General features: G+C 42.3%; 3 protein-coding genes and 1 long non-coding RNA gene across 4 annotated transcripts; 3 read left to right on the top strand and 1 right to left on the bottom strand.

Moving 5' to 3' along the window:
• Nucleotides 1–31,767: 31,767 nt before the first annotated feature.
• LOC143272131 (uncharacterized) lies at nucleotides 31,768–53,514 on the bottom strand. The gene is made up of 2 exons (XR_013049567.1): nucleotides 42,924–53,514; nucleotides 31,768–32,021 (listed from the first exon to the last, which is right to left on the bottom strand). It is a non-coding gene; the product is annotated as an uncharacterized LOC143272131 (long non-coding RNA).
• LOC143272126 (C-type lectin domain family 2 member E-like) lies at nucleotides 38,240–55,712 on the top strand. Its single transcript, XM_076566024.1, has 6 exons — nucleotides 38,240–38,455; nucleotides 45,951–46,076; nucleotides 53,500–53,681; nucleotides 54,104–54,210; nucleotides 55,186–55,371; nucleotides 55,570–55,712. The coding sequence occupies exons 1-5, from the start codon at nucleotides 38,254–38,256 to the stop codon at nucleotides 55,337–55,339; spliced, it is 771 nt and encodes a 256-aa protein (XP_076422139.1). The 5' UTR covers nucleotides 38,240–38,253; the 3' UTR covers nucleotides 55,340–55,371; nucleotides 55,570–55,712.
• A 20,756-nt stretch (nucleotides 55,713–76,468) lies between these two features.
• LOC102922152 (C-type lectin domain family 2 member H-like) lies at nucleotides 76,469–100,732 on the top strand. Its single transcript, XM_015990696.3, has 5 exons — nucleotides 76,469–76,651; nucleotides 96,513–96,647; nucleotides 98,749–98,915; nucleotides 99,456–99,562; nucleotides 100,512–100,732. Exons 1-5 carry the CDS (start codon nucleotides 76,582–76,584, stop codon nucleotides 100,651–100,653), a joined length of 621 nt encoding a protein of 206 aa, XP_015846182.2. The 5' UTR covers nucleotides 76,469–76,581; the 3' UTR covers nucleotides 100,654–100,732.
• A 14,385-nt stretch (nucleotides 100,733–115,117) lies between these two features.
• On the top strand, nucleotides 115,118–116,369 carry LOC102920927 (calcyclin-binding protein). Its single transcript, XM_015990695.3, has one exon. The coding sequence runs from the start codon at nucleotides 115,493–115,495 to the stop codon at nucleotides 116,180–116,182; it is 690 nt and encodes a 229-aa protein (XP_015846181.1). The 5' UTR covers nucleotides 115,118–115,492; the 3' UTR covers nucleotides 116,183–116,369.
• The last annotated feature ends 925 nt before the right edge of the window (nucleotides 116,370–117,294 follow it).

Here is a 117,294-nt window from a genome sequence, read left to right on the forward strand (position 1 = left end):
TGTGCCTCCATTTTCTGGCCTCTTTGTCTATCCAGTGGCTGTTCTGTTCTCTGACCCCAGATGTTTATTAGGGTGCACAATATATTGGGGGACACAATATTACCATAGTTAGCTGTAAAGTTCTCAATAAACAGGTTACATTCCATATAACTACACAGACTAGGTATAGAGTAAGGGACTATAGGAGAGGAAAATGTTTTTCCTAGGAAAAGAAATAAGAATAAATGCTTTATAGATGGACAGTGGAATGTGGACTGTATTGGGAAGATCAAACTGGGAGAGGGAATGGAAGAGGGGAGTAAAGAATGGATTATGGGGAGGAACTGACAAAACAAAGGGCCATTTGAAGGGTTGTATGGAAGGCTGTTATAGTAGAAGCTTCTTAAAATACATTAATTTATGAAAGAAATCTAAATGAAATAAATAAATCACAGGAGAGGCTCAGGCCAGACTAACTGTGAGCTGCTTGCTTAAAGCCTTCTTGCTTAAAGCCGGAGCTACAAACAACTCAGACCTGCCCTGCCGAACAGGGCCCTGCCTGTAAAGCCAAGTGGTTTTTAATGGATTCTTGTCACGTTGGGCGCCAGATGTAGATGTAACCAACTGTCTTATTAAATAAGAAACACAGAACCATTGTAAAAGAGAAAGCCAAGAGGTCAGAGCTCAGAGCTAAAATCTCACCCTTCCTCCTGTGGTGTCCCAGCTTCCTGAAAGAGAGCTATTTCCCTGTGTGTAAGTCATTTCATAGTCATTCTGCCTTCTCATTGGTTGTAAACCCAAACACGTGACTGCCTCGTCACTGTCTGTATGTACAGCCCCCCCAGGTCTTAAAGGCATATGTCTCCAGTGCTGGCTGTATCCCTGAACACACAGAGATCTATGGGATTAAAGGCGTGCGCCACCACCGCCACACTCTTGCTATGGCTCTAATAGCTCTGACCCCCGGCAAATTTATTTATTAACATACAATCAAAATCACATTTCAGTACAATTAGAATACCACCACACTAAGCCCCAACTAGACATCTGTCACCAAATGAACCTCCAGTGGGTTACATCTAATCAAGTTGTTGGCCAAAGGGGCCCCTGGAAAACTCCCAAATAACTCAGGCTATAGCTAAGGTTATTAGTTGCTCTCTACAAACTGATGGTAAGTCCCAGTTGTTGAAGACAACATCTATATAACTCACTGAACATGGAGAGGTGCAGCTGTTGCCTACCTACAGCCTTCACCTATACTGACTAGCATTCATGGTACTGGATAGTACTATCTGTGGAGACCGACAAAAGTTTCCTAGTGAGATTGGAGCTTGCTTTACCCAGCAGGGCTGCATAGGGGAATGATTTGACCATGGCTGTGGTTACCAGGTGTTTGGAAGGGGCTGCACTTGACTGTGCAGTGTGCTTTGATTTAGCAAGGGGGAGGTCTTTTGCCCCACACCTTGGCATTGTTATAAAAAGCCCTTTTGAAGAGGCAGAAGGGGCCATTAGGTATTGACCCAGGTCCTCCCTAAGCTATCTTATGTTTCTGTCTTTCTTCTCATTGTCAATGTCCGTCTTTCTATTTGATATTTTCTTATCCCTCTCTCCTCCTCATAAAAACCCTTTAAAAGGTGGGAGCTGGCCTCCTACAACTATCCATGCTACCAGAGAAGACAGATGAACCAACTGAGATACAAACCCTTGGATCAACAATGGTGACCAGCCTGTAAGATAAACTGGTATAATAATGCCACAAAGTTGTAGGAGTAACCAACCAATATCTGATTGAATTTAAGGCCAACTCCATGAGATGGAACCCAAGTTCAGGTGGCCAAGGCTTTGAGATTAGTTAGGCCATGGACCTAGGGGAAAGACAAATACTACTGTCTTGTTAAAGGAACACAGCAATAAAATGTCTCCTAGTGATATCTGCTATACTCATAGATCAGTGTCTTGCTCAGCCATCATCATAGAAGACTAACCCTGTGTGGTAAATAGAACAAATACAGAGACTCACAAGTGAACAGCATTTAGAGACAGAGGGATTGTGGAACACTCAACCCTAAGTGGAATGTCTCCATCAAATCCCTCCCCTTTGGGCTCAGTCAACACTGCTGAAGAGGAGGCTATGGTGATATTTTATTTGTACTGAAATGTAATTTTATTTGTATGTTAATAAATAAAGTTGCCTGGGGGTCAGGGCTAATATCAAGCCATAGCAGAAGCTGGGTGGTGGTGGTGCACGCCTTTAATCCCAGCACTTAGGAGGCAGAGCTAGACAGATCTCTGTGAGTTCAAGGATACAGCCAAACATGGTGACTCACACCTTTAATCCCAAAAAGCAAGCCTTTAATCCCAGGGAGTGGTGGTAAAAAACAGAAAGGTATATAAGGTGTAAGGACCAAAAACTAAAAACATTTTGGCTGGTCAAGCTTTTAGGTTTTGAGCAGCACAGTTTCAGGTGAGAGCCATTCAGATATGAGGACGCAGAGGCTTCCAGTCTGAGAAAACAAGATCAGCTGAGAAATTGGCAAGGTGAGGTAGCTGTGGCTTGTTCTGCATCTGATCTACCAGCATTCATCCTAATAACTGGCCTCAGGTTTGATTTTATTAATAAGAACTTTGAAGATTCATGCTACAGGAGGCGGAAAGAGTGTAAGAGCCAGTGGGAATGGAAGACACCAAGGAAACAAGACCTTCTGGAATCCACAGTACTGATGCACACATGAGCTTAGAGACTGTAGCATCATGCAAAGGCATGCATAAGTCTAAGCCAGGATGGGGAGCCAGTGCAGAGGGGAAGTGGACACAAGGTCCCATCTCCAATGTAGAAGTTATTTCTAATTTTATATCCACTCATTCAAGTAAAATTATTTTTCTCCATTGGAGTCTTACAGGGCACACAGACCACACTTAAGGCTAGGACCCATGCCTGGCAGTAGATGACCCTCACAAAAGAACCTCCAAGTATTTTAGGAGGTCTTTTTGTCTCATAGTGGTTTGCCTGGATATCGTTTCTTTTTTAACTTACAGGTCTTTTAGTTATTTGTTATGGTTTCTGATTTTGTGTTTCTATGGGATTTCTATTTGTGCAAATGTGTGTTTCTGCATCTGTACTTGTTTCTTTTGTTTTTGGTTCCATTTTCTGTTTGTTTATTTGGTCCTATTGTTTTTTTCTGTTTTACTTTATTAAATTAATTTTTATATATTCTTGTTTTCTAATGAGAGAGAGAAAGAAAGGGTGTGGATTTGGGTGGATAGGAGATAGAGGATCTTTTAAGAATTGGGGAGGGAAAATGTAATTAGAATATACTGAATGAAAAAAATCTATTTTCAATAAAGAAAAGTAAAATAAATAAGTAAAAATGAAAATAAAATGATTAAATAATTACTGTTCAAATAAACTAGTTAGGTTTTTGAGAGTATTTATAATTACATTTCTCCCTTACTAATCCTCCCTTTAAGCCCCCCCTTTTTGTGCTCTTTCAAATTTATGACCTATTTCACATTAATTTGTATTGCATGCAAGCATACATATATTTCTTAATAGAACCTGCTCAGTCTGCATAATGTTAACTTCTATGTGGTTCTCAGAGCTGACCGTTTGGCACTGGATAAACAAGTAATGTGCTCCTTCCCTTAGGCATTACTTAATTACCTGTAGTTCTTTGTGTGGTTTGAGCCTCAATTAACTATTCTATTCTGTGTATTTAAAGTAGTTAGTCCTTACATACAAATTTAAGGTTAATGCTTATGCACTGAATGGTTTCTATTATATTTCTATTTCTTCCTATTCATAAAGCTGAGACATACTTACAACCTCCCAGAAGAAAACAATCTTTCCATAAGTTTCACCTTAAACAGTGAAAACTTAACTTAACTTCCCCAGAAGTCTATTTCTATTCTTCCCAGATAGAGTGGGTAGCTGTGAACTAAAGAAACAAGCACACCTCAGTTCAGGTTACTGGACCAGAGAGTTTACTGTGTTTTTTAAAGAGACAAGGTTGACACTTAGGTACATGCATTATAGAAAAGTCCTGGACACATATTTGAGTGATGACTCACAAAACTGTGTTGAAAATTTAAAAAAATAACAAAACATCATGAAAATTATTGTCCACAGTTTACTCTGCCTCATTGCCCTTGGACCCTCTGTTTTTCACAGCCTGACATGATAGAGAGACTGGGAGAATGAGCAGCATAAAGGACTGTGTATTATAAGGCAAAAGGCCACTTTCAATATGAACCTTTGTCAAAGTCCAGCTCAGACCTGTTGAAGGATTCTTCGTGGGAGTAGAGAGGAATATGAAAGTATTAGATAGAAATATAAGTGGAGATGACAAAAAAGAGAGAGATGCAGGATAGCTTCAGGAGGGCCCTGGGTCAATATCCAGTTGCCTCAAGGTATATTCTAATGGGCTTTTTATACACTGTCAAGGAGAGAGGCAAAAGACCTCCCCCTTTGAAGATCAATGCATAATGTACCATCAAGTGTAGACCCTTCAAACACCTGGTACCCATGTCCCTGGCCAAAGATTCCCTTTATGCAGCACTGCTGAGTAAAGCAAGCTCAGTTTTTCTGGCCTTGAGTAAAGCCTTACTGGCGCCCAACGTATTGGCAAGAGTTTCCACCTAAAACCTAACAAAAAAGATTCTAAAATGGAGCTAAAAACAGTTCATAGTAGCTCAAACATGCAGCCTGCATGTTTGAGCTACTATGGAGGGTTCCTGGCATGTGTGCTCGTCCTGCAGTATGGTGGGAATGAGGTCTCTGCAAGTGGCACATTAAGCTATGTGGTGGATTTAGCCTTTGCTAGTACAAAACAAAAAGAGGTTTCCTGGCTACATGCTGCTTTGATAGAAGCATAGACCCACTATTTCTGAGAGTTGATGGTTCCCAGAGCTGTGGAAAATGTACCACCGACATGTTGGGAAGCTGAAGTGGGTGGAGCCAGCAGCCACAGCACCGTTTCAGTCTTAGAATGATGTAGTTTAAAACAATAGGCTCAGGGTAATATAAAAAAATAAGCCACATAAAGATGGCTATCACACAGAGAATCTGGATTATGCTCTCTTTGATATTTGTAACTGAAGAAAAACATTTGATTGTAAAAGCTAAAGATACCTTGACTTCAAAATTTGGATCTACTGATATGTTGCTTTGGAAAGGAGGCTCTGCTTTTGTTTTCACAGAATGCCAGAGGCTATAGATATGTTCCAGATTAAGATACATCAGGTTTGACCAGCCAAGACCCTCTGAAAGGTCTCCAATGACACTAAGCCCAGATGATCCAACATCCAGAACCATTTCAAGCCAACTGGCTCAGACGATACACCCTCACGGACTACTCCATAATCCTAAAATTTTCTTTGTGTCCCCATAAGATATAGCACCCCCCCCCCTCCAGCAGGAAGTAGTAAGAGAAGCTATACCCAAATTCCCAAATATACCAATCTGGCTTTGGATATGTGTAAAAGTTAAAACCTTACTCTAAAAAAAAGAAAGAAAGAAAGAAAGAAAGAAAGAAAGAAAGAAAGAAAGAAAGAAAGAAAGAAAGAGAGAAAGAAAAGAAAAGGGGAAGTGATGTGGGATGGTCTATATGTCAAATTGCTCTGATTGGTCAATAAATAAAACACTGATTGACTAGTGGCCAGGCAGGAAGTATAGGTGAGACTAACAGAGAGGAGAATTGAGAGAATTCTGGGAAGTGGAAGGTGGAGGAGGGAGACACTGTCAGCCGTCGCATGACAAGCAGCATGTGAAGATGCCGGTAAGCCATGAGCCATGTGGCAAGGTACAGATTTATAGAAATGGATTAATTTAAGATGTAAGAACTAGATAGCTAGAAGCCCGAGCCATTAGGCCAAACAGTTTAAATAGTATAGGTGTCTGTGTGTTTATTTTATAAGTGGGCTGTTGGACTGCTGGGACTTGGTGGGAGCTAGAGAGAAATTCTTCAGCCACATCTTACTAGGGAGCCTCTTTTGCACCACCCAGATCCCCCTGTCTTAATAATATAAAGATTTCAAATGAGGTACAGAGCTTAACTCCATGCAGCTGTGAATCAGCTTTCCACTAAGAGCTTGTGTTGCTGGATCCTAAGTATTCCCTCTGGGGATGGGGTAAGAAGGTGAAGTGACAAGGACACAAACACCAGGAGTCAGTTGAAAGCAAACAGCAAATTCATTTATTCAATAACAGGGAAAGCCTTATATACCTTCCTCCCAGCACCCAAGTTGTGTCCCAATCTGTTGGCATTGTGTGGTCATCCCTCATTGGCTGGCCATGATCAGGAACTCTGACATGCCTGTTGCTAGGACCTCAGGCAGTCTCCACATGATTAGGAACTGTGACAGTGACCAGGAACTGTGACAGTGCCTGTTGCTAGGCCTTCAGGTATTCCTCAGGTTGGCTCATATGGAAGTATGTTATGTGCATGCCTTGGCAACTGGTTTGAGCCAATTTCCTTGACCCTAAGGCTCTCTCCCACTACATATCTACCCTTTTATTTTATTACTTGGGTGCTCAGTACGAGTTGTAGTTCCTTGCTCCAGCCTTGTTGACCCCACCTCAGTGGGGCTCAACAACTAGACTGTGTCTGTATTAGGTTGGATAGCAAACAAGCTCTTACCTGTCATTGACTATCAACCCTCATAGAGCATCCATCCCTGAGGAGTCGTCCTGGGTGGGGATGGTCAGGCAGTAGCCTTTTGAATTTCAGGAAGCTAGGCATTCATAACCTCCTGTGGAGGGCTATAAGTTGGATGTCTAAGAGCCAATAGCACGTGTACACTCACCTTAGTGGCTGCCCATTGTTGCCAGATGTGTTGTAGGAGATAATTACAAAGGAGAAAGATTAAAAGCAACACCCTGCCAATCAAAACAAAAGTGAAAATCCAGGAAGGATCCAACAGTCTTTTTATTTCATGCCAAACCTCAAAAAATAAAGAGTCAAAGGCCATATTCTTTGTCCTTGCTTGATTTAATTGGAAAGTTCCATGTGTTAGCTGTAATGAATAATATAGAAACTTAGCAGACCATGGGCCCTTAATATATTTAGTTAGCTCCCATCCTGGTAAACTAACATTCTTCATCTCAAAAGGTGTCATTCAAAATGAGGTAAGCCAGTGCCCACAAGTCCTCAGCCTTTAAAGGGGCAATGAGAGCAAGAAAGGGGGAGTATATACATTATCCATCCTGGGTTATTACCTCCTTGGTGGAAGCAGGCTGATCTGTGGCCAAGTGAACATTTCTTGCTGAGATCCGTATTGGCAAAGTGACACTCTGAGGAAAAACACAAGCATACCCTCTTCCGCTGGTTATCATGGGGGCTGATGGCTGCCATTGGAGGGAGAGAGGATCTCTCCACCTCACCAGGGGCCGGGGCATATTCTTTGGTAGAGATGCCCAGTGCTTGTAGGCTCAGCTGAACCCTTTGTAGATTCTTGGGGCCCAGTCCAAGACCTGTTGAAAACAGACATTCAAGCCAATCTGTGCCTGGTGCACAGGATGGACATATTCCCCATGTCCTGTGAGCATATCACAAGTCATTGTGATGTTAAATTACTGAATTCCCCCAAGTGCCTGCTCTCAGGAGATTTCTACCAGGATCCAGAACAGATGCTACAAGTGGCTAAGGATACTAATCTGAGAGATATTCAATGAATCTAAGCACACTGAGTTCATCAGTCCATTCACTTTATTCTTCTCTCTCAATTCTATCTACATAGTTTCTTTTTTGTTTTCATACTTAGCTCCTTTCAGTCCCTCCTTCTCTCAGTCCCTTCTGCTGTTCTCTTATACCTAGTTCTTTACATCTCTGTCCTCATCTTTTTTTTCTAAATCCATTCCCCCAATGCTTTCAGAAAACCAGTATATATACACATGCAGTAATTCTTTGGCAAACTAATGTGAGGCTTGAAGTTTTCAGGGTCACAAAGAGAGGTGATAAGGATCCATAAATAAAGCAGCAATTTTCACCTTCCAATTACAACCCAAGTGGTGAGTGACTAAAGGGAGTTCTCTGGTAGGGTCAACTAAAGACCAAGATCAATTAGGGAATCTAGGAATAGCACCTGGATGAGGAGGAATTCAAACTTAATTTGCACAGCAAAGAAGCTTGGCACCTATCACCTGCATGGCCTTGTAGTCAATCTCCTTGGGTCAGTGGGAATTAACTCCCTCAACTCAGTAACTAGCAAGTGGCTAATTACTGAGACATCCCAGGAATGTGAGTAATAAGTCTCTTAAGTCAGGGTCTTGTGTAAATAACCTGGGGTAAAGGTAAGGAGTTGAGGGTTTAATTGTTAGTGGTTCTTTTCTCTATCTGTGGGTGAGATGAACTAGTGTTTATTTCTCTGCATTTGTTCTTGGAAAAGGGTATCTTTGCTGAAATACTTTTGTCTGGAGAATGGCCTGGCCAGAAATATGTTAATGAAAAATAAACACAGCTGGGGAAAGTTATCCAATTACCCTAAATGTATAAGAAGAGTTGTGCCCATAAGATTGAGATGCAATCATGAGATTACATGTACACATAACATGGAAATGCATGGTAAATGGGGAGAATCATAGCTGTTATTGCACAAGAAGTTTACAAAAGATAGCCAATTCATTCAAAAGGCAGTAATTCCATAACACCTTGCATGATGGTTTCCTCTAACAGCACCCTTAGTTCTGATAGGTTGACCTTCTGAACTCTAGTTGTCACTGCTGTATACTCCCATTGTCTTTTGCTACTATCAGCTATCAGTATTAAGCAGGGTGTTCTTCTGGGCCTTGAAGTCTGCTTGATCATCATAGGCCAATCTCCAACTAAGAAAGACTACAGGCTTCAACACAGCTTTAAGGTAATGGTACCAATCAAAACAAGTTTGTAATTGCATGGACCATTGAGCAAGGACCTGATGAAAGTAGGGGGAATCTGGGCCTGACTCATTGGCTGCCTTCTGAATAATGGAGAGTTCAGCTGTGGGGGTGGGAATCCAGGGCTGGGCATTGGCAGTTGGTCTCACATTGACTGGGAAGGCTTCTATGGGCCTACGGACTGACAGTGGTGCAGACTGTGAGGGTTGTAAGACTCCTGGCACCATGGGAGAGTAGCCACCTCCTGAGGTAGGCACGTACTTGGGTAGATTGCCACAAGAATATCACAGTGGAGGCATAGTCGTCTACGGTGGTGGTGAAGCAGAGGAGGGAGCAGCACATGACTTAATGTCAGGTGCATTCTCCTTTACAGATTCCAGGGGGCCCAAACTGACAGCTACATTCTCCTTGACAGATTTTATGGGACCCAAATTGTCTGCTTTCTCACCATTGGATATTGTAGCAATATCCAATATGGAAGTGTTTGGGGTGATGAAAAGATTAGCCATGTTTTAGAGGAAACAGCAAGCAAACAAGAGTCTAAGAGAAGATGACAGTCAACAGCGGTGAAAGCTTGTATTGTACACTTACGTCTTGTAGTTAGTGGGGGAATTCCATGGTTTTTATGCCTCAGCCATATGTCTACATGGTGTCTCTGTATAAGGGATGGCTTTCAGGAGGCTAGCCTTGCTTGGTTCTACCTCCTGTGGGGGTCAATCCTTTTTTTTTTTTTTTTTTTTGGTTTTCAAGACAGGGTTTCTCTGTGTAGCTTTGCGCCTTTCCTGGAACTCACTTGGTAGCCCAGGCTGGCCTCGAACTCACAAAGATCCGCCTGCCTCTGCCTCCCAAGTGCTGGGATTAAAGGCGTGGGCCACTACCGCCCGGCCTGTGGGGGTCAATCCTTAAATGGAGGCACCAGGTAAATCAAAACAGAAAAAAACATGGGATGGACAGAGAAACATGACATCACACACACACACACACACACACACACACACACACACACACACACAGAAATGGAGGTCCCAATGCTTACCTGCCAAAGGGACTGAAAAACATAACACTGAGGGGCCTTCTCACAGAAACTAATTGTTGGGGGGGGGGCTGTCAAGCCCCTCCAGTGAAGAGAGGGAGATAATCAGAATCTGTACCAGGAAAGAGAATCTAACAGAAGCTTCCAGATGTTGCTGGATTCTAACAGCTCCCTTGGGGGAGAGGGTGAGAAGGTAGGCCTAAATAACACAGACATCGAGAGTCAGTTGAAGGCAAATAGCAAACTCATTTATTCAATAACTGGGAAGGTCTTATATAACTTTCTCCCAGCACCCAAGCTGTGTCCCAATCTGTTAGCATTGTGTAGTCATCCCCCATTGGCTGGCCATGATCAGGAACTCTGACAGTGGCTGTTCACACCATTAGAAACTCTGACAGTGACTAGGAACTCTGACAGTGCCCATTGCTAGACCCTCAGGCTGACTTCAGTTTGGCTCATAAGGAAGTATGTTATATGGATGCCTTGGCAGCTGGTTTGAGCCAGTTTCCACGACCTTATGTGCCTGTCCTACTATAATCTTGCAAGTATCTGGAATAATCATATCAATACACCTGATTTTTATGGCTCCTATACCTCCTAGTAAAGCAGTAGAGGATGATCAAGATAGAATGGCCTTTTTAAATGGTTCTAAGATGACTTTAGCAGTTTTAGCTGCAACAAGCTCTCTTTTTATTCAATAAACTCATGATACAACCACATCAAACCCAAGGACTCCTTAGCATCACCATACTGTGGTTCATTAACATCATAATTCTAGTATGAATATTACTAACCCAATTATAATTCTTACAAATTTACACCCAAAGCAAACTCTTAGTAGAAGTATTTACACTCCATAAACTTTAGGAACATCCAAAAGCAATTTCTTAATAGAACTTTATGCATTTCTTTCTAACAAATCACAGGGTACATTAATACAAGCTAACATTATCCACACAAAGAACAAGAAAATGTTTTTGATTCTGAGCTGCTCCAGTCCAGCAGCAAAAAGTTTATCCCAATTCTTATTCATCAGTACATTTTTTAAAAATTAAATAGACTGAGGAATATAACAACTCCCCCTTTATCAATTTTTGAAGCTGCATCTTGAATCTAGGTAGAAAAATCAAACTTCTCTATTTCTACACAAAACAATTCTATTTCTATACAAACAGTTTATAAGTCATTATAGTTGATAATGTGTATATATATATATATATATATATATATATATATATATATATATATACATATATATAAGAGTAGGTGAAATCAAAAGTGTCCCATTGCAATTGAACCACTCCTGCCAATCCCACTTCTTAAGACTGAAAAGTTCAAAAACTAGGGTTCTGTTACCAGTCTTAAAGTTCCACTGAAAGCTCAAAATCAGTGATCTCTCTTATCTGCTGCCCTGAAGTCTTTGTATAGTGCTGTGGATGTTTTTCTGTATGCTGTGAAAATGTGTTGCTATGATTGATTGATAAATAAAATGCCGATTGGCCAGTAGCCAGGCAGGAAGTATAGTATAGGTGGGATAATCAGAGAAGAGAATTCTGGGAAGTATTAGGAGGAGTCAGAAGAGGCTGCCAGCTGCCACCACCATGAGAAGCAAGATGTAAAGTACTGGTAAGCCACAATCCACATGGCAAATTATAGATTAATAGAAATGGGTTAATTTAAGATATAAGAACTAGATAGCAAGAAGCCTGAGCCATTAGGCCAAACAGTTTAAATAATATAAGTGTCTGAGTGTTTATTTGGGTGTGAGTGGCTGCAGGCCCGGGTGGGAGTGGAGATAACTCCAGCTACAGTATAGCTTTCCAAGTCATAATGAATCTGAAGCAAAAACATCCAAATTTGAAGAAACCCACAACCAAAAACTTGTTGCAGTTCCCTTGAATGGAACAACCCAGTTCAAATAAGAGTGTCTGAAACTTCCCTCTCAGCCACAATTTGCCTTTGTGGGCTGGTAACTTCCCTCTAGGCAATCTGCTCTAGGGTGAAGGTTGCAACACTGTTACCATCGCTGAGTCATCACTGTGTCCATAGCTGAGATGCTGTAGACCTCTGGAAAGAGCTCTCTGTGCAGCCAGCATGAACCATGAAGCTGTCTCATAAGGACCCATGCATTGTTCCCCACCACCAAACAGAAGCTGTGTGGCTTTGGCTGCCAGCTCCTTCCCATTTTGGCTTTTTTACAGACCTGGTCTATCTGTGGTGTAGCTGGAGTTTTCCTGTGTCCCAGCCTGCCAGTGGTCAGGACAAATCTCTCTCACCTGCTAGTCTTGCAGCTACTCAGACCCAAATAAACACACAGAGGCTTATATTATTTATGAACTGTATGGCCATTTGTTCAAGCTTATTACTGACTAGCTCTTACACTTAAATTAACTCATATTTCTTATTCATGTTTAGCCACATGGCTTGGTACCTTTTCCCAGTTCTGCCTTTACATCTTGCTTCTCATGGCGGTGTCTGGCAGCATCTCCTCACTCAGCCCAATCAGAGCAACACATTCACAGCATACAGATATCCACAGCACTGTGCCTCCCGTCTCTGGGCCCACCAGCCTACAGACCCTGGTGTCTTAGGCTCTCAATTGCCGTCTGGCATCACAAGGGCTCAAGGTACTGCCTTGCAGCTTGTCAAGGTTGTGGAGCACAGCCTCCAGCCATGTCCTCAAAAATGCCCTGGCTGACTGCTTTCACAGCTCTTTCATGGCATAAAACACACAGACCCTCTCTGCTTGCCCTGGCTCTCTTGGTGTCTGTTGCCTGTGATGCAATGATTCTCTGTGGGTTTCAGTGATGCCAGTGCTAGGTCAGTCATTGCTCCTCCTGTTTGCAACTACTGTTTGCAGTTGGGACTTCTGAAGTTGCTGCTCATTCTGGGACTGCTAGGTTCATAGTGGCTGCTCAGTCCTGGACACTGCTTTTTTTTCATCCCAGGTCCCATGCTGGGGAAAAATCTACTCTACTCTAAGTTAAACCTTCTATTAATTCGAAGTCTTTACCATATTCCTATACATAAAGCTTATACTTCTCAAATCTCACCAAAACTTTAATGACTTACTTATATACAACATTAGACCTAACTTAGGAGAGAGAGAGAGAGAGAGAGAGAGAGAGAGAGACTTGCTGCAGCCTAACCTCAGTGTCCCTAGATTTCAAGCTATCTACAAGCAAATGTATAAACAACTGTCTACCATTACCCTGTTCTATATTTACAATTTTATTCCTGAAGAAAAGAAAATCACCACACTCCAATTAATTATTTGAGCACGCACACTTAACCTGCGGTGTTACTTCTCTTTATCTAATGTATCCAAGTTCCACGTCCGTTACTTCTCTTTATCATATGTATGCAAGTTCCACGTCTGTGCTCTACATGTGGGAGTTCAGCTCTGACCTGTTGAAGTTTTTTTGGGAGAATCAAGAGGAATGAGGAAGTATTAAATGGAACTATAGGTGTAGAAAAAGACAGAGACACAGAATAGCTTTGAGAGTTTCCTCAGTCAATAATGGAATAATGGGCTTTCTTTCTTTCTTTTTTTTTTTTTGAGACAGGTTTTCTCTGCATAGTTTTGGTGCCTTTTCTGGATCTTGCCATGTAGACCAGGCTAGCCTTAAACTCATAGAGATCCACTTAGCTCTGCCTCCCGAGTGCTGGGATTAAAGTCTTTTGCCACCACTGCCTGACTCTCTAATGGGCTTTCAATACACCTCCAAGGGGAGAGGCAAAAGACCTCCCCCTTTCAAGATCAAAGCACAATGTACAGCCAAGGGTAGACTCTTGAAAACACCTGGTAACCATGTCCATGGCCAAATTATCCCATTATGCAGCCCTGCTGGGTAAGGCAAGCTCACTCTCTGACCTTGAGTGAGGCCTCACTAGGGAGCCTCTGTGAGCCCCCACAACCCTTGAAGCCTGATGGTTGTTTACATTTATACATGTGTAGTTACAAGCCAATGTCCACAGACAAATTTGTGCTAACACCCCCATGATGTGTACTGAGAACATTACATAGAAAAATGGGATTGAAGTAAAGACTTTGAGATGGAGAGATGTTTCTAAATTATGTAGGTGGGCTAATCTAATTATGGGGTTCCTCAATAGAGAAGATAGGGCATCAGAGAAAATGTTAAGATCCTATACTATTGGCATTGAAGATGGAGGACAGGGCCCTTGCCTTGGAAAGCAGGTAGTCTCCAGAGACTCTTAACCCTACAAAAGAAACAAGGCCCCAGTATAAATTTTAGTTCAGTAGAATCTCTTCTGAACTTCTAGCCATCAGAACTGTAATAGAGATTCATGTTGTTGTTGTTCTAAGCTTATTTATGCATTTTTAAGATTTATTTATTTCATTTTATTGTGTATGAGTGTTTGTCTGCATAAATGTACCGTGTGCACACCTGGTGCCTGCATAGGTCATAAGATGGTACCAGATGCCCTGGATCTTGAGTTAGGGATGGTGATGGGTCTCCATAGAGTGTTGGAAACCAAGCCTGAGTCCTCTGCAAGTGCAGCCTTAACCTCTTAACCACTGAGCCATCTCTCCTGCCTGCCCCTCATTGGGATTTTACTTTTAAGTTAGAGCACTGATATAAAACTGGTTTTGTTTTGTTACTGTGATTTTTCTTTTGGAGACAGGATGTTAGTATATAACCTTGGCTGGCCAATAACTCAATATGTAGACCAGGTTAGCTTCAAACTCACAGAGATCTGTAGCATGAATCTTAAAGAGTCTTATTAATAAAATCAAACCTGAGCCAGGTATTGGGGTGAACTGGAAGATCAGAGAACCAGAACAAGCCACAGCTACCTCACCTTGCTGGATCCTCAGCTGGTCTTGTTTCTCAACTGGAGGCCTGTGAGTCCTCATCCAGAATGGGTCTCAGCTGAACTGCTGCTCAAAAGCCTCAATGCTTAACCAGGCCAAATGCCTCTAGTTTCTTGTCCTCACGCCTTATAAACCTTTCTGCTTTCTAACACCACTCCCTGGGATTAAAGGTAAGATTTCTGTGACTAAAGGCGTGATGAGTCACCATGCCTGGCTGTATCCTTGAACAGATGGATTTCTGCCTCTGAAATGCTAGGATTAAAGGCGTGTGCTACCACTGCCTATTCTTTATGTTTAATATTGTGGCTGTTCTGTCTCTGACCCCAGATAAGTTTATTAGCATGCACAATATTTGGGGGTTCAAAAATTTTCTAAGTACTGGATTATAAAAAGGGTAATCCATGCTTTCTTTGGTGTGTGACTTACAAGTCAGTTTGTACATTAATAATATACCAACCAGGGTCATGATGTCAATCAAATTTCTTTATTGAGTTAATATGGTGGTGACACAATTACATCAGGGGGAACATTCTATCCTGAGGGGAAACTAGGAAGACAGGAAGTTAAACAACTCAAAACATCTCCAGAGAAACCAGGCATGTTAAACATACAGGATTGTCTTTCCAACGGGAAAGATGAAAAACCTGTTCTTCCATCCAGAAAGCTGAGAATTGGGAGTGATTAACAGCCTGTGATCTGTGTTATCTGTTGGGCCAGGCCATATCAAGCTCTTACAGCCAAGACCAGAGGTGGCTAATAATCTAAAGGACCCTGATAGAAAGATTCTCCCCCATGCTCCCACAACCAGAGCTGGAATTGGCTCTCAGCCAAAATGACCTCTATGCTATCTGTATGACTCAGACCAGGCCAGAGCCTTAGGCTCTTAAGCTAGTACAGATAGTCTATTTCTAGAAACCATCTTCTTGGAGGAGATGACTTGTATCCTCAGTTGAATTTCAGTGTAATTACACTTCCTTGTGCAATGGGGATTCTATTACACAAGGAAACTTGTTTTCATATTATGTGAATATACTGCCTGTTATTAGACTCCCCCAAATCTGATCAGGATTAATGAAGTCAATCTGCACTGGATTTTCTTTCTTACCTCTTTGTGGGGTGCCTTTCCCTGTATGGCACCTGCAGGGTCCCCCCTCATCTGTCACGGCAATGTGGGGCTCATGACCTCAGAGAAGGTAAGAAAAGATTTTTTTTTTTTAAATAGAAAACAGGGTTAAAGAAACCTGGTCCTCTTACTGAAAAGGGATCTCCATCTTAAAAAGAGAGAGAGGAACTAAATATGGGCTCTTCAAAGTCCTCTGAGACCAAACATTTAGTACAATTATTAAAATATCTGTTAAGATCCAAAGGACCAAAACATTCAGAGTTACAGCTCTGCCACTTCATAGAAATACGAACTAAAGTAAAGTGAGCACATGCAAATGGGCATAATAAATTTCCTGTCGATTATTTTTTTAAAAAATTGAGAGGGAAAATTGTATGCCATTCACATCTTGGCAGGGTGGGCAGAATGGACTCCAGAGCCTCTGGACTTCCAGACCATCCAGGCAGGTAAGGACTTGCTCTCCTGCATGAGCTCAGAGCTCTCTGGCTGCATGCTTCCTGTCAGCCCCTTCTGCCCAGGGCAGGCCCGCCTGCTCAAAGTACAAACCTGAGTTTTATGAAAAGCCAGGTAGGTCTCTGTTGCTGTTGCATCAGCTAGCTCAGCCTGCCCAGAACTTAGATTTTCTTGTTGTTTGTTTGTTTGCTTGACTTCTGTTTAAATGTCTTTTTCCCCTCATAGTGGAATAACACAACATTAAAGACATTAAATTCATGGAAATCCCACCTGCCCCCAATAGCAGAATATCCCAGCATCAATGGTCTCTTCTTCGGAGAAAAAAATTAAAAGAAGCCCACCTTCTAGTACAGAAACAATCACAACCAGGCATAAATCATTAAGCCAAGGCTGTTTGAATTTCCTGAGGTATTAGTCATTTGTTATATGGAGGATGTTGTCTTCTCTTGATTGTCTAGTTAATCCTTAATGAATGCTTAATTTTTAAAGTAAATAAACTAAAGGCACAAAATTCATAATTTTGAACCATATCATTGGGTGTGCTCTTGTCTGATTATCATTACTGAGGATCTGTCTCTTCTCTTTAGGTTGCTTTCTTGAAACACTTGATTAAATTCTATAAAATTGTAACACCTGAAACAGAGCAGGTTATTAGCTTATTAAATAATGTGGCTACTAAAGCAGCAGGTAACAAAAATAATCTCTTACTTACAAAGAGTCTACAAAAATTATTTTCTACTAAATAAAATGCAGGTAAATTATTTGTTCTATGCTATTAATAATTGGCAGGACATATTAAAATGTTATTCAGGATCTATAAAAAACATCCCCCTTTTAAGATTTTATAAAAATACTCCATGGGTATTTCCACAAATTACAAATACAATAGAGATTGCTTTTAATGCTTTTATAGAGGCTCTTGAAAAGGACAAAGAGCCTGTTCATGCATAAATTCTACATGCTCCACAATAAAGACAGGACCCATTCACTCTGGGTTGTTATACAGCTCAAATATCTAAACTCACTGTTATCAGTTTTATTAGCTATTTATAGGCCACTGAATATTTTAACTGACTGCTGTTTATTTAATATGGATGATAGTTTATTGGCTGGACTAGGAAGAATCAGAGTCTTACAGTCATAATGGGTAGCTTTGGAACCCCAATTTGCACATCCTCATCCAAAATGGGTATCCTTAAGGAAGACTGAGGCTCAACATTAACTGACCTCATATCAAATATACACATGAAGGACAGAGCCCCACTGAGAATGGAGAGTGACTGAACTTGAGGGAAAAGGAAATTTGCATAAGGAATGTGAATGTAGAGAGGATGTAGTGGAGGGATATAATTGAAATGTGATACTTGAGAATGGAGAGTAGTCAACAGAGAATTGGAATGGACGTGACACAAGTTGTCTGGAAATAGAAATGGAGAGGAGACAAAAGTGGAGAAAAGCCTCAGTGCAATCCAGTCTTACTGAAACATGACAGTAATACTGAACAGCTGGCCCCTCCATTTCTAGAAAACACTAGCAGGAAAATGCTGCCTAGGAGGTTAGCAAGGAGCAGCATGGCTGCTATTGGTAAAAGGCAGGACCTAGAAAATGTCCTAGTCCTAATGGACCCTCTGTTGCTGGAGAGCTTCTCTCCAGATTCCATCAAGCCCCACAGTTCCACAATCCACGTATAAAATAATCACTCAGACACTTATATTACTTATAAACTGTATGGCCATGGCAGGCTTCTTGCTAACTGTTCTTATATCTTAAATTAACCCATTTTTATAAATCTATACTTTGCCACATGGCTGGAGGCTTACCGACGTCTTTACATGCTGCTTGTTCTGGCGGTGGCTGCAGTGTCTCTCCCTCCTTCTTCCTGTTCCCCCAATTCTCCTTTCTTTGTCCCGCCTATACTTCCTGTCTGGTCACTGGCCATCAGTGTTTTATTTATATAGAAAGATAGCCACAGCACTTCCCCTTTTCTTCTTTTTTTAAAAAGGAAGGTTTTAACTTTAACATGGTAAAATTACATATAAGAAAACAATTATCAAGCAAGAATTGTAGTTACAATATTAAAGAAGATGTCCTATCTATCTTATATTTGTGAATTTAAGGTTTTATATCTAACTTATCTTTTATCATAACTGAGGAAATTACAACAATCTAGTCTTCAACCACATCAAAGACCTGAGAAGGAACATAATGGTACCTGAGAAATGGTAGATGGATGTAAGCAACTTTTGGGAATCTTGCAAGAGTTGACCAAGACAGTTGGCATCCTGGACAGTCACCTAATGTTTCTCAGCATTGTTGGTGCATTCAAAGTGGCTACAGGCCTAGAGTATATGACAGACCATTTTTAGAAGCAGGAATTCTGAAAGACCATCTTACCCTGTCTTGGCAGAGTACAGTGGTCACTTTCTTTGTGTTCCGCTTGTCCAGAAAGGACAGCATTGCATTTGTACTGTCAGCCATCAAGGCAAGGGCAGTTCTTTGCCCAGTAGGCCATTTTGTGCCCAAAAGACAAACTTCTAAATGGAAATGTCTTAGAAGCCCAACATTCTCTTAGGATCAATTGGTGCAGCCAGGAGCAATTGTGTCTCACGTCAACAGAATTTTAAGTTATTTAAATGGCATATTCTCTAGGTCTATGAAGCGTTTGAAGATTACCTATCTATCTGAAATATATCTATGTATACCTGGAAGACTTAACTAACATGGCTACAAATATGATTATCATAGATGACTAATTATTAATCTATTTTTAATTATCCATTATAATTTTAAATGAGTTACATAAACATAATACCTCAAACAAGAATAGAAATATATGTATATACAGTATAGCAAAATTAACTTCAAGTTTGTATCAATAAACTAAAATTTATACCAATGTAAAACATTTTAAACATTAACTAAAATCTATACCAATGTAAAACATTTTAAACAAGTTGTTCTTTAACAGTAGTTTCATTAATCTACCCTTTTATCTTATCATCTCTATATCCTCCTATACATCTATATCATATCCCCTTTTCTTTTTTAGAAAGAGATCACATTTATAATCAACTGTTTTAAATAAAAATATTGGTTTTTCTCTGTCCCACACCAGAGGGCTTTTCTGATTTGGGACACAAGAATCTCTTAAGCATTTTTTTTAAAGTAATATGTCTGGGTTTAGAGGGGGAGTGAGCCAATTCCACCTCTTAAGCCAGCTTGGTATATTTGGGAATTTGGGCGTAGCATCTCTTACTACTTCCTGCTGGAGGGGGGCGCTGTATCTTATGGGGACACAAAGAAAATTTTAGGCCTATGGGGTAGTCTGTGAGGCTGTATTGTGTGAACCAGTTGCCTTGAAACCGCTCTGGATGTTAGATCATCTGGGCCATGGTGTCATCAGAGACCTTTCAGGGGGTCTTGGCTGGTGAAACCTGATGTATCTTAATCTGGAACAAATCCACAGCCTCTGGCTTTCTGTGGAAACAAAAGCAGAACCTCTTTTCCAAAGCAACATATCCTTAAATTCAAATTTTGAAGTCAAGGTACCTTTAAAATATACATATTGGTTTAATTCAACATCTTTTTCAATCAAATGTTTTTTTGCAGTTAAAAATCCCAGACAACACAATCCAGAGTGTGTGTATAATATTCATCTTTATGTGGCTTTTTTATATTAATTTATCTTTTTTTGTCTCTTTGAAGTCTACGTATTGTGAATCTATTGCTTTAAGCTGTAGTATTCTAAGACTGAAACAGCGCTGTGGCTGTTGGCTCCACCCATTTCAGCTTACCAACATGGCATTTTTTGCCAGGTCTGTGAGTCATCAAGTCTCAGAAATAGTGGGTCTAAGCTTTTATCAAAGCAGTGTGTAGCCCAGAAACCTTTTTTTTTTTTTTTTTAATACTAGTAAAGACTAAATCTACCACACAGCGTAATGTGCCACTGGCAGACACCTCATTATCGCCATACTGCCGGTCAAATGCACACGCCAGGAACCCGCCAGTAGTTCAAACCAGTGTTTTGTGGTGTCTAGCTGCCCTTATGAGACATGAAGCAGGAACATGGTTTTGGCTCTGTTTAGAATTGGTTATTAAATATTCTCAGGTTTAAGGTGGAAACTCGAGCCGTTGAGTGCCAGTTGTTGCTGGAGAGCTTCTCTCCAGATTCCATCAAGCCCCACAGTTCCACAATCCACGTATAAAACAATCACTCAGACACTTATATTACTTATAAACTGTATGGCCGTGGCAGGCTTCTTGCTAACTGTTCTTATATCTTAAATTAACCCATTTTTATAAATCTATACCTTACCACATGGCTGGTGGCTTACCGGTGTCTTTACATGCTGCTTGTCCTGGCGGTGGCTGCAGTGTCTCTTCCCCTTCTTCCTGTTTCCCCAATTCTCCTCTCTCCTTGTCCCGTCTATACTTCCTGTCTGGTCACTGGCCCTCAGTGTTTTATTTATATAGAATGATATCCACAGCAACCCTCTGCTTATTATTATTGGATTAGAACAAATTTTTATATGATGTTATATTTCTAAGAGTTATAAAGGTATAGTAAGGTTAACAAAAATTAACTTAGAGATGTATGTCTAAAAGTAAAATCCTAATGTTGTGAAAGTTACTAACTTTTTATATAGTGTTATAAGACAATTAAGATGTGCAAGGTAATGGCCAATCACCTATAAACAATCATATTCTTTAGTGTGCTCTGAACCAAGTTTGCAGTTATGCTAAGTACAATTTTAATTCATTTACAAAGACAAACTTTGGCCTTCTATATATGTTTTCAGGGTTAAACCTAAGACAAGTAACTAAAACAAGTAAAGTTTGTTTAAAGTCAGATGTACTTATCATGGTTGCCTGGTCAAATCACACATCTATCCCATGAGGTACTCAGCGTATTAGGAAAATTAAATTTTTTTATCTGTTCTTTACATCAAGAACATGGAGGTTCCCCCTCCATTTCAGGCCTTTTAGGCACTGAAAACCCCATCTGCCTAGACTGCTTATGGTCTAGAGCTTCAAGGTTTAGACTTACAGTTTTGTACAATATAACAATTTAAAAAAAACCTCAAAGAGGCTTGGGATGGATTTAAAAAGGAAAATAGGGATAAATATGAATCAATAAAGATTTTTTGAATATTTTTTTTTCCTGGATAATATGGTGGTAAAAAAAATGCAAACCTAATTATATGTTTTTTAAATTCCCTTGGAGTCCCAAAAGAGATTAACCAAAAAAGACAGTCAGTAAGAATTAGATAGTTTTGAAAATTTTCACACAATATTATTTTTCTTACAGCTTGAGAATCTGTTACATCAAACTGCTTATAGGTAGTAAAAGGTAGTAAAAACTAAATCCTCGACCAAGTTCTTCCTCTATGAAACTGTTATGGTTTGATATTGTTCATGATTTTTTTTCATTTATACTATCAGCTGTATAGGTATGTTCATGCCTCCATGGGAACCCAGTTGTTTTCCCCTGCAGGAGTCTATGATTAGTTCTGAGGTACTTCTAAATATCCTGTTACCTAGAGAAGGTCTTCTTAAACTCATAACTAAAATTTTCCTAAACTTTAACAATCCTAAATCTTAACCTAAGGCCTTATTTAATTTTTTAAAAAAATTATCGATAATTGTTAATTAAATGTATTTGGTTTGTGTTTTAGTTTTATGTTTTCCCTTGGTGTGAGAAAAGATCAGACTCTGGCAAGGAAAACAGTTAAAAGAGGCTCACAAGTGCCTGTCCGTTATCAAAGGCATTGTTTATATACAGCATAAAGACAACGTTTATACAATATCTCAAACTTCCAATGCATAATTGGTAATAAATGGACATCAGTTTCATATCTGAAAATACAGCTGTCTGCGTCTTGGACATTCTCTGCTGTCAAGTACGTAAAGATCTGTATTCAGAGTGTACCTCAGACATGTACAATACCTCTCCCTAACTATTCAGTTACAGAGCATGGGGCCCTGGTGACTCCAGGAAGATATCATTATGTTTATCTGGAACTTAACTTTGCCTAGAAGCTTTTTATGTATGTACTTTGTAGATACCTATTACAACGAAAAATGATAATGGTCCTTCTTGCTTATGCTAACAAATGATTTGAGAAATTTTAATATTAATCATGTTCCTAAAATCTCTTCATATCCACAGGTTCAAGCTATTGTAGGTCAACACCATCAAGTACCTAATTGGCAAATTATACATAAATGAATAAATAAATTAATTAATTAATGAGGGTAGTTGCACCCATCTAAATCTTCACATACTATTATACTGTTTAGCTATATTAACTTTAATTTATTTTTGGGAATTTCACTTTAAAATATAATGCTATTTCTTCTGCCCAAAAGCATTTGCCCCAGAGGAGACACAGATGCAAGTAAATGTTAAGTAAAAAGAAAGAGCCTGACATTCTAACATCATGGCGAGGGGATGCTTGAGTCTTTTCAGAATATGAACAAAGTCCCTGAAGGCTCCTGATCTGATGCATCCGACCAGGACATCCAGAGACTACTGGAGAAAGGAAACATTTAAAACATTCAACCAGGACATGTAGAGACCACCAGAAGATTGACATCTCTGAAGATGAATGACAGATCTATTAAGAGGAGATGTCTCAAGGGGAAGAGTAAGCAAATAATGTGGGGAGACATCAGGACAGGACATTAACTCATTAAGCTGAGGCTTTGGGCTAACAACAAGGACTAATCCAAATAATAGTTATGTTTAATGACTGTATTGCACGTTAATTCTTATCAATGAAGAAACCTTTTATCAGGGAGTAGGAAAGACACGCCTCTGATAGTATACATATGATATTGACTGGCCATGCTTGTGGGGCGTTTACCCACCACCCCCACAGCTTCCCAGAGTTTTCTTGAGTGCGAGCAGCAGGAAATATTAGATAGAAGGATTTATAGCGGAGAATGTTGCGGAGATAAACAGATAGAAAATAAAGGATAGCCTCGAGAGGGCCTGGAACCTATTCCAACGGGCCCGGACTGTCTCTGGTCCAGGGTTTTTATAGAGACGCCAAGGGGTGGAGCAAAAGACCTCCTCCCCCAGCACAGCCAAGTGCAGGCCATCTCAGACACCTGCACTCAAGCCCGTGGTCCTGATCGTCCTCTATTCGGACCTGCTGGGTAAAGCCACGAGGAACCCCAGAATGGGCTCCCACAGGTCCCCCCTTCTTAATATATAAAAAAATAACTATTAATGGCTTACAGCAATCTCCATAGCTGTTACACCTCCCAGTATGGGAGTAGAGGATGATATAAATGACATTTCTCTTTTGAATTAGGTCCAAGGTGACCACAGCAGTCTTAGCTGCCTCAAGCCCTTTCTAAACCAAAACTCTTAAGGCGACTACAAACTTAAAGAATCCCTTAGCTTCATCATTACCATTAACAGGTTAACATAAATATTGCTATACATAGTCACAATTCTCTCAATCTTACAACTCAAAGCAAACTCTTAACAGAACCATTAGAATTAGCATATATGATGCTATATATAGTTAACAATTTTCTCCATCTTACAACTTTAACTCAGTCATTTGAATTTTCTTGTTAACAGAACATAGGAAAAACTTCGATGTATTCACATCAAACTTAAACATTTCCTCAACTCCACAAAACCAGGGTGCATTAATATCAGTAGGTTTCTGCGAACATAATTCAATCTCATAACTCCTCCTTTTCTTTATAATTTTTTTAAACAAAGTCTCAAACCTAGTTAGAGGAACCCAAACTTATCTGTTTAAACAGTTCCATTTGTAACACAAAACCAGTTCCATAAGTAATTCCATTTTTACATAAGCAGTTCCACAAAACAATTCATAAATCACCAGTTAATAAAGCATATATGCATACACAAAATTGCATCTTGATTCTAAGTAGAAATACATTTCTTCATTTAAACAGTTCCATTTTTAACCCAATTCCAGAAAAACTGTTCCTAGGTCATTACTATAAGTAAGCTCAAAATTGTCCCATTGCAATGAAATCTCTATTGTTCATCTCATTTAAGTACCAAAATTCAAATGATAAATATTGGTACTAGCCTTCCAAATTTGAAGAAATCCATAACCAAAATGTTTTTGTAATTTTATCTCATTTTAAGTTCAAAAAGTTCAAACAAGAAATAAATTCTGGTATCAGGCTTTCACTTCCAAATATGAAGAGACGTTTTTCAACCAAAACTTTTTGCAGTTAATTTTTGTTCAAACAAGCATCTTTGCAACTTTTGTTCTCACAGACAGACCTTTTTAGTTATAGTAATATTTTAAACTGCACCGTTTTTGCTGTTAGCTCAGGTTTTTCTGTACTGCGTTGATATTCCACGGATCTCAGCTGCGGATGCCTTGTGCTGGTTCTGGTGACCGCCATTCTTAGCTTCTTAGCGGCTTCTGGAGCTTTTGAAACCATTCAGACCGCCTACTTTGCAGTCTACTAGGACACTATCTCCTGTGTCTCAGGTGTTTTCACCATATACATTAAGAATAGACTCACACTTAACATTTACCCTTTACAAACCCACATAACATGTGCTTAAGCATAAACTCACTCAACATTACACATTTTTACAAACTCACATATTAACATCTACTTATTTATACTTTAAGGAAACTATAGAACTACTTTAGCAAATATATTTCTTATTAATTCTTACATACTTATATTCATTCCATCTTATTTCTTATTTAAACTTACATTTACAACTAGCATCTTACAAGCTTATTACTACATGTCTTAAGACTACCCTAGATACTTCTTACAAGCTTATATTCTTAAAGGAACTCTATAGATCTATTTTACAAACTTATATAGGCTACCATTAACATATATCTAACTTAGCAAACACCTAAAGATTTCTTAACACAGATCTAACAAGACAGAATTTTTACAAACTCACATCTTATTTTCATCTTTCTACTTCTTACTCTTAATTATTATCACCATCTCTATTAGAAAGATTCTCTTAACTAGACAGGAAGTACGTACATCATTTCTAAAGTTTAGAGTTTATAGTCAGCTTTGTTATAAAGCACTGGGATTTAGTGAGTGTTGTCATTATAGAGTTGTGATACTTGTTGCTAGGGGATTGTAACATTCTCAGGACGAAGCCACACCCCAAAGTTGCGAGTGGGCCTTTTAGAACCGGCAGAGATGCACTGTCAACGGTAAACAGTTTTTAACTAGAGGCTGTCCCTTCACCAAAATTCATAATAGCTCCCCTAAGAATTTCAATTCAAACAAACGTTTCTATCACAGCAGTACTTTTGGTTTGTTCTACTGAAAAATTTTACGCTGAGGGTGAAATTATCATATTTAGCTGCTGTAAAGCTCTTCGCCATATACTGCACAGCTATTAGGCGATATAAAGTATTTTTCTAAAGCAACTAGTAAAGCCAAAAGCGGCAAAGCTCCGAACTCTTATTCCTCACTGTTTGCATTAAACCAGTGACAAAACCTCAGAAACACTAATCAAGCCACTTTCATTCTGGTTCCTTTATAGGAAATGTCATTGGAGCTGACTTTTCTTAGTTCCACGCTCCTTACCAGACGCTCCGGTAACCACCGAGCTTCATTCTCCTCTTGTGAAAAAACACAAACATGTCCTCGACCCCATATTAACACAGGATCGGGACCCTTCCATAATCCCAGGCAGGGATCTTTCCATTTCACTTGAGTTTCGGGATTTAGTATTTTCACTTCATTAGCTTTAACTCCTGATGTTATTAGCAGCAGTGATATTTAGCATTAATTTCTTATAAGGAACTTTCAGGTAAAGCAACTCTTTTGTAAGACAGCTAGATTTTCTGAAGTTTGTTTCCCATCTATAAAGCAGTCATTTCTTTTCTGAATGCCTGTTTCCTTGTCTCCTTATTAGATTTGCAAAGGAATTACTCATGGCAGGCAGTTTGTCCAAAAGACAAAGAACTTTTTTAATTTCAACATAAGTTTCTTCATATCTAAGACAACGTTCAGTGTATAAACTGCTTTCCCTTGCTTTAAGGATTTTAAAGTGACTAGTTTGCTCTTAAAGGTAGCTTTTTGTCATCCAACTACCATAAAAACTTTGCACAGCTATTAGGGTAAATAAGGCATTTTACCAACGGCGCCCCAAACCACGAAGCACCTAGTTCCGCATCCTTTCAATCTTTCATTGGAACTGATACTTAAACTTAGACGACTTTCCTACTCATTCTTTTAAAAGCTGTATTTTAAGTTTACCATGAACGTATTTTCGAGCTGACAAAAGTGTTTCAGGGCAATTGTCGCCATCTTTAGCAGAAAAACTACCTTTCCCAGAATGCATTTCCCTTATATCAGTCCATAATATCAGTCCCATATCAGTCCCTTATATATCAGTCCCTTATATCATTTCCCATATTTCTTATCGGGTTTGAGAGTCAACTGGTTCTCTTTTACCAGACTTGCTTACAAAATTCTTCCCCGGGAGGTCTGAACAAAGTTTTTTGGCTTTTGCAACGGGAGATTTGAACAAGCATTTTACATTTTTAGCTATGGCCCATTGGGAGGTTTCTATTCTCCTCAGCTGGCTTCAACAGGTGCCTCTCCTTCATCAGACACTGGCCCCCGAATCAGAACCGCACTTGCCTCGTTAGCACACATTGAGGCTGGCATTTCTGATAGCAACTTTCCACGGGGATTGTGTTTGTTTTAGCCAGCCAGTGAAAAACAAGATCATTTACAACAGCTTTTCCATAGCTCCTTCAGAGATTTTCTCCCACTGATTTATCTCATTTTGCTTGTTCCTTCCCCCCCAGGTGCAGAGCTTCAGGTATCTGAGGCTCTGTTCCTCTGCTAGCTGCTTTTGGAGGTAGGGGCTTTTTCTCTCCCAAATCTGCCTCCAATTCTAGCAGCTTTTTCAGGTCATACATTTTCTGGGGAGGATTATGTCCCTTCTCTGTTTCTTCAGAGTCTTTCTCCCAGACAGTTCCCAGTTTGGTCTCAATTTATCCCCTCTACCCCAGAAACAGTTTCCGACACTACGGTGGCGGCTTTCCCTGCTACTGAAGATAGGGGCTTTTTGTTTTCTGTTTTCAGGGTCTGTGTGGTTTGCGTACAGACTAAAAAATTTAACAAGGGAGGTTTTTGCCATTTCTAAACTCCCATTAGGACAGGTGTTTTGCCTCTTCAGGCCTTCACCTGGCCCAGTCCCCCAGTGGGTTGTGTTTGCTTGTCTGGGTGCTCAGGACAGAGCTTATGCCAAAGGCAATCACCCCTTAGGGCTACACTCCCTCATCTCATGGGAGTCAGTTGAAACAAAGCTTTTCTCAAAGAGATGCTTTCTCTGACAGAAAAGAAAGCTTTACTCCTGGTTAGTTCTGTTCTGCCCTGGCTGGGCTCTTTCCCCAGACAGCGTTCTAACTCGGCAGCACGACTGCTTCAGACCCAGTTCAGCTTTACTGTTTTCCCAGAAAGGTCCTTTCTCTGATAGGAAAGCTTTTTCTCAGATTTCTTTTTGTAGTTGTGGACCTTTCAACCCAGGACTTGTAGGAAAGTGGACAACTGTGCCGTTCCCACCGGCTTTAGCTTTGTTTGTTCATTAGCAATCTTCCCCTGGGTGCTGCACCTTCCTGCCTCAGCTCTGTGCTCCAGGAAGTTTACAACTGCAGGAACCCTAGTATCCCCGAAATGCACTCCAACTCAGATGCTGGCCAGTCACCTCTGGGTTTTTGGTCAGAAGCAAGGATTCAATGCTAACAGTTTGCATTGCTTCAGGGGATCTTTGCATTAGGACAATTAGGAGCACCTTTTCATTCTGAAATGCTCACTCAAAACCTTTGCTGCCTCAGCTCAGCTGTAACTGTGAAGCTTGACTATTTTGCTTTTCTCAGGTAAAGTTTCCTGCCCTTTTTGGGCTCTCTGTAGCTCTTCACCCACACTCTCCCCAAGCGTTTCCCTCAGGGTACTCTGACCCACTGTCTTTTACTAGCTTTAAGAGACAGAGCTTAGAAGGGGTTTTTAGAAACTTGTCCTTGCCTCCTGCATTGCAGGGATGATTTTTAAAGCTTGAAAGAGAACTTAGAGGTTTTGCTGTCTTAAGAGGTTTGTTTTCCCTTAGAGCTAATCAGAGGTGGTCCTCATACTAATATCTTCAGGTGATTCTAATTTTTGTCATCTCCCAGAAGGACAAATTTAGTTTTTAAGTTTAAGAGAGCTTTTGAGAAAGATTAAGGCTTTTTAGAGAGTTTTTTTTCCCCCAAATTTTCCAAGAAAAGCTTTATAGTTTAAGAGAAAGATTTCCCCCCCCCCCCAGGAGAAAGACCAACTTTTCTCAAAACTTCCCAACTTTAAACTTTGACTTCTTACATTCCCATTTTTGCCTCAGGGAGAAATTACTTTCTCCTGCCGCTTGGATTTGGCATTTCAGCTGTCCCCAGGTCAAAAGCTTCCATAGGAAACTTTTTCTTCCCCATAAGCTCAAAGAAGAGCTTTTTTACTACCCGTAAAGCCCAAAGAAAGATATTTTTTTCCCCAGTTTGCTTTCAAAGCCCCCAAAGTTAGAAAATTGAAGAGTTTTTCTGTCTAGTTGCCTTACTTAATTTTTCCTACACAATCTTACACTTCTAAGTTTTTCCTAAACTATATTACTACCCTATACCTTATATTTCACAGATAGAATTTGAGAAAGGGATAGAAGATAGAAAATTTTGACAGAAGAGAATTTCGCTGCAGCATCGGACATCCTTCCAGTCCGCTTTCCTTTTCTCTCGAGGATAAAACCCCTGCCTCACCAAAAATATATATATATATAAAAATATATATATTCCATAACACCGGCATGCCTTTCCACTGGCAGGGCTGACTCAGCACTTTCACCAAAAACTCTGTATTAAAACTATTATTTTCCTGTATCTTTAGTCCCTATTACTTTGTCTTAAGTCCCTGTTCATTTGTCTTTAGGCCCCCTTTTTTTGTCCCTTTTTTCTTTAGTCCCTTTTTTTTTCTTTTTTCTTTAGTCCCTTTTTTTCTTTAGTCCCCCTTTTTTTTTTCTTTAGTCCCTGTTCGGGTGCCATTCTGTGGGGCGTTTACCCATCACCCCCACAGCTTCCCAGAGTTTTCTTGAGTGCGAGCAGCAGGAAATATTAGATAGAAGGATTTATAGCAGAGAATATCGTGGAGATAAACAGATAGAAAATAAAGGATAGCCTCGAGAGGGCCTGGAACCTATTCCAACGGGCCCGGACTGTCTCTGGTCCAGGGTTTTTATAGAGACGCCAAGGGGTGGAGCAAAAGACCTCCTCCCCCAGCACAGCCAAGTGCAGGCCATCTCAGACACCTGCACTCAAGCCCGTGGTCCTGATCGTCCTCTATTCGGACCTGCTGGGTAAAGCCACGAGGAACCCCAGAACGGGCTCCCACACATGCTAAAGATTATATATTGCTTGTACTATTAAGGCAACTCCCTGTAGTTAAAAGGGAGGTTTATTTTGTGGGGTAAATTAAAAGCAAAGGGATAGGTTACAGGGTCCAGGAAAGGTGTAGCATAGTCCAGCAGTGTTTTCTGGTGCAGCGAGCTCCTCGGCCAGCAAGGAAGAACGACCACCACTTGAGGATTCTTCTCAGATCACACTTTATTGGAGCACCTCTTGGTTAAGGGAGAGCGGGAGGTGAGGGGCCCCGAGAACTAAATTGCAGCTGCTTATATGGGAATCAGGCAAACGTGCCGTACTGTGATTGGGTCCCACCAGAATGCAAGCACAGGGAGCCACGGGATAGGCTGAAGACATAAGGTCGATTACCATTCCCACGCATGAGCAGGTCACAGGACACGTAGTCCCGAGAGCATAGCCAAATATGGAGTTGTTTACAGCTAGGCTACCAGGAAGCCAGCGCCATCTTTGAATGGTGGCTCCCTACACTCTGGAAAACTCTGCTCAGTCTACCTCCAGCTTCCAGGATCCAGGAACCAAGAGAACCGGCACATCTGGATCTCAGGTCTTTAGGGCTCCTGTCTTGGTTCTGCCTACAAGGCATGACAGTTACTGACGCCTCAATGGGGGTAGTACTTCCAGGTCATAGCTGGAACAGCTACCCACTACAACTCCTCCTTTTTCTAATTAAGAAGGTTCTAACCTAATACAAGACTTTTTACAATAGGAATGATTATCAAATATTGTCCAGGAGGAATAAGGGATAATGACCGAGATAAGATGGAACTACAACCAACACGAACAATATCAAACAAGAGACACATACTAAAATCCAGAGAAGTCTGGAGCATAGGTAAATGGCATGTTACAAAGATCATTCCAAATATATATAAAGTTGTAAATATAACTGCTAGTCTTAAATCCTATCAAAGACTTGAGAAGGAATAAAATGATACCTGAGAAATGGAAGATGGATGCAAGCAACTTTGGGGAGTCTTGCAAGAGTAGACTGAGACAGCTGGCAGCCTGGACAGTCACCTAATGTTTCTCAGCATTGTTGGTGCATTCAAATTGGCTATAGGCCTAGAGTATCTGACAAACCATTTTCAGAAGCAGGAATTCTGAAAGACCATCTTACCCTGTCTTGGCAGAGTTCAGTAGTCACTTTTCCTTGTGTCCTGCTTGTCCAGAAAGGACAGCATTGATACTGTCAGCAGTCAAGGCAAGGGCAGTTCTTTGCCCAGTAGGCCATTTTGTGCCAAAAAGACAAATTTCCAAATGGAAATGTCTTAGAAGCCCAACCTTCTCTCGGGATCAAATTGGTGCTGCCAGGAGCAATTGTGCCTTGTGTCAACAAAATTCTAAGTTATTTATATGACATAATCTCTAGGTCAATGAAGTGTTTGAAGATTACCTGTCCATCTGACCTATGTATCTGTAAATCTGGATAACCTAACTAACATAACTATAGAGATGACAAGCATAGGTGACTATAAATCTATAAGTCTTATTTACCTAAATAACCTAAGGACTAAGGCTTCATGTCAATAAGGTAAACAGTCTGTAAGCAAATGTACGGTAAAAGGACGATGACTTCGAAATTGTGACAATACACAAAATATCTTTAACAGAGGTAGGAATGTATAGTGCAGTTCTGTAATATGACAATAATCCTAAATATATATCAATATACAAAATGTCCTAAACAGAGGTAGAACATACATACAGTGTGACAGATGTTGTAAATTTACAAAATATTTCAAATAAGAGTAGAAATATATGTATATTACAACAACTATTGTTCTGTATTTGTATCAATATCCAAATTATCTTAAACAGGAATATAAAAATAGTTTAAATTTGTATCAATATACAAGAATCCATAAAAGTGCAAATTATCTAAGGCTGCTATTTTACTAAATTTGTTTACTAGTATATACAATAATCTACCATAATCTAATACTTATCCATTTCAATCTCAGGGTCATGGGTTCGCGCCCCATGTTGGGTGCCACATATTAGTTGTAGTATTCAGGCAATTCCACATAGTTAAGAGGGAGGTTTATTTTGTGGTGTAACTTACGAGTAAAGGGATAGGTTACAGGATCTGGGAAAGGTGTAGTGCAGTCCAGCTGTGTTCTCTGGAAAACTCTGCTCAGTCTACCTCCACTGTCCAGGATCCAGGAACCAAAAGAGCTGGCATATCCGGATCTCAGGTCTTAAGGGCTCCTGTCTCAGGCCCACCTTGTGGACGTGACAGTTACTGAAGCCTCAATGGGGGTAGTTCTTCCAGGTGAAAGCTAGAACATATAACAACTACAATTATATAGAGAGTTTTATGTGAAATAGGCCATGTTACACCCTGGGAGGCCACTACCCATCTGCTTAGGGAGCGTTCCCTCAGCCCCATGCAGGCTGTGTGGTGGTCTGTATTCATTCCCTCCCAAACCAGCAACTTTACAAACTTATCTTGGAGGTCTTCTGCCAGTAGCTTGTGATGAAAGCTCTGCTGGACCCGGTCTATAAAGTCTGGCAAAGGCTCACCAGGTTTTTGCCTCATCCATGCTATAGGGGACTAGGTAGGCCCTTCATCCAATTTGTACAAGGCATTAAGGCCTGCTTGTCTCACTTGATCCCGATATGGGCAAGGTATCATGGCTTGCTGTACTCCAGTGGAGTACTCCTCTCCTGTCCCTGCCAACAGAGCATAGGTTATTAGAATTGCCAACAGAGCCTAGGTAATTAGAATCTTGGGATGGGCTTGTTGGTTGGCCCCCGCCCCCACCCTGCATTCCTCTTTTAAAAAGGCACACCATTTGATGAACTGAGAGCTAGTGAAGATGGCCAGTTCTTAGGAACACACAGGTGGCAGGCAATGTCCTGCAACAGAGTCTGGGCCAAGGAGAATTTGGGCCGACCTTAGCCACTGCCTTAGGGAACCCTTTAAGATCTTTGGCTTCTCATGGGTACCATTCTAGGGACCTATTAGCCCCTGGAGCCAGGTTGACCCAAAAGGCTTGGGGGACCTAGCCCAGCGGCCTGGGGGCAGAGTCCCTTGTGGCCCTTCCTTGACAGATAAGCCTCAGTAAAGGTTGCTTCCCCCAATCCTCATTCCTAGGCACAAGGCTGGTCTTTATCCAGGTCACACAGGTCCCTCTGCAGGGCCACATAGGGTGATGCCCCTGGCTGGTCCCTAGCCTCCCTTTTGTCCCAGAGACAGTCAGACACAGCGGGCGGTCAAGTCAAGCAGGAACCTATTTGTTATTCAGCAGTGAGCATCTTTTAAAGCAGAAAACTGCAGAACACTAGGAGGGGGTGGAAGGAACCAACCATTCCTTTTAAAAGTCACCCTATGGCACATTCAGGCACCCTATACTCATTATTTTGTCCATGAGCTGTTTATGTGCTGACATCATCTGGCCTGATTTCTGTATCCAATTTAATCTCCTCATGTCCAACTTCCTCTAGCACCATCATTGCGGCCCATGAGCACAGCATTTCTCCAGCACCCCAAGACTTTTTTTTTTTTTGAGACTCACAGAGAACTATCTGCCTCTGCTTCTGGAGTGCTGGGATTAAAGGCATGTGCCACCACAAACTGGTTCCATGACCCTTCTTACCTGGCTTCTTATGGCTATATGATTTCCAGACACAAGGCCCCGATCCTCCAGCCATCAGTCACCTATCTGGGCCTGTCAGTCTCACAAGAGGGAGAAGTTTACCCAGAGCCAGGTTAGAGGAACTCCTTGCCTTCCCCACCCCACAAACCAAATGTGAGCTGCTTCTATTACCAAACTCTTTAATTTCTCTGCACAAGGGTTATCAGCTTCTTTAATATGGCATGAAGGGGCCCCTAGAGGAGTCTCTTTCTCCCCTTCAATCCTTCCTTTCCCACATAAACATACTTCAGTCTATTCTCTGGATTCTACACTAGCCTTTCTGGACCCACACAAGCCCTTCTATCTCTTTTCACATGCTAACCAAGGATGAGCCCTCAAAATACTTTGTCAAATGTTGAGAGGGGTCACGTATCCAATGGACTATGTCTCTAAACAACTAGACATGGTCAGCGTAGGCTGGCCACTTTGCCCCTAGACCATGGCCACAATGGCACTGCTTTTCCCGAAGGGCGAACAAAATCTCACTTCACAGTCCCCTGCACATCCTCACTACACTCACTCAAGGTCCTCATCAACCACTGAGATTTCCCGACTCTCCCTCCATCCAGAGTACAGCTTCTCCAGACTTACTGATACCACATCGCAGCCTCATATTGGAGCCATGCCCGCTATCAACTCCACACCACCTCTCCATAACCCCCCACATCCTCTGATCTCCTTCACTCTTGCTTTGAGACACTTGACCTCCTTCTAACCCTTTTGCCCATGAATTTGATCACCCCCTGAAGAAGCCCCAGGTTGTTGACAGATGGGCACAGCCTAAAACAGATCCTTCCACAGCAGGATGTGCTGCACTTCAAGGGAACCCTGCTGTGGAGGGGTCCAGCTGCAGCAGGCTCCCAGGAGGTCAGAGAAACTCCAGAGAGGACATGGATGGGTAAACCATTGCACTGACACACCCACACGGGGACTTTATCTGAGGGCCAAAGCTCAGTTCCTCCTGCTGTTTCCCTCTGTTGGTCTTTCTTCCTACTCTGTGTTCTTTTCTTCCTGTTCTTTTCCCTGCTGTTTCCCTTTTCTTATTCTTCACAGTTGTTCCCTTTCTACTTCTTTCAGATGTTTTTCCTGTTACCTCTTCCCGGATGGTCCCTTTACATCTTTCCTCATTCTTCCTCCTTCTATTTTTATTTTTCTCTTATTCCTGTTACACCTTCTAAGACAAACTTTTTTCCCTGCATGTATGCCAGAAGAGGGCATCAGATCCATTATAGATGGTTGTGAGGCACCATGGACTTGCTAGGAATTGAACTCAGGACTTCTGGAAGAGGAGCCAGTGCTCTCAACCTCTGAGCCATTCCCCCAGCCCCTAAGACAAAAATTTCTATGAAAGAAAAGGCTACTTCATAAGTATAAGTTACATATTTTTCCAAAAACAAATTAAAATTTTACATAGGAAGAAATTACATTATGATCACAAGTTACCTGTTTTTCTTAAAGCCCACAAGTAGTTACACATTTTGTTTGTATTAATTTTCCCACCCTAACATCTTCACCCCAAAGAGGTGATTCTTTTATTACTGGTTGACAAAGGTTTAAGCAAGCTAAGTGTTTTTCAGTCAGTTCCTTTTGTACTGGCAGGCAGCTGTTTGTGCTGTTAGTGTACAGGTTCCTTTCCTGTTTTTACTCCAGAGACACTGTAAAGGAGTGGTCAGCTAACCATTTATCTTTCTTTACACAATAGGGTCATTTAATTTCCTTTCACAACTTGGCTTTTTCAAGGTGAATACTGGGGCCTGTGATTAATTCTGTAAATTACATGACTAAGAAACTCAGGTCTAACCTTGGGTATAGAGACATAGTTTTTTTCTTTGATCATCAGCCTGTTTTTCCACAGGCAGAATTCATGGGTCTAGAATACACAAAACTTCCTTGTTCTCATTTTAAATCCTCTTCAGCTCTCACATATAATGAAGAGAAAGGTAACTTTTAGTATAAAATAAAGTTTTTTTTAAAAAAATCTTTTATTGAAGCAATTGGCCAAATAACCTAAACCACTTCCCTAATCATCTTTCCTATCTTAACCATCGATAGGTTTTAGGCTAACCCAGAAAGCACAATTAAATCATTGACCTAATCATCATTGCTTTTATGAAATTCATCCTCATGTGATCTGCAGGTAAATGTCCAGTGAGCAGTGGGGTTTCATCACACCATGCCAAATGCAGCAGGCACATGGCTGCAGCAGGCAGAAGCAGGGGGCATTCTGGGGACAATCTCTCTCTCCCTTCCCAGCCTCCTCCTCAGAGCCCAGGGCTTTGCCTCTCCAGGGTTTAGCTTTGCTATTAGATGAACAGAACTCCAAAAGCTCCCTTGCTGACTGTAGCTCCTCTGACATGGGTGCTGGCAGAACCCAAGTGCTCCCCCAAGCCCACACTTAGCAGAAGACAAAACCCTACTCCTCACACAGCTTCCCAAGGGCAGCAATAACTGTCCTCACCTGGGCTCTCACACTTGCTTTCTTCCATTTTTATAGCCAATACACACACTAGTTTCCAATACGTCTACAACATAGTCCATGCAACACCTTGCTATGCAGAGAAAGGGGTTTCCTAACCAAAAGGAAACATCAATTATGAACTCCCTTTGGATACCGAAATGAAGCAGTTCCCCTTCCCAAGCAGCCATTCTTGAGTTCATTGTCAAAGACAAATGATTCCATTCTCTTCTCAAAAATCCAGGCTGAACAAATGGCCCAACAAACTGCTCTGTCTTATCCTAACTCTGCTCTAAGAACAAAAACACCATCTCCAGGGCCAACATTGTCACTCAAGACACTCCTTCCCCACAGCTGTCCACACACAAGACACTTGGATAGTTTCCTACTGAAAGTCTCAGCTTCTGGACTATGGAAGTCATTTCTGCCCCCATAAAGGTTGAAGACAGTTTCTTCAAGTAGGAATTTTCTCTCCTCCACACTCATGGTGTGGACATTTGCTCATATACCCACAAGGCATGGGATATATCATGTGAGTGAGATCTGAGATGACCCCCTCACTATGTTTCCACCAATATAAACATGGTCTTATGTAAAGGTCTGGTTTGCCTCTCTTTTCACCTTTTCTGGCTCCTTTAATCGATTCTTAATAAGCCAACACACTCCTTCCCCACAAGTCCTGTCCCTCTGATGGCTGATACCATGATTTACCTATATTCCCTATTCTAATCAGACTCTGATCTTCTATCTCTGATGTTGCTCACCTGCCTCCTCCACTGACAGGATATTATTATTTTTTTAATTTTAAAAATATTACTATTATTTTTTTTAAAGGCTAGCCTTTGTAGGCAAAGATTTGCTACTTGATGCAAATCAACACTGCCTAGTAAGGGGAAATTCTAGTCAATTATTAGAAAGAGTCAAACACAGAGAAAGACAGACAACATTTTCTGGATAGACCCCTTTTCATCCTCAACATGCCAATTCCACCTTTGGGACCCACCAGCAGCCTTTCCAAAGGACAACTCCTCTCCACCATTTTTTTTCCCACCATACCAGAGTTGGGATATTTAGAGTAAGAGACTCAGGTCACAAGGAATTGAGTCAGGATGCATTAGGCTGTAGCCCCATCCATGAAGAATTGCTTAGCCCCAGAGTGACTGTTCAGCTCCACCTGCAGAAACAACGTGCCTGGGTAGTGAAGACAATCACCTGCTCCCAATCAGACCACAAACACAGCTGCAATTTTCTGGTGCACACAGACACACACACACACACACACACACACAGACACACACACACCCACCCACCCCCCGTTCTATAAATGTGCTCATTCTTCATGCCATGGAAAGAGTGGGCCCCTCACTATTCCAATAAAGCAATCTCAGCTTGCTGGTATCTAGTCTACCTCTTCTCTACCTAACTTTTCCTACAGAGACAATGTGCTCTCCTATCCTGTTCCCAGAGAGTCACTGTCCATTGTCTGCAGTATCACAACTCTCACCTCAAGGGGTTAAGAGTTTACTATAGAAACAAAATGAGTGACCATGGCCCAGGAACAAGATTTACATTACCCCAAATTCCAAGGTGGTAGTGGAGTCTTTATAGTCACAGAACAAAGGAAGCCATACATAAAGACACTTCAAGCACATTGGTGGAAACATCAGAGAGGGGTTACAGCAAAGTGGGAGGACCTTTGTTCCCAGGGGTCAGATGGTACCTGATGGTGCTCTTAGCCCTTGGGTTTGTGGGAGCTTTCTGTCTGTTAATATATTCCAAGGAAAGCTAGTCTTCTGAGTTATCTAATGGTCATAAAGGTCAGGGACAGTGAATAGCAATAAACAGGTATTGAGAGGGCTAAAGATGGAGGGCTGGAGAGGTGGCTCAGTTAGGTCGAGGAGATCTGATGCCCTCTTTGATCTCCATGAGTACCAGGCGTGTACAAGGTGCACACACATATATGCCCAGAAAACACTAATATGCATAAAGGTAAAATAATTTTTTAAAGAGGGTTAAAGATGGCTCTGAACTTACAGGTTTTCAAACCCTCTATGGTCACTGATTACTAGGCAGTCAACGATGTAGAAGGTTCTGTGGAAGTTTCTGTTACTTTCCAGAAACTTCCGTTCTCACAAGGCCTGAAAAGGACTGGCAATTACATTTCCCACTTTTGCAGTTCTTTTGCTTTTAGGTTGATTTCTGCAGGACAGTGAAACACCCCCTGTCATCCCACCTTGGAGAAGGAGAAAAGTGTGTGAAGTTGCTGTAATTCAAAAGGATTTTGCACTATCAAAATCTAAAACAATTCTCAGTTCTGTTTATTTACTTTCCGGTACACCTCATTCCCTGTCACATATTAACTCTCTTTCTCCCAGAAGCAGATTTTATTTGCTGAAAGGGTGGATATATTCAGGATTGATGGATCAGGCAACAACAAATCACTGGCAAGTTGGGCGGAGCCTCCAAGTCAGGTGGTTTGAAAACCGCTTGCTACAAACCTTGTGTTTGCAAACTTCTTCATTCATTGGAGGTTTGCATCAGCAGGAAGACAATTGCGGCAAAGCCTTCATGAGAATGTTAACTACAGACTCCACCTTTCCAGTTGGCGAGGGAGAAAACCGTATGTATTTAATGAAAGGTTAACTAAGTTTAAGGGAGAGAGAGCTTCACTAGGGGAACAGAATCTTCCTCTGTTAGGCTGCCACAGGGGTCTCTAGAGATCAGTAGAGGCTGGGGAGCGGGAATGGAGAGGTGGGGGGTGGAGGGGTGGAGAGCTATAGGGTGGGCAGGAAGCACCATTGCAATTCTGTATTATTCTATCATGGTGTATATTACTTAAATACATTTGGGGAAAGAGGAACCAACAGTAAACATGTTAGTGCACTCTTCTCCGGCATCCAGAATGTTCACTCTGCTGTTTCCTGCCAGAGTGAGGCTGGGCTTTACACTTATCTCACCCACAGTAATTAAAAGAACTGTAGCAAAATGTTTTAGGAGTTAGGATTGAAATAGCCTCCCATCAGATTACATTTCCCCTTAGTCTTAGAGACACTTGCCGCTGCCCGGCCCACATTCATACTTGATTCTGAGAACCCAGCTACCTCAGGGAGAGAGATAAACAGCCCTTCTGAGTTTCTAAATCAAAGAAGGCATCCGGATTCCTAGAGGATTGGTGGGAGGACCTTGGACATGCTCAGGCACATGGCTCTATCCAGTGCACACCTAAAGTGCCCCCTCTTCCAACCTCCCCTCCACCTCCATTCCTGACTCCCACAGCCCATGTCCTCTGTCCCTCCTGCTCTCCTTCCCATCCCCTCCTCCCTTGTACCTTTTCTCCAGATTTCAGGACTGTCAGAAATTCTCCCCCTTCCTTAGGGCACCCATATATTCCTGGCCTTAAATGATTCTGTGGTATCAAGGAACAATCTCAGTCCTACTGTTCCTATTGTTATATGCCAAGTTTTTCAGTAGGGTGGGGATGGGAGATCAATCCCATCCTCAAATCCCATCTGCAGTTTTACTTTTTGGTAAATGGTGGGAAAATGACATTGGAGACTTCTACTTTAAAACTGTATCCTCTCATTTTGAAAAACGTTTATAACTCATTCTTTAAATCCATTTCCTGTTAATTTTTTAAAGTTTTATTTTATTTTATGTGTGTTTTGCCTGCCTGTTAGTGCACCACATGCATGCCTGATGCTCACAGAGGTCAGAAGAAGGTGTTGAATCCCCTGGAACTGGACTTAGACAATTGTGAGCCACCCTGTGGGTGCTGGAAATGAATTGATCCTCTTTCTCCAAGGGCAGCAAGTGCTCTCCACCTCTGAGCCATGGCTCCACCCCAACTTTCATATTTTTGTTTAGGAATAGAATAGTTCTTGAAAACCAGAGTTCACAATTATTGTTAGCTCAGGGGTCTAGTGTCAGCCTCAGGAGATCAGGCCAAGTTCCTCTAGGTGGACAGCCCCCTGCTGTGGTGGTGGGAAACACAGTCTGGGAGCTGGGGGACAAAGTGAAGAGGAAGGCAATCTAACCAGGCCTCCCTGGAATCCCTGGGCCCTATCTGGGCCATCCAGTGCACACCTAAAGTGCCCCTCCTCCACAGCTACCCAGGACCCTTAAACAGACTGAAGAACCCGCCCTGCTTAGGGGAGAGCCAGAGGTGTCCGAGTCTGCTGCTGCCCCTGACTTTGAGTTGTGGCTCGGCCCTCCAGGTGCCTGCAAGTCACATACTCCTCCTGTAAGTCAGAGCACTTACTGTGCTTGGAAAAGTTACCAAAGTAAAGATTTCCTTCCTTCTCCAGACTTTTCTGTGGGTTGAAAACAGCGTGCAAGTCCTCACAGCAGTGGGCAAAGTCTAAACAAACTGAATTAGGAGAAAGTTGCCGTAGCTGCTGTCTGTGGACTCAGCTGTCTGGGACCCACTGCAGCCTCTCTCAACAGTTTCACTTTCTCTGTCTAATACCAGAAGAGAGAGCTCATGAGTAGTACTCCTGTTTCTCTGGTAAGCAAGTACTTCTGAGGGAGCAGAGGTTAGAGATAAATGCCGTGAAGGCCCTAAGAGAGCCGTGACTCAGGAATACAGATGGTGAACCCCCAAGATGGCGGCCTTCTTCATCACCTTCCGGCCCGAGACAAAGCCCAGGGTGGCTTAAACCAAACCCAACAAGGTTTTTCTCCTGCCAGTGGGGGCCCTGCCAATGAACCAGTCCCAACAGCTCAGGGCCAGAGTGTTTGTTTTAAGGAGGTGCTTTTACGATGCTAGGATGCGGCGCGCTCCTCGGCCAGCGAGGAAGAACGACCACCACGCGAGGATCCTGCTCATATCACACTTTATTGGAGCGCCTCTTGGTTAAGGGAGAGCGGGAGGTGAGGGGCCCCGAGGACTAAACTGCAGCTGCTTATATAGAGAATCAGGCAAACGTGCCGTACTGTGATTGGGTCCCGCCAGAATGCAAGCATGGGGAGCTACGGGACAGGCTGAGGACAGAAGGTCAATTACCATACCCGCTCATGCGCAGGTCACAGGACACCTAGTCCCGAGAGCATAGCCAAATATGGAGTTGTTTACAGCTAGGCTACCAGGAAGCCAGCGCCATCTTTGAATGGCAGCTCCCTACACTAGGAAAAGACAGGAGTCCCGACAAATCCTTTATCAGAGCTGAGTTTTATTAGAAGGGAGAGGGGAGGGACAGAAGATAGCGTGACCAGGAAGAGACACGGGGGGAGAGACAGAGAGACAGAGAGACAGAGAGACAGAGAGAGAGAGAGAGAGAGAGAGAGAGAGAGAGAGAGAGAGAGAGAGAGAGAGAGAGAAGGAAGAAGAGGAGGAGGGGTCTGTGTCCCGCTTCTTATTGGATTCCCCTGCACATGCTAATATGGGCTTACAGAGCTCACCACACATGCGCAGATGGTGTGATCACACAGTTTGGCTACTGAACTGCGCATGTGCGGTCATCTAGCTCAAGGCGTGGCTGGGAATTCCAACACAGAGTAACATGTGTATTTTGATTGGCACATTAAAATTAACACACGTTCCTTGTTTCATTATGGCGAATATATTGAAACCCTCTCAGCTATTTTTAGAAACATTGTATGTTATGTTGAACTATACTCATCCTACTGTGCCTTTAAACACCAGACAGACACCATTTTATAGTAAATACTGTCTACTTCCTCTCCACCTCCCTCAAGAGATATTTGTACTCGATTGTGTATTGTAACATGTGCACAATAGCTAGACCATGGAACACATCTGCTTATATCAGTGAATAAATGGGGAAAATTGTGATCCATATTCCTATTGGGGAATCTCCAGCTTGGGGGCAGTGGAGCATTCTATGCTTTGGTCCTACTCCTCCCTTTCCAGACCCTGACCACTCAGAAAGCCCGCCAAGTAGGGGCCACCTCTCCTCAGCAAGCCCGCCAAAGTCAGTCCCTCCTGGAGATGACCAAAGACCACACCTACAGGCTACCCTACAGCCACTAGGGAGATGCTTTGCTCTGTTCAGAATAAACCTGGATTTATTAATTCGGCTTGATTGGCTTATTGCCTCAGTGGTGGAGGATATCCAATAACTGAGAATCCCAAACTTATTAACTCCCATATATAATGGAATACTACACACCAATAAGAGAGGATGTCCTCTTTAGTGACAACATGGGTGAATCTGGGTGACATGTTGAGAGAAATTAGTCAGGCATTGAAGCTTAACACTGCTTGTTAGTTTGAAAGAACTAGTTAAAATCAGACAGGAATTTATATTATTTTCTTGGATTTGGGAACATTTTTTTTTAAGTACAATGCAAAACTAGAAATCATAAGGAAGTTTATGTATTCAAAATAAGGAGGAGTTTAGAAATGTCCCAAGATTTACTTTCTGTAGGGAGTTTGAGGAGCTATGAGGGGTAGAACCCAGGGAAACCAGAATGCTCACATGCTGAGAAGAGCTGGGGCTGGAAATGAGCACATGAAAATTATCATGCTACATTCCATACCTTTGTATAACTGGAAAGAATGAAGGTCAAGTGTTTTGTGTGGACCCAAACTCCAAAGGCCACAGTTTAGTGCTTAAAGCCTTCCAATCCTACATATCCTCTCCTCCATTGTTAATGGGTGAGGCTTCCTGGTATTTTAGAAGTGTGAAACTGAGCAAAAGGCAATGGTTAAAGTCAGGGGACTTTGTAAAACGTATAATTTTTGTTCAGTAAAATTAATTCACTTGATGTACATCTTCATCACGTTGGAAAACATAATCATGCATTCTTCATCAAGATATATAGGGGCTGGAGGGTTAGCTCAACCAGTATTATTGCTCTTACAGAGGACTGGGTTTGATTCCCAGCATCCATATGGTGGCTCACCCCTAACTCCAATTCCAGGGATCTAACACACTTCTCAGAACCCCCCAACACTAGGCATGCATGTAGTACACATATACACATACACACAGACAAAACACTCATACACATAAAATAGATCTAAGACAATAGTTTACAAAGGATATAGACTCCCTGCCCCCACTCCAACTTCTCCATTCCCTGTTGCAGACACTCTGTACCTCTGTCCCCAGCCCTTACACACTTACTTTTCCAGAATGCCACAAAACGGATCCCTGAGGCAGAGACTTCACATTTGACTTCTTTCACGTCCATGCAGCATTGCTCTTCAGACAGTGCAGTGTCTATCAATAGTGTGTCAGACACACCACTGGCTAGATCTAAGAGACTGTCCACAGCACCACTGGCACAGGAGCAGTGCTCTGAATTCACAAGTGTGCAAGCACCACATAGTCAAATGTTACACAAAGAAGTTAAGAAAATCTGGCAGGAAGCTTGTAGAGAAGTGAGTAGAGGAAGTGTGTCGTGGCAGTTTGGGTTTTTTTTCAAATAAGCAAGAAGGAGACAGCTTCCTGTGGCTCACTGCCTTTAAACTTGCTTAGGTTTGCTGATAAGTTTAATTTAGAGACTTTTGAATCAGCAGCCTTGGGACAATGCCTGGTAAAGTTGTATCGAAACAGGCAAGTGCAGGCTTGTGTTCTAACTTATTTCCTCTGTTTGAGAGTGTGTTTAACTTGTCATCAGCTTAAGGACATTTGGATGATTGCAAATGTTGCGTGTTTTTTTTTTTTTTATTTTTATAGTGATCCTTAAAGCTGCAAATATACATTTAAAAGTTTCTTTTTCTTGAAAATTAAATTGGGCTTTCCTTTCAGTATGGGGATATGTGGGCAGGTTGGGGGCACACCACCATATTGTGCAGTTTCTGCACAAATAGCTTCATAGTAGTTGCACAATTTTGCCTTTTTAAAAGAAGGGTGTTAGAGTCACATCAACATTGAATTCATCAACCTCCGGTTATATAGACAGTCAATTTTCTCTTGAATCTAAGATGATTTTTGCCCAAGACAAGTTCAGAGACATTTCTCTCACTTTATAAGGAATCAAATGACTTCACAATATCAAGGTTTGTGCTGGGTCTACAGTCTATCTCATGTCTTGTTTTTAGCAGACAGACACCAGGTTGTTTCAGTAGCACATATTGAGCGATGCCATCCTTCCCCAGTCTACAAACCATACATCTCTGTTAAATATGTGTTGACCATGTGTGTTCGATATAACTTCTGGAGTCTTTTTTTCTGCTGTATTGTTCTAGTGTCTATTCTTTTCCTAGCACCAGGCTGTAGTGTTATTTATTTATTCCTGATCCCATAAGTCAAGAGATTAGGCAGAATGATCTCTGAATTCGACGCTTCTTTTTCAGAATCATTTTGGACTATTAGTTTCTTTTTAGTTTTCATAATACCTTTCATATACTTTGGTGCTATGAATTTCATTTTTTCTGAAGGTAATCATTCCCCAGGAAGTGAAACTGTTGCATATATAAACTTGCTAAGAAATTGTTGACATATGAGCAATATTGAGTGTTCCAGTTTATTATGTGAAGCATTTACTTATATTGTTCTTTTATTGAATAAAATAAGGGAGTCAAGTAATGGGGTAAAAACCTGATTGATCAGAGAAGCAGTGGAGAAGAGACCAATGACCTCCTGTCTCTTGCCTTCCCCAATCCAATATATGTATGTATGTATGTATGTATGTATGTATGTATGTATGTATCTTGGGTCCTACAAAAGGTCCATGGCTAATTCTGGTCAGCTAGTCACTAGCTCTCTCCATGATTCAATGTTACAATTTATTGGCAGTCTTGGAGTGTCTGTGTGAAGAAATATCCTTCAACAATTATGTGTTTAGATCTGCCTTGATTTCTTTTTTTTTAATTTAAAAAATTTTATGTATATGAACATTTTGCATCACTTGCATTCCTAGATCTGACTATAATCAGGAAAGGGTGTCAGATTTCTGAAACTGGAATTATGGATGGTTGTAAGCTACTATGTGGGTGCTGGAATCACACCAGGTCCTCTACAAGAGCAACAAGTGCTCTTAACCACTGAGCCAACTCTCCAGCTCTGTGCTGATTTCTTCATAATTTTACATGTAGTATTTGTTATGCTGATTATGAACTTTTTTTAAAAGATATATAAATTTATGGTTTTTGGCATTACTGTAAATGGTGCTGTCTTAGACCTTAACTTCCTTCTGACAGTAATATGCAGCTGACTCTGCCATGCTGTCATTGTGTCCTACAGCTTTGTAAATTCAATTTTTACTTTTAGTAGTCTTTTGTAGAGTTGTTAGAATTTTTATGCAGCTAGAACCATGTCATCTGTGAAGAGAAACACTTTCAAGTGTTTTCAAGAAGTGCAAACTTTCTTTCTTAAGACACTTATTTTATGTATATGGCTGTTTTATCCACACACTTGCTCATCATATGTGTCCTGGTGACTATAGAAGCCAGAAGAGGGTGATGGGTCTCCTGGAACTCAAGTTGTGCACAGTTGAAAGCTACCTTGTAGGTGCTAGGAATTGAACCTGTGTCCTCTGGAAGACAAATGGTCTTAACTGCTGAGCCATTCTCCAGCCACATGACCCTATTTCTTTGCCCTGGTGAGGCCCTCCTGTGAAAAGTCATCCTGGTATAGTGAGCAGACATCCTACTTCTGCTCCTAATTGCTGGGAAGGAGTTCTCAACTGTGCTCTTGGGAATCAAGCAGACTGCAGTTGGATTTATTGTTTTGTTTGTAATGGATAACTTTTGTAGGGTTGAGGAAGTTCCTCTGATTCCTAAATTTTCACACACTTTTGGTGTGTTTATTGAGATATTTCTATTTTTCCTCTTTTCTTAGTTTGTTCATAGGTCTAATTACACTGATTTTCCTCTAATGTGTCTGTTCCTCCTTCTAACCAGAACACTTTATGGAGAGAAATCCAGCTGACTGTTGTTATTGCTTCCCACTGCTCCTCACTCCTGTTGTTTCTTGCTCTTTGATGATTCACCCTTAGTTCAGGAACTGGAAGACCCTGGTCAAGGTTCTGTTTCCACCCACTCTAGTCTTCTTTCCACCATGGCATCCTTTATGGACCAGGACCTTCTCTGAAAGGGGTTTGCAGTTTCCTTTCAGGTACTGGTGGGCAGTTGTAAAGTGGGTTTTTGTGGTCAGTTTCTTTCATTTTCCTTAAGAAGTTGGCATTCCTATATTTATATTTTACAGGTAAAAAGCTCCAAGGAAAATGTCTCAGGATCCTCTCCCCCGAGTCCCCTGCTAAGCTCTACTGCTGTTATGCAGTGATCACTGTCCTCGCTGCAGCTGTAATTGCACTGTCTGTTGCTTTGTCAGGTGAGTGACTCATCTCCAGATTCTGCAGCTTTCTGTCCACATCCACGTTGTCACTTAGACTTACTGACCACTGTGAGCCAGGCACTGTGGGGAGGGCTGGAGAGAAAACTCACTGGAAATTCCTGTTCTCTGGGAACTTGGGGTCTAGCAGGAAGATGCAGTGAAGGATCAGCACAGGCTGTGGTGTGCACAGGAGGCCAGGCTCAGCATCCCTGGGAAGATGGCATTCAGCAACCTCCAGACAGAGATGCAGGAGACATATGTCCTCCTGGGAGCTCTATTCAAGGCAGAGAACAAGGAAAGGAAAACCCAAAGGAGCAGCCTCAAGGAGGCTGCTGCAGCTAAGGGAAGTGAGGGGAGTGAAGAGCAATGTGGTTGGGGAAGGTACAGTACCCCACCCCAACCATGATCTTCAACCATGGTCTGAAAATATTAAATAGAATGTTCCAGAAATAGGTGATTCCCAAACTTTCATTGTTAGACTATTCTGAATAATGTGATAAATTTTTTTTTTTTGTTTTGTTTTTCGAGACAGGATTTGTCTGTGTAGCTTTGCGCCTTTCCTGGAGCTCACTTGGTAGCCCAGGCTGGCCTCGAACTCACAGAGATCCGCCTGGCTCTGCCTCCTGAGTGCTGGGATTAAAGGCGTGCGCCACCACCGCCCGGCATGATAAAATCTTGTATAGCTTTCCTGCCATAGCTAGAGTAAATGATTCATGATACTGTTTTATAAAATCAACTTTAACCATGTCAATGAATAATACACAAGTCTAAACTTGGACAAACATTTGCCAAGAACACTTAGTCAGTGTAACCTAAACTGTTATGTAGCTGTGGAAACAGTCAGAAAAAGAGAAGATACAGTCACCTTCCTTTCCTGTTGTATTTGTCCCTTTCATTAAAGCCTCATGGTACTGCACACGAGAACAGGGGACAGATGTAACAAATTGCCCTACACTAAAAATAAGTGTGTGTGTGTGTCATTTCTAGTATTTAATATTTCTTATCAAACCACTTGTTTCTAGGCTCAATAGCCCTTCAAAAGAGCCATGCATTCATTCTCATCTGTTAAAGGAAGAAAAAGATAAAATTATGAAAGAAAAATGTCTGTTATTTTTCAAAGCAGCCCTCTGAAAGCTTGCTGCATTCAGGCCTTCTTACACACACACACACACACACACACACACACACACACACACACACACACAATCACTTTACTATAATAGACTCACAAATGAACACATCACACAGCTGCATCAATATAGCCACTCCAACACTTGCCTTACACTACTCTTCCTTGTTCTTGGTGTTACACTATGCCCACACTCACACCTGTTTACAGTGTACATTGTAGGCTAAGATAAGCACATGGGGGAGTGTTATACGAATCCTAAGTGGTCTTATAATAAAGATCCCAGAGCTAGACATAAAGGTGAAAGCTGAAAGATCAGAGAAACAGAGAAGCCACAGCCACCATGTTTTACCTCACCAACTCTTCAGCCTGAAAGAGTATGAGTTCCTGTCTCCTCCCACCTTATATTCCTTTCTTTGCTCAACCTTATCACTTTCTGTCTGAAACTTCCTAGTGCTGAGTTTAAAGGTGTGTGATCCCAAGTGCTGGAATTAAAGGTGTATGCCACCATTGCCTGCCTCTGTTTCTCTGTAAGACTGGATTAATCTCTTGTAGCCCATTGTGGCCTTGAACTCACAGAGATCCAGAAGGATCTCTTCCTCTGCCTCCTGAGTGCTAGGTTAAAGGTGTATGCCACCACTACCAGACCTCTATGGCTAACTCTGTGGCTGGCTCTGTCCTCTGATCTTCAGGCAAGCTTTATTTGTTAGATTACAAACAATATATTATCACAGGGGAATGCATGGGTCTTTTTCTTTCTGATTTTGTGTGAACATATTTAATATTATACTTTCTAGGTCTCCCACTTTGTTGCAAGCTTCATTTTTTCTTTATGTCTGAATAACATTCTGTTTTATACAAGTACCATATTTTCATTAACTGTTAGCCATTTTATGGACATCTAGGTCAGGTCCATTTTGTTATTATTGTAAATGGGGCAGCAATAAACATGGATGTGCAAGTTTCTCTGTGTTATGATATAGTGTTCTCTCAATATATACCCATGAATGTGGCATAGATGAGTCACAAAACATCCATTTGTAATTTTTAAAGGATCCTCCATACTGTATGTTTAAGTTTATACTTCTACCACCAGTGAGTAAGTGTCCCTATTTCTGCACAGAGTTCTGACATCTGTTGTGGGATATCTTGATGATTGCCATTCTGACAATCCAGTATATTTTCATATGGATTTAATGTATGTGTGACATGATAACAGGAAGGCCTCATTCAAAGTTTTTTTTTTATTATACTTTTTTTCATTCTAAATTTTTTCCATCACAGGCAATTTATTTTGTTCTATTCATTCACAGTTAATACAGAAAATACTTGGAAACATTTCCATATAATGTTTGACACAGAAATCATCAAATAGAAGTATACGATGTTGACAGGAGGCAGTACATTTATAATTTATAACCCCAAATGTATTTATAAATTAGAAATGGAAAGATCTACAAATGAAATTATGAAGGTTCACCAAAGTCATTTAATCTGTCAGTTTCTCATTCATTTTTATGTCTTAATAATATTCTATTGTATGAATAAGCCACATTTTATTTCTCTCCAGTATTTGATAGCTATTTGAGTTGTTTTAACTTTTTTACTATTAGCAACACACTGCTATAAACCTTCATGTACATGTTTCATAGGTGCACATTTTCAGTAGTTTGAGGATATATTCCTAAGGGTAGAATTGTTGAGTAACAGAGTAACAATGTTTTGCATTTTGACCAACCACCAAACTGTTTTGCCAAAGTGGCACACCATTTTACAATCTCACCAAATCCTTGTTTTTAAGGCTCTGATTTTTGTACAAAAGCATTCAATCATTCTGTCAGACCAAACCAGGAAAAGTAAGCTATAGTTCAGAGCTGTTCTATTCCATTTACTATGCAAAGCCATCCTTGGCGTTTGCAACTCTCAGCCCTTTTGAGTATTCTTGCAGTGTTCACCTTTTCCTCCACCACTTTTTTTTTTTCTTCTTTTTTTCTGGTTTATTCCTATCTATTACAAATGTATAAAAAATCCTCCATCAACGCTGCTGATAGCAGCAGAACCTTGAGAAATATACCTTTGGTTTGCCTCAGAAAAGGAACACATATTGTACTGTAAAGTTTATAAAATTGGCGCAAAACATTGTGATAATGTTACAATACCAGTTTTAAGAGTTCAGTGGCTAATGGGGAGCCGATGGGATACATGCAGAACTGTGAAAGCGATCTCACTTAGCCAGCTGTACACGTAGACTGTAAATCTACATTCAGATCATTTCTGATCTAAGACTATCATCTCAGTTTATCTGTTGAGGTCAACCAGGAAACCCTAGAATATACCTTGATTTTTGCAAAAAACAAAATAGGGGGAGGGGTTTTTTCAGCATTTCAGTCCACGAGTAACAGTATCCTAACAGGCAAAGTGTTCTCTCACTGTCAACATAGAATGAACTGCTGCTGGAGGTCAACTTGGGCTTTAATTTGCATTAGTGCTTACATGCATAGTAGTCCAAGTTGTTGACCTCATGACTTTAAAAAGTAACTCTAAAAAAGTAAAATGGCCCTTCTTGGAAGACTAAAGAAAGACATCCAGCCATAGTTGTAAAAAGTCTCATCAAAACAATATACCCTTTTATGAATTACGCCCCAATTAAAAAAAAAAAGTAGCCCCAAATAAGAAGCAGCTCTGAAAAAGAAAATATAACTTAAGATATTTGAAAAAAACAAGGTGAATACAGGTTCAAAAATAATTAAGATACATTTTCTTTTTTTTTTTTTTCTGGTTTTTCGAGACAGGGTTTCTCTGTGTAGCTTTGCGCCTTTCCTGGAACTCACTTGGTAGCCCAGGCTGGCCTCGAACTCACAGAGATCCGCCTGGCTCTGCCTCCCGAGTGCTGGGATTAAAGGCATGCGCCACCACCGCCCGGCAAGATACATTTTCTTAAGGCTACCTAGAATTAGGTTTTAAAGAATTCTACCATTTCAAGTTTACCACTAGTTACTAGATACCTATTTACAAACAAGATGTTCACCTTTTTTGTTCCTTTATCAAGAGAAAAATCTACCTTCAGATTATGAGGGTGGTGATGGGGAGGGACTAGAAAACAAGATTCAAACAATCCCATGTAAATATCACATTTTTCAAATGGAAGAACTCCAAACTGCACTAGAAGATCCAATCACTAAGACACTTTCCATTGAAATGATTTAAGTACAACTACATGGCACCAAGGTTTAGGCCTAATATAGGCCTGACAACCAAGTCCTTGTTTTCTGGAAGAAAGGCCTCAAAAGTCCCACTCAATTCCACATAACAATACTTCAAAGATCAATTAAGTTTTCCTTTCCTTAATATTTTTGTTTTTGACTTCTAATCTTAAAGACTAGATTAAAACTTAGCTCATTTCCCAGAAGGCATTGCTTCCCTTTGCTCTATGAAAGAGTCCACCAAGACCTCTTCCTCAAAACCATCTAGCCCCCAGCCTCCAGCCTGTGCTTTCTCAACATCCTGAAAAAGTAATGTAGGTAAAATATGCTCATGAACATTAAAACTAGTTGTTAGAAAGACATAACTAGCTTTATAATTTAAGTTTTAGAACATAAATACTTGCAGCTTAATCTGCACTGACAATGATTGTCGAAGCCTAGAATTCAACATTTACAAATTCTCATTCACACACACACAAACCACACTATTATCACACAGCTTATGTCTTGAGAGAATCTTCTGCTTTTTAAATCTTTGGCCTCCCAGTCAATCCCAAGTTCAACCAACTTTTCCGAGTTCTGGTAGTTACCTGGACCACTGAGGCATTGCCACAAGACTTCTTCTCTTTTGAAACATCCTTTTTTTCTAGATATTAGGATAGCTACGCCAGCTTGTTTCTTCTGTGGTGTATGTTGGTGTGGGATTATCTATTGCTTGATTTTTCATGGATGTGTTTAGCTTCTTTGGGTTGAATTTTCCCTTCTAGTGCTTTCTGTAGGGCTGGGTTTGTAGACAGGTATTGATTAAATCTGGTTTTATCCTGGAATATTTTGTTTATTCCGCCTATGGTGATTAAGAGTTTTGCTGGGTATAATAATCTGGGTTGGCATCCTTGGTCTCTTAGTGTCTGCATGAGATTTGTCCATGATCTTCTTGCTTTCATAGTCTCTATTGAGTAGTCTGGTGTTATTCTGATGGGTTTACCTTTATATGTTACTTGGTCTTTTTCCTTTGCGGCTCTTAATATTTTTTCTTTGTTCTGTGTGTTTAGTGTTTTGATTATTATGTGGCAAGGGGACTTTTTTTTGGATCCAGCCTATTCGGTGTTCTGTAAGCTTCTTGTATCTTCATAGGTATTTCTTTCTTTAGGTTAGGAAAGTTTTCTTCTATGATTTTGTTGAATATATTTTCTGTGCCTTTGAGTTGGTATTCTTCTCCTTCTTCTATCCCTATTATTCTTAGGTTTGGTCTTTTCATGGTGTCCCAAATTTCCTGGACGTTTTGTGTTACAACTTTTTTGTCTTTAGTATTTTCTTTGTCTGACGAATCTATTTTCTCTATCATGTCTTCAGTGTCAGAGATTCTCTGTTCCATCTCTTGCAATTGGTTGGTTATGCTTGTTTCTATAGTTCCTGTTCGTTTTGTCAGGATTTCTATTTCCAGCATTCCCTCAGCATGTGTTTTCTTTATTGTCTCAAATTCATTTTTCAGATCTTGGAATGTTTCTTTCATCTGTTTAATTGCTTTTTCTTGGCTTGATTTGATTTCTTCCCATTTTTTGTTCGTTTTTTCTTCCATTTCTTTAAGGGAGTTTTTTATTTCCTCTTTAATGGAGTTTTTCATTTCCTCTTTAAGGGAAGTTCTTATTTCCTTTTTAAGAGAGTGTTTCATTTCCTCTTTAAGGAAAGTTTTTATTTCCTCTTTAAGGTAGTTTTTCATTTCCTCTTTAAGGAAAGTTTTTATTTCCTCATTGAGGGAATGTTTTATTTCTTCTTTAAGGGCCTCTATCATCTTCTTAAAGTCATTTTTAGGGTTGATTTCTTCTGTTTCTTCTGTCATGGTATGTTTAGGTCTTGCAGGTGTAGAATCACTAGGTTCTGATGTTGCCATATAGGTCTTTATGTTGTTGCCTGTATTTTTGCACTGGCGTCTACTCATCTTTTCCTCTGTGCGGTGCAGGTGGTGTCTGTGTCTGAGAGTGCCTCTCTTGTTCTAATTTTTAGTCTTGGTTTAGTAGGGGTTCTTGGTTAAATTGGTGCTATTGGGCTGTTTCTTCAGGGACAGCTGATTTCAGTCGGTGAATTATATACTTATGATTCTGGTGATCTGGTTTAGTGGCTGGGTAGCGCCTTCTTCTGTGTTCCCAGGTCACGTTTTGTTCATTTGTCAACTCCTCAGCTGATTCTGTTTCTTCAGACTTCAAACTGTAGGCATCTGAATCCTCTCCCAGATGGGTTTCAGCTGAGCAGGGTAGTCTCACCAACACCTCTAAGTTGTTGGGTTTCACAGGATCAGCAGTTGGGCCCTGGGCTGTCCCCAGACAGAGTGCCCAGACTCGCCCTGGTTCCGACCCACGGAGATAGCCTCTTCCCCAGGTGTTGGGGCCAGGGGCGCCCCCCGTTCCAAGCTGTGTCCGCCCCTCTCCGTCCCCGGGCCTGTCCACCCCTGTGGCCCGCCACCACAGGCCCACCTACGTCCACCTGTCTCGGCCGCCGGGCCCGTATGTCCCTGTCAGCTGCCGCTGGGTCTGTCTGCCTCTGCGGGCGGCCAACGGGCCTGTATGTCTCTCCTGGCTGCCACCGCGGGTCTACCTACCTCCACTTGCCACCGCTGCCGGGCCCATCCACCTCTGTGAACTGCCACGGGGCCTGTATGTCTCTGCCGGTTGCCGCCGGGCCTGTATGTCCCTGTCGGCCGCTGCCACCGGGCCCTTCCACCTTTGTGAGTCGCCGCCGCGGACCCACCTGCGTCCGCCCGTTTCTGCCCAGTGGCCTGTCTACTTCTGTGGGCTGCCGCTGCTGGGCCTGAATGTCTCTGTTGGCCGCCACCGCCGGGCCCATCCACCTCTGTCTGCTTATCTCTGCCGCAGGGCCTGTCCACCTCTGTGGGCCGCTGCTGGGCCTGAATGTCTCGGCCGGCTACCGCCGGGCCTAAATGTCCCTGTCGGCCGCCGCTGCCGGACCCATCTCCTCTCATTCAAAGTTTTGATATCAAAACCTATTTTGACCATGTCATGATTTGCTTGCAGATATTTATCCATAGTTAAATCCAGTGAAGTGAGGAGTTTTCTTTATTTTATCATTACAGTAAAAGAAAAGGAAGAACGGTTCTCAATCAAAAATATCCGTGCTGTTTGCCCAAAAGATTGGATTGGATTTATGAGTAAATGTTTTTATTTTTCTGAAGACATGAGAAACTGGACACTGAGCCAGACTTTCTGTATGGCACAAGAGGCTCATCTAGCTCAATTTGAGAGCAAGGAGGAGCTGGTAAGAAAAAATCAGGAATTGGTTTGTTGTTCGTTCTGTTGAATATTTACTTTCTTGAGATAGGGAGCTCAAAGCTAAAGCATGAGGAAGGATCCCACCCCAAGTAGCAGGGGACATGGGTCACATGTTAGTATGTGTCATTTGTGATGGTAACACATCTGGCTGTAGCCCTGAGGCATTCCAAAGACATTCTCTACTGTAATGCTAATAGTCACCCTGCATGACCAGATATATACTTGTCATTGTACTGTGGATTATGGTAGTAAAATGTATCCACTGAGAACTGAAGGCAATTTAGACTCCAAAATCGATTATCCTGAGTTCAAACCTGCTGCCATCTTGAGAAGAGACTGTAGAGCAGAGACCCCATGGTCATCTGAAGCTTGAGAGACACATGTATTGCTTTCTGTGTTTTACGACAGAATTTCCTGATGAGATACAAGGGTGATTCTGCCCACTGGATCGGCCTGCACAGAGAGTCAACACAACACCCATGGAGGTGGACAGACAACACTGAATATAACAACTTGTATGTTTTCAGACCTCTTTTCTTTCTGCTGTGCTCATGTGTTGTGATGTGTGTGAGTTGTGATGAGAGATGAAAGACAGTGTCATGTGAAGCTAACTGTACTGGAAAGGAAGAAAAATAAAACCTTGGGCTGGAGGCGTGCCTTGGGGTAAGTTGTATGTTAAATGCAACAGTCAATCCCCAGTAAACTCCACATCTTGACAAATTTAAATGCGTTGGATTTATTTAGTGTTATTTCACTCCATATCTTTAGTATGATGATAGCATCTAGGGTAGATTCTGTGTCTGCTATCACCACTTGAAAATCTTTCCTTGCTGATGACTGCCCTTGTGGGATGTAGGCAGAACTGCTGATGGCTGCTAAGGGCTCTGAAACCCCAGGAAGCCACTGCAGAACAGCTGGGGTAAAACTTGTCAGACAGCTGTTTGCACAGCTGCACCTGTCACAGAAGCAGAGACTCCAGGGGCTTTGGGAACCTCCTCTGAAGTCTCATCATCAAAGAGCACCCCAGACAGCTCCTGGATGTGAGCATAGCCATTTTGAACAGACCCATTTCACTGGAACAGTGAAATAGAGCCCCAGTCATGTCCATCATTAAAGACCTTTCAGCAATTTACTAAGTGGTACGTTTCCTCACACCTTCATACATGTGAAAAATACTTCAAGATAGAATTGATGATCACCTTGTGGTGCTACCCATGGCTGAAGTTCACTTGAACATGGCAGCAAGCACCAGTCCAATGCTTTGTAGACACAGTACAGGGTTCAACATGGATGAATGACAAAGGTCTGGTCATCACATTGAACCCTGAGAATGCAAAAGTCACTAGGTGTAAATCTCGTGCTGGTGATTCCTCCTGGACTCTGCCTTTGTGTGATCCATGTTATAAATAAGCAGTGGAGACGAGTGAGCTATCATTGCAGGAGTGAATGCAATGGCAGATTCTGCAGAAATTTTGTCTTTTTTGTTTTAGGGTTTTCATCGGAGGAGAAGGAGAACGTGCCTACCTGAGTGACAGAGGGATCAGCAGTGGCAGGGACCACACATCTAGGAAGTGGATTTGTAGCAAGCCTGAGAGCTATTTACAGCACCCAAAAGTTTCAAAGCTTGTGTCAAAACAATCATGAGAGACCTATAACATGTTATCTACAGTCACTGCCTCATTTTTTTTTTTTTTTTTTTTTTTTTTTTTTTTTTTTTTTTTTTGGTTTTTCGAGACAGGGTTTCTCTGTGTAGCTTTGCGCCTTTCCTGGAACTCACTTGGTAGCCCAGGCTGGCCTCGAACTCACAGAGATCCGCCTGGCTCTGCCTCCCGAGTGCTGGGATTAAAGGCGTGCGCCACCACCGCCCGGCATGCCTCATTTTTTTAATCTGTAAAATTGTTAAAATCTATTCATAATCTGTGGTGACATCCAATATGAAAATTGTCAAAGAGAACTATACTTATGGGTGCTTGAGAGCCTATGGGAAATTCTAAATTAAATCAGAATTTTGATATGAGTTTGTGCTCATCATATCTTAAACCTAAAGTACAATCACGTCAATATTAATGACCTCCACTTTTATGACCAGATATGAAAGTTTTTCCATTAGTTCTTCCTTTGAAGGACAGATGCATTAAAAAATGAAGGGAGGACAGGATGGAGGTAAGATGGTTGTAGCACACACAGGTCCTAAAGAGGCCTAGAGGGGGAGGCAGAGGAGTAGAGTCTCTCCTACATCCTCTCCCCACAGCTCTGGGTATCCTGCCCCAGGCCTCATCACTGGTCTGCAGGCACCAAGGAGGTGCCTCACACACCAGTGCCACAGCCTTAGCAATCAAGCCAGAGCCACAGTGGTGTCCTGCTGTTAGAAAATCAGGGAAAAGTGTCAGAGAGAATGGTTGTATCACTGGTAAAGGTGCCCTGGCATGTCTGTAATATCTGTTGTCAGAACCTTTAAAAAAATGTTTGAAGACTGATTCAAGATGGTGGTTCATAGGTTGGGTTCTTGGTGCCAACGGAGACACCGCTGCTGTGGAGCTGCCCACGGGCTACAGGTATAATGATCTTACCTACTGAGTCAGCAGGAAGGCCTTCACCAAGGAAAGAGAGCTGTGCAGAAGCCTGGAGCCTTAGTGGGTCCTGCCCCAGATACCCTGCCCAGCCGAAAGATCACCCCGTCTCTGGGCAACCACAGGATATCCCAGACCAGTCCTAGTGATAGTCTACGATCACCCAGGATCTGAGCGACGTCAGGATGTCTGTGATGGAGAAAAGTTCATTTTCTGGGTTGAGCCTCCTCAAAAAACCTAGCACTGTCAGGGTGGTAACAGCAGCCTCGGTCTCTCGCCGGCTCTGTCCCCTAATGCACTACCCAGCCTCATGACCACCCTGTCTCTGAGCAACGTTGGGATTTCCAAGATGGAGAATGGTTCATTTTCTGGATTGGGCCTTCTCAAAAAAATCTCCATGGTGTGTGCTGCCACCAGACCCCATGGTGCTTTATGTGGTCCGTGCTACAGCTGGGGTGTCCATAGTTCTGTCTGCCGCTGCAGGCTGTGTTGATACCCATGGAGCATATTGTTACTGGAGACCATATGTGTAGGGAAGAGGGGCTGGCTAAAGAAACCCACTCTGACCCTGGAGCCCAGAATTAGGGAAAGATGGCTCCCATAAGGCCAGTGAAAGAAACACAGTTTGGCTCAAATCAGAGCCATCTCTGGCCCTGGCCAACTGACTTGTGAAACCAACCAATCACAGAGCAGGACAGTCCTGGGGCCCACTACCAGGGAAAGAAACACAGCCTGGGTTGGGGACCTGAGCCAGAGAAATGAGCACTTTATCCCCAAACCCAGACCAAAGAGTCATGCCCTGACTCTGAAACTAGTGTCAAAACAACACTCTTGGTCTCTAGAATCAGAGTCAGTGAAAGAAATATGCCCTGGCCTTAGAGGCAGTGTCAAAAAGCCAAGAAAGGCCAGTGAAAGAAACACAGTTTGGCTCTGAAATCAGGGCCATCTCTGTCCCTAGCCCACAAAACTGGCCAATCTTTGGGCAGAAAAAAACTAACCAATCACTGGTTAACTCTGCCCCCAAGACATCCTATGTAAACTGCCCTGCCTGGTCAGTTGTGGGCTGTTCTCTCCACCCTGGTAGAGGCAGCTACTCTCCTGTACTCCTCCTTCTCAAATAAATCTCTTTCTCTAAAGAGTTTTGGGTGTGAAAATTTTCATTCACTGGTGTAGAGAAGATCCTTGCTAAGACGTCCCTCAGTGGACAGAGCAAGGGAGAGTTGAAAAAGTAACACTTTTCTTCAGAGCCAGAGGAGATGGCTACATTTCTTCAGGGGTTTCCCCTTTTGCAGAGTGAAGAAAAAGAAGCAACATCTTAGGCCAGAGAAGCAGAGCTCTACAAGGATCCCCCTTAAGTGGGGCCTGAGCAAAGCTCATCTGTAGCAGCTCTCCAGAGAGGAGCAGGATTGCTTATATCCTGTGGGGAGACCATCCCCCATCACACCAGGTAAACCTGACTCTCCCAAACAGTCAGGATACCCTTCCCTGCAAGGCTGTCCTGGCAACTCCAGGCCTGACTTTCCTGATCAGTCAGGTTACCCTTCCCTGCTGAAGCAGTTCCAGGCCTGACCCTCCAGAGCAGTCAGACAAATTTCCCCTGCAGGGCAGTGCTGCCCTAAGTGGCTTGAGGCATGCGAGATATCTTGCCTTCCAGCCATCAGAGCTGTCCTATGCAGCTGGTGGCTCTAGGCATCCGGGATACCTCGCCCTCCAGCTGTCAGCTGTTCTAAGTTGCTACCTTGCCCTCTAGGGCTGCTGTCTCATGGCGGCTCCAGCTGTCACCTGACTCCCAAGTGGTCAGGATACCTCTTCCCAGAGTTGCAAAACTCATGTTTTGGTGCAGAAATCCAGGACCAAACCCACAGATTTGCAACAAATTTACTTACAATATGGAATATCCCTGGTCTGTGCTCTTGCTGGGGCTGTGTTCATGTTTGTGGTCTTTGCCGCCTCCCCGCCCCCCAAGGTCATGCTTGTGTCCACAGTCTGAGATGCTGCGGGGGGGGGGGGGGGGGGGGGGCATGTTGATTAACATGGTTTCTGTTACCACTAGGAGCCCTGTCTGCCTCTGTGGTCTGTGCTACCACTGGAGGCCATGTTGATATTCATGGTTTGGTCCATGGTCTGTGCTGCCACAGTTGGCATCAAGCCATGTTGGCATCCCTTGTTCATGATGCTACCTGGGGCCATGCTGATGTCAGTGGATTTTGCTACTGCCGGAGGCCTTTGTTGATGCCTATGGTCCATGTTGCCATTGGAGCCCATGTTGGTGCCCCTGGTCTGAGCTACCACCAGAGGTCTTGTTTGATGTCTGTGGTCTGTGTTGCCATCAGAGGCACATTGGTGCCCTTGATCTGTGTTATAGCCATAGACCATGTTGATATTCTTGGTCAATTCTACCTCCAGAAGACAAGCAGATATCCATGGCCTTGTTCTTGCTGCTGCTGAAGGCCATGTTGATGTCTGTGATCTGTGTTACATCCAGAGGCCATGTGGATGTAACACAGATCACAGGCATCTATGATCTATGCTGCAGCCTGAGGCTATGTTGATATCTGTGGTCCATCCTGCCACTGGGGCCCATGTAGGTGTCTGTGGTTCTTGTTGCTGCCTGAGGCCATGTTGATTTTAGCTGCCTTTGAATCCAGCTCCCAAGCCACTACCCAGAGTAACTCAGAGAAGACTTCTCAAGAGTAAGGATAGAAAGATATCTGTAATAACTTCACACACGACCTATTCAGATCATGCTGTTTATTCTTCTTCAGCTCTAATTTTCTTTATAGCTTTAATTCTTCCTAGTTCAAATTCCTTCTAGGTTCTAATTCTTTCTAGTTCTCCTCTGTTCTGCACAGCTATATACATATTTTTTCAGGAGGCTTTTTTCAATAACAAAAAGAGTTACAAAGCTAACTCTGAAGGTCATAGTGCATTCCTTGAGTAAACAATGAGGGGCAGGTCCATTCACTATGGCAATTCAATGTTTCACGATTCCTTGTGTATCAGTTGTGACCTCAGGCCAGGGGTACAGTGCCTGGTGAGACAGGCTGCTGTGAGATCTGCACAGGAAGTCAGGTCTTTATCGGAGATGAAAGTCGTGCACCACTGCTCCCAGCCTATTAAACTATTATTATTGCACCCAGCCTATAAAACATTGATATATTTCACATAATATAAAATAAAACATTTAAATATAATATATAACTCTCTCTCTACACACACACACACACACACACACACACACACACACACACACACCCTGAAATTTATCCAATAACTGCATCTAAACAATGGTGACCACAGGGAACACTCTGACATGAGGCTGTCTGGGTGCTGCAGTTCACTTCTGTTACCTTGCACAGAGAAGCATACATATTGTTTACCTATAGCCAGGAAACAGCAAAATTCAATTTTCATGTCTTTGAACTAGTGGTGAACTCCAGTTACTATGATAAAATTGAACAGCTGTCACCTCTGGGTGGCAGCAGTTTCACTGGGAGGTTAAAGTCTAGTGGTGACTTTTTTTTTTTTTTTTTTAATTTTCATCTCCATAATGCAGTAGTGGAATCACAGGACATTCACCATCTACTGAGACTTGCCAGTGATATTGCCATCTGTTGTCCTGCTTTACATATGAAGAAACCCTGTGATAGGGGCTACAAAATTTTTCTAGGTACTGGATAATAAAAAGGGCAATCCATGCTTTCTTTGGTGTGTGACTTACAAGTCAGTTTGTACATTAATAATATACCAACCAGGGTCACGGTGTCAATCAAATTTCTTTATTGAGTTAATGTGGTGGTGACACAATTACATCAGGGGGGAGGGAACATTCTATCCTGAGGGGTAACTAGGAAGACAGGAAGTTAAACAACTCAAAACATCTCCAGAGAAACCAGGCATGTTAATCATACAGGAATGTCTTTCCAATGGGAAAGATGAAAAACCTGTTCTTCCATCCAGAAAGCTGAGAACTGGAAGTGATTGACAGCCTGTGATCTGTGTTATCTGTTGGGCCAGGCCATATCAAGCTCCTACAACCAAGACCAGAGGTGGCTAGTAATCTAAAGGACCCTGATAGAAAGATTCTCCCCCATGCTCCCACAACCAGAGCTGGAATTGGCTCTCAGCCAAAATGACTTCTATGCTATCTGTATGACTCAGACCAGGCCAGAGCCTTAGGTTCTTAAGCTAGTACAGATAGTCTACTTCTAGAAACCATCTTCTTGGAGGAAATGACTTGTATCCTCAGTTGAGTTTCAGTGTAATTACACTTCCTTGTGCAATGGGGATTCTATTACACAAGGAAACTTGTTTTCATATTATGTGGGGTTTAAATACCTTGTGAATATACTGCCTGTTATTACACTCTGCAAAATCTGATCGAGATTGATGAAGTTAACCTGCACTAGGTTTTCTTTCTTACCTCTTTGTGGGGTGCCTTTCCCTGTATGGCACCTGCAGGGTCCCCCCTCATCTGGCACTGCAATGTGGGGCTCATGGCCTTAGAGAAGGAAAGAAAAGATTTTTTAAAAAAATAGAAATTAGTGTTAGAGAAACCTGGTCCTCTCACTGAAAAGGGATCTCGATCCTAAAGAGAGAGAGAGTGGAGCTAAATATGGGCTCTTCAAAGTCCTCTGAGTCCAAACATTTAGTACAATTATTAAAATATTTGTGAAGACCCAAAGGACCAAAACATTCAGAGTTACAGCTCTGCCACTTCATTGGAATAGGAACTAAAGTAAAGTGAGCACATTCAAATGGGCTTAATAAATTTCCTGTCAATTATTTCAAAAAAAAAAAAAAATAGAGAGAGAGAGAAAATTGTCTGCTGTTCACATCTTGGCAGGGTGGGCAGAATGGACTCTAGAGCCTCTGGACTTCCAGACCATCCAGGCAGGTAAGGACTTGCTCTCCTGCATGAGCTCAGAGCTCTCTGGCTGCATGCTTCCTGTCAGCCCCTTCTGCCCAGGGCAGGCCCGCCTGCTTAAAGTGCAACACCTGAGTTTTAGGAAAAGCCAGGTAGGTCTCTGCTGCTGCTGCGTCAGCTAGCTCAGCCTGCCCAGAACTTAGGTTTTCTCATTGTTTGTTTGTTTGCTTGATTTCTGTTTAAATGTCTTCCCCCGTCCTTCATAGTGGAATAACACATTAAAGACCCATTCATGGGAAATCCCACCTGCCCAATAGCAGAATATCCCAGCATCAATGGTGCCTTCTTGGGAGAAAAAAAATTAAAACAAGCCAAACTTCTAGTACAGAAACAATCACAACCACGCATAAAACATTAAGCCAATGCTGTTTAAATTTCCCGAGGTATTAGTCATTCGTTATATGGAGATGTTTTCTTCTCCTGATTGTCTAGTTAATGCTTAATGAATGCTTAATTTTTAAAGTAAATAAACTAAAGGCACAAAATTCATACTTTTGAACCATATCATTGAGTGTGCTCTTGTCTGATTATCGTTACCGAGGATCTGGCTCTTCTCTTTAGGTTGACTTTTTGAAATACTTGATTAAATTTTATAAAAATGTAACACCTGAAGCAGAGCAGGTTATTAGCTTATTAAATAATGTGGCTACTAAAGCAGCAGGTCACAAAATAATAGATTACTGAGAAAGAGGCTACAAATTTTTTTTCTACTAAATAAAATGCAGGTAAATTATCTGTTCCATACTGTTAATAATTGGTAGGTCAAATTAAAATGTTATTCAGGATCTATAAAAAAAAATCCCCCTTTTAAGATCTTATAAGCCGGGCGGTGGGGGCGCACACCTTTAATCCCAGCACTCGGGAGGCAGTGACAGGCGGATCTCTGTGAGTTCAAGGCCAGCCTGGGCTACCAAGTAAGTTCCAGGAAAGGCGCAAAGCTACGCAGAGAAACCCTGTCTCGAAAAACCAAAAAAAAAAAAAAAAAAGATCTTATAAAAATACTTCATGGGTATTGCCACAAATTACAAATTCTATAGAGATTGATTTTAATGCTTTTATAGAGGCTGTTGAAAAGGACAAAGAGCCTGTTTATGCACAAATTCCACATGCTCCACAATAAAGATTGTACCCACTGACTCTGGGTTATTATGGAGCTCAAATATCTAAACTCAGTGTTATCAGTTTTATTAGCTGATTCTGAGCCACTGAATATTTTAACTGACTGCTATTTATTTAATATGGATGATGTTTAGTGGATGGACTAGGAAAAATCAGAGTCTTATTGTCATAATGGGTAGCTTTGGAACCCCAATTTGCACATCCTCATCCAAAATGGGTAATCTTAAGGAAGACTGAGGCTCAACATTAACTGACCTCATATAAAATTAATATACGAAGGACAGCGATGCACTGAGAATGGAGAGTGACTGAACTTGAGAGAAAAAGAACGTTGCATAAGGAATGTGAATGTAGAGAGGATGTAGTGGAGGGATGTAATTGAAAAGTGATACTTGAGACTAGTCAACAGAGCGTTGGAATGGGCAGAACACGCGTAGTTTGAAATAGAAATGGAAAGCAGACAAAAGTGAAGAAAAGGCTAAGTGCAAGCCAATCTTACTGAAACAGGACAGATGGCCCCTCTGTCTGTAGAAAACACTAGAAGGAAAATGCTGCCTAGGAGGTTAGCCAGGAGCAGCATGGCTGCTATTGGTAAAAGGCAGGACCTAGAAAATGTCCTAGTCCTAATGAACCCTCTGCTTATTATTATTGGATTAGAACAAATTTTTATATGATGATACATTTCTAAGGGTTATAAAGGTATAGACAGGTTAACAAAAATTAACTTTGAGGTGTATGTCTAAAAGTAATATCCTAATGTTGTAAAAGTTACTAAATTTTTATATAGTGTTAAAAGACAAAACTTGCAAGGTAATGGCCAATCACCTATAAACAATCATATTCTTTAGTGTGCTCAGAACCAAGTTTGCAGTTATGCTAAGTACAAATTTAGTTCATTTACAAGGACAAACTTTGGCCTTCTATATATGTTTTCAGGGTTAAGCCTAAGACAAGTAACTAAAACAAGTAAAGTTTGTTTAAAGTCAGATGTACTTATCATGGTTGCCTGGTCAAATCACACTTCTATCTCATGAAGTACTCAGTGTATTAGCAAAATTAAAATTTTTTTATCTGTTCTTTACATCAAGAAAATGGAAGTTTCCTCCTCCATCTCAGGCCTTTTAAGCACTGAAAACCCCGTCCACCAAGATTGCTTATAGTCTAGAGCTTCAAGGTTTAGATTTACAGTTTTGTACAATATAACAATTAAAAAAACACCTCAAAGTGGCTTGGGATGGATTTAAAAAGGAAAATAGGGATAAATATGAATCAATAAAGATTTTTAGAATTTTTTTTTCTGGATAATATGGTGGTAAAAAAATGCAAACCTAATTATATGTTTCTTAAATCCCCTTGGAGTCCCAAAAGAGATTAACCAAAAAAGACAGTCAGTAAGAATTAGATAGTTTTGAAAATTTTCACACAATATTATTTTTCTTACAGCTTGAGAATCTGTTACATCAAACTGCTTATAGGTAGTAAAAGGTAGTAAAAAGTAAATCCTTGAGCAAGTTCTTCCTCCATGAAACTGTGATGGTTTGAAATTGTTCATGATTTTGTTTCATTTATACTATCAGCTGTATAGGTATGTTCATGCCTCCATGGGAACCCAGTTGTTTTCTCCTGCAGGAGTCTATGATTAGTTCTGAGGTACTTCTAAATATCCTGTTACCTAGAGAAGGTCTTCTTAAACTTAGAACTGAAATCGTCCTAAAGTTGAACAATCCTAAATCTTAACCTAAGGCCTTATTTAATTTTTTAAAAAAATTATCGATAATTGTTAATTAAATGTATTTGGTTTGTTTTTTAGTTTTATGTTTTCCCTTCATGTGAGAAAAGATCAGACTCTGGCAAGGAAAACAATTAAAAGAGGCTCACAAGTGCCTGTCCGTTATCAAAGGCATTGTTTATATACAGCATAAAGACAAAGTTTATACAATATCTCAAGCTTCCAATGCATAATTGGTAATAAATGGACATCAGTTTCATATCTGAAAATACAGCTGTCTGCGTCTTGGACATTCTTTGCTGTGAAGTACGTAAAGATCTGTACTCAGAGTGTACCTCAGACATGTACAATACCTCTCCCTAACTATTCAGTTACAGAGCATGGGGCCTTGGTGACTAAAGGAAGATATCATTATGTTTATCTGGAACTTAACTTTGCCTAGTAGCTTTTTATGTATGTACTTTGTAGATACCTATTACAACGAAAAATGATAATGGTCCTTCTTGCTTATGCTAACAAATGATTTGAGAAATTTTAATATTAATCATGTTCCTAAAATCTCTTCATATCCACAGGGTCAAGCTATTGTAGGTCAACACCATCAAGTACCTAATTGGCAAATTATACATAAATGAATGAATTAATTAATTAATTAATGAGGGTAGTTGCACCCATCTAAATCTTCACATACTATTATACTGTTTAGCTATATTAACTTTAATTTATTGTTAGGAATTTCACTTTAAAATATAATGCTATTTCTTCTGCCCAAAAGCATTTGCCCCAAAGGAGACACAACTGAAAGTAAATGTTAAGTAAAAAGAAAGAGCCTGACGTTCTAACATTGAGGTGAGGGGATGCTTGAGTCTTTTCAGAATATGAACAAAGTACCTGAAGGCTCCTGATCTGATGCATCCGACCAGGACATCCAGAGACTGCTGGAGAAAGGAAACATCTAAAACATTCAACCAGGACATGTTGAGACCACCAGAAGAGTGACATCTCTGAAGATGAATGACAGATCTATTAAGAGGAGATGTCTTGCTGGGTGGTGGTGGCGCACGCCTTTAATCCCAGCACTCGGGAGGCAGAGGCAGGCGGATCTTTATGATTTCGAGGCCAGCCTGGACTACCAAGTGAGTTCCAGGAAAGGCGCAAAGCTACACAGAGAAACCCTGTCTCGAAAAACCAACAGAAAAAAAAAAAAAAAAAAAAAAAAAAAGAGGAGATGTCTCAAGGGGAAGAGTAAGCAAATAATGTGGGGAGACACCAGGACAGGACATTAACTCATTAAGCTGAGGCTTTGGGCTAACAACAAGGACTAATCCAAATGATAGTTATGTTTAATGACTGTATTGCACTTTAATTCTTATCAATGAAGACTCCTTTTATCAGGGAGTAGGAAAGACACTCCTCTGATAGTAGATATATGATATTGACTTGCCATGCTAAAGATTATATATTGCTTGTACTATTAAGGCAACTCCATGTAGTTAAAAGGGAGGTTTATTTTGTAGGGTAACTTACAAGTAAAGGGATAGGTTACAGGGTCCAGGAAAGGTGTAGCCCAGTCCAGCAGTGTTCTCTGGAAAACTCTGCTCAGTGTACCTCCAGCTTCCAGTGTCCAGGAACCAAGAGAACCAGCACATCTGGATCTCAGGTCTTTAGGGCTCCTGTCTTGGTCCTGCCTTGTAGGCATGACAGTAACTGAAGCCTCAATGTGGGTAGTACTTCCAGGTCAAAGCTGGAACTGCTACCCACTACATCTCCTCTTTTTTCTAATTAAGAAGGTTCTAACCTAATACAAGACTTTATACAATAGGAATGATTATCAAATATTTCCAGGAGGAATAAGGGATAATGACCCAGATAAGATGGAACTACAACCAACATGAACAATATCAAACAAGAGACACATACTAAAATCCAGAAAAGTCTGGAGCATAGGTAAAAAGCATGTTACAATGATAATTCCAAAAGGTATTCTGTCCTAAAGAACCTAATTCTAATTCTAATTCTAATACTTAGTATGTTCTATCTAAGGTTATATATATATATAATGTTGTAGCTATAACTGCTAGTCTTCCACCCCATCAAAGACCTGAAAAGGAATATAATGATACTGGAGAAATGGAAGATGGATGCAAGCAACTTTGGGGAGTCTTGCAAGAGTAGACCGAGACAACTGGCAGCCTGGACAGTCACCAAATGAGCTCTATGCCATCTGTATGACTGAGACCAGGCTTTAGGCCCTCAAGCTAGTACAGGTATCCTATCTCAATAAGCCATCTTCTTGGAAGAAATGACATGTACTCTTAGTTGAGTCTCAATGTAATTACATTTCTGTGTGCAATGGGGATTGTTTTACAAAAGGAAACTTTTTAAAAATTGTGCAGGGCTTAAATACATTGTAAATAAAGTGCCTGTGTTTAGACTTCCTGAAGTCTGATTCAGGTTGATGAAGTCAATTTGAATCAGGTAATGATTCTTATCTCTTTGTGGGGCTTGCTTCCCTGTATGACACTTGCAGGGCCCCTTCATTTCTTTTCTTTTCTTTCTTTCATTTGTGTGTGTGTGTGTGTGTATGTGTGTGTGTGTGTGTGTGTGTGTGTGTGTGTGTGTGTGTGTATGTGTGTGTGTTTGTGTGTGTATGTTTTAAGCAGGGTTTCTCTTATACCTTTCTTTGGATGCTGAGCTAAATCCTAAATCTGCTTGCTTTGACTCCCTTTTGTGATATCAGCCTCCTGAAGACTTCCCACCCATGCTTGTAGACTCCCATGGCTGAGCTTGACTGCCACTAACTGTTGCTGGAGGGCTTCTCTCCAGGTTCCCCAAGCCCCGCAGTCCCACAATCCACATATAAAATAATCACTCAGACGCTTATATCACTTATAAACTGTATGGCCGTGGCAGGCTTCTTGCTAACTGTTATTATATCTTAATTTAACCCATTTCTATAAATCTATACCTTGCCACGTGGCTGGTGGCTTACCAGCGTCTTCACATGCTGCTTGTCCTGGCGGTGGCTGCAGTGTCTCTCCCCTCAGCCTTCTGCTTCCCAGAATTCTCCTCTTTCCTTGTCCCACCTACTTCCTGCCTGGCAACCTACTTCCTGCCTGGTCACTGGCCATCGGTGTTTTATTTATATAGAGTGATATCCACAGCAACTAACTCTCTTCACAATGTTCCCATCTAGATGTCAAAAATCCCAAGTGTACTTATCACCTGGTCCAGGACTTCCAGAAGAACAATCAGGCAAGGGCTCCCACCTTCCCTGTGGTTGCTAACCCATACACACTCCATCCCCCCATGCCCTCCTCTGCTGCCATCTCTTCTGTCTTTGATCTTGAAGATGCCTTCTTTACTATCCCTCTGCACCCATCTTCCCAAGCCCCCTTTGCTTTCACATGGAGGACATAGACACCCTGCCTGCCCAGCAGCTCACCTGCATGGTTTTGCTCCAGGGATTCTAAGGCAGCCCCTACTGCTTTGGCCATGTCTTACAAAAGGACCTCACCTACCTAGCCTGGTCCCCTCATCTCCTTCTTCAGTATGCAAATAATCTACTCTTATGCAGTCCTTCTCTACCGACCTATCTCTGTAGGGTCTTAGCCCACTTGAAGGAGGTTGGAGTGGGTCTGAGGAAAGGTAAGTGCACTGCTGGCCTGTTCCTCAGCCTCTCTTTTGTCCTAGAGACAGACACCTCTCTGTGGTTATTAAGCAGTAAGCATCTTTTAAAGCAGATAACTGTAGAACCCTAGGAGTGGAAACAACCAATCACTTTAAAGGTCACCCTATCACGCATTCAGGCACCCTATACTTATTCCTTTGTCCATGAGCTGTTTATGTGCTGACATCATCTTGCCTGATTTCTGTATCCAATCTATGTCAGAGTAAACAACAACTCCACCTGTCCAACTTCCTCTTGGCGCCATCATTGTGGTCCATGTGCCCCTCACACTCTCCTTTTCTGTTTTTAAGCCCACCTTATTTTAAGGTTCAGGCTCAGTGCACCTCTTTTCGAAGTTCACCCATTTGGCACCTTTTTTTTAAGGTATGCCTAGGACATATGGGGAGTCTTTGCTGCTGAGCTTATCATAATGGGCGTGGAGAGTCCAGCTGGATTTCATTAGTCCTTATGAGTCTAACAAGTCTATTTAATATGCAGGGCCCCAAGGTGCAGATCAGGGTGAGTGGTCGTGGGCAACCTTGGTTGTAGGGGCCCCACCAGCTATGGACCCTGTATGGGCTGAATTGACCTCCGGATGGAAAAGAGTAGTCCCTGATCATACCCTGTTTGATATAGCCGCAGCCCCCACATCCTGCCAGCTTCCCAATCGGTTACCCTCCTCCCCTCCTCTGTGAAGGTCACTTTAACAGGGTTACATAGATATGAAGTACATCGGCCATATAGGGGATTTGTAGCAAGTCGGGGGAGCGGGACCCGTTGAACAATGATGTGCCCCTTATGTTTGATCCAGGAGCCTGTCCCAGTCATTTCACATCCCCACTGGGCACAATAATAGGTTTCTGCCCCACCACATTTGGAAACATCTGTGGCAGTTCGATTACTTCCAGGGCATACATAAAATTCAGTGTCTCTTAAGACTGCCCTCTTCAAAACATGAGAGCAGCCCGGATGTTGAGGGTTTGACACTTGTGGCAGATTGCATCCTCGTAGGCCCCTGCACTCGGGCCGTCCTTTGTGAAGGGGGGTCCAATCCCCAACGTCCCAGGATCCTCTGGCCAGGTCACAAAGGTCAAAATAAAGATCGGGCCACCAGGTCTGTGGGATGACTTCCCTTGTGGTGCTGTTGAGGGTCTCTCCATTGCCAGCACTGATCACTGCCCAGGTCACCCGCTGAGGTTGGTGTGGGTGGCTCTGGGCTGAAGCTGGAGCCAGGAAGAGCAGGACAACCACCAGCTGGAGCATCACCATCTGCAATTGTTAGGGAACATTAGAGCTTCTCAAGGGCTGGGAGCCTTTGGGGGTGATTGTCGTGATTTTTCTGGATTTTTTTTGTTTTTAAAAACGAGCTGTGGCCACCATAGTTGTCCTCCTTGTTGGTCAGTTTGTCCTTGGGCATCATCCTGTATAGAGGGAACAGGTGGGAACTCAAGGTTCCTAGTCGGGAGCCAGATCCGGGCTGTTTCCCCCATGGGGAACATGGCCCCAAACCCCAAACTCACAGTGATCAAGGGGTCTGGTCCCCTACATTGTTGCCTCAGAGGGTCCTTCCATCTAACTTTACCTTGGGGCTTGGGGTTCATTTGGTTGTAGTGTTTTTGAAATTTACATTCAGTTGCTTCTTTGGAAATTTTTAAAATATTAATAGTGAGTAAGGCCAATTGTAACTAAATATGGGTGCTAATTTCCCCTTTTTTGGTTTAAGAGCTGTTCCTTAAGACACTACTGGTTTCTTTCTATAGTTGCTTAGCCTTGTGGGTTGTAAGGGATCCCTGTGGTATGTTTAATATGCCATCTGTCAAAAAAAAAAAATCTAACATTGCCTTAGTAGTAAAGCAGGGCCCATTGTCAGGCTTAACTTGTTTCAGTAAGTCTAAGATGGCAAAGCATTGAAGGAAGTATGTTTGTGCGTGTTTAGTCTCTTCACCTGTGTATGCTGTGACCCAACAAGCTCCTGAATAAGTATCTACAGAGACAAAATCATATTTGAGCTTGCCAAAGGCTGAGAAGTGGGTAACATCCCTTTGCCAAAGAGTACTGGGTCTGAGGCCTCTAGAATTCACCTGCTGTGTTTGAAATGGGGGCACCTGTAAAACAGGCTGACATGTTATACAAGGGTGCACTATCCTTTTGAGGTCCTTTATAAGGACCTAGGGGAGCCTGTGTTGTAGGCCTCTCCAATTAATATGGGTCAAGTCACGTAACTGGGTGATTTGTTGCAAGAGCAGTGCTTGAGGGCCGGTAGCTAGCCAATCAGCCCAGTTGTTTCCCATGGCTAGGAATCTGGGGAATTTTGAGTGCCCCCTCATATGTTGGATAAGAATGGAAGCCTCTCATCACTCCAACATGCCTCTGAGGGTAACTATGAGAGGGGAGATGGGGTTACCACCCAGCTTAACATGTGCTTGGGGAATATGAGGAAGTAAATTAACCATATATAGGCTATCAGAATATAGATTAAAGGGCTCTTGATTATCCTGAAGGGCCATAATTACAGCAAGCATTTCCTTGGCAAGGTTGAAATCGTTGTTGGCTTGGGGTTTCCTATTGATCCTTAAAGGCTGCATATGCCAAACCTGCCCGACCCCCATCAGTGAAAACACAAAGGGCATTGGGGATAGGTTTGGGTGAAAACAGGGAAGGCATCTGTAAGGAGAGCCATCATAACATGGCGGTCCATTTGGATGGCCCATAATGGCAATCAATATGTCCTAGAAAGCCTCATTCCAGAGAAAGGGCAAGACAGGCCTTAGCCTGGGTGAGCCATTCAACACCTGACATCGGAAAGGGAAAGATAGTGGACTGGGGGTCTAATCCCCAATGCCTTTGGGCCTGGGCTCTGCCCTTGACCATGGCATCTGCAAGCTGATCACTCTGAGAGTCTGTGCGGGTGTGCCCCCCAGAGGGCTGTGAATCCATTCCAAAGGTTCCCCCTCTTGGGTTAAGACTGCCGGAAGCAGGCAAATACCAGCAAATAACCAAAGGGAAAAGGGCTCAGCAACGGAATATCTTTCTAAGGAAACTTTGTTTAGAGCTCCTTGGAACTGTAAAAATACTGCCTGATGATTTTTCCTAATGGTAACAATATCTTGTGGCATTTTGCCCTTTAACAGGGCAAATAAGGGTACAAAGTTATCTTTAGGGACAAAGAGACCCAAGGCAGTAGTCCATTAATTTCCCCCAGAAGGCTGTGAAGTTGGGTTAAGGTCATAGATGCTGGGCTATCCATGAGGGGCTTAAGGGGGGTTGGCTTGGGTTAAGGTAAGATGAGACCCTAGCACTTTAAAAGGAGGTACCTTTTGAATCTTATTGGGGGCCACTATGAACCCCCCTTCTTGGAGTATTGTGAGGACCTGGGTCGGGAGCCCCTCCAAGCAGGCAAGGTCCCCCAACCCGGGATTATATCATCCATATAGGCATAGGCAAGGGAGGTGTCTGAGCTCAATATAGGTCCTAAGAGTGTGGCTAGGTATTGTTGGCAGAAGGTTGGACTATTGGCCATTCTTTGTGGCAATACTGTCCATCAAATTGTTGGGAAAAATTAAGAGAAGTGATGGAAAAGGCAAATTTCTCATAATCATCCGGATGTAATGGAATGGAGGAAAAAAACAATTTTTAATGTCAATCACAACTAGGGTATTTTCTGAGGACATAGCAGAGGTCCAGGGAATACCCATTAAGAGGGTGCCCACCAATTCCATGCTTTCATTTATCTTATGTAGGTCCTGAAGCATGCGTCAGGCCCCTGATGCCTTTTGGATGATGAACATTGTTTTCCAAGTGCTCATGGAAGGGTGTATAGGCTCAAGAGTTATTTGTTCTTCCTCCAGAAGGTGGAGTGCCATAAGTTTAGGTTTGATTAATGGCCACTGCTCCACCCAAGTGAGACTTCCTGGCTTCCACCTGATGGGGGTACCTGAGCGACAGCGGCCCTTAGGATTGGGAGTACACTCAAGTGGGTCTCTTGGATTCTTCCTTATAATTAATGAAAAATCCTTTTCTTCGACCCCTTCTAAGCCCCAACTGTGCCCCTGTGCTTCTTCCTCATCTAGAATATCTTCATAAAACCCCCAGTGGTCTGTGGTGACCACAGCATCCATTTGCCCTAGCAAGTCCTGTACCAGTAAGTTGGCTGTGAGGTTTTTAGCCACCAGGGGGCGAATTTGTCCTTGTTCTCTATCTGGACCAGTTCATCTCATGAGGGTGACCATTTCTTTGGATTGAGAGTTGCCCCCTAGCCCTAGTATTGGGGGACGGGCTGTGAGCTCCCAATCAGGAGGCACCTCCTCTTCATGAAGCACTCTTCTGCCTGCCTCATGTCAATTAGAATGTGAAACCTCTTTCTGCCTATGAAGACACTCATCTTGGGGCAGAGTCCCTCCACTAAAGGGACAGTCCAGTGAGTCTGGGCCATCCTGGCATGGGGTGCTCTTAGCCTTTCTTTGGAGGGGGTTCCTCCTTGAGTTTATGGGGCTGGAGGATGCCCCATCTCTAGTTTAAAGGCTTTCCCTCTAGATCAAACCTGGAACTACTGTCCTTTCTCCAATGATACCCTTCCTGAATCTAGGGCAAGGGGTGGAGGGTGGCTTTGATCCCCTGGGCCAACTGGCAGGGGGATGCTGTGGGCACTCCCTCTTAAAGTGCCCCTTTTGTCCACATTTAAAACAGACCCCCTTCCTTGAGGGCCTCAAAGTCCCTTGGCCCTGGGCCACTAACCTGAGTGATAGCTTCAGTCTTTGCAGATGTCTGAGCTTGTAGGGCCAGGGCCAGCAATGGAGATTGATGTTGTTGCTTGCCCACATCCTGGGAGGCCACTACCCATCTGCTTAGGGAGCGTTCCTCAGCCCCATGCAGGCTGTGTGGTGGTCTGCATTCATTCCCTCCCAAACCAGCAACTTTACAAACTTATCTTGGAGGTCTTTTGCCAGTAGCTTGTGATGAACACTCTGCTGGACCCAGTCTATAAAGTCTGGCAAAGGCTCACCAGGTTTTTCTGCCTCATCCACACTATAGGGGACTCGGTAGGCCCTTCATCCAATTTGTACCAGGCATTAAGCCCTGCTTGTCTCACTTGATCCCGATATGGGTATCATGGCTTGCTGTACTCCAGTGGAGTACCCCTCTCCTGTCCTCAGCAACAGAGCATAGGTAATTAGAATCATGGGATGGGCTTGTTGGTTGGCCCCCGCCCTCACCCTGCATTTCTCTTTTAAAAAGGCATACCATTTGATGAACTGAGAGCTAGTGAGGATGGCCAGTTCTTAGGGACACACAGGTGGCAGGCAATGTCCTGCTACAGAGTCTGGGCCAAGGAGAATTTGGGCCGACCTTAGCCACTGCCTTAGGGAACCCTTTAAGATCTTTGGCTTCTCATGGGTACCATTCTAGGTGTCTATTAGCCCCTGGAGCCAGGTTGACCCAAAAGGCTTGGGGGACCTAGCCCAGCAGCCTGGGGGCAGAGTCCCTTGTGGCCCTTCCTTGACACATAAGCCTCAGTAAAGGTTGCTTCCCCCAATCCTCATTCCTAGGCACAAGGCTGGTCTTTATCCAGGCCACACAGGTCCCTCTGCAGGGCCACATAGGGTGATGCCCCTGGCTGGTCCCTAGCCTCCCTTTTGTCCCAGAGACAATCAGACACAGCGGGTGGTCAAGTCAAGCAGGAACCCATTTGTTATTCAGCAGTGAGCATCTTTTAAAGCAGAAAACTGCAGAACACTAGGAGGGGGTGGAAAGAACCAACCATTCCTTTTAAAAGTCACCCTATGGCACATTCAGGCACCCCACACTCATTATTTTGTCCATGAGCTGTTTATGTGCTGACATCATCTGGCCTGATTTCTGTATCCAATTTAATCTCCTCATGTCCAACTTCCTCTAGCACCATCATTGCAGCCCATGAGCAAGGCATTTCTCCAGCACCCCAAGACTTTTTTTTTTTTTTTTTTTTTTTTTTGGGACTCACAGAGAACTATCTGCCTCTGCTTCTGGAGTGCTGGGATGAAAGGCATGTGCCACCACAAGTTGGTTCCATGACCCTTCTTACCTGGTTTCTTATGGCTATATGATTTCCAGACACAAGGCCCAGATCCTCCAGCCATCAGTCACCTATCTGGGCCTGTCAGTCTCATAAGAGGGAGAAGTTTACCCAGAGCCAGGTTAGAGGAACTCCTTGCCTTCCCCACCCCACAAACCAAATGTGAGCTGCTTCTATTACCAAACTCTTTAATTTCTCTGCACATGGGTCCTTAACATTTCCCTTGCTGCTTAGCTTCTTTATTATGCCACAAAGCAGCCCCTAGAGGAGTCTCTCTCCCCCTCAATCCCTCCTTTCCCCATAAACATACTTCAGTCTATTCTCTGGATCCTACAGTAGCCTTTCTGGACCCATACAAGCCCTTCTATCTCTTTTCACATGCTAACCAAGGATGAGCCCTCAAAATACTTTGCCAAAAGTTGAGAGGGGTCACGTATCCAATGGACTATGTCTCTAAACAACTAGACATAGTCAGCGTAGGCTGGCCACTTTGTCCCTAGACCATGGCCACAATGGCACTGCTTTTCCCGAAGGGCGAACAAAATCTCACTTCACAGTCCCCTGCACATCCTCATACACTCATCAAGGGCCTCATCAACCACTGAGATTTCCCGACTCTCCCTCCATCCAGAGTACAGCTTCTCCAGACTTACTGATATTACATCGCAGCCTCATATTGGAGCCATGCCCGCTACCAACCCCACACCACCTCTCCATAACCCCCCACATCCTCTGATCTCCTTCACTCTTGCTTTGAGACACTTGACCTCCTTCCAACCCTTTTGCCCATGTATTTGATCACCCCCTGAAGAAGCCCCAGGTTGTTGACAGATGGGCACAGCCTAAAACAGACCCTTCCACAGCAGGATGTGCTGTACTTCAAGGGAACCCTGCTGTGGAGGGTCCAGCCCCCAGCAGGCTCCCAGGAGGTCAGAGACACTGGAGAGAAGACATGGATGGGTAAACTATTGGACTGACGCACCCACAGGGGAAATCATCTTCATTGTGATCTGCAGTTAACTGCCCAGTGAGCAGTGGGGTTGCATCACTCCAGGCTGAATGCAGCAGGCACATGGCCTCATCAGACAACAGGAAGCACTGCAGAAGCAAGGGGCATTCTGGGAACAATCTCTCTCTCCCTTCTCAGCCTCCTCCTCAGAGGAGCATCCTCAATATGCTCACCCCACCTTTGGGACCCACCAGCAGCCTCTCCAAATGATGACTCCTCTCCCCCATTTTCTATTTCACCCTAACAGAGTTGGGATATTTTGATTAAGAGCCTCAGGACATGAGGAAGTGAGTCAGGATGTGTTAGGCTGTAGCCCCATCCATAAAGAATTGCTTAGCCCCAGAGTTCAGGGTTCAGCTCAGAGTTTAGCTCCAGCTGCAGAAACAATATCACTGGGTAGTAAAAACAACTCATCTGCTTCCAATCAGACCACAAATACAGCTTCAATTTTCTGGTACACACACACACACACACACACACACACACACACACACACACACACACAGATTCCCAAAATGTGCTCAAACTTCATGTCTTGGAAAGATTGGCCCCCTAACTGGTATCTAGTCTACCTCTTCTCTGCCTCACTATTCCTACAGAGACAATGTGCTCTCCTATCCTCTTCCCAGAGTCACTGTCCATTGTCTGCAGAATCACAACTCTCACCTCAGAGGGGTTAAGAGTTTACTACAGAAACAAAATGAGTGACCATGGCCCAGGAACAAGATTTACATTACCCCAAATTCCATGTTCCAAGGTGGTAGTAGAGTCTTTATAGTCACAGAATAAAGGAAGCCATACATAAAGACACTTAAAGCACATTGGTGGAAACATCAGAGAGGGGGTTACAGCAAAGTGAGGGGACCTTGTCCCAGGGGTCAGATGATACCTGATGATGCTCTTAGCCCTTGGGTTTGTGGGAGCTTTCTGTCTGTTAATATATTCCAAGGAAAGCTAGTCTTCTGAGTTACCTGATGGTCATAAAGGTCAGGGACAAAGAAGAGCAATAAACAGGTATTGAGAGGGCTAAAGATGGAGGGCTGGAGAGGTGGCTCAGTTAGGTCCAGGAGATCTGATGCCCTCTTTGACCTCCATGAGTACCAGGCATGTACAAGGTGCACATACATATATGCAGGGAAATCACTAATATGCATAAGGTAAAATATTTTTTTTTTCCTTTTCTTCAAGACAGGGTTTCCTTGTGTAGTTTTGTTGTTTGTCCTGGATCTCCCTCTGTAGACCAGGCTGGCCTGGAATTTTTTTTTTTTTTTTTAAAGAGGGCTAAAAATAGCTCTGAACTCACAGATTTTCAAACCATCTAGTGTGACTAAGTGTTAATCACTCACGGGTGTGGAAGGTTCTGTAGAAGTTGCTGTTTCTTTCCAGAAACTCCCATTTCCACAAGGCTTAAAAGGGCTGGCAATTACATATCCCCCTTTCGTAGTTGTTTTGTTTTTAGGTTGATTTCCGCAGGACAGTGAGACATCCCCTGTCATCCCACCTTGGCAGAAGGGTAAACTGTGTGAAGTTGCTGTAATTAATAAGCATTTTGCAGTGTCAAAATCTAAAACATGTCTTAGCTCCGTTTATTTCCTTTATGGTACACCAAATTTCCTGTCACAATCCCTCTCCAAATTTGTTTCTCTCAAAAGCAGGTTTTATGTGCCCAAAGGGCGGATATGTTCAGGATTGATTAATCTGCCTACAAATCACTGGCAAGCTGGGCAGAGCCTCCAAGTCAGCTGGTTTGAAAACCCGCCCACCACAAACCTCTTCATCCATTCGAGATTTGCTTTACAAGGAAGAAGATATGAGCTATAAAGACTTCAAGAGAAAGTTAACTGCAGAGTCCTCCTTGCCAGTTGGCGTGGGAGAAAACCGTATGTATTTAATAACTAAGTTTAAGGGAGAGATGGAACTTCACTAGGGGAGCGGAATCTTCCTGTGTTAGCCTGCCACAGGTGTCTCTAGAGATCTGTAGCAGCTGGGGAGCGGGGTGGGGTGGGTATTGGTTGGGGTGGGCTGGTGAGGAGCTCTAGGGTGGGTAAGAACGCACCTGTGTAATTCTGTATTACTCTTTCATGGCGTATGTTACTTAAATACGTTTGGGAAGAGCAACCAACAGCCAACTTGTTGGTGCACTCTCCTCCGGTATCTGGAATTTTCGATCCACTGGTTTCCGCCAGAGTGAGGTTATGTGTGTGTAGACAGAAGTAGCCTGTGAGGCTGGGATTAACTCTTGCCTCACCCACAGTAATGAAAAGAACTGTAGCGATATGTTGTAGGAGTTAGGATTGAAATAGCCGCCCATCAGATTGCATTTCCCCTTAGTCTTAGAGACACTTGCCGCTGCCCGGCCCACATTCATTCTTGATTCTGAGAACCCCGCTACCTCAGGGAGAGAGATAAACAGCCCTTCTGAGTTTCTAAAGCAAAGAAGGCATCCGGATTCCTAGAGGATTGTTTGGAGGACCTTGGACATGCTCAGACACATGGCTCTATCCAGTGCACACCTAAAGTGCCCCCTCTTCCAACCTCCCCTCCACCTCCATTCCTGACTCCCACAGCCCATGCCCCCCACCCCTCTTGTGCCTTTCCCCCCAGACTTCAGGGCTTCAGAAATTCTCCCCCTCCCTTAGGGCACCCGTATATTCCTGGCCTTAAATGATTCTGTGGCATCAGGGAACAATCTCAGTCCTTCTGTTCCTATTGTTATATGCTAGGTTTTTCAGTAGGGTGGGATGGGAGATCAATCCCACCCTCAAATCCACCTGCAGTTTTACTTTATGGTAAATGGTGGGAAAATGACATTGGAGAATTCTACTTTAAAACTGTGTCCTCTCATTTTAAAAAAACAGTTATATTTCATTCTTTAAATCCATTTACCTTTAATTTCTTAAAGTTTCACTTTATTTTATGTGTGTGGGAGTTTTGCCTGCCTGTTAGTGCACCACATGCATGCCTGGTGCTCACAGAGGTCAGAAGAAGGTGTTGAATCCCCTGGAACTGGACTTAGACAATTGTGAGCCACCATGTGGGTGCTGGAAATGAACTGAGTCCTCTCTCTCCAAGGGCAGCAAGCGCTCTCCACATCTGAGCCATGGCTTCACCCCCACTTTCATATTTTTGTTTAGGAATAGAATAGTTCTTGAAAAACAGAGTTCACAATTATTGTTAGCTCAGGGGTCTAGTTAGTGTCAGCCTCAGGAGATCAGGCCAAGTTCCTCTAGGTGGACAGCCCCCTGCTGTGGTGGTGGGAAACACAGTCTGGGAGCTGGGGGACAAAGTGAAGAGGAAGGCAATCTAACCAGGCCTCCCTGGAATCCCTGGGCCCTATCTGGGCCATCCAGTGCACACCTAAAGTGCCCCTCCTCCACACCTGTTGTGCCCTGAGTGCGAGACCCCCAAGAGACCACCAGAGACAGGAACTCACCGAAATGCAAAATCAAGGTTTGTTGAAGTTGGTCAAGGTGCGCAGCCGGGACCTTGTCAAGCCATCCAACACAGTAGAGGCTGGAGGAGGTGCCCACAAGCTCAGTTTTTAAAGGGAAAAACCACAAGGTTACATCTGTTAGGGGGGCTAGTACGGGTACAATTCTGATTGGCTCAGGTTTTAGGGGCTTTCCAAGATTTCTGTGTTATCTTGCTTTGTAGTTTAAACTGGTTGTTGGTCAAACTTTATAGACTACCTCTGGCATTGGTGCATTCTGTGGTTGATCAATTATTACCAGATAGTCTTTCAAACATCCTGACTTTGTTCTTTGACCATCTCCAGAATTGGGGCATTCTGTGGTTAATCAGTTGCTCCCAGATGGCTCTTCAAACATCCTGACTGTGTCCTGGGACCTGTGTCATCAGCTCTGAGAATTTTGAAACTCAGGCCTGTTTCATGCTGGGGTGAGAGGCTTGCTTGAAATGGGGGTGCTTTGGTTCTTCACACCTACCCAGGACCCTTAAACAGACTGAAGAACCCGCCCTGCTTAGGGGAGAGCCAGAGGTGTCCGCATCCTCTGCTGCCCCTGACTTTGAGCTGTGGCTCGGCCCGCCAGGTGCCTGCAAGTCACATACTCCTCCTGTAAGTCAGAGCACTTACTGTGCTTGGAAAAGTTACCAAAGGAAAGATTTCCTTCCTTCTCCAGACTTTTCTGTGGGTTGAAAACGGCAGCCAAGTCCTCACAGCAGTGGGCAAAGTCTAAACAAACTGACTTAGGAGAAAGTTGCCGTAGCTGCTGTCTGTGGACTCAGCTGTCTTGGGCCCCCTGCAGCCTCTCTAACACTTTCATCTTTTCCTCTGCCTCTGGTGGACTCCACTCTCTCGAGCCCACCACAGGTTCTGTAAGAGTTTAACCTCCTCTGACTAATACCAAAAGAGAAAGCCCATGAATAATACTACTGTTTCTCAGGTAAGTCATATACTTCTGAGGGATCAGGGGTTAGATAAATGCCGTGAAGGCCGTAAGAGAACCGTGACTCAGGTGAACAGATGGTGAACCCCCAAGATGGCGGCCTTCTTCATCACTTTCCAGGCCCGAGACAAAGCCCAGGGCGGCTTAAACCAAACCCAGCAAGGTTTTTCTCTTGCCAGTGGGGGCTCTGTTGGTGAACCAGTCCCAACAGCTCAGGGCCAGAGTGTTTGTTTTAAGGAGGTGCTTTTAGCATGCTAGGAAATGTCACGAGTCACGACAAAATCCTTTATTAGAGCTGAATTTTATTAGAAGGGAGAGGGGAGGGACAGAAGATAGCGTGACCAGGCCTCTGGAAGAGAGGGAGGGGGGGTAGGGGGTAGGAGGAGAGGGGAGAGGGGGAGGGGGTAAGGGTAGGGGAAGAGAGAAGGGGAAGGGGGAGAGGGGAGAAAGAGAAGGAAAAAGAGGAGGAAGAGTCTGTGTCCTGCTTTTTATGGATTCCCCTGCACATGTGCATATGGGCTTAGGGAGCTACACCACACATGTGCACATTGCATGATAAGGCAGTGCAGGGATTAATGTAGGACATAAGGCCCCTGGCTTGGCTACTGAACTGCGCATGTGTGGTCATATTGTTTTGCCCAGGTTGTAACCCCCAGAGAGACCACCAAGGATGAGCATACCAGAATGCAAAAGCAAGGTTTACTTCTGCTGCAAGTCATGACAGGGAACTCATCTCAAGCCATCTCAAGTGAGGCAGGGAAGAGTTACTCTTTCTTGGGGAAGTTAGTTTTTATAGGCAAAACCCATAAAATTTCTTAGAGGGGAGGGGGTTAGTACGGGTCCATCCTTGATTGGTCCAGTTTTTCCAGGGCCTGGACTTTATCTTATTCTAGCTTATCTGTTTGCCCTGTCAGGAGTTTTACAACTCATCTCTGGGGTCTGGTCATGTTATCTCTGGAGAGGGGCATCTTGTGGTTAATTGGTTACCATCAGACATCCTGACTTTGTTCTTTTGAGTCCCTGGAGCTGGCGCCATCATTTCTGGGGACTTGAAACTGGCCTGGGTCTATCTATATTGAGATATCTTTGTCTAAGGCCCCCTTTTTGAGACAATAGATTGAGGGTCTTGTTGTGCCTAGATTGCATCCCCAAAGCCGCCACTGGAGACTTTAGGTACAGAATGCAAAAGTAAGGTGTTTTCTAAGTTTACAAGCCTCCAGGGAGGCTCTTCCAAATCTCTCACTCACAGCAGGGAGGTTGGAAGGAGTGCTCCCCTTTCTTTGTGAGGCTAGTTCTTAAAGGCACAGACCATATAGTTTATTTTAACCCGCCTCCCTTTTTTTAGTCTTTTGGTCGAATATCCTGACTCTGTGTTTTCCAAAGTCCCTGTAGCAGATACAGCCACCTGGGGAAAAGGGGTCTAAGTTCTTATCTACACTTAGAAATCCTGGTTTAAGCTTCTCTTTGTCTGTAGGGGATAGAGTGGGGGGTTTTACTGAGGTATCACAATATAGCTGGAGGAGTGACTGGGAATAACAACACAGAGTAGGATGTGTTTTCTGACTGGCACATTAGAATTAACACACGTTCCTTGTTTCATTATGGTGAATATATTGAAACCCTCTCAGCTATTTTTAGAAACACTGTATGTTTTTGTAAACTGTACTCCTCCTACTGTGCCTTTAAACACCAGGCCTGATACCTTTTTATAGTAAATAATGTCTACTTCCTCTCTACCTCCCCCAAGAGATATTTGTACTCGATTGTGTATTGTAACACTGTTCACAATAGCTAGACCATGGAACACATCTTCATCTATCAGTGAATAAATGAGGAAAATTGTGATCCATACTCCTGTTGGGGCATCTCTAGCTGGAGGTGGTGGAGGCCCATGCTTTGGTCCTACTCTTTCCTTTCCAGACCCTGCCCCCTCAGAAAGCCCGCCAAGTAGTGGCCCCTCCCCTTAGAAAGCCTGCCAAAGTCAGACCCTCCTGGAGATGACCAAGACCACACCTACAGACTGTACAAGAGACACTAGGGAGATGCTTTGCTCTGTTCAGATTATACCTGGATTTACAAATTCGGCTTGATTGACTTATTGCCTCAGTAGTGGAGGATATCCAATAATTGAGAATCCAAAACTTATCAACTCTCATATATAATGATAAACTACGCACCAATAAGAGAGGATGTCCTCTTTAGTGATAACATGGATGAATCTGGATGACATGTCGAGAGAAATTGGCCAGGCATTGAAACCTAACACTGCTTGTTAGTTTGAAAGAACTAGCTAAAATCAGACAGGAGTTTATATTATTTTCTTAGATTTGGAAACATTTTTTTTTAGTACGATGCAAAACTAGAAATCATAAGGAAGTCTATGTATTCAAAATAAGGAGGAGTTTAGAAATCTCCCAAGATTTACTTTCTATAGGGAGTGTGAGGAGCTATGAGGGGGTAGAACCCAGGGAAACCAGATTGCTCACATGCTGAGAAGAGCTAGGGCTGGAAATGATCACGTGAGAATTACCCTGCAACTTTCTATATCTTTGTATAACTGGGAAGAATGAAGGTTGAGTGTTTTGTGTGGACCCAAAATCCAAAGGCCACAGTTTAGTGCTTAAAGCCTTCCAGTCCTACATATCCTCTCCTCCTTTGTTAAAGGGAGAGACTTCCTGGTATTTTAGATATGTGAAATCAAGCAAAAGGTATGGTTAAAGTCAGTGGAAACTTTGTAAAAAGGTATAATTTGCATTCAGTAAAAATAATTCACTTGATGTACATCTTCATCACGTTGGAAAACATAATCATGCATTCTTCATCAAGATATATAGGGGCTGGAGAGTTGGCTCAACCATTAAGAGCATTTATTGCTCTTACAGAGGACTGGGTTTGATTCCCAGCATCCATATGGTGGCTCACACACTCAGCCCTAACTCCAATTCCAGGGATCTAACACACTTCTCAGAACCCCCCAACACTAGACATGCATGTAGTACACATATACACATATACACAGACAAAACACTCATACACATAAAATAGATCTAAGACAATAGTTTACAAAGGATATAGACTCCCTGCCCCCTACCCCACTCCAACTTCTCTGTTCCCTGTTGCAGACACTCTGTACCTCTGTCCCCAGCCCTTACACACTTACTTTTCCAGAATGCCACAAATCGGATCCCTGAGGCAGAGACTTCACATTTGACTTCTTTCGCGTCAACACAGCATTGCATTCTGCTCTTCACATAGTACAGTGTCTATCAATAGTGTCAGACACACCGCTGGCTAGATTCTAAGAGACAGTCCACAGCACCACTGGCACAGGAGCAGTGCTCTGAATTCAGAAGTGTGCAAGCACCACATAGTCAAATGTTATACCAAGAACTTAAGAAAATCTGGTAGGAAACTTGTAAAGAAGTGAGAAGAGGAAGTGAATCATGGCAGGTTTTTTTTTAACTTTATTTTATTTTACAATACCATTCAGCTCTACATATCAGCCACGGGTTCCCCTATTCTCCCCCCTCCCACTCCCTCCCCTTTCCCCCAGCCTACCCCCCATTCCCACCTCCTCCAGGGCAAGTCCTCTCCCAAGGACTGCGATCAACCTGGTAGACTCAGTCCAGGCAGGTCCAGTCCCTTTCTCCCAGACTGAGCCAAGTGTCCCTGCATAAGCTCCAGGTTTTAAACAGCCAACTCCATGCTATATATATATAGCCTCTATGGTTCTATGGGTTGTGGTCTGATTGTTCTTTATTTTATATCTAGAATCCACTTATGAGTGAGTACATACCATGACTGTCTTTCTGGGTTTGGGTTACCTCACTCAGGATGATTTTTTCTAGTTCCATCCATTTGCCTGCAAATTTCATGCTTTCATTGTTTTTCTCTGCTGAGTAGAGGGAATGTTTTATTTCTTCTTTAAGGGCTTCTATCATCTTCTTAAAGTCATTTTTAGGGTTGATTTCTTCTGTTTCTTCTGTCTTGGTTTTATTTCTTCTTTAAGGGCCTCTATCATCTTCTTAAAGTCATTTTTAGGGTTGATTTCTTCTGTTTCTTCTGTCTTGGTTTTATTTCTTCTTTAAGGGCCTCTATCATCTTCTTAAAGTCATTTTTAGGGTTGATTTCTTCTGTTTCTTCTGTCTTGGTATGTTCAGGTCTTGCAGGTGTAGAAGCACTACATTCTGTTGTTGCCATATAGGTCTTTATGTTGTTGCCTGTATTTTTGCACTGGCGTCTACTCATCTCTTCCTCTGTGCAGTGCAGGTAGTGTCTGTGTCTGAGAGTGCCTCTCTTGTTCTAATTTTTAGTCTTGGTTTAGTAGGAGTTCTTGGTTAAATTGGTGCTATTGGGCTGTTTCTTCAGGGGCAGCTGATCTCAATCAGTGAAGTATATTCTTATGATTCTGGTGATCTGGTTTGGTGGCTGGGCAGCGCCTTCTTCTGTGTTCCCAGGTCACGTTTTGTTCATTTGTCAACTCCTCAGCTGATCTTGTTTCTTCATACTTCAAACTGTAGGGATCTGAATCCTCTCCCAGATGGGTTTCAGCTGAGCGGGGTAGTCTCACCAACACCTCCAAGTTGTTGGGTTTCCCAGGATCAGCAGCTGGGCCCTGGGTTGTCCTCAGACGGAGTGTTCAGATTCGTTCTGGTTCCTTCCCATGGAGATAGCTTCTTCCCCGGGTGTTGGTGTTAGAGGCGTTCCTGTTCCAAGCTGTGTCTGCTTGTCTCTGTCGCCACTGCCGCCGGGCCTGAATGTCCGTGTCGGCCACTGCTGCTGCTGCTGCTGCTGCTGCTGCTGCTGCTGCTGCTGGCTTGTCTACCTCTGCGGGCCACCGCTGGGGCCTGTATGTTTCTGCCGGCTGCCGCCGGCCTGAATGTCCCTGTTGGCCGCCGCCGCCGCCGGGCCTGTCTACCCGAATCATGGCAGTTTGAGTCGCTTTTCAAAGTAAACAGAAGGAGGAAGTTTCTTGCAGGTCCCTGCCTTTAAGCTTGCTTAAACTTGATAAGTTTAGTTTAGAGACTTTTGAGTCAGAAGCCTTGGGATATTTAGCCTGGTAAAGTGGTATGAGAAATAGGCAAGTGCAGGCTTGGGGTCTGACTTGTTTCTTCTGTTGAGAGGGTTTGATTAACTTGTCATCAGCATAGGGACATTTGAATGATTGCAAATGTTGCATTTCCTTCCTCTCTTTCTTTCTTTCTTTCTTTCTTTCTTTCTTTCTTTCTTTCTTTCTTTCTTTCTTTCTTTCTTTCTTCCTTCCTTCCTTCCTTCCTTCCTTCCTTCCTTCCTTCCTTCCTTCCTTTCTTTCTTTCTTTCTTTCTTTCTTTCTTTCTTTCTTTCTTTCTTTCTTTTTTTCTTTCTTTTAAACAATGATCCTTAAAGCTGCTACAAATATACATATAAAAGTTTCTTTTTCTTTTTCTTTTTTTTCTAAAACTTCAATGCAGTCTTTCCTTTCAGTATGGGTTTATATGGGTAGGATGGGGGCACACCACCATATTGTGCCGTTCCTGCACAGTTTTATAGTGGCTGCACAATTTTGCCTTTCTAAAAGAAAGGTGTTAGAGTCACATCAACCTCCTGTTATATAGACAGTCAAATTTCTCTTGAATCTAAGATGATTTTTGCCCAAGACAAGTTCAGAGACATTCTCTTCACTTTTTAAGGAATTAAATGACTTTACAATATTAAGCTTTGGCCAGGCAGGGTGGCACATGCCTTTAATCCCAGCACTCAGGAGCCAGAGGGAGGTGGATTTCTGTGAGTTCAAGGCCAGCCTGGGCTACAGAGTGAGTTCTGGGACAGGCTCCAAAGGTACACAAAGAAGCCCTGTCTCGAAAAACAAAAACAATAACAAATAACAAACAAAATAATATTAAGCTTCATGCTTGGGTCTACAGTCTACCTCGCGTCTTGTTTTTAGCAGACAGGTCCCAGCTTGTTTCAGTAGCACATACTGGAACGATGCCATCCTTTCTCTATCTAAAAACCATACATCTCTGTTAAATATCTGTACATCTCTGTTAAATATCTGTTGACCACACATGTTTGATATAACTTCTGAGTCTTTTTTTTCTGCTGTATTGTTCTAGTGTATACTCTTTTGCTAGCACCAGGCTGTCTTTATTCCTGTTCCCATAAGTAATGAGATTAGGCAGAATGATCTCTGAATTCGTCCCTTTTTCAGAATCATTTTGGACTGTTCTAGTTTCTTTTCTAAATTTTCATAGTACCTTTCATATAATTTGGTGCTATGAATTTTTTTTTCTGAAGGTAATCACTCCCCAGGCAGTGAAACTGTTGCATATATAAACTTGCCCAGGAATTGTTGACATATGAGCAATATTGAGTGTTCCAGTTTATTATGTGAAGTATTTACTTATATTGTTCTGTTGTTGAATAAAACTTGGGAGTCAAGTGTGGGAGCCCATTTTCAGGTTCCTCATGGCTTTACCCAGCAGGTCCGCATAGAGGATGATTAGGGCCAGGGGCCTGAGTGCAGGTCTGAAATGGTCTGCACTTGACTGTGCTGGTGGGGGTGTGGGGGAGGTCTTTTGCTCCATCTCTTGGCATCTCTATAAATACCCTGGGGCAGAGACAGTCAGGGCTCATTGGATTCCAGGCCCTCTCGAGGCTATCCTTTATTTTCTGTTTATCTCCACAATCTAAATCTTTCTATCTAATATTTCCTGCTGCTCACACTCAAGAAAACTCTGGGGATGGTGGGGTTGGTGGGTAAATGCCTCTCAAAATGGTGCTATAAACAGGGACTAAAGAAAAAAGAAAAAAGGGACTAAAGAAAAAAAGGGGGACTGTGGTGGTATTGTGTTCCCCAAAATCTTGTGTACTCTAATAAATTTATCTGGGGTCAGAGAACAGACAGCCACTAAATACAAAGGCTAGAAAATGGTGGCACTCACACCTTTAATCCTAGCATTCCAGAGATAGAAATCCCTCTGGATCTCTGTGAGTTCAAGGCCACACTGGAAATAGCCAAGCATGGTGACACACACCTTTAATCCCAGAAAGCCAGCCTTTAATCCCAGGGAGTGGTGGTAGAAAGCAGAAAGATATATAAGGCGTGAGGACCAGAAACTAGAAGCATTTGGCTGGTTAAGCATTTGGCCTGGTGAAGCTTCAGGCTTTGGAGCACTAATTCAGCAGAGAGCCATTCGGATATGAGGACACAGAAACATCCTGTCTGAGGAAACAAGATCAGCTGAGAAGTTGGCCAGGTTAGGTTAGCTGTGGCTTGTTCTGTCTCTCTGACCTTCCAGCATTTCACCCCAATAACTGGCCCTGGGATTTGATTTTATTAATAAGAACTTTTAAGATTCCTGCTACAGGGGACTAAAGACAAAAAAAGGGGGAGGAACTAAAGACAAATTAACAGGAACTAAAGACAAATTAACAGGGACTAAAGACAAAGTAATAGGGACTAAAGAAGAAGGAAAATAATAGTTTTATTACAGAGTTTTTGGCAAAAGTGTGAGTCAGCCCTGCTAGTGGAAAGTGGCATGCCAGTGTTATGGAATATATATATAATATATGTATGATATATGATATATTATTGATATATCAATATGATATATTATTGAGGGGCAGGGGTTTTATCCTCGAGAGAACAGGAAAAATGGACTGGATGTCCGATGCTGCAGTGCAAAAAATTCTCTTCTGTCAAAATTTTCTATCTTCTATTTTTCAATTTCTATCTGTGAAAAAAATAAGGTATAGTGTAGTAATATAGTGTAGGAAAAACTTAGAAATGTAAGATCATGTAGGAAAAATTTAAGTAACTAAAAGCAACTAGACAGAAAAACTCTTCAATTTTCTAATTTTGGGGGTTATGAATGCAAACTGGGGGAAAAAACTTCCTTTGAGCTTATGGATAGTAAAAAAAAAAAAGCTCTTCTTTGAGTTTATGGGGAAGAAAAAGTTTCTTATGAAGCTTTTGACCTGGGGACAGCTGAAATGCGAAGTCCAAGCAGCAGGAGAAAGTGTTTTCTCCCTAAGGCAAAAATGGGGTTGTAAAAAGCCAAAGTTTAAAGTTCAGAAGTTTTGGAAAAAGTTGGTCTTTCTCTTTTGGGAAAAGAAAACTCTTTCTCTTAAACTAAAAAGCTTTTCTTGGAAAATTCTGGGGAAAAAAATCTCTCTAAAAAGCCTTAATCTTTCTCTCTCAAACAAAAAGTTGTCTTAAACTTAAAAACTAGAGCCTTTAACTTTCTGAAAGACAAAAATTAGAATCACCTGAAGATATTAGTATGGGACCACCTGTGATTAGCTCTAAGGGAAAACAAACATCTTAAGACAGCAAAACCTCTCCAAGTTCTCTTTCAAGCTTTAAAAATCCTCCCTATAATCAGGAGGCAGGGATGGAGTTTTTTAAAAATCTCTCTTCTTCTAAACTCTGTCTCTTCAAGCTAGTAAAAGACAGTGGGTCAAAGTCCCCCGAGGGAAACACTTGGGAGAGTGGGTGAAGAGCTACAGAGAGCCCAAAAGGGCAGGAAACTTTGCCTGAGAAAAGCAAAAAAGCCAAGCTTTTCAGTTACAGCTGAGCTGAGGCATCAAGGGTTTTGTTTCTGAGTGAGCTTTTCAGAATGAAAAGGTGCTCCTAATTGCCCTGATACAAAGATCCCTGAAGCAATGTAAACTCTGTTAGCATTTTATCCTTGCTTTTGACCAAAAAAAGTAAAAAAAAAGTGACTGGCCAGCATCTGAGTTGAAATGCATTTCGGAGATACTAGGGTTCCTGCAGTTGTAAACTTCCTGGAGCACAGAGCTGAGGCAGGAAGGTGCAGGACCCAGGGGAAGATTGCGAATGAACAAACAATGCTAAAGCCAGTGGGAACAGCACAGTTGTCTGCTTTCCTGCAAGTCCCGGGTTGATAGGTCCACAGCTGCAAAAAGAAATCTGAGAAAAGCTTTCCTATCAAAGAAAGGATTTTTTTTCTGGGAAAACAGTAAAGCTGAACTGTGTCTGAAGCAGTTGCACTGCTGAGTCAGAACGCTGTCTGGGGAAAGAGCCCAGCCAGAGCAGTACAGAACTATCCAGGAGTAAAGCTTTCTTTTCTGTCAGAGAAAGCATCTCTTTGAGAAAGCTTTGTTTCAACTGACTCCCAATGAGATGAAGGAGTGTGGCTCTAAGGGGTGATTGCCTCTGGCATAAGCTCTCTCCTTGAGTACCCAGACAAACAAATACAACCCACTGGGGGACTGGGCCAGGTGAAGGCCTGATGAGGCAAAACACCTGTCCTAATGGGAGTTTAGAGATGGCAAAAACCTCCCTTGTTAGAAAAGCAGAAGCTTGAATTGGGAACACAAACTCCACAGATCTCAAAAACAGAAACGGACAAAAAGCCCCTACCTTTAGTAGCAGGGAATGCCAACACTGTAGTGTCAGAAACTGTTTCTGGGGTAGAGGTGATAAACTGAGACCGAACTGGGAACTGTCTGGGAGAAACTCTCTGAAGAAAAGGAGAAGGGACAGATTCCTTCCCAGAAAATGCATGACCTGAAAAAGCTGCTAGAATTTGAGGCAGATTCAAGGGGGAGAAAAAAGCCCCTACCTCCAAAGGCAGCTAGCAGAGGTACAGAGTCGCAGACAGCTGAAGCTCTGCATCTGGGGGGGAAGGAACAAGCAAAATGAGATAAATCAGTGGGAGAAAATCTCTCTGAAAGAGCTATGGAAAAGCTGTTGTAAATGTTTTCGTTTTTCACTGACTGGCTAAGGCAAACACAAGCTCCTAGGAAAGTTGCTATCAGAAATGCCAGCCTCAATGCCTGCTAACTAGGCAGGTGCAGTTCTGATTTGGGGCCAGAGTCAAATGAAGGAGAGACACCTGTTGAAGCCAGCTGAAGAAGAGACCAGAAATCTCCGAATGTCCCATAGTTGAAAATGTAAAATGCTTGTTCAAATCTCCCATTGCAAAAGAAAAAAAACTTGGTTCAAACCTCCCAGGGGAAAAAACTTCATAAGTGACTTTTAGACCCGGAAGAGAACTATGGGAAATTGAGTTCCTAAGCTAGCTTGCAACAAAGTTCTGATATAAAGCGAAATGCATTTTGGGAAATGTAGTTTTTCAGCTAAAGATGGCGATACTGTCCAAAATCTTTTCAGCTCAGAATGAAGTTTCTTCTCAAAGCAATGCTAGAAAGCTTAATCTTACCTCTTGAGAAGTCAGATCAGACAAAAAGCTACCTATAAGAGCAAACAAGCCACTTTAAAATCTTTAAAACAAGGGAAAGCAGTTTATATACTGAACATTGTCTTAGATATGAAGAAATGTTGAAATGAAAAGTTCTTTGCCTTTTGAACAAACTACCTGCAATGAGTAATTCCTTTGCAAATCTAATAAGGAGACAAGGAAACAGGCATTCAAAAAAGAAATGACTGCTTTATAGATGGGAAACAAACTTCAGAAAATCTAGCTGTCTTACAAAAGAGTTGCTTCACCTAAAAGTTCCTTATAAGAAATCAATGCTAAATATCACGCTGCTAATATCAGGAGTTAAAGCTAATGAAGTGAAAATACTAAATCCTGAAAATGCTTTTTCACAGAGTAAGCTAATGAAGGATATGTTTCATGAAAGAACATCTATGCTCTTGACTCCTTTGAATAGTAACAGTTTTGGTGAAAACATTGGAATTAACATTAATCACGTCAAAATGTTTCAAGAAATTTAGAACTCTATTCCACAAAAGAAAGCTGCCATGCTTTGTGGGCCATATTAGAGCTCACTCCAATCTTCCTGGTCCTTTATCTGAGGGTAATGCAAAGACTGATAAGCTAACAAAGATAATAGCATTATCCTAAGTGGAAATGGCTCAACAGTCACATGCTCTTCATCATCAAAATAGCAAAAGCTTAAGAAAGCAATTCAATCTTACCAAAGAAGCAGTTCTCAAATAGTTAAACGATGTGGGGCATGTCCAAAATATTTGCCTGTCCCTCATTTAGGGGTAAACCCTCAAGGTCTTCTTCCTAATCATTTATGGCAAATGGATGTTACTCATATTGCAGAATTTGGCAAATTAAAATATGTACATATGACCATTGACACTTATTCAGGATTTTTAATGGCTAGTGCACAATCTGGGGAAGCTACAAAACATGAAATTATGCACTGCTTGAAGTGTTTTTCCGTAAAAGATATACCAAAAATTATTAAAATGGATAATGGTTCTAGATATAGTAGTAAGGCATTTCAACAATTTTGTACCCAAAGGGAAATTGTACATAAAACAGGTATTCCTTATAATCCTCAGGGACAAGGTATTGTGGAAAGGGCTCATAGCAGTCTTAAAATACAACTTCAAAAAATGAAAATTAAAAAAGGAAGAAATTTACCCTCAATCACCACATAATGCATTAAATCATGCTCTTTTTATTCTGAACTTTTTGAATATGGATGTCCGTGAGCAGTCTGCCACAGATAGATTTTGGCACAGTGGCATCCAAAAGACTTTGCTCAAGTGAAATGGAATGATTCCTGCTCAGGATTATGGAAGGGTCTCGATCCTGTGTTAATATGGGGTCCAGGACATGTTTGTGTTTTTTCACAAGAGGAGAATGAAGCTCGATGGTTACCGGAGCTTTGGTAAGGAGCTTTGGTAAGGAGCGTGGAACTAAGGAAGGTCAGCTCCAATGACGTTCCTATAAAGAAACCAGAATGAAAGTGGCTCCATTAGTGTTTCTGAGGTTTTGTCACTGGTTAATGCAAACAGTGAGGAAATAGATTTAGGAGCTGTGCTGCTTTTGGCTTTACTAGCTCCTTTAGAAAAATACTTTATATCACCTAATAGCTGTGCAGTATTTGGCGAAGAGCTTTACAGCAGCTAAATACAGTAATTTCACCCTCAGCATGAAGTGAAGTATTTCGGTAGAACAGACCAAAAGTACTGCTGTAATAGAAACGTTTGTCTGAATTGAAGCACTTAGGGGAGCTATTATGAATTTGGGTGAAGGGACAGCCTCTAGTTAAAAACTGTCTACTGCTGACAGTGCATCTCTGCCAGTCCAGAAAGGCTGAGAGAACTCAACAACTTTGAGATGTGGCTTTGTCCCAAGAATGTTACAATCCCCTAGCAACAACTATCACAATTCTATAACAACAACACTCACTAAATCCCAGTGTTGTATAGCAAAGCTGACTACAAACTCTAAACTTTAAAATGATGTACATGCCGGGCGTCGGTGGCGGCGGCGGCGGCGGCGGCGGCGGCGGCGGCGGCGGCGGCGGCGGCGCACGCCTTTAATCCCAGCACTCGGGAGGCAGAGCCAGGTGGATCTCTGTGAGTTCAAGGCCAGCCTGGGCTACCAAGTGAGTTCCAAGAAAGGCGCAAAGCTACACAGAGAAACCCTATCTCGAAAAACCAAAAAAAAAAAAAAAAAAAAAAAAAGATGTACGTACTTCCTGTCTAGTTAAGAGAATCTTTCTAATAGAGAATAGTGATAATTAACAGTAAGTAGTAGAAAAAAATGAAAATAAGATATATGAGTTTGTAGAAATTATTTTGTTTTGTTAGATCTCTGTTAAGAAATCTTTAGGTGTTTGCTAAGTTAAATATATGTTAATGGTAGCCCTATATAAGTTTGTAAAATAGATCTATAGAGTTCCTTTAAGAATATAAGCTTGCAAGAAGTATCTAGGACAGTCTTAAGACATGTAGTAATAAGCTTGTAAGAAGTAAAGATGCTAGCTATAAATGTAAGTTTAAATAAGAATTTGTAAATGTAAATATAAGTAAATAAGTAAAGATTCTAGTTGTAAAAGATGAAAATAAGAAGTAAATAAGAAATATATTTGCTAAAGTAGTTCTATAGTTTCCTTAAGAAGTATAGATAAGTAGATGTTAATATGTGAGTTTGTAAAAAAGTGTAAGATGTAGCATGAATCTTAAAAGTTCTTATTAATAAAATCAAACCTGAGGCCAGTTATTGGGGTGAACACTGGAAGATCAGAGAGACAGAACAAGCCACAGCTACCTCACCTCGCCAGATGCTCAGCTGGTCTTGTCTCCACAGACTGGAGGCCTCTGAGTTCTCATCCTGAATGGGTCTCAGCTGAACTGCTCAAAAGCCTGAATGCTTAACCAGCCAAATGCTTAACCAGCCAAATGCTGCTAGCCAAATGCTTCTAGTTTCTGGTCCTCACGCCTTATATATTTCTGCTTTCTACCACCACTCCCTCAGATTAAAGGCTTGCTTTCTGGGATTAAAGGCGTGATGAGTCACCATGCCTGGCTGTATCCTTGAGCACATGGATCTCTGCCTCTGGAATGCTAGGATTAAAGGCATGTGCTACCCTGCCTATCCTTTATGTTTAATATTGTGGCTGCTCTGTCTCTGACCCCAGATAAGTTTATTAGCATGCACAATATTTGGGGCAATACAATACCACAGTTGAATGTGAGTCTAAATGCTTTGCAAGGCAAAATATGTTATATGTGAGTTTGTAAAAACGTGTAAATGTTAAGTGTGATTCTATTCTTAATGTATATGGTGAATGAACCTGAGACACAGAAGGTTAGTGTCCCAGTAGACTGCAAAGTAGGCAGTCTGAATGGTTTCAAAAGCTCCAGAAACCACTAAGAAGCTAAGAATGGCAGACGCCAGAACCAGCACAACAAGGCTTTCACAGCTGAGATCCGTGGAAAATCAACACAACACAGAAAAACCTGAGCTAACACCAAAAATGATGGGGTTTAAAATACTACTGTAACTGAAAAGATCTCTGTTCTTGAGAACAAAAGTTGCAGAGATGCTTGCTTGAAGTAAAATTTTAACTGCAAAAAGTTCTGGTTGTAAAACATCTCTTCATATTTGGAAGTTGAAGTCTGATATGAGAATTTACTTTTTTTGAACTTAAAATAATGAGTTAAAACTACAAAAAGATTTTGGTTATGAATTTCTTCATATTTGGAAGGCTAGTACCATAATGTATTTGAATTTTGGGACTTAATAAATGAAATGAACAATAGTGATTTCATTGCAATGGGATACTTTTGAATGTACTTATAGTAATGACCTAGGAACTGTTTTCTGGAACTGTTTAAATTCAGAAATTTATTGTTTCTACCTAGAATCAAGATGTAATTTATGTATGCATATATGCTTTATTAACTGGTGATTCATGAATTGTTTTATGGAACTGGTTTTGTGTTGCAGATGGAACTGTTTAAATGGAAAAGTTTGGGTTTTCTAACTAGGCTAGAGATTTTGCTTAAAAAATTATAAAGAAAGGGGAGAGTTAATATTCCTTAGTCTATTTAAATGCATGTTTGCAGAAATTATGTTTAACCTATTGATATTAATATACCCTGGTTTTGTGGAGTTAAGGAAATATTTAAGTTTGATGTGAATACATCAAAGTTTTTCCTATTTTTCTGTTAGCAAGAAAATTCAAATGATTCTATTAAGAGTTAAAGTTGTAAGATTGAGAAAATTGTTAACTATATATAGCACCATATTTGTTAATTCAAATGGTTCTGTTAAGAATTTGCTTTGAGCCGGGCGTGGTGGCGCACGCCTTTAATCCCAGCACTCGGGAGGCAGAGCCAGGCGGATCTTTGTGAGTTCGAGGCCAGCCTGGGCTACCAAGTGAGCTCCAGGAAAGGCGCAAAGCTACACAGAGAAACCCTGTCTCGAAAAAACCAAAAAAAAAAAAAAAAAAGAATTTGCTTTGAGTTGTGTAAGATTGGGAGAGCTGTGAATATGAATAGCAATATTTATATTAACCTGGTAATGGTAATGATGATGCTAAGGGATTCTTTAAGTGTGCGATTGCATTAAGTTTTTGGTTTAGAAAGGGCTTGATGCACCTAAGACTGCTGTAATCATCTTGGACCTAATCAAAAAAAGAAATACCATCTTTATCATCTTCTACTCCAATACTGGGAGGTGTAACAGCTATGGAGAATGCTGTAAACTATTAATAATGAGTAATTTTTTATATATTAAGAAAGGGGGACCTGTGGGAGCTCATTTTCAGGTTCCTTGTGGCTTTACCTAGCACGTCCGCATAGAGGATGATTAGGGACAGGGGCCTGAGTTCAGATGTCTGAAATGGTCTGCACTTGGCTGTGCTTGGGGCGGGGGTGGGGGTGGGGGTAGGGGAGGTCTTTTGCTCCACCCCTTGGCGTCTCCATAAATATTCTGGGGCAGAAACAGTCAGGGCTCATTGGAATAGGTTCCAGGCCCTCTCGAGGCTATCCTTTATTTTCTATCTGTTTATCTCCATAATCTAAATCCTTCTATCTAATATTTCTTGCTGCTCACACTCAAGAAAACTCTGGGGAACTGTGGGGTTGGTGGGTAAATGCCCCACAGTCAAGTAATGGGGTAAAAAACGTGATTGATCAGAGAAGCAGTGGAGAAGAGAACAATCGCCTCCTATCTCTTGCCTTCCCCAATCCAAAATGGCCTGGGAATCTTTCTTAGGCCCTCCCTTCTCTCTCTCTCTCTCTCTCTCTCTCTCTCTCTCTCTCTCTCTCTCTCTCTCCCTACAAAACATCCATGGCTAATTCTGGTCAGCTAGTCACTAGCTTTGCCCATGATTGGCAGTCTTGGAGTGTCTGTGTGAACAAATATCCTGCAACAATTATGTGTTTAGATCTGCCTTGATTATTGGAGAAATTATTTTGGCCACTCCACGTAGTTAAAAGGATATTTATTTAATGGCGTAACTCACAAATTAAGTAATGGGTAGGTTGCAGGGTCTGGGGAAGGTGTAACGCAGTCCAGCGGTGTTCTCCGGAGCTCTGCACAGTCAATCTTCACCGGTCAGCGTCCCAGCACCGAGAGAGCGCCCAGAGAGAGTGCTGGCCGATCCAGCTCTCCAGTCCCCAGGCGCCTCCCCTCGCCCCGCCTCGTAGGCGTGACAGTTGCCAGAGTCTCAATGGGGGTTGGAACTTCCAGAACCAAGCTGGAATGGCTACCCACTACACTTGATTACTTTCTTTCTTTTTTTTTAATTTAAAATTTTTTGCATATGAGTGTTTTCCCTGCAGAAATATCTATGCATCACATGCATTCCTAATGCCCACCAAGGTCAGGAAAAGTATCAGATTTTTGAAACTGAAATTAAAGATGATTGTAAGCTACTATGTGGGTGCTGGAATCAAACCCAGATCCTCTGCAAGAGCAACAAGTGCTCTTAACCACTGAGCTAACCCTCCAGCCCTGTCCTGATTTCTTCATAATTTTACATGTAGTTTTTATTATGCTGATTATGAACTTTTTTTTAGATTTATAATTTTATGGTTTTTGGCATTACTGTAAATGGTGCGGTCTTGCACGTTAACTTCCTTTTGACAGTAAAATGCAACTGACTTTGCCATGCTGACATTGTGTCCTGCAGCTTTGTAAACTCATTTTTTACATCCAGTAGTCTTTTGTAGAGTTGTTAGAATTTTTATGCACATAGGACCATGTCATCTGTGAAGAGAAACACTTTCGTCTGTTTTCAAGAAGTGTAAACTTTCCATCTTTCGTTAAGAAACTTTCTTTTTATGTGTATGGCTGTTTTTCCCACACATTTGTTCATCACATGCATTCTGGTGACTATAGAAGCCAGAAGAATGTGATGGGTCTCCTGGAACTCAAGTTGTGCACAGTTGAAAGCTACTTTGTAGGTGCTAGGAATTGAACCTGTGTCCTCTGGAAGAAAAGCCAATGGTCTTAACTGCTGAGCCATTCTCCACCCACATGACCCCATTTCTTTGCTCTGGTGAGGTCCTCCTGTGAAAAGTCATCCTGTAGTAGTGAGCAGACATCCTACTCCTGCTCCTGATTGTTGATAAAGCCTTTATAACTGCACCTTTAAGAATCAAGCAGACTGCAGTTGGATTTATTGTTTTGTTTGTAATGGATAACTTTTGTAGGGTTGAGGAAGTTCCTCTGATTCCTAATTTTCACACACTTTTGGTGTGTTTATTGAGATATTTCTATTTTTCTTCTTTTCTCAGTTTGTTCATAGGTCTAATTACACTGATTTTCCCCTAATGTGTCTGTTCCTCCTTCTAACCAGAACACTTTATGGAGAGAAATCCAGCTGACTGTTGTTGTTGCTTCCCACTGCTCCTCACTCCTGTTGTTTCTTGCTCTTTGATGATTCACCCTTAGTTCAGGAACTGGAAGACCCTGGTCAAGGTTCTGTTTCCACCCTCTCTAGTCTTCTTTCCACCATAGCATCCTTTATGGACCAGGACCTTCTCTGAAAGGTGTTTGCAGTTTCCTTTCAGGTACTTGTGGGCAGTTGTGAAGTGGGTTTTTGTGGTCAGTTTCTTTCGTTTTTCTTAAGAAGTTCGCATTCTTATATTCATATTTTACAGGTGAAAAGCTCCAAGGAAAATTTCACAGAATCATCGACTCTGTTAAGCGTCTCTGGTGCCGGGCAGGGATCATCTTCATCATCTTTATGGTTGTTGTAGCTGCAGTTGTGTTGCCCTTAGTTTTTTCACTGTCAGGTGAGTGACTCATGTCCAGGTTCTGCAGTGTTCTGTCCGCATCCACGCTGTCACTTTTACTTATGACCACTGTGAGCCAGGCACTGTGGGAAGGGCTGGAGAGAAAACTCACTGGAAATTCCTGTTCTCTGGGAACTTGGAGTCTAGCAGGAAGATGCAGTGAAGGATCAGCACAGGCTGTGGTGTGCACAGGAGGCCAGGCTCAGCATCCCTGGGAAGATGGCATTCAGCAACCTCTAGAGAGATGCTGGAGACATATGTCCACATGGGAGACCAACTGAAGTCAGAGAACAAGGAAAGGAAAACCCAAAGGAGTAGCCTCAAGGAGGCTGCTGCAGCTAAGGAAAGTGAGGGGAGTGAAGAGCAATGTGGTTGGGCAAAGTACAGAACCCCACCCCAACCATGATCTTCAACCATGGTCTGAAAATATTAAATCGAATGTTCCAGAAATATGTGATTCCCAAGCTCTCATTTTTAGACTCTTTTGAATAATGTGATAAAATATTGTATAGCTTTCCTGCCATAGCTAGAATAAATGATTCATGATACTGTTTTATAAAATCAACTTTAACCATGTCAATGAATAATATACAAGTCTAAACTTGGACAAACATTTCCCAAGAAGACAGTCAGTGTAACCTAAACTGTTATGTAACTGTGAAAAGAGTCAGATAAAAAGAAGACACAGTGATCTTCCTTTCCTATTGTATTTGTCCCTTTCATTAAAGCCTCATGGTCCTGCACACGAGAACAGGGAACAGCTATAACAAGTTGCCCTACACTAAAAATAAGTGAGTGTGTGTGTGCATGTGGGTCATTTCTAGTATTTAATATTTCTTATCAAATCACTCATTTCTAGGCTCAAAATCCCTTCAAAGAGCCATGCATTCATTCTTATCTGTTAAAGGAGAAAAATACAAAGTTATGAAAGAAAAATATTTTTATTTTTCTAAGCAGCCCTCTGAAAACTTGCTGCATTCAGGGTTTCTTACACATAGTCGTGCACACACACACACATTCAGAAATTCTTACACACACACACACATGCACACGCACACGCACATGCACACACACACTAACAAACATACAAACACACACCCCAGCTTATTATAATAGACTCACAAATGAACATATCACAAAGCTCCATCAACATAACCACTCCAGCACTTGAAAGTTCCAAACCCTATATATCTCAATGAACTTCCACACAGTGAGAATAGACAACCTGAAGCCAAGGAACTTGGGTTATGGTTTTAGACTTTTGCTGTATTTACATTGTTATACACTTATCAGCCACAAAGTATATAAAAAAAAAACCACCAGCAAAGTTGAAACTAGAAAAATAATGCTCGTTATAACCCTGTTCATAGCTTATGTGCCCTTTGCTGCATCCTGTCCTTCCTCTTCACCTTATGCTACTCTTCCTTGTTCTTGGTGTTACACTATGCCCATACTCACAGCTGTTTACACTGTACATTATGGGTTAGGATAAGCATATGGGGGAGTGCATGGGGTCTTTTCTGAGTTTGTGTGACCTTATTTAATATTATATTTTCTAGGTCCTCCACTTTGCTGCAACTTTCATTGTTCTTTATGTCTGAGTTTATATATGTAATTCATTGTCATGTTCTGTTAGTCAATTGATGGGCATCTATTTCGTTCATTTTGTTACTATTGTAAATAGAGAGCCATTAATAAGCATGGATGTGCAAGTATCTCTGTGTTATGATGTAGTGTTCTCTTGATATTTGCCCAGGAGTGTTATAGCTTAGACACAAAAGGTCGATTTGTAATTTTTAAAGGAGACTCCATACTGGATGTACAAGTTATACTTTCTCCAGAAGTGAATAATTGTCCCAATTTCTGCCCAGAGTTCTGACATCTGTTGTGAGATTTCTTAATGATTGCCGTTCTGACATCCTCTAATGATAGCCAGTATATTTTCATATGGATTTCATGTGTGTGTACATGATAAGAGGAAATCCTTGATCAAAGTTTTGGTATCAAAAACCTATTTTGACCATGTCATGATTTGCATGCTGGTATTTAACCATAATTAAATCCAGAGAAGTGAAGAGTTTTCTTTATGTTGTCATTACAGGAGGAGGAAAGAATGAAAATAACCATACTGCTTGCTCAATTGACTGGATTGGAAATGGGAGTAAATATTTCTATTTTTCTGAAGACCTAACAGACTGGATATCCAGCCAGAAATTCTGTGTGGAACAAAATGCCCAACTAGCTCAATTTGAGAGCCTGGAGGAGCTGGTAAGAAATTATCAGGACTTTGTTTGTTGTTTGTTCTGTTGAATGTGTATTGCCTTGAGATAGAGAGCTTAAAGCTGAGGCATGAGGAAGGTTCCCACCCTAGCCATTGAGGGACATGGGGCACATGGTAGTATGTGCCATTTGTGATGATTACACATCTGTCTGGAGCCCTGAGACATTCCAAAGATATTCTGTCCTGTAATGCTAATAGTCAACCTGCATGGCCAAACATATATTTGACAGAGAGACATGGTGGTCATGTCAGTCTTTGTTCAAGCTGGCAGGTGTTGCATACTTAAGGTGACAACTATTAATAATTGCGAATACAGGCTTAACAAGGGACTTGCTCAGAAGGGTGGGTGGTGGTCAGTGTACTATGGATTACGGTAGTAAAATGCATCCACTGAGAACTGAGGGCTATTTAGTCGATTATCCTGAGTTCAAACCTGCTGCCATCCTGAGAGGAGGCTGTAGGGCAGAGACTCCATGGTCATCTGAAGCTGAGAGACACATGTATTTGCTTCCTGTGTATTATGACAGGATTTCCTAAATGGACACAAGAATGATTCTGCCTACTGGATTGGCCTGCACAGAGAGTCAACACAACACCCATGGACGTGGACAGACAACACTAAATATAACGACTCGTATGTTTTCAGACCTCTTTTCTTGTGTTGTGATGTGTGTGAGTTGTGGTTATGAGAAATGAAAGGCAGTGTCATGTGGAGCCAGTTGTACTGGAAACATAAACCTTTAGGCTGGAGGTGTGCCTTGGGGGATAGGTTGGTGGTACATGCCACAGTCAATCTCCAGTGAACTCCACATCTGGACAAATTTAAATCCATTGGATTTACTTAGTGTTGTTTTACTCCAAATCTTAAGGATGATGGTGGCACCTGGGGTAGATGTTTTGCTCTATGGCACTTGAAAATCTTTCCTTGCTGATGACTGCCCTTGTGGGATGTAGGCAGAACTGCTGATGGCTCCTAAGGGCTCTGAAACCCCAGGAAGCCACTGCAGAACAGCTGGGACTTGTCAGACAGCTGTTTGCACAGCTGCACCTGTCACAGAAGCAGAGACTCCAGGGGCTTTGGGAACCTCCTCTGAAGTCTCATCATCAAAGAGCACCCCAGACAGCTCCTGGATGTGAGCATAGCCATTTGAACAGGCCCATTTCACTGGAACAGTGAAACACATCCCCAGTCATGTCCATCATTAAAGACCTTTCAGCAATTTACTAAGTGGTACGTTTCCTCCCACTTTTATACATGTGAAAAATACTTCAAGATAGAATTGATGGTCACCCTGTGGTGCTACCCATGCCTGAAGTTCATTTGAACATGGCAGCAGGTACCAGTCAATGCTTTGTAGACACAGTTCAGGGTTCAACATGGACGAATGTCAAAGGTCTGGCCATCACATCAAACCCTGAGAATGCAAAAGTCACTAGGTATAAATCTCGTGTTGGTGATTCCTCCTGGACTCTGCCTTTGTGTGATCCATGTTATAAATAAGCAGTGGAGACGAGTGAGCTATCATTGTAGAAGTGAATGCAATGGCAGACTCTGCAGAAATTTTGTTTGTTTTTTGTTTTAGGGTTCCCATCCGAGGAGAAGGACAATATGCCTACCTGAGTGACAGAGGGATCAGCAGTGGCAGGGAGTACATGCCCAGGAAGTGGATTTGTAGCAAGCCCAACAGCTATTTACAGTGCCCAGTAGTTTCACAGCTTGTTTGAAAGCAATCATGAGAGATCTGTAACGTGTTGTCTATAGTAGCAGCCTCATTTCTTTATCTTATAAAATTATCAAAATCAATTCATAATCTGTGGTGACATCAAATGTGGGGGCCCACAGATGCTTCCTAGTAAGGCCTTAAGTTCAGAAAGCCTGATCTTGCTTTGCCCAGCAAGGCTGCATTATATGATTTGGCCAAAGGCATGGTTACCAGGCATTTGAAGGGTCTACACTTGTTGGTACCTTGTATTTTGATCTTGAAAGGGGGATATCTTTTGCCTCTCCCCTTGCTAGTGTTTAAAAAGCCCATTAGAAATAAGCTCAAGGCATCTGGGTATTGACTCAGGGCCCTCTTGTGTTAGACCCCAAAGTTTAGGGTCTTGAGTGGGTGCCCCAAGAACCCAGACTCCGATCCAGTTGATGGAACAGCAAGAGGTGTTTATTAATGTGGCTGTACAGTTGGGCAAACTCAGCTCCAGAGAGCAAGAGTCACATCTTATTGCAGCCATATGGATGCTTTTCAAGGAAAACCCCACAAACCCCACAAGATTACAATTCCCATACAATTTCATGGCCTGATCACAGGGTGATCACAGAGTGGGTCCAGTCACATCTGCGTGCACATTCTTCCTGAAACCTCAAGGGGGTTATCAGGGCTGGAGTGGAATTTACACAAAGGTTACAGTGGTCCTTCCTGGAACACTTGCAACTATCCCAGTCACAGTTGAGCACATCTCTTAACAGAAATCTCTTTATATTGTTACATTGTGGCAGGGGTGGTTGAATAATGGCTGAGTCAGGTTGCCCTTGGAACTAGTTTTCTTTTTAGTTCCTTATTCTCCTGGGGCTTGGGGGGTGTAAGCCTGAAGGGTTAGGGTCTTTCATTGAGCGATCCTTTGTCTCTATCTTTTGTTGCCTCCATCTATATTTCTAATACTTTCTCATTCCTCTCTCTTCCCTCCAAGAACCCATCAACAGGTAGGAGCTGGACTCCCACAGTCAAAGATGAAAACTATCAGAGAGAACTATACTTGTGGGTCTGTAACATGAATCTTAAAAAGTCTTATTAATAAAAAACCTGGGCCAGGTATTGGGGTGAACACTGAAAGATCAGAGAAGCAGAACAAGCTGCAGCTAACCTCGACAACTTCTCAGCCAATCCCGTTTCCTCAAACAGGAAGCTTCTGAGTCCTCATCTGAATGGATTTCAGCTGAACTGCTGCTAAAAGTCTAAAACCTTAAAAGCCTCTAGTTCCTGGTCCTTACGCCTTATATACCTTTCTGCTTCCTGCCATCACTTCCTGGGATTAAAGGCGTGTGTCACCATGCCTGGCTGTTCCAATGTGGCCTTGAATGCTAGGATTAAAGGCATGTGAAACCACTGCCTAACCTTGATGTTTAATATAGTGGCTGTTCTGTTCCCTGACCCCCAGATAAATTTATTGGGGTGTATAATATGTCAACTGTGGGAGCCCGTTCTCGGGTTCCTAGTGGCTTTACCCAGCAGGTCCGAATAGAGGATGATCAGGACCACGGGCCTGAGTGCAGGTGTCTGAGATGGTCTGCACTTTCCTGCTGCTCAAACTCAAGAAAACTCTGGGGAACTGTGGGGGTGGTGGGTAAACGCCCCACAGAATGGTGCCTGAACAGGGACTAAAGAAAAAAGAAAAAAAAAAAAGGGACTAAAGAAAAAAAGGGGGGAACAAAAAAAAGGGGGGACTAAAGACAAAGTAATAGGGACTAAAGATAAAGGAAAATAATAGTTTTATTACAGAGTTTTTGGTGAAAGTGCTGTCAGCCCTGCCAGTGGAAAAGCATGCCGGTGTTATGGAAAATATATATTTTTTATATATATTTTTGAGAGGCAGGGGTTTTATCCTCGAGAGAAAAGGAAAGCAGACTGGAAGGATGTCCTATGCTGCAGCGAAATTCTCTTCTGTCAAAATTTTCTATCTTCTATCCCTTTCTCAGTTTCTATCTGTGAAAAATAAGTATAAGGTATAGGGTAGTAATATAGTTAGGAAAAACCTAGAAGTGTAAGATTGTGTAGAAAAGATAAGTAAGGCAACTAGACAGAAAAACTTCAATTTTCTAACTTTAGGGGCTATGAAAGCAAACTGGGGGAAAAAAATCTTACTTTGGGCTTTATGGGAAGTAAAAAAGCTCTTCTTTGAGCTTATGGGGAAGAAGTTTCCTATGGAAGCTTTTGACCTGGGGACAGCTGAAATGCTAAGTCCAAGCGGCAGGAGAAAGTAATTTCTCCCTGAGGCAAAAATGGGGGTGTAAAAAGCCAAAAAGTTTAAAGTTCAGAAGTTTTGGGAAAAGTTGGTCTCTCTACTGGGGAAAAAAAAATCTTTCTCTTAAACTATAAAACTTGGAAAATTTGGGGGGGAAAATCTCTCTAAAAAGCCTTAATCTTTCTTAAAAGCTCTCTTAAACTTAAAAACTAAAGCCTTTAACTTTCTCTCAGAAGGACAAAAATTAGAATCACCTAAAGATATTAGTATGGGGACCACCTGTGATTAGCTCTAAGGGAAAACAACAAATTTAAGACAGCAAAACCTAAGTTCTTTCAAGCTTTAACAATCCTCCCTGCAATGCAGGAGGCAGGGACAAGTTTCTAAAAACCTCTTCTAAGCTCTGTCTCTTCAAGCTAGTAAAAGACAGTGGCTCAGAGTACCCTGAGGGAAACGCTTGGGAGAGTGGGTAAAGAGCTACAGAGAGCCCAAAAGGGCCGGAAACTTTACCTGAGAAAAGCAAAAAGTCAAGCTTTTCAGTTACAGCCGAGCTGAGGCAGCAAAGGTTTTGAGTGAGCGCTTCAGAATGAAAAGGTGCTCCTAATCGTCCTAAGCAAAGATCTCCTGTAGCAATGCAAACTGTTAGCATTGAATCCTCGCTTCTGAGCAAAAACCCAGAGGTGACTGGCCAGCATCTCTGAGTTAGAATGCATTTGGGGGATACTAGGGTTCCTGCAGTTGTAAACTTCCTGGGGCACAGAGCTGAGGCAGGAAGGTGCAGGACCCAGGGGAAGATTGCTAATGAACAAAACTAAAGCCAGTGGGAACAGCACAGTTGTCTGCTTTCCTACAAGTCCCAAGTTGATAGGTCCACAGCTGCAAAAAGAAATCTGAGAAAAGCTTTCCTATCAGAGTAAGGACCTTTCTGGGAAAACAGTAAAGCTGAACTGTGTCTGAAGCAGTTGCACTGCTGAGTCAGAACGCTGTCTGGGGAAAGAGCCCAGCCAGGGCAGAACAGAACTATCCAGGAGTAAAGCTTTCTTTTCCATCGGAGAAAGCATCTTATTGAGAAAAGCTTTGTTTCAACTGACTCGGGTGAGATGAGGGAGTGTAGCCCTGAGGGGTGATTGCCTCTGGCATAAGCTCTGTCCTGGAGCACCCAGACAAGCAAATGCAACCCACTGGGGGACTGGGCCAGGTGAAGGCCTGATGAGGCAAAACACCTGTCCTAATGGGAGTTTAGAGATGGCAAAAAACTCCCTTGTTAGATTTTCAGTCTGTATACAAACCATACAGACCCCGAAAACAAACGGACAAAAAGCCCTACCTTCAGTAGCAGGGAAAGCCGCCACTGTAGTGTCGGAAACAGTTTCTGGGGTAGAAGAGATAAATTGAGACCAAACTGGGAACTGTCAGGGAGAAAGACTCTGAAGAAACAGAGGGGACAGATTCCTCCCCAGAAAATGCATGACCTGACAAAGCTGCTAGAGTTTGAGGCAGATTCAGGGGAGAAAAAAAAGCCCCTACCTCCAAAGGCAGCTAGCAGAGGAACAGAGCTGCAGACAGATACCTGAAGCTCTGCATCTGGGGGGGAAGGAACAAGCAAAATGAGAATAAGATCAGTGGGAGAAAATCTCTCTGAAGGAGCTATGGAAAAGCTCTGTTGCAAATGATCTTGTTTTTCACTGACTGGCTAAAACAAACACAAGCCCCGAGGAAAGTTGCTATTAGAAATGGCAGCCTCAATGCGTGTTAACAAGGCAGGTGCGGTTCTGATCTGGGGCCAGTGTCAAATGAAGGAGAGACACCTGTTGAAGCCAGCTGAGGAGCGAATAGAAACCTCCCAATGTGCCATAGCTGAAAATGTAAAATGCGTGTTCAAATCTCTCGTTGCAAAGGCAAGAAACTTTGTTCAAACGTCCCACGCAAGTCTGGTAAAAGAGAACCAGTTGACTCTCAGACCCAAAAAAAAACTATGGGAAATGACTGATACAAGGGACTGATATTATTAGGGACTGATATAAGGGAAATGCATTCTGGGAAAGGTAGCTTTTCCGATAAAGATGGCGACATTGCCCTGAAACACTTTTGTCAGCTTGAAAATACATTCATGGTAAACTTAAAAAACAGCTTTTAAAAGAGTAAGGAGGAAAATCGTCTAAATGTCAGTTCCAATGAAAAATTGAAAAGATACGGAACTAGGTGCTTCATGGTTTGGGGCTCTGTTGGTAAAATGCCTTATTTACTCTAATAGCTGTGCAAAGTTTTTACGGTAGTTGGATGACAAAAAGCTACCTATAAGAGCAAACAAGTCACTTTAAAATCCTTAAAATATCACCTAATAGCTGTACAATTTTTGGCGAAGAGCTTTACAGCAGCTAAATTCGATAATTTCACCCTCAGCGTGAAGTGAAGTTTTTCGGTAGAACAAACCAAAAATACTGCTGTAATAGAATAGAGAGCGCTGGCCCATCCAGCTCTCAGGTCCCCAGGTGCCTCCCCTGGCCCCGCCTCGTATGCGTATGCGTGACAGTTGCCAGAGTCTCAATGGGGGTTGGAACTTCCAGATCCAAGCTGGAATGGCTACCCACTACAGGGTATAGACTCATCGCTGGTCTATAGCTACCAAGGAGGAGCCTCAGTCACCAATGCCACACCCTCTGCAACTCAAGCCAAAGCCACAGTGGTGTCCTGCTGTTAGAAAATCAGGGAAGAGTGTCAGAGAGAATGGCTGTATCCCTGGTAAATGTGCCCTGGCACATCTGTAATTTCTGTTATCAGAACCTTTTAAAAAATATTTGAAGATTGATTCAAGATGGTGGCTCAGAGGGTGGATTTTTGGTTTCCAGCTGGAGCCATCACTGCTATGGAGCTGCCCTAGGGCCACAGGTACAATGGTCATATCTAATGAGCCAGCAGGGTGGCCTTCACTGAGGACAGAGAGATGTACAGTAGTGGGTCCTGCCTCAGATACCCTGCCCAGCCAAAAGATCACCCCATCTCTGGGCAACCACAGGATATCCCAGAGCAGTTTCATTGATAGTCTATGATCACCCTGGCTCTGAGCAACATCAGGTTGTCCATGACAGAGAACAGTTCATTTTCTGGGTTGTGCCTCCTCAAAAAAAACCTAGCACTGGCAGGGTGGTAAGCAGCAGCCTGGATCTCTCCCCACTTCTCCCCCCTAATGCACAAGGATCTGAGTAATGGCAGGATATCCAAGATGGAGAATGGTTCATTTTCAGGATTAGGCCTTCTCAAAGAATCTCCATGGTGTGTGCTGCCACCAGACTCCATGTTACTATATGTGTTCCATGCTACAGTTGGGGCTTTCCTGGTGTCTGTTCTGCCCAGATTAGGACCCCCACAGAGACCACTGGAGACCGAATATGTCCAGAATGCAATAGCAAGGTTTATTTGATTCAGCGCATGTACGTAGTTCAAGCTAGCAGGGAACTCTCGTCCACCACACCCAATGCAGCTAGGCAGGGAAGAGTTACTCTTTCTTGGGGAAGTTAGTTTTTATAGGCAACAACCACAAAATTTTTAGAGGGGAGGGGGTTAGTACAGGTCCATCCTTGATTGGTCCAGTTTTTCCCGGGCCTGGACTTTGTCTTATTTCAGCTTATCTGTTTGCCCTGTCAGGAGTTTTGCAACCCATCCCCGGGTCTGGTCATGTTATCCCTGGAGAGTGAATCTCATGGTTAATCAGTCACCACCAGACATCCTGACTTTGTTCTTTTGAAAACACCTGACTTCACCCTCTCCAGGAAGGGGGAACTGACTCAATTCTGTTTATTTTAAGATATCTCTTCTCTTAGCTCTTTTGGGTTTCTGGGGGAACTGTGTCTGGGCCTTTGGTGGTGGGGGGTCTTTCAGTGTCCTTGGTTCTGTCTGCTGCTGCAGGCTGTGTTGATATTGGTGGACCATGTTGTTACTGGAGACTATATGGATGTCCCTGGCCCGAGCTCTTGCCTGGGGTTATGTTGATGTTTATGTGCTGCCCCTTGAGGCCACGTTAGTGTCCACAGTCTGATTGCTGCTGGGGGCCATGTTGATATGCAAGGTTCCTGTTACCACCAGGGGCCCTGTTAGCTTCTGTGGTTTGTGCTACCACTGGAGGCCATGTTGATGTTCATGCATCATGGTTTGGTCCATGCCTTGTACTGCCACCTCAAGCCATGTTGGCATCCCTTGTCCAAGATGCCACTGGGGATCATGCTGATGCCAGTAGTTTGTGCTGCTAGAGGCCTTTGTTGATGTCTATGGTCCATGTTGCCATCGGAGCCCATGTTGGTGCCCCTGATCTGAGCTCCACCTGAGGCCTTGTTGATGTCCCTGATCCATACTGCAGCCTTCGACCATGTTGAGGTTCTTGGTTCATTCTATCTCCTGAAGACAAGTGGATGTCCATGGCCTGGGCTGCTTCTTGAGGCCATGTTGATGTTTGTTGTCCATACTGCTGCTGAAGGCCATGTTGATGTCTGTGGTCCATCCTGCTACTGTAGGTGTCTGTGGTCCTTGTTGCTGCTGGAGGCCATGTTGATATGTGTGGCCTGTGTTGCAGTCTGAGGCTATGTTGATGTCTGTGGTCTCTACTGCCCCCTCAGACAATGCCAATGTGTGTGGTCTACCCTGCCACAAGAATCTATGTTGATTTCCATGGTCTGTACTGCTTCAAGGACATGGTGAGGCCTATTGTCCATGCTGACACCAGGGATCATGTTGAAGGTTATCTTCCATGGTGCAGCCAGAGGCCACGTGGAAGTCTGTGGTCTATGCTGTCACTGGAAACCATGTTGTGCTGAGACCATATTGATGTCTGTGGTATATGCTATTACTGGCTGTTACAGGGAAGGAAGCATCTGCTGGGGTAGTATCGATGACTCCAGACTCTTAATTGTAAAGGCTTCTGCAACAACCTCCCTACAAAAAAAAAAAAAAAAAAAAAAAAAAAAAAAAAGAAAAAAAAAAGAAAAAGAAAAAGAAAAACAGTCTAGACAGGAAGCCATGAGGAGTGTTGCAGGAGAATTGCTTGTGTTGTTGCTCCAAGACCACCAATGGAGTTGGGCCTTGGCTCAGAGAGTGGGGTCCAAATTCAGCTGGCCAGAGAGGACTGTAGAGTTTGCTAGCTGACTCAGAGGAGACAGACAAACACACAAGAGGAACACAAGGGTCCATAGGAGAGGAGTGGGGCCCTTGGAGTGGGGAAAGCAAGCAGAGTAGAGGTCACTGATTGTTTTCTTTGTCACTCTGTGGATCTATCAGATTTTACCCTAATAACTGAGTCCAGACCCCCCTTTTAAAAAATTAATAAAACAATAAAAAAAACCCGCAATAGAGGAGAGTTCTTAAAAATTGTAATAAAAATGCTGAAGTATAGCTTTTCACAGTTGTTGGCTTCTGCCTGGGGTGAGGAATGGGAAAGGATTCAGCAATCTTTAAGGGGCTGGCCACTGGTAATTTGATCATGCTCCAATGAGTAGTGTACAGGCAACACAAATAGTACTTGGAGTACTATTTTTAGTGGGGGTGGGGAGGAGGTAGAATAAGGGTGGGAGGGTGGACCTGGGAGGAATGGGAAGCAAGTGTGATCAGGATACATAGTACGAAATTTCCAAATAATCCATAAAAATAATGTTAGAAAGAAAATGAAGGGTGAATGAAACCTTGAAGTAATTCATTAATCACAAGATGATGATTACTGGTCTGTGGCCTCCACATAGTTTTAGAAACAGTTAACATTCTTTCACAAAATTCAATGGCCAACATGAAGAGAGACCTAGATATGATTTCAACCAACATTGAACACTGCAATTTAATTAATAAGGAATGTTTGTCAAAAATGGTTCTGGATTTACCTCCCAGTTTTCATTTTTAATGACTGGACAAAGAACATGTTACAAAGAATGCCATTTTACTTTCTTGCTTGAATATTTTTGAGAATTTCATAAGTAAGTATGTATGCTATTTTAATTTTATTTTTATTATGTTTATTTACAATCAGGAAAAAACTAATTACTGAGCCTTCTTAAGCATTTCATGCCTAATCTTGCAATAGTTTACATATTCTTGAACTGTAAAAACAAAATCTGTTTGTTTAATCATTTACTACACTGCATTGACAAGTCCCCAAAAGGACAAAATAATAGGTTACATGCATCTTTTTTCTTGACTCTTATATTGGCATATATTAAGCCTTCTTACATATGCCTGGAAGTATCCACTACTAATCTAGACCCCATTCCTTTTTGTAAATTTTGTTTTGTAACAAGATCTCCATGTAATCCCCAGATAGCTCAAATTAGAGTTGTGTATCAGCATGTAAGACATGCCTACTCTTTATTAAAGTATATGTTTAGGGCCAATGACATGGCTCAGAAGGTAAAGGTACCTGCCACTAAGTCTGATGACCTGAGTTTGACCCCTGGATTCACATGGTAGAAGAAGAAAACCAATCCCATAAAGTTGTCCTGTGATCTTGTAACTTGTGCTGAATGCATATAGGCAAAATAAATAAATAATAAAATAAAAAATGTGAAGTTCTAATAGACTGGGCCTGTCTTGAGTCTATGTTTTCATTATTAGAAAAAAATGCAAGTTTATCTCATTTAGGAAAATAACATTTCTCAGTTCTCTATTCCTACTTCATTTAGTTTTTTTTGCAATCCATTTTATTTCAGATAAATAGTGTGATTATTTCTAAAATAAATACATACTTCCTCATATTGAAATTATTTTGAATTTAGCAGTTATAATTATTTTATGTTCTGTTTGCATGTATGCCTGAAGGACAGAAGAGGATGCTAGATCTCATTACAGAATGTTGTGAGCCACCATGTGGTTGTTGGGAATTGAACTCAGGACCTCTAGGAGAGCAGTTAGTGCTCTTAACTGCTGAGCCATCTCTTCAGCTCCTCAATTTTTTTTTTTTTTTAAAGATTTATTTATTATGTATACAGTGTTCTGCTTGCATGTGTCCCTTCAGGCCAGAAGAGGGAGCCAGATCTCATTACAGATGGTTGTGAGCCACCATGTGGTTGCTGGGAATTGAACTCAGGACCTCTGGAAGAACAGCCAGTGCTCTTAACCTCTGAGCCATGTCTCCAGCCCCTCCTCAAATGTTTTTAAAGAATTTTTTAAAATTCATTTTATATACCAACCACAGTTCTCCCTCCCTTCCCTCCTACCACTCTCCCCCTGCCTCCCCTTACCTCCCCTTCCCCAACCTCCCCCTATCCCCTCCTCCAAAAGGGTAAGGCCTCCCATGGGGAGTCAGCAAAACCTGGTACATTGTGTTGAGGCAGGACCAAGCCCCTCCCCCCCAAGACTGAGCAAGGTGACCCACCATAGGTAGTGGGCTCCAAAAAGCCAGCTCATGCACCAGGGATAGATCCTGATCCCACTGCCAGGAGCCCCTCAAACAGACCAAGCTACACAACTGTTTCCCATTTGCACAGAGCCTAGTCTGGTCCCATGCAGGCTTCACAGTTGTCAGTCTAAACTTCGTGAGTTCCCACAAGTTTGGTTCAGTTGTTTCTGAACTTGACCCCCTTTCTCCCCTTCCCCCACTTCCTCCCTTGCTCATATAATCCCTCTTCTCTCTCTTTGAAAGGACTCCCAGAGCTTGGCCTGGTGCTTGACTGTGGATCTCTGCATCTGCTTCCAACTGTTACTGGATGAAGGCTCTACATAGGGTATTGACCAATCTGATTACAGGGGAAGGCCAGTTCATGCACCCTCTCCGCTATTGCTAGGAGTCTAAGCTGGGGTCATCTTTGTGGATTCCTGGGGTTTTCCGTAGTACCAGGATTCTTCCTAACCCCATAATCTCTCCCTCTATCAAGATATCTCTTTCATTGCTCCCCTACTCCATCCCTCCCACAATGTGACCATCCCATTCCCGCATGTTCTCACTCCCTATCTCCTCCTCTCTATTGCACCCCCTCCATGATTCAATTTATATCTTCCTGTAGCTGAGACACAATCAGAGATGAGGCTAATGTGGTGATATTTTATTTGTACTGAAATGTGATTTTATTTGTATATTAATAAATAAAGTTGCCCAGATGTCAGAGCTAATAGCAAGCCATAGCAGAACCTGGGCGGTGGTGGTGCACGCCTTTAATCCCAGCTCTTGGGAGGCAGAGCTAGGCGGATCTCTGTGTGTTCAAGTACACCACCAGCATGGAGACACACACCTTTCATCTCAATACCAACCATAGAAGACCTGGAGGTCTGTACAGACAGGCAGCGACGAGGAGGTCATGTGGTTGGGTTTACAACCAATGAGAAGGCAGAATAGAAAGTCTATAAAAAAAGACAGACAGGAAGTAGGTCTCTTGCTGAAGAGGACAACAGCAGCAGTGAAGGCTAAGGCTCTTAGGTCTGACCTCTTGGGCTTTCATCTCTGCATTGGTTCTGTGTTTCTTATTTAATAAGATGGTTACATCTACAGGCTGCAGAGGCTGCCAAGTCTTTGGGCACTCTGAAGACACAGCCATTACACCAGACCTCCTGTAAGAGGGATAGATAGGTCTGTGTTTAAAGCAATATGAATGAAACTGAAAGGGCAGAGAGGAGCTTCACAGAGGAATCACAGAGGAGCTGAACCTCATGAATGTTAGTTAGTTTGTCACAGTGGGCCTCTCTCTGCAGAAGAGGAGATGCTTGGGAGCCTCTGTTATATTAGTCTATATTAATGTAATAAATAAAAGTGGGCAAGAGAAATGAATGATGAATTAATTATAAGGCCTGAGTCAGTTTTTGTTTGGTCAGTGAATAAAGTGAGGACATGACCATTCCAAGGTAGGTTTGAGGGGAAGGTTTTATTGTAGATATGAAGGAGAGTACATCCAGAAGCATCTTACAGAGTCCCTATCAGGGAGAGAAAGTAGTAGACTAAATATGGCCAGTAGATTCAACTTGGCCATAAGAGAATAAAGAGGGGAGGAGAGTGAGAGAGGAGGACAAAGAGAGGAAAATAAAAGAGAGAGCATGGCTGAAATGTCAGGGTTATGTAGGAATGAGAGACTGGGGGAAGGGAAGCCCTGAGCTGGAGAAGTTTAGAGTAGGGGCCAGGGTAAGAAGAGCTGAGAGGAGTCACAGGTGCTGAGTGAGCCTGGAGGCCAGCATGCATTTGGTATGCTAGTTGGCATGAAAGTCAGCCGTTTGTCCTGAGCTTCTTCTGGACCTGTGTAGTCCCAGCTTAATTAAAAATTAAAGCTGGCTTTGGAGTTGGAGAATGGTTCTCTCCTTCTCTAAACCCAAGCATGCTTGTTAAAAGAAAATACAAAATCTCAGCATAATGTCAGAAGAGCCACCTGATATGGGACAGAAGAAAACCAAACTTAAGGGACTATATTCTATTGCCATTAATCTCACAATTTTTTGATTTTATTTTGATTCTTTAAAACTTTTCTTAAGGTATAAATTTTATATCAAAATTTATAAGATTTATATATTAAACTTTTGTCATGATATTAATGGTCATACAGAGTACTAACTAATTCTAGAAAAATGCCTCATCTAGCTGCTTGTACATGTTTTTGAGTTTGAGTCTCTATCAGTTTTCTACAGTGAACAATGACCAGGCCTAACAGCAAATTTGAAGTCTCCAAAAAGATGATGGGGCCCCACAATGAGGATTCCATCAGGACGATAATAATACCACAAAACTGAAAAACACCACCCAAAGATTGGCTTTGGACTACAAACTGCTCAGGACAATTTTGAGATGGCTAACTGAGATGATCTAGCCCCACAGACTACTCAAGCAAGGACTTGAGACAAGCGCTGCACTTTCAAACTATGCAGAGACTGGGCAACAAATGATACAGTTACCTCTCCCAGGAGACTGACAGTTTGTCACTAGAGTTTTCCTGCCTTGCCCACAGTCTGGACAAATATTTGTCACTTGCCAGTCCCATAGCCACTCAGACCCAACCAAATAAACACAGAGACTTATATTGCTTACAAACTGTATTAATCCATTTCCATAAATCTATACCTTGCCACGTGGCTCGTGGCTTACCGGCATCTTCATATGCTTCTTGTCATGGCGGCGGCTGGCAGTAACTCCTTTTGCCTTCCTGTTCTTTCTTTTCTCCTCTCTGTTAGTCCCGCCTATACTTCCTGCCTGGCCACTGGACAATAAGTGTTTTATTTATTGACCAATCAGAGTAATTTGACATACAGACCATCCCACAGCACTTCCCCTTTTCTTTTTCTTTTTTTTTCTTTTTTTTTTTTAAAAGAGGAAGGTTTTAACTTTTATACATCTCCAAAGCCAGCTTGGTATATTTGGGAATTTGGGTGTAGCTTCTCTTACTACTTCCTGCTGGAGGGGGGCTCTGTATCTTGTGGGGACACAAAGAAAATTTTAGGATTATGGAGTAGTTTGTGAGGGTGTATCGTCTGAGCCAATGTCCTTGAAACGGTTCTGGATGTTGAGTAATCTGGGCCTTGGTGTCATCGGAGACCTTTCAGGGGGCCTTGACTGGTCAAACCTGATGTATCTTAATCTGGAACAAACCCATAGCCTCTGGCTTTCTGTGGAAACAAAAGCAGAGCCTCCTTTCCAAAGCAACATATCCTTACATCCAAATTTTGAAGTCAAGGTACCTTTAAAATATACATTTTGGCATAACTCAACAGCTTTTGCAATCAAATGTTTTTCTTCAGTTACGAATATCAAAAGAACATAATCCAGATTCTCTGTGTGGTAGCCATCTTTACGTGGCTTATTTTTTATATTACCTTGAGCCTATTACTTTAAACTGCAGCCTTCTAAGACTGAAATGGCATTGGTGCTGTGGCTGCTGGCTCCGCCCACTTTAGCTTCCCAACATGTCGGTGGTACATTTTCCACCAGCTCTGGGAGCCATCACTTCTCAGAAATAGTGGGTCTATGCTTCTATCAAAGCAGTGTGTAGCCCAGAAACCTCTTTTTTTTTGTTTTGTACTAGCAAAGGCTAAATCCAGGACACAGCTTAATGTGCCACTTGCAGAGGCCTCATTCCCGCCAAACTGCAGGTTACATATGCCAGAAACCCGCCATAGTAGCTCAAACACACAGGCTGCCACTAACTTGAGAGAAACAATTAGGAACTGTTTTAAGCTCTGTTTTAGAATCTTTTTTTTTTTCCTCAGGTTTTAGGTGGAAACTCTTGCCAACACATTGGGCACCATTTGTAACTAGAGTTTTCCTGCCTTGCCCACAATCAGGACAAATCTTTGTCACCTGCCAGTCCCACAGCCGCTCAGACCCAACCAAGTAAACACAGAGACTTATATTGCTTACAAACTGTATGGCCATGGCAGGCTTCTTGCTAACTGTTCTTATAGCTTAAATTAACCCATTTCTATAAATCTATACCTTGCCACGTGGCTCCTGGCTTACCGGCATCTTCACAAGCTGCTTGTCATGACGGTGGCTGGCAGTGACTCCTTCTGCTTTCCTGTTCTTTCTTTTTCCTCTCTGTTAGTCCCGCCTATACTTCCTGCCTAGCCACTGGACAATCAGTGTTTTATTTATTGACCCATCAGAGTAATTTGACATACAGATCATCCCCCAGCAACAGTTGGTTTATTTGGGCTCACGTTTTTTCTTTTATTTTTTAATATACATACATATATATATATATATATATATACATATATATATATATATATTTTCTCTGTCTCTCTGTCTCTGTCTGTCTGTCTGTCTGTCTGTCTGTCTCTCTCTCTCTCTCTCCCCTTCCTCTCTCTCTATATGTTTCTGTGTTTTTGTGTGTGGTGGGGCTTGTGGTTTACAGATCTGTGATTCAAAGGAAAAGTAGAGCAGGGGAGGTATAGTGAGAGGCTGATCCCCCATTCACCAGCAAATTCTCTGGCATTTCTGGTTTGTGGTAAATTAAGAAAATGAAGGATGCTGTGGGACTTCTGTTTCAGTCTTGAGGAAGAAAACTGTCTTCTGTATTTTGAAAACTGTCTGTTTCATTCTTTCATTTTTATTCCTTTCTTCCCTCTTCCCTTACTTTAATTTTTCTTTGCTCACTTGTTTGTTTCAGTAAAAGAATATTGGGTATCCTAGAGAACTATTCATACAAAGCAACGAAGCAAGTTCATGAGGAATTAGATGTTTTTCAGGTAAGCCAAGTATTCCCATAACTGAAACCATTTTCTTTCTTTTCCCTTGCCACAACTCCCAGTTCTTTGAGAGAAGTTAGCCAAGACTGGAAATCTGTCATACCATTTTATTTGGTTTTGTATATACTTGAGATTTTCCATTATAAACACTTTGAATTTAAATTAAAAAAATAGTAAAGAAAGAAAGCAAGAAAAGCTACATATGTGGGTAAATAGACAAATAACTTTTAGGAGCCAAATTGGTCTTTACTGGGGATATTTAAAGTAAGAGTTTCATATAACCTGATTAAAAGTGAAAGATGGCCTCAAGGGCCGGCGGTGGAGCCTCGCGAAGGTTCCAGAGTCGTCGCGTGCGGAGGGCGGGACGCGGAGTCACGCCGGGTCGGTGTATTTAGCTGCTGGCGCTGCGTCGCTCTCGGGTAGCGTGTTCCGCCTCCGGTGCAGCTCCGGCCTCGGGCCCGTCCGCCGCACCATGGCTTCCACTTTGGAGGAGTTGCAGAAAGACCTAGAAGAGGTCAAAGTGTTGCTGGAAAAGACCACTAGGAAGAGAGTGCGTGATACTCTTACAAGTGAAAAATCCAAGATTGAGACAGAAATGAAGAACAAGATGCAGCAGAAATCACAGAAGAAACCAGAACTTGATAATGAAAAGCCAGCTGCTGTGGTTGCTCCTCTTACAACAGGATACACTGTGAAAATCAGTAATTATGGATGGGATCAGTCAGATAAGTTTGTGAAAATCTACATTACCTTAACTGGAGTTCATCAGGTTCCCACTGAGAATGTGCAGGTACACTTCACAGAGAGGTCATTTGATCTTTTGGTAAAAAATCTCAATGGCAAGAATTACTCCATGATTGTGAACAATCTTTTGAAACCCATCTCTGTGGAAAGCAGCTCAAAAAAAGTCAAGACTGATACAGTAATCATCTTATGTAGAAAGAAAGCAGAAAACACACGATGGGACTACTTAACTCAGGTGGAAAAAGAATGCAAAGAGAAAGAAAAGCCTTCCTACGACGCTGAAACAGATCCCAGTGAGGGATTAATGAATGTTCTAAAGAAAATTTATGAAGATGGAGATGATGACATGAAGCGAACCATTAATAAAGCGTGGGTGGAATCTAGAGAGAAGCAAGCCAGAGAAGACACGGAATTTTGAGACTTTTAAGTCCCTTGGGAACTGTGATGTGGAACGCTCATGTTCCCAGTAAGGGAATATTGTTGAACTGCACATAAAATGACAGATAACTATTTACACAGCCTTCTAAGTAAAGACAGCAAATTCTCCATTTCTTACTGGAGGATTTGATTTAAGTAAATATGCTTATTAAACATTTCCTTCATTAGCATCATTGTCATTTTGTTTAAGAAAAGGTTTTACATTTACTGAAATGTAAAAAAGAAATTTACATAATGAAAATGTTACTTTTGTTCTGGCTGAGAGGTAAAAACCAAAATATTGGCCTATAACTGACATCATCTCCCACTACTGTAAAAATAAAACCAAACTTTTGCATAAGATTCAAATTTGTACACAAACTTGCAAGTTACAATATACCTGTTACCCGTTATTACCAGCTTAAACAATGAGTGCCATGCGCTACCATGTATACTAATTGTTTTAAGTACACTTATGAATATAAAATTTAAACAAAATACAAATGACAAAAACAGACAAACATCTTACGTTGTAAGTACTGCCGTGGAGCGGCTGGCTTATAAAAATAAAACCATGATGCAACAGTTTGAAAATTCATCTGTTCAATAAAGTTCAAGTTTTACGTTAAAAAAAAAAAAGTGAAAGATGTTGTGAAAATCCTAATGCACTGAATACAAATGAAATCTTTGTTTAATGTACATCTGGAAGGAGAGAGGGTTGAGAATTTTCTGTGGAGCCAAACTCTAAGGGATATTGAATATGCTGTCACCAGAAACTATGGAGGACCCCATATTAAGCACCATTTGTTAACAGGAAAATTGGAAGTTACTTCTTGGCTTGTCTTAATAATAAAGAAAATTTAAAACTCAAAAAAAAAAAAAAGAAAAAAGAAAAAAGAAAAACAACAACCCCCCAAACAAAAACCGTGAAGCCCAATATTATTAGAATTTGGGAGAAAATGACAAGAGAGACAAATTGTAATCTGGGAAGCCACAGGGGGTGTCTTGCGATGGAAAGTGACATGGAGAAGAGGAGAAAAGGCCTGTTAAGTTAGTTGACCACAGGGGGTGTCTTGCGATGGAAAGTGACATGGAGAAGAGGAGAAAAGGCCT

Source organism: Peromyscus maniculatus, chromosome 3, assembly GCF_049852395.1.
Source record: "Peromyscus maniculatus bairdii isolate BWxNUB_F1_BW_parent chromosome 3, HU_Pman_BW_mat_3.1, whole genome shotgun sequence".
Lineage (NCBI taxonomy): Eukaryota > Metazoa > Chordata > Mammalia > Rodentia > Cricetidae > Peromyscus > Peromyscus maniculatus.

What these genes read in the sequence shown, in the direction of transcription:
- LOC143272126 (XM_076566024.1), top strand. Translation starts at nt 38,254, where the DNA reads ATGGATCAGGCAACAACAAATCACTGGCAAGTTGGGCGGAGCCTCCAA. An exon ending in TTGAGAGCAAGGAGGAGCTG is followed by an intron (nt 53,682 to 54,103) that starts GTAAGAAAAAAT and finishes GTTTTACGACAG; the next exon opens with AATTTCCTGATGAGATACAA. An exon ending in AACACTGAATATAACAACTT is followed by an intron (nt 54,211 to 55,185) that starts GTATGTTTTCAG and finishes TTTTTGTTTTAG; the next exon opens with GGTTTTCATCGGAGGAGAAG.
- LOC102922152 (XM_015990696.3), top strand. Translation starts at nt 76,582, where the DNA reads ATGAGCTATAAAGACTTCAAGAGAAAGTTAACTGCAGAGTCCTCCTTG. An exon ending in AGTTGGCGTGGGAGAAAACC is followed by an intron (nt 76,652 to 96,512) that starts GTATGTATTTAA and finishes CATATTTTACAG; the next exon opens with GTGAAAAGCTCCAAGGAAAA. An exon ending in AACACTAAATATAACGACTC is followed by an intron (nt 99,563 to 100,511) that starts GTATGTTTTCAG and finishes TTTTTGTTTTAG; the next exon opens with GGTTCCCATCCGAGGAGAAG.
- LOC102920927 (XM_015990695.3), top strand. Translation starts at nt 115,493, where the DNA reads ATGGCTTCCACTTTGGAGGAGTTGCAGAAAGACCTAGAAGAGGTCAAA.